Source organism: Diospyros lotus, chromosome 5, assembly GCF_014633365.1.
Source record: "Diospyros lotus cultivar Yz01 chromosome 5, ASM1463336v1, whole genome shotgun sequence".
Classification (NCBI taxonomy): Eukaryota; Viridiplantae; Streptophyta; class Magnoliopsida; order Ericales; family Ebenaceae; genus Diospyros; species Diospyros lotus.
The window spans coordinates 42,767,126-42,886,866 of record NC_068342.1 but is presented as its reverse complement, the minus strand read 5'-3'; the positions used below and the strand labels follow the sequence as shown (position 1 = coordinate 42,886,866).

Sequence of the window (119,741 nt, the reverse complement as noted above, 5' to 3'; positions counted from 1 at the left end):
TATTTTGAGTGTTTTTATCTAAAACAAAATCTAAACTCAAAACATATTTATTTATTTATATTTTATGAAAAATGTTAGAGAGCCCGACGGGTTTACCGAAGGGCTTACTAAAATGGGGCAAAAAGACCATTTTGCCCCCACGCCCTGCCCTCCCCCTCCCATGGATCCCCCCTGCTCTGTGCCTCTCCTGCCTGCCATGGCCGCCGCTCGCCTCTCCGTCGTGCCTCGCTACAGTCGCCCGGCCTCGCCAACAGTCGCTGCATTGACTGTCGGCGAGGCCGGGCGACTGTAGCGAGACACGGCAGAGAGGCAAGCGACAGCCATGGTAGGCAGGGGAGGCGCAGAGCGGGGGAGGCAGTGGCCCGCTTTGCAAAGCGGGCGGAGGCAAAATCGTCATTTTGCCCCCTCTTTGTGAGCTGTTCTATAGGCCCGTCGGGCCCTATAGAGCGACTCATATTTTATTATTATAGTGGACAAAAATATTACAAAATTCATTAACTTTAAAATGTATATATATTTTTAATAATATATTAATATTAAATATTTCTAATTTACTAAATAATCAAATTTATTGAATAAAATATTATTAAAAAATTATTTTCAAAATTTTAAAGAGAACGCATTTTCTAATTTTCTGTTTTGAGAAATAGTTTTTCAAAATGACAAAGAGAATACATTTTCAATTTTTTAAAAACAGACTACCAAAATAGAAAACTGAAAATGAATTCAAAACTCAAAATTAAAAATTGAAAAGTAAGAGAACACAACCTAATATTTTGAGAATTAGAATCTATTTAATATTTTATCTGATTAGATTTATCAAAAGGATATTTATCATCTAATTAGGAGTTTAGTTGAATCATATCTTCTGTGAGTGTATATATATTTACATCAAAGAGATTCAAATTTCAAAAAGTTATGTTGATTAATTGTTATATAGAATACAATTACCATTGGGTTGTCCACTACATTACCTTCATGTTCGTTTTTGTTAGTGTTGGTGTCTTAATGCTAGATTTAGATGACATCTGACAATTATAATTATGGGACTAATGATATAATTATTGCACAAATAAATATAACAAAATGTGTTTTCATATTTGAGGTCATATCTTCATTTGTAGCTCTCCAATCATTATGTATGAATAAGTCCTTAGATTTCCTATTAAAAGTCCTATTCTTAAGTGTTAAGAACATGTGACTAAAGATCTTTGTATTAAAGATATCTTAATGATAATTTTCACTTCTTAGAAGGGGACTATGATTAGTCGAGTACAGATTGACACATGGGATACTACATTTGATTAATATGATATGCTAATGATAAATGATGGTGAATTGCATGCCATAATCCATGAGATGGAGATAGTATACACGTTGGTAGATGCTAGTGGAACGTCTATTGAATGTGACGCACATGATAGATCACATAGTTGAAAGGATCTATGATCTATCACAGGCTTTGATTGTATTACTGGTCCTTAGACCGAAGCCAACACAATTGTCTTGTATGTTGGTGCTAGGGATTTGTTGGTTCTAAGAACCATCAAGTTATCGGGTGGGAGATGCATTATGTGATCCCTGTGTAGTGGCATATGGAAACAGGTGATTGCTAATGGGATCCATTGACCTCCGGCGTGAGGTGAACATCCTATGCGATTAGTGGTGGTCTTGATTGAAGAAATCCCTGGTCAGGGTACACTTGATTGAAAAGTGTTTCAATGTCAGAAAAAGTTCTGATGTGTCATCTCAATCTCACTATGTTGATTTTGGCATAGTCATCGAGTTAATGAGTTTGATCAATTCATGACTCTCACTCGATCGGGATGATAATTGATAGAGGGATTATAGTGCATGGGAATCGAAAGCCCAAATAAGTTCTATTCTGAAGTAAGATTTCATTACTGGTAGGATTGCCCTAACATAATACTAGTTGTCACTCAGGGTCTTTCGGGGTACATTGGGAAGATGGAAAGATCCTTATTGTAGACCAAAGTTGTTTGGTCAACGTCAAGGTGATTGACGTTTCCTAATTCCTATTTGGTAGTGAACCTAAAATGTCTCACACATACCCAGGTGTGGTGGTTGACTAAGTGATTAAAGTTGAAATCATCATGAAAAGTTAATGACATTACCATTAAGAACGTTAAGAGTTAACAGATCGGGTTCAATAATCAAATAAATAAGGAGCAAATGTCAAGGGTTGACAGGCATGCTGTTAAGAGTTAACGAGGGTCTTGATTTCATCATGAAATGGTGAAAGGGTCATTAAGTGTTAATGGCGAGCCTAGATGCAATTTATGGAAACTTGATCGAATAGAAGAAAAAACGTTCGACAACTTTTGAAGGTTGTTAACAGATTCGAGATAAATAGTCGACAGTTCATTTGGAATTGTTGACTAATAAGGAAAAACTGTCGACAATTCCTAAGGGTTGTGAATCCTCGATCGTTTGTTGTACTTGCAACAAATTTTGGGGGCATGTGGCATGGGAGGACGAGAGGGTCGACGACGCGTGTCCTTGTTGTTTCCCCTTGGTCTCCTCTCTCTCTTCTATGGTAGATTTGTTCGTTTATGCAAATTGGCTAGGGTTTCCATTTTGGGCATGTATATATATGACATATAAGGATGGTGAAGAATGGGAGTTGGGTCAGTGTATGTGATTCTCTATTGGCCTAAGTTGTTCTTCACCTTTAAGATAGTCTAAAGCCCTTGCCCCCTTTTCTCTATTACTCCTCTTTTCCATTGCTATTATAGCAACTCAACCATATAAATAGTCTATATGGGTTTGGAGACTTTTCTTTAAAGCCATTTTCTACCCAATCTTTCCCACTCTCTCTGTCTAACACATAGAATGAGTTGAGGGATTCACCATCTCACCGAAGCGTGGACTAACTAGGCCTCCTATGTTTTTGAGAGTTGATTTGGTCTAACCGAAATCTGTTCGGGAGCATGGCGTTGCTGTCTAATGAGCGTTCCAACCTCTACATCGACCTTCTATGTGTTGTGAGGTATATTTACTAAACCCCCTATAGCATGATTTAGTTTCTGTTTGCATATGAACATTCAAAACGAGTCTTACAAGGTGATTTTGGTTTATGTTTCCACTGCCTTTTTATGTGTTTTCAAAAAATATTTTGAAAACCGGTTAAACCCTTGCTTTGGTACACCAAATATTGACGTTCCTCATCGGTGGTATTAGAGCCTCAGCTCATTTTCATGTCCTATGCAGTTGTTTTTGTGATATGTATGTGTTTTAGGTTGGTTTGCTCATTGTTTTTGAAAGGCGCAACCTCTGCCGGTCGATAGCTTACAACCATCGATCAACAGTTCTAGGCTTTTGCCTTAGCGAACTGCCGATCGTTTTTGAGCAAAACCCATAAACAGTCGACAAATAGCTTGAGGCTATTGATCGTTCTGAGCAAAACCAGAAATCGGTTGATAGCTTGTCTTAGATGGGTCGACAATTTCTTTTGAACTGTCGACCATTTTGGGCACTGTTAGAATATTTTTGGTTTTTCGATTATTGTTTTGATACAATATGATTGCTATGGTACAAAATCGATTAATGCTCAAGATATGAGATATCTATGACCTGAAAAATTATGCATATTACATTAACATGGATATTTATTAAAATCATCATAATATTCAATGAGATTGAATGGGTAAGTGATCATGGACTTGATGCAATGTGATTGTATGTATGAATGAATGTATGTAACATGTATTCACTTGGTTTGTAATAATTATTTTCATTTTGTTTTTGGGATTGTAATGAGACATAAGTTTCCTTGTATATTTCATTTTAGTAGAAAAATGTATAGTACAAATTTTATGAAAAATGATGGAGCCATCAAGAGTTGGTGATGCCAAGGAGCAAGAAGGCTGAGAGAGATCCACCCATGAAATGGGTGCTACCCTATTTATGTGACTATCTTTAAAATGCTATTGATTATGTCTAGAGACTCGAATTTAATCAATGTGCATAAAAGTCCATGATTGCCCATTAGAATGCATGGGTTTGTTTATTTATGTATGAGATACATGATGCGAAAACTTAATGCATGTGCAATGTGAAAACTCAAAGAAAATAAATTATGAAGTTATTTTTTATGCATGAGTTTACTTATGTATGAGATACATAATGGGAAAATTTAAATGCATGTGCAAAGTGAGACCTTATAAAAATAAAAACTGAAATCTTCCCAAACATGCAAACTAATATTAAATACGATAAATAAGATTTGTCGTGACCTTCCACCGTCGTAAGAATTCGTCGCTCGATTGGGTGTGCCTAACATACCACCAAAGTGTTGAGGGTGCATTTCTTGAAAGTTAACTAAATTTCCTATTTAAACATTTGATGTTGCTAGTTACCCCATATGGATATGGCCAATATACCACCAAAGTGTTGAGGTCATAGACGTTTCAAGTGGATCGTCAGCTGAGATGATGGGTTTTGTCTATGTATGTCACTCTCCAACATACCACCAAAGCGTTGAGGAATAGGTGGCATATGGGTCAATGGATTGAACCTCACATGAGATGTGATAGGCAAGAGTTGCCTACTCAAATATGTGGGTATCCTAACATACCACCAAAGTGTTTAGGGGTATTCATGTAGAAGAGAACTCGATCACCTGCCATGAGTCTCCTCGGGGATTAGCGTTTTCCACCATAGGAAGTGTGAGATTTCAAAAATTGAGTGGGAGGTACCATTTGGTTTAAGAACGAACCTAAATGGATTATACAAGACAAATCAAACTAATAATCATTTATTTATTTATGCAGCATTTTCAAAATAACACTTTCAAATCTTATCGTGCGTCTTTTGGACAAAAATACTTTAACTAGACCTAAGTACAAAGATTGGCTTCGTAACCTAAAACTGGTTTTAGGTATGAAGAAAATTCTTGATGTCTTGGAACAACATGTCCCCGATTCTCTTCCTGAGGACTCTAGTGAGGAGGAACGGATTACATAGGAGGACATGAGGGATCAAGACTTGAGGGCTAGGATGTATATCTTGGCATCTATGACTAATGAGCTCCAACATCAGTATGAGCACATGACTGACACTCGTAGCATGATTGTGAATCTACAAGAGCTCTATGGGAACATAGTCAAACAGTGAGATATGAGATATCTAAACAAATGTTCAAGGCCAAGATGATAGAAAGCATTGATGTGGGAGACCACGCACTGAAGATAATCAATTTGATTGATCAACTTGAAGTTCTAGATTTCTACATGGATGCTAAGCTACAGATTAACCTTATCCTCCAGTCGCTCCCAGAATCTTTCACCCCATTTATTCTTAACTTTAACATGAACAAGCTTGAGTGCTCACTCCCAAAATTGTTAAATATATTAACAACTGCCCAAGCCCAGATCAAAGGAAAGAGGCAAGAAGGAGTTCTTGCGTTAGCCTCGTCTTCAAAATATTCTAGAAGGAAGAAGAGTTCTTCCACTAAGAAGAAAAGCTCGGGCCGAAAAAGGAAGCTTTCAAGAGAAAACACAAAGAGAATGGATCGAGAGGAAAGTGTTTCCATTGCCTGAAAGATGGGCATTGGAAGCGGAACTACCCAGGATATCTCTCTGGCTTGAAGGTCAAGCGGTCTAAGAATTAGGGATCAGGTATATCTTCCTTATATGTTATTGAGGTGATCAATATGATTGGTCATTCTCCATTCTTGATTCAGGCGCAACTTCTCATATTTGTGTTTACATGCAGGATCTCATGGAGAGTAGGCCGCCTGAGAAACGGGAAGTTGTCTTCCGTGTGGGAAATGGAGCTCTTGTAAAGCCATTAACAATAGGAACAGCTTTTATTACTCTTAATTTTGGCCATGTACTTAATCTTAAGACTGCTTATATTTACCTAATGCTTTCCGAAATGTACTGTCCATTCCTAGACTTGTGAGGGATGGTTATGAACTATCTTTTACTTCTAATGCATGTCATATTCATTATGGTAATGATGTAGTTGGCATGGGCATCATGGTGAATGGTTTTTATATATTGGACTTACATGAGAATGTCAAACAGAGGGATGTAAATGTTGCATTCACTAGCAGCGAGAAGCGTTCTCGTGATAACGGTGTTAACCTTAAACACTTATGACATCTTAGACTATGCCACATAAACGAGAGAAGGATTAACAAATTGTTCAAAAGATGATTAATTAATCCAGTAGGTTCTAAGCTGGGGCCAACTTGTGAATCATGTCTCATTGGGAAAATGGCTAAGTCACCCTTTGTTGGACAAAGTGGGATAGCTAATGAGCTGTTAGGGTTAATCCAAACAGATGTATGCAGGTCGTTCTCTATAATGGCAAGAGATGGTTATCATTACTTAATAACCTTTACTGATGACTTGTCATGATATGGTTATGTGTATTTGTTGAAGTACAAGTCTAAAACTTTTGAAAAGTTCAAAGAGTTTAAGGCTGAAGTAGAAACTCAGACTGGAAAGAATATTAAGATACTTTGATCGGATCGAGATGGTGAATACTTAATTATAAAATTTAATGAATGCCTCAAGGCCAATGGCATAATTTCCCAGTTAATCCCCCCTTGAGTTGAATGGTGCTTCTGAGAGAAGAAATCGTACCCTATTGGACATGGTACGATCAATAATCACCTTTGACGATCTATCATTATGTTTGTGGAGCTATACTTTATGCACAATAATTTATCTCCATAACAAGGCTCCTAGTAAGTCTGTCGAGAGTACACCATATGAGATGTGGACTGGAAGGCAACCTAGTCTTAAGCATGTTCGAATATGGGGTTGTCCTGCCTATGTAAAGAAACTCAAGACTGGTAAGTTAGAATCTTATTCTAGAAAAGGAAGATTTGTGGGGTACCCTGAGCATAGCAAATGGTACTACTTCTATTTTTCTAGCAACCAAAGAGTATTGGTCAGTAAGGATGCCACATTCTCGAAGAAAGAGTTTTTTCAAGGGAGCGACATTGGAAAGAAAGTAGAACTAGAAGAAGTGTATTCTGAACCACAAGTCGAGCCCAATGAAGAAGTCAATCCAGAAGAAGTAGGTTCTAATATTGTCATTCCACATTAGGCACATAGATTTAGTAGTGTATCTCGTCCTCCAGAACGATATGGTTTCATGATGGAGAAGATACAGTAAGCGTTTCTATATGGAGATAGTGGTCAAGATATTGACCCTACTAACTACAAAGAGACAATGTTAGACATCGACTCTAAGAAATGGCTAAAGGCTATGCAATGGGAGATGAAATTATGTATTCTAACAAATTCTAAACTCTAGTGGATCCACCTGGAGGAATAATTCCTATAGGGTGCAAATGAATCTACAAGAGAAAGATTGGTCCTGATGGTAAGGTGCAAACCTTCAAGGCACAATTGGTGGCAAAAGGATAATGTCAAAAACATGGTATTGACTATGAGGAGACGATTTTACCGATCGTGATGCTTAAATCCATTAGAATGATGTTAGCCATAGTAGCACACTACGATTATGAGATTTGACAAATGGATGTCAAAACAACGTTCCTGAATGGTTATCTTGAGAAAGATATATTCATGGAGCAACCACGTGGTTTTGAGTATTCCAATGTCAATCAAGTGTGCAAGCTTAAGAGATTCATCTATGGTCTTAAGCAATCCTCAAGGTCTTAGAACATTAGCTTTGATAATGAGATCAAAGAGTTTGGTTTCATTAAAAATCCGGATGAACCTTGTATATACAAGAAAGTCAGTGAGAGCGCACGAGCATTTTTGATCTTGTATATGGATGACATCCTCTTGATGGGGAATGATATTGGCATGTTGATGTCAATTAGGTTGTGGTTGTCCAATAAATTCTCTATAAAGGATCTAGGAGATATGACATATATCTTGGGAATTCGCGTCTATAGAGATAGAGCGAGGAGATTAATAGGTCTCTCCCAGAGTCTGTAAATAAAAAGATGTTAAAGAGGTTTAGCATGAAAAATTTCAAGAAATGTTTTATACCTTTCAAGCATGAAAGTCATCTTTCTAAAGGGATGTCTCCCAAGACATCTGAAGAGAGAGAAAGCATGCTAAAGATCCCTTATGCCTCAGCTGTGGGGAGTCTTATGTATGCTATGCGATGTACAAAACCTGATATCCCATATGCTGTGAGCGTTACGAGCAAATATTAATCCAATCCAGGTATGGAACACTGGACAGCAATAAAGAGTGTCCTTAAATACTTGAGAATGACTAAGAATTTGTTACTTATGTATGGAGATGGCGATCTCCGTGTTGACGGGTTCATTGATTTAGATTTTCAATCTCATATGAATGATAAAAAGTCTAGATCTAGGTTTGTATTTGTCTATAATTGAGGGGCAGTTAGCTGGAAGAGTTCCAAGCAATAAATAACAACAGATTCCACTAAGGAAGCCGAATATGTTGCGCCTTGCGATGCTACAAAGGAGGTTGTTTGGATGAGGAAGTTCATTGTTGAATTTGAAGTGGTCATGTCCATTGAGTTACTGATATTCTTACATTGCAACAACAATGGAGCCATTACACAGGCAAAGGAGCCCAGGTCTCACCAGAAGTCTGAAGACATCAAGCGGCGCTTCCATTTAATCTGAGAGATCATAGCATATGGAGATGTGCAACTGCAGAAGATCGCGTCATTGGAGAATGTTGCGAACCCACTAACCAAAGCACTACCATAAAGTCATCTTGATCGCCATCTTGAGAAAATGGGCGTTAGATACCAGCCGATGATGCAATGAGGACCTATAGCTTGTAAATTAGCATTAGTGCAAGTGGGATATTGTTAGTGTTGGTGCCCTAATGCTAGATTTGGATGGCATATGACAATTATAATTATGGGACTAATAATGTAATTCTTGCACAAATAAATATAACAAAATGTGTTTTCATATTTTTAGCTCATATCTTAATTCATAGCTCTCCAATCATTATGTATGAATGAGTCCCTAGATTTCTTGTTAAAAGTTTTATTCTTAAGTGTTAAGAACATGTGACTAAGAACATTTGTATTAATGATATCTTAATGATAATTTCCAGTCCTTAGACTTCTAAAAAAAGGACTATGATTAGTCGAGTACGAACTGACACATGGGATACTACCTTTGATTAGTATGAGATGCTAATGATAAATGATGGTGAGTCGAATGTCATAATCCATGAGATGGATATAGTATACACGTTCGTAGATGCTAGTGGAACATCTATTGAATGTGACGCACGTGATAGATCACATGGTTGAGAGGATCTATGATCTATCACATGCTTCTATTATATTACAGGTCCTTAGACCGGAGGCAACACAATTGTCTTGTATGTCGGTGCTAGGGATTTGTCAGTACATAGAACCATTAGGTTATCGAGTGGGAGATGCACTGTGTGATCCCTATGCAGTGGTGTATGGAGGCAGGTGATTGGTAATGGGATCCATTGACCTCCGGCGTGAGGTGAACATCCTATGTGATTAGTGGTGGTCTTGAATGAAGAAATCCCTAGGCACGGTACACTTGATTGGAAAGTGTTCCAATGTCGAAAGGAGTTCCGAAGTGTCATCTCAATCTCACCATGCTAATTTTGGCATAGTCATCGAGTTAATGAGTTTAATCAGTCCATGACTCTTACTTGATCGGGATGATAATTGATAAAGGGATTATAGTGCACGGGAATAGAAAGCCCAAATAGGTTCTATTCTGAAGTAAGACTTCATTACTGGTAGAATCACCTTAACATAATATTAGTTGTCACTCAGGGTCTTTTGAGATATATCGAAAAAATGGAGAGATCCTTATTGTAGACCAAAGATGTTTGGTCAACGTCAATGTGGTTGACGTTTCATGATTGCTACTTAGTAGTGAACCTAGAATGTCAAAAGCATATCCAAGTGTGGTGGTTGACTAAGTGATTAAAGTTGAAATCATTAAGAGTTAATGACATTACCGTTAAGAGTTAACGAATCAGGGTCAATGATCAAATAAATAAGGAGAAAATGTCAAGAGTTGACAGGCATGAGGTTAAGAGTTAACGAGGGCCTCAGTTTCATCACGGGATGGTGAAAGGGTCATTAAGTGTTAATGGTAGGCCTAGATGCACTTTATGGAAACTTTGTCAACTAGAAGAAAAAACGTTTGACAACTTTTGAAGGCTATCGACAGATTCGAGATAAATGGTTAACAGTTCGTTTGGAATGATGGTGAAGAATAGGAGCAGGGTCAGTGTGTGTGATTCTCTCTCGGCCTAAGTTGTTCTTCACCCTCAAGATAGTCCAAAACCCTTACCCCCTTTCTCCATTGCTATTGTAGCATCTTAATCATATAGATAGTCTATATTGGTTTGGTAACTATTATTTGAACCCATTTTCAGCCCAATCTTCCTCACTTTCTCTGCCTAGCACATAGAGTGAGTTGAGGCATTCACCATCTCACCGGAGCGTGGACTAACTAGGCCTCCTATGTTTTCGGGAGTCGATTTGGTCTAACGAAAATCTGTTCGGGAGTAAGGTGTTACTGTCCAGTGAGCATTTCCCCCACTACCTTGGCCTTCTAAGTGTTGTGAGACATTTATTAAACCCCCTATGGCATGGTTTAGTTTCGGTTTGCATATGGACATTGGAAACGAGTCTTGCAAGGTGATTTTGGTTTATGTTTCTGCTACCTTCTTATGTGTTTTCAAAAAATGTTTTTGAAAATCGGTTAAACCTTTGCATTGGTACACCTAATATTGGCGTTCCTCATCAGTTTCCCCAGTCTTTTACTCCTCTGCCTACATTATAAATTTGGCTTCTCACAAATTGTCCAGATTGAATTTGAATCCTAAATCACATCGCTGACCGGTGATTCTTAGTCTAATCATTTTCATATTGTAAAAATAGGATCAATTAATGATTGTATACAAACAAAACTTGAGATGCTTAAGTACTAAATAATAAACTAGACCCCAAGAACAGAAATGATAGAAAAATTTATATTGCTCCTTTCACTCATCTTCTTAATCCTCATCATCATCGTTGTCATCAGCCATCGAATTGAGAGCATTTAACCTCTCAATCAACCTAGCCTTTCTTTCCTCTCATAGGTTAGCTTCTTCAGGTTATACTTGCAAAAGAAAACAAACACAGAAGATATAAAATTACTTGTTGCTATCATGAAAATTACCAAAATTGAATAAACATTCTCTAGAATCCAACTTGGAAAGGAATAACATTCTCATGATTTAGTTATATTTTACATTTAAAACAAACTAATATGTTAGTTGTGACAGCACTCAAAAGACCATGAACAAGTAGCAAATTTCAAGACTCACTCTCATGTATGCATCAACATGGCCCCCATAGATGTATTTGCAATGAACCTTAGCATCAAGTTGCTTACTGTCTTTACTGAATCCAGTAAACCTCTTTCACTGTGAGGAATATCAAGCCCACCATTTAAGGCTTCCTGAGATTAAATGTTGATGAAACTGTATGAATTCAAGGTACATAAAATGCATTGAAAGTGAGACCAAATGTTGTTTGTATCAAAGGAGGGGAAAAGACAAATAGAAAGACAGATAAAAAGAAAAAACATAAACACATAAAAATGAACATCTCAATCAAGATGCTTCTTAAATTTTCACACTTTACTCTTAGGATTATAAAAAAGGAATCACAATACCTTGAAAGCACCAAAAACACGATTTTCGATTGTTGTCCTTATAAGACCAACATCCAAGAGAGTATGGAAGGGCCTTCTACTCTCTAAAATCCATAAATTTTCTTACTTCCAAACCAAAATACCACATGCAAATACATATATTATATATAATCAACATTTATCTTTTCTATATAGGAAATTAGGAATTACACACATACAAACACATGTATACCGCTGCTACTAGTGGCCATTGACAACCACCGTAGGCCAGAGATTCCCATAATTAGAGCCTACCATTAGAAATACCAAGTTAAGAGGGGTTAACATACACAAAATGGGTTAAATTAACAGTTGAATTTTCGTAGATCTGATTTTTAATTTTTTTTCTAGAATTGAAAAACGCACTGGCAGTAGTATAATACCCCATATTTTCATAAAGATGCCACGTATTTTAAGTGAGTTTAAAATATCAAAAAATATGTTTGAAATGGCAACAAGTGACCGAATCAGTCGCAGGGAGTACCCTAGAGCTTAGATACCTAAGGTTAAAGGTATATTTTTGACGAGCGTCTCGAGACGAGATTTATGACGCTGAAAGAAATCAAATCAGAAATGGTTTTTGGTTAAGCTAAGTTGTAGCCAAAAAAGACCGAATAACGATAAGGGGCTTCCGAAAAATTATATATATTGAGTAATTTTGAGTTATTAATTTTGAGATTTTAAGTATCTCGATAAATTTAATGTTTGCGGTGTAATTGTAATTATAAAATTATCCAAACAAAATAAGGATAAAATTAAGAGCTTATGTGGTAAAATATTGAAGTTGAGGACTTGAAATAAGAGCCAAAGTGTTATTTGAAAGAAGTTTGGGGTTTTAGCTTGGATTTCAAAAGATCAATTCATTCTAGTTTTGGATTTCAAAAGCCACTCAATTATGGCTTTGAGTCTTTGGAGTCCATGGCTAAGATTTTGACAAGTGGCATAATGTGATTGGTTGGAGAAATCTATAAAAAGACACCACGGGTTCTTCTCAAATAATTCCAACCAAGTTTGAGGAGTGAAGCATTCTAAGAGGAGGAGCTTGCTCTAGAGAGAGAGAAGGGAGTTCGGCAAGAAGGCGGAAAGAAAGCAGCAAAGAAGCGGCGGAGAACGAGCCTCGTCGGAATTGCGGGTTTTCACCGGAATTCTCCAAAATCAGTCAGCAAAAAAGCGAGGTAAGTCCGTTTTTTTTTTATAATCCTGTAGAGGGGGAAGAGAGGGTCGCGTAGGTTCAAACGGGAGTCGAATCAGAGTTAAAACGAGGGAGATATGGCCGAAATACGAAAACGATGCAATGTTGTCCGAAATCTGGCAGCAGCGCGTGAGTTACACGCGTCGGATAATAGCTGCACGTGAGGGGCTTATTTTTCTTCAAATTTTCCAGTTATACCCCTAATTTAATACCCTTCAACCCTATGTAAAAATATTTAAGGTTAGGTTTACCAAAACGCATGTTTTCTGTAGAAACCTAGGCCGTTTGCTGTAAAATTATACCTGTCGAAGAGATAAACAAACAAGGTGAGACTCCTATACTCCAAATCCTATTTTTATTCTCTTATGAGAAACTTCTATTGCATGAGACGTGTTTCGTGAAGTTCTTATACATAAACGCTTGTTATTCTCTTACGTGAAATCATGTTGCATATATGAAAAGTATTTTTTTGAAAAATATATGCTATTGGCTTTTTAACTGTTGCATTTATAAAATTCATGTGGCCATACTATTGTACCTATTTGTTGTTGGCCGAGGGAAAAAATCGGATATCCCTTGAGAGGCGCTATGCATGCGCCATCAAGAAAGCTCTCGTGGGGATGATCGTGAGCCTAAGAGACAACGAATGTGGTGCTTGCATGAGTGCTATGAGGTCAGGCCGAAGTGACATGGTTAGGGACCTCCCGAGAGGCGCTATGCATGCGCCATTGAGAAAGCTCTCGTTGGAGGAGGCTAACGTGTTCACGAGGCACTTCGGAGTAGTTCTCGTTATCTTCTCATACATTTTATACCTGATCATACATCGATATAAACTGTTTTTGGAGTTTCTCACTAGAAGATTCATCTTCTAATTGGACTATGTCCCTGGAATATTCAAACGTTCCAGGTTCGACGAGCGGCTCTAAAGGAAAGGAGGTAGCTGAAGAATAAGCTTAATTTACTGTTATTGTATGTTTAGCGTATTCATGCTTATGTGCGAACCTATGTAATTTTGGATATGTTTAAGATGTTCAGTTATCATTTGCGAGAGATGATGTAATACATTTTGTAGACATCTTGAATAATTTTATGATAAATAAAGCGTTATGGTTGTGTACCATATCAGGTTCGATCTAGCTTCCGCATTTGAAATTTTAACACCTATCTTAGCTATTTAATATTGGGTTTGTTAAGCTGAGAAGGTGAAAATTAGGTTTTTTTGGGAATTTGTGTGATGTATGGCAGCGATTGTAACATGAAAAATTTTTATATTCTCAAAATCCTAAATTATAACACACTCAAGAAAATTGGGGTGTTACAAGTAGCCATCGGCCATTGTGGTTGGTGGTTTCTGGTGATCAAAGTCAATCACCTGACACCCTTATCCCTATCGAGCAACATACCCAAAAACTAGCAAAATCCAATTATCGAATCTTTGTAGATCGAAGCTTAAATTTTCGGCCAAACCCAAATAGCGTATATATACCTATATATCATGGATCTATGCTGAAAGTAATTGTTGATAAAACTAAAAGACTTACTTCTTTGTAAATTGGGGCCACTTTCACTCACATGCGCGGGAAAGAGAGAGACGATGGAAGAGTTGATGGGACACCGAAAATGCAATTGCATGGGCAACAGAAAGAGAGAGAGACGGTCATTGGAGGTGAAAGGACTCCAAATGATCAGTTGCAGGGGGCGAGAGAGAGAATAGGTGAGGAGAGACTCTGCCAACTTTGCCGGCGGCCATGGGAGACGAATTTTTGGGCAGGTAGGTTCTTGCTTCGGTGTGGGTGGGTGAGGTGGAGAAGAGGCGGTGGAGAGAGAGAAGGCTTGGGCGGGTATTCAAAATATTGAGTTAATTTTAGGTTGAAGTTATTGCAATATTTTAAGTTAATTTTAGGTTGAAGTTATCACAATATTTTGATGTCAAAATATTGCGATAACTTGAGGTTGTCAACGAAGTTGTTAACTAGTTTGTGTGTCTAGCATTATCCAAAAGTATATATACTTACAAGTATAGATATTTACGTGTATATGTTTATGTATATTATGTATATAGCTATACTATCCTATACATATAGATATATATATGTATGTATACCTACATGTATAAATGTGTTCATAGATGTATATACACATGCAAGCTATATATGTATGCGGATATAATGTATATATGTGTATAAATATATATCTAGATATAGGTATAATTATAATATATAGATATATACGTATATATTATTACATACACATAGATATGTATATATTACATATATGGATATATATACATTAAATATGTATATGTTTATATATACACATATACATAAATTATGCATATATGTACATACATATACATATGCATATATCTATATACATACGTATGTGTTTATAGCTATATATACATCATATATGTATGTAAATATAATATACATCTATATTGGTATCTGTATTTATACGGATATATATACACATTTCTCATATATGTAAGCATAAACAATTTTTATATGTATATACGCATATACATATATAAATAGATATATCTATATATCTATATGCATAGATATATATATGTATATATAGGTATTATTACTTACATATATATATCTAGATATCTGTGTACATATCCATACCTATAAATATATATAAATATGTATGTGTACATCTATATATGTACATAAACACATATACATATATGTTTATATAAATTCAAACAGCGGTATACATTTAATGCAAACATATATGTTTGAGTATATAAATATGTATAGGTATAGGTATTTGTGTGTACATATAAATGTATACAAACATATATGTATAAATATACATGTGTTTATAGATATCTAAATACACATACAAGTTATATACATATGCATATACAATGTAAATATGTGTATACACATATAAATATATATCTAACTATATTTATATATCTATATATGTATAAATATAATATGACATTCATAGATATATAGATAAGTATATATATAATATATTCATATGTATAAATGTGTGTTTGCATACATATATATACATTATATATGTGTATGCATACATATGGGTATAGGTACTTATACATATATAAGTATAGATACATATAAGTAAATAATACGTATATATCTATATATATATATGAATATATATATACATCATATCTATATGTATATGTAATATATATCTATACATATATATGTATACATGATACATATATATATTACATTTGCTTACATATATACACATATATCTCATATATAATTTTTATATGTATATACATATATAACCAAATATATCTATATATGTAGATATATATGTACATATATATTTTTGTACATATACATGTATGTATATAGATATAGGTATGTCATGTCATAATTGACAAGATTATACACAACCCACTCACACAAATCAACACCGCAACCTCCAAAACTCAGCCGGAATGTCTCGACCCAGCTGGTAATTGTATTGAAAATGTAGGAACTACAATGAATAATAGAAGAACCCAGAAGAAGATGAGAAAAGAAGGAGAATTACAGAGGCGAGAGATGAGAAAATTAGGTTCATCAAACTATTCACGTGCTTTCTCCTTTGTTAACAAACTATTTATAGTTTTTCCTAAAAGGCACATTTGGAAAAGAAAATACAAAATGTAATACAATAGATGGAATAAGACGTAATAGGACGGCACCGTTTAGCTCGAAGGCATACGCGTCCAAGATTGATTAATTCTACTGCTTCCAGTTCCTTCTCTTTCTTTTTCCCACCCAATCCTTAAGCAAATCAGCTGGTCCACGTGACATCCCTCCCCCTTACCATAACCTTGTCCCCAAGGTTCAAAGTTTGGAAATTTCTTCAATATGTCTTCAGCTGATTCCTAGGTGGACTCTTCAATACTACGGTTCTTCCATTTAATCAGCCGTAAGATCACCTTGCCCCTCCTTTTCGATAAGTCCTTTGTTTGTAAGATTTCCTCAAGGTAAAATTTAGTGTCCTGGCCTGAGTCTGCAGTGGGAAGTTCACCCACTTTTACTGCTTGGTCCCCTATCTTCTTCTTGAGAAGAGAGACGTGAAAAACAGGTGGATTTTAGCAATCTCAGGGAGGGCTAATCTGTAGGCCACTGCTCCAACCTTTTATGTTATTTCATATGGGCCATAGAATTTGGGACTAAGTTTGTAATTCACCCTTTTGGCCAAGGACTATTGCTAATAAGGGTGCAACCTCAGATACACCTACTCGCCCACCTGGAATTCTCTTTCTGTTCTCTTCCTGTCTGTATAGAACTTCATTCTAGATTTTTCTTGTGCCAGACTCTCCTTAAGTTTCTTATCCATCTGGTACATTTCCTGTAATACCTTTTCAACTGAGGCTACTTTTGTCTGTTGATAAGCCCCTAATGCCAAATGAGGTGGAGGGAACCCATACAAAGCTTCAAAAGGGGTTCTTTGGATTGAAGTGTGATGAGTGGTATTGTACCACCACTCTGCTAATGATAACCACTTAATCCATGTCTTAGGCTGAGCATAAGACATACACCTCAAGTATAATTCCAAGCACTGATTGAGCCTCTTAGTTTGACCATCGTCTAGGGGTGGTAGGCTGAGCTCATTTGTAGTTTAGTCCCCCAAAATTTGAATAATTCCTGTCAAAAGATACTAGTGAACACTTTATCTCTATCTGAAACAATACTCTGAGGGATGCCATGTAATTTACCAATGTTGTCTAAGAAAATTTGTGCTATCTTTTTGGCTGTGTAAGGGTGCTACAGCGCTACGAAGTTGCCATATTTGGTAAGCCTGTCCACAATCACTAGTATAACTGTTTTTCCCTCAGATGAAGGTAAGCCTTCAATAAAATCCATAGAGATATGACTCCATGGTTGGGTGGGTTCTGGTAAAGGTTGGAGTAGGCTAGGGTATGGCACATGCTTATCTTTACACCTCTGGCAGACCTCACATTGTAGCACTATTTTCTTAATGTCTTGGGTCATTCCAGGCCAGTAAAATTGTTGCTTGGCTCTATGGATACTTGCTTGTATCCTTGAGTGACCCTCTTCTTGAGAATCATGTATGCATTGTATAAGCTTCCGTCTGATTTCCCCACTAACCCCAATGTATAATTTCCCTTTGTACCTCAAATCACCACTCATTTGCAACAAAAGTGGCTAACCAAACTAATGGGGCTTGATTATGAAATCCAGTATAAGAAAAGGGACTGAGAATTGTGTTGCAGATGCCCTTTCTAGGAGATTTGAGATTGTTGAGGAATGTAATGCTGTTACAACACAGATTCCAGCTTGGGTACAAGAGGTTATAGAAAGTTATGAGGGGGACCAAGTTATAGTCGATAGCCGCATTAGAATCCAAGGTTAGCGACTGGATAATGTTACTAGCAATATGGACAGTTCCAATTTTCTAGGGCCAATGGTTGTACTGTAGTAGGTTATAGGTCTTCCTTTTTGCATCAGAACAGCCCCTAAACCACCATGGCATGCATCAGTTTCGACTGTGAATGGTAGATCAAAGTCAGGTATAGCTAGTACAGGGGTTGTGCTCATGGCCGTTTTGAGATGGTTAAAGGATGATTCAGTAGCCTCACTCCAAACAAATCCATCTTTCTTCAATAAATCCGTTAGGGGCTTAGCCAACGATCCATAACCTCTAACAAACTTTCTATAATATCCAGTAAGCCCCAAAAAACCCCTGAGTTGCTTCAAGTTCTTGGGAATTTTTCAGTTTTGCATAGCTTCTATTTTCTTGGGATCAGCAGACACTCCATACTAGTTAATGGTATGGCCCAAATACTCAACTTGTGACTGCCCAAAATTACATTTACTGAGCTTGGAAAACAATTGATTCTCCCTCAGCACCCTTAATACAGTCCTTAGATGGTTGCAATAGCTCTTAATATCTGGACTGTACACCAATATATCATCAAAAAACACCAAAACAAACTTCTCAGGTAACTTTGGAAAACCTTGTTCATTAAACTCTGGAAAGTGGCAGGAGCATTGGTCAGCCCAAAAGGCATGACCTTAAATTCATACAACCCCTGGTGAGTCCGAAAAACTATTTTATACACATCCTCCTTTTTCACCCTGATCTGATGATATCCAGCCCTAAGGTCTATCTTAGAAAAACATTTAGACCCATTTAATTCATCCAATAATTCATCTATCATTGGCATTGGATATTTGTCTTTGATGGTTAATTGGTTTAATTTCCTATAATCAACACAAAACCTCCAGGTCCCATCTTTTTTTTTAACCAGTAAAACAAGATAAGCAAAAGGGTTGCTGCTAACCTGGATGATCCCTGAGTCCAGCATCTCCTGTACCAGTCTCTCTACTTCTGTTTTCTGTACAAAAGGGCACCTTTACGGTCTCAATTTAAAAGGTTGTGCCCCTTCCTTAAGCACAATCTTATGCTCATGGCACCTTTCAGGGGGCAAGCCTGTTGGAGTTGAAAAGACATCTTCAAATTCGTCTAGAATTGGTTTGAATTCTTCAGGCACATCTATTAACTCTTCTTCTGCTATTGAATATAGTTGACCCATTATGCCACATTCATGGTCCTTCAACCAAGTTTCTAACTCCACACCAGTCATCATTGCAATGCTGCTACTGTTTTCCCTCTTGAAGGTCATCGTTTCTCCTTTATATTTGAAACTCATATAGCCCTATGCAAAATCACAAGTAATTGGCCCAAATTGGCTTAGCCAGTTAATCCCTAACACCATGTCACTTCCCCCCAAGCTTAGAGTTCTCAACTGAAATTGGAAATCATAATTTTGCATCTGCCAGCATATGGGTTGGTACATAATCCTACTCTCCAGTTTTTCACCATTGGCCACTCTCACAATCATAGGATTGTTCTTTTTGATCTTATACCCTAATGATTTCACTAACTTCTCATCAATGAAGCTATGTGTGCTTCCACTATCAATCAAAATTGACACCCTCCTGCCCTTCACTCTTCCCTGTATTTTGATGCACTTATGCTTAGTATTTCCCCACAAAGCATTCACAGAAATTTGCATCAGTTCCTCAGTGTCGTTCTCATCATCAGAACCTTCTTCCCCTGGTTCTTTTCCATTCTTCTCCTCATCTACAATAATGAAATTCAGCATTCTGTTCTTGCAAACATGATCTGGTGTGTATTTCTCATCGTACCTAAAGCATAGTCCTAGGCTTCTTTTGGTCTGAATATCGGTTGGGGTAATGGTTTTGTATTTATTTGTTGGGTTTGGTAAGCTAGTGGGGTATGGTTTTTGGGCAGTGTTGAAATTCTGAGTGTATGGGAAGTTTGGTTTCTGAGATGAGTAAGTTTTTAGAGGTAGGGTTGGCTTCTGAGGTTTGGAATTTCTGGATAAGGCATGGATGGTTGCTTCTTGTAAAAGGGCAATCTCAAAGGCTTAGAATAATGAGTGGGGTTTCATTATCTTCACCATAGACTTGATTTCCTCCCGGAGTCCACTGGAGAAGATTGATATGTAATAGCTCTCGGGCAAATGGGGTAGAGCCATCATGACTTGTGCCTTTAATTCCTCAAACAACTCCTGATATTCACTCACTCCACTTTTTTGTTTGATTTTACTAAAGGTCTCAATTACTTCTTCTCCCATGGTCTCTGCAAACCTCTTACACACCTCTGTTGCAAACACACCCCAACTAGCATTAGGATGACTAGCTATAAAACTATGAAACCATATGTCTGCTTTACCCCTTAAGTACATCTCAGCTATGCCAACTCTCAAGTCATCAAGCACTTGATGGATTTGAAAATATTTTCTGGCTTTCCGCAGCCATTCCCTAAGCCCCTCCCTATTAAAATAAGGGAAATCTATTTTAGGTAGCTTAATATTCATCCTACTATCAAATTTGCCAGAGGTGCAATAGGAATTACCAGGAGCTACAGCCAAAATTCCAGTTCCAGAGAAGCAAAGTGAACCGGATGTTTTTTCCATCTTTTCCTTTCCATTCCCCTTCCCATTAGCAATTTCAGCCATCATTGAGAGTACAGATTCATATTTATCTATTGTATCAGCCATTCTCTTATTCATTTCCGCTATGGCTCCTTCGATTGTATCCAATCTCCCAGTTATTCTTTCATCTACAGCTTTCACAAAATTCTTCACATCCTGGAAGGCTACTTCCAGTTCATTGATCTCCTTATTGTATCTCTTAAAGTGTTCTTCCATGGCCTTGCTTTTAGTCTCCATATCCCAATCAAATCTAAACTGCTCTGACACAAATTGTCACAATTGACAAGATTATACACAACCCACTCACACAAATCAACACCGCAACCTCCAAAACTCAACGAGAATGTCTCTACCTAACTGGTAATTGTATTGAAAATGTAGGAACTACAACGAATAATAGAAGAACCCAGAAGAAGATGAGAGAATAAGGAGAATTACAGAGGCGAGAGATGAGAAAATCAAGTTCATCAAACTATTCACGTGCTTTCTCCTTTGCTAACAAACTATTTATAGTTTTTCCTAAAAGGCACATTTGGAAAAGAAAATATAAAACGTAATACAATAGATGGAATAAGACGTAATAGGATGGCACCATTTAGCTTGAAGGCATATGCGTCCAAGATTGATTAATTATGCTGCTTCCGGTTCCTTTTCTTTCCTTTCCCCACCCAATCCTTGAGCAAATCAGCTGGGCCTTCCAGATTGATTGGCTGGTCCACGTGACATGTCATATGTGTACATACATATATATGTATATAAACATATATATCGTATAAATATACATGTGTTTATAGATATATACACGCATACAAGTTATATACGTTTGTAGATACAATGTATATTTGTGTATTCGTTTATATCTAGATATATCTATATGTATATATATGTATATACATTTAAATATGTGTTTTTTTGTAAATAAGAAATTTATAAAATAGAAAAACATGTCAAAGCGTCTACAACAATAACTAAAGGCATACCCAGAGCACATCAAGAACCAAAAGGAACACAAGCTAAAAACTAAGACCCTCGAACCAAAAGAAAAAAAGAACATAGGTACAAAATATATACAATAATCCAAAAGCTTATTTAACAAAATATCAAAAGGACGATAAGGCCCAGGAAGTGGGCACTAGTAAGGGACATCACTGCATGATAATTAGACGAAGCCGGCGACAAAGGACCATAATATCTCATCAACATGCATATGAGCACATGAGGCAATCATCATGAATCTTGAGTAATAATGAAGAAGCAACAACAATCTCCTCGAAGCAAGGAAGATCAACTTAAGAAGAAGGAAGGATTGATAGTCCGGGAGCTTGTAGAAGTGCCATAGAGCACAACTCTAAAGGGATGGCAGAAAGGAGATAATAGCCAGATGAACCTATACGACAAACTAAACTTGGTGCACCAACTAAGAAGTAAACATTTCTTGATCACGAAAGCAATTGTTGTTGCACTTTCTCTAAATAAAGTACACCAATGGATGTAGAACCATCTTGTTTGCCACCTGTCAAGGACTTTTCCCACTCTATTGATACGAAAAAAGAAGGGGATACAAGGATAAAAGATAGAGAAGAAGATTGGGAAGACTATTGAATGCTTAATACCTTTATTATTCATTTACTACTACTCTTATATAGACTATACTAAAGAGATTACGGCTACAAATCAGGAACATGACCAACAATATAATAATGGTTATTATCATCAGCCAACTAAATGCAATAATCAAGGAAACATGGAAACAATCATAATGTTAATTTATTTGACTACAACTATCTTGACTAAGCCAACTAGCTCACAATTGCATGCTTTGCATGGCGTGGACACATAACATTTCCATCCCCTCAAGAAAATCCTTGTCCACAAGGATGAAAGTCAGGATAGTTATGAAGAAGAAGTCACCATATTCGATTGGAGCCTTGACCCACTTAACGAGCACTTCTTCTTTGGGATGATAACTTCCGTTCTAAACATTGCCTTTATCTAAAATGGATTCGGGTTGAGGAAGAATGGTGGAATCTTCCGTAACTGAAGGAAGTTGAGTACTTACTAGCAAAGAACAAATTTGTCGCTTGAAAAGGCTAACATGAAAAACATCATGGATTTGAGACCCAATTGGTAACTCTAGTACATATGAAAATATCTAGGTGATAGTTTGAGTGAACGACATAAAGTTACAGATTGTTGTTGATACAATTGCAATTGAAGGTATACATAATCACTCACATTGAAGTTTACCTCTTGGCAATAATTATCAACTTGGACTTTCATGCGATTTTAAGCCAACTCCAAATTATGCCTTAACTCAACAAAAATTTCTTCTCGATTGCGAATATTGTCATATATTGCTTGAACCTTAGTAGTGCTTGGAATATAAGAGATTAATTTAGGAGGTGGCACATCGTAGACTGCTTTAAATGGAGAAATTTTTTGTGGTAGAGTGAACAACAGTGTTGTAGCTAAATTCAGGCCCAGGAAAGCCAATCCATCCACTTCCGTGGTTGATCGTGACAAAAGCAATGTAGGTACTTCTCCAAGGTTCAGTTAACGAATTCCGTTTGACCATCAGATTGGGGATGACAATTGGAACTCATGTATAGTGTAGTTCCTTATGGTCGAAACAAATTTTTCCAGAATGCACTTACAAACACCTTGTCGCAGTTGCTCACTATTGATATTGGCACCCCATGGAGACATACCACTTGATTAAGAAATGATTTTGCTACTAAGAGTGTTTTATAAGGATGCAAGAGTGGGACAAAATGGGCATATTTGCTCAAACGATCCACCACGACCATAATGACGTTGTAGTCTTGCGAAGGAGGTAAGCCTTCAATGAAATCCATGGAAACTTCAGCCCAAATCTTTTCTGGAAGTGACAAAGGCTGAAGTAACCCCGTTGGTTGTAGACATTCTATCTTGCATCATTGACAAATATCACATTCCTGGATGAATTTTTACAACCGAACTCATACTAGGCCACACAAAATTCATGTGAATGTAGAGGAGTTTTATGAAATCAAAAATGTCCTCCAATTGGAGAAGAATTGTTATCTTTTAGGACTCTTGGAATTAGAGCTAAGTTAGGACTAAGTAATACCCTCTATTTTTTTTAACCATCCTCAATCCCTTTTCAAATAACATCGTGGGTAAGATGTTGAAGCATAATTGAGTTTGGTAAAGAAAGGATTCGTGGTTGCTTCCTATTGTGCAATGGCCCACTAATCTGCCTTTGGTAAAGAAATTACATGAAATTGCAATTCTGTCATGCGTGACAATGCATCAGATCCTTAGTTTTCTACCTCTTTTTGTACTGAATCTCGTAGTCATAACCCAACAATTTTAGAAGCCATCAAATTTGAGTTGGTGTGGTGATTCTCTATTCAAGCAGATACTTCAAACTTCAATGATCAATACAAACAATAAAAGGCCTACCTAGGAGATACGGTCGCCATTTATAGATTGCTTTTGGAATCGATAACATCTTATTGTCGTAGGTGGACAAGGCCAATATAGTACCTTTAAGGGCTTCACTAAAGAAGGCAATCAGTAGATTTTGTTAGGACAAGATAGCCCCAATTCCGATACAACAAGCATCACACTCAATGATAAATTGTTATGCAAAGTTAGGGAGCCGCAATATTAGTGATGAAGTGAGAGTTTGCTTAAGTTGATTAAAAATTATCAATACTTCTTCAATCCAATTGAAACCTTCCTTGGAAGTTAGACAAGTCAGGGGTGCATATGTGTTTCCAAATTCGCAGATGAATTTTTGGTAATACTCTACTTGACCCAAGAATCCTTTGACTTTCTTAACACTGGTCAGTTTCAGCCAATGCTGGACTACCTCTACCTTTGCAGAGTCAACAACCACTCATTCAAATGAAATAAAATGCCCTAATTAAATAGTCCACTTGTAGAACTCTAAATATGCATTTTGATTGTTTAGCTATAAAATGATGACTGGATAAAAACGTTAATACTGACCTTAGGTGTTGTAAATGATCCTCATATGTTTTGTTGTAATTGAGTATATCATCAAAAAAGACTAGTACGAATTTCCTTAAGCAAGGCTGGAATATATCATTCATTAGATTCTAAAAGGTAAAGAGTGCGTTTGTCAATTCGAAAGGCATGACCATGAATTTGTAATGCCCTTCATGGTCCTAAATGCAGTTTTGTGAATATCCTCTTCTCATACCCGTATCTGATGGTACCCAGACCAGAGGTCTATCATAGAAAAATACTTGGCATCAAATAACTCATTTAGCAACTCATATATCATCGGTATGGGGTATTTGTCCTTGATAGTGGCTCTATTTAAGGCTTGATAATCAACATAAAATCGACATGTCTCATCAGTTTTCTTTACAAGCAATACTAGATAGGAGAGGGGGGTAGTGCTCAGTCAAATGATACCTGACTACGAGAATTCTTTCACCATGGCTTCAATCTCTATTTTCTGGTAATACAAGTAACGGAAGAGATGCACACTGATAGGTTCCTGATTTTCTTTGAGTAGAATCTGGTGATCATGTGGTTGTTGAGGTGGTAGTCCTGTTAGTAGAGTGAACATTGATAAAAATTCTTTAAGAAGATTGCGCAACTCTACAAGCTGTGGGTCTTGTGTCGTCGTTGCCTTAGTGCTTCCAGTTGGCATAAATTGTAGGAAATAACCAAGGTCAGTAAGTTGTAGCAGCTCTTTGGGCTCCAAAGGTTCCAAGCTTGACCTACTTAGCCCTTGGAATGTATGTGGTAGTCCGTTATAATGAAAAATCATGGTCAATTGTTGGTAATTTATTTCTACCATACCCAATGTTTTCAGCCACTGCACTCCTAAGGCAACTTGACAAGCTGCCACCTGAAGTATGTAAAAATTAGCCTTTCTGGGATAGTCCTGGATAACCAAGGTGAGATTGAGACACCTCCCTGTGCATTCAATTTGCTCCTCATTAACTATTATCACCTTAAAGGACATGTCACAAATAATTGGTAATCCAAACTTAGAAGCAGTGGCTTGATCGATGAAGTTATGGGTACTCCCTTCATCTATGAGGACAATCACTTCTCAATTTTTAAGCTTGCTAATGACTCAAATGGTTTATGGGTGATTGGTGCCAAACATAGCATGGAAGAAAATTTTGAGAAAAGGTTCTAATAATCCTAGTTCAACCTCATTGTTGTCGTTGTCTAGCTCGGGCTCAAGAGAACAATCCTCAATCATAAAGAGCTATGGTTACTGGCACTTGTGCCTCGAGGTGTACCTCTCATCACAATAATAACATAGTCCCTTCTACATTAGCTCCTTGGCCTCTTGACTTATTAATTATCGGATGGGAATGGAATTGGGTTGAGGTGATAATTTCTAACTTGGTGGTGGACTAATGAGGCCAGCTGATGAGGTAGAATTGTTTTGTGGGTTGGTAATGGGTTGTGAAGGGTGCTAGTTGTTGCTAACTTTTCTTTACAAAGTGTTTTGTTCCTTCATGAGGCATGCCAAGCCTATGGTGTCAGTAAGAGTCTTGGGCTGCTTGACTTTCACATCCAATCATATATCATCTAGAGGTCCAGCAATGAAGCACTCGATCAAGTAATTTTTAGGGAAGTTATCAACACGATGAGATAATTTTTCAAAGGCTTCTTGATATAATTGTACCGTGGTCATCTACTTGAGTCTTTAGAGGGCTTCTAAGGGATCTTCATAATTAGTGGGGCCAAATCGATAGAGTACAGCCTTGGTGAATTCTTCCTAGGTTAAGGGTCATTTGAACTTAATGAACCACCGGTGCCACTGTAATGCTATCCCCTTCAAATGGAATGAGGCTAATTGAACCTATTAATTGCAAGCAATGTCCTTAAACTCAAAGTACTGTTGTGCTTTGTAATTCCACCCTGTAAAGTCATCGCCCCCAAAGGTAGGGAAAAACAACTTAAGGCTGGTTTGACAAGTCATGTGAGGTGCGATGAGAGTTCTGGGTTTGTGATATTATAGGGGTGTGGGAGGTTTCCCTAGGAGCAAATGGGTTCACCTCTGGATTAGGAAAGTGGGTGAGAAGTTTGATGCAGAGGGCTTATAATTCAATGAGGACAGTTTGAAAGATGGAGTTTAGCTGGTTGTAGTTGTTGGGTAAGACATCAAAACTTAACTCATGTTGAGTGAGAATCTTAGCCATTTCATTGTGGAATTTAGCGTTGCTTTTGTTAAGGATCTCCATACTCAAACCTAACTCTGATAGTAATGATACGGAGAAAGAAGGGGATATAGAGATAAATGAAGGAGAAGGAGATTAGGAAAACTGTTGAATGTTCAATGTCTTTATTATTCACTTGTTGCAACTCTTAAATAGACTCCATTGGAGAGATTACAGTTTCAAATCAGGAACACGACCGACAATAAAATAATGGTTCTTATCATTAGCCAACTAAATGCAATAATCAAGGAGACATGGAAACAATCATAACGTTAATTTATTTGATTGCAACTAACTTGACTAAGCCCAACTAGTTGACAATTGCATGCCTTGTATGGCGTGGACACATAACATTTATCTGGCTACTGCCTAAGTCATACCAGTCTCCCATCGACACCAAAGCTATCTGAATTTCTTCAATCTATAGAAAAACGTCAACGCCTAACGGGAGTAGGAGCAGTCAAAAAACATGTGGCTATGTCTTTCTGTTGCCTCCTTACAAAGGAAAAATCTATTCGGGAAAGACAAATACAAGTTGATACGATCAAGTGTAAACAAATGTTCCTGAACCGCCAACCAAAATATAAACACGAGCGGAAATACCATACTGGGACCAAACCAATCGATGCCATATAATGCAGGGTCGTTGTACTAGAAGGCCTTCCAAGGAAAACTAGATAGAGAAAGCCCTATTCGAGACATGAAGCCAATGAAGCTCATCGTCACGTCCAATCTGATAGAGGCTAGGCATATGGTCCCAAATGTGGTTTAAAGACAAGAAAGGACCCGTCTTAGGCTAGACCCAAGAACCATCAAAAATAATATCTAAAACTCTTACAATACTAGCAATGCCACTACAAGAAAAGCAAGTTTTAGCGACGGAAAAATCCGTCTCTAAAACGTAAAATTCCGTCGCTAAACTAAATTGCGACGGAATTAGTGACGGACAAAAATCCGTCGCTAAAAGTGGCGTCACTGAAATTTAGCGGCGAAAAATAGCGACGGGTAATTTAGCGACGGAATTGTCCGTCGCTGATTTAGCGACAAAACAGTCCATCGCTGATTTTAGCGACGGACTTTTTCGCCGCTAAATTAGCGACAGAACTTTCTGTCGCTAAAATTAGAGACGGACAATTCCGTCGCTAAATCAGTTAAAATTAAAATAAAAAAATGAAATCAGCGACGGCCACTTTGCCTGTCGCTGATTTCCAAAAAAATAATTAAAAAAATAAAAAATACAAATAAAAAAAATAAAAAATAAAAATTAATTTAGCGACAGGAATAGCCCCAGTCGCTAATTATTTAGAAAATAAAAAAATAAAAATAAAAATTATTATATAAAATTATTATTTATTAATTTATAAAAAATTATATATAAAATTTTTTATTTTAAAATTTTATAAAATAAATTATAATTCATATAAATTAATTATTAAATAAATTTAAAATTGTTGTTTATTTTATTAAATTAAATTATTAATTTATATATTTTAAACACTGATTAATTAAATAAATAGAAAATATAAATATAAATTATTAATTAATTAACAAAAATTATATACAAATAAAATTTTTAATAATTAACAATTTTTTTATTAAATGAACGGTATTGAAAATTGACTAAATTAATTAATTTGTATATTTTAAAATTAGTGTATTTTAATTAATAATTTATATATTTGTATTTATTCTAATTAATTTATTTATAATTAACAATTTATTTTTTCTCAAAATTTATTAATTAATTTACAAATAAAAATAAAATTAAAATATTTTAAATTTAAATTCATATAAATATGTAAGAAAGGAATATGAAATTCAAGTAAAGAAAATGAAATTCACATAAAATACATAAATATTCGATTACACTTAACTATCATTATCCTCATCATCCTCATCACCCTCATCATCTTCATTATCATCAATTGGGTCTCCACTCGATGGGTCTGTCGATGGTCCAGCAGCAAATGTAGATTGATTAAATACCGTCGCCATGATTTGATTCATTTGGTCCTTCCACGCCGCCATCTCTTACTGCCACTGCCGTAACTCCGCATTCTTCGCAGTCATATGGGTGATTGTCTATCTCATTTCTTGATTTTGGTTGCGCAGCTCCTCATTTATCTGGGTGACCCTCAAATTCATTTGTTCAAAATCATGTGACATGGACCCACCACATGAACTACTGGAGGTGCTACGAGATCCACCCGGGTAAGACTCTTTACCTTGAGACCCAAGGCCGTAAATACGACCCTTTTTGTTCCTACCAGATACAGCCTGATAGAAGAGGTGGTGCTAGTCGACTGCAGGTGAAGAGGGCAAATCACTGTCGACAGATGCTGAAGATGTCTCGGCATTTAATCTCTCAAACACCTCCTACATAAATTAAAACATCAACACTTTTAAGTAATAATTTTTTCATTAAATTTAGTTAATAATTTATATAAATTCAATTACCGCAACGCCTTTTGATCTGTTATCAACCCACACTTCTTGACCTTGATCATCCTTCCGAGTGTGGGTTTTTTTGAAAAGTTCAAATTCAGTAGGCTCGTGATTTAATTCCCTTGCCTACAAGACAAATGTATAAAATAAATAAGATAAAATAAAAACCACCATATAAGTTCTTAAAATTACATTTAAGTAAGAAATTACCATCCTTCTTCGACTCTCAGTGAAAGGAATGGATCCGCCCGTGTGAATTGACCCACCAGTCATAGAGGCGCGATTTTTTTTATTTTGTTCATCCCTTTTCTTGTACTACTCATCATTCCACTTTTCTTGCAATGCCCTCTGCACGTCCGGATCCATCCAAGTACCCGTATTAGCACCACTTTTAATCTTGTTCAAATTGTTTTTGAAACTTTTTCGACCTGACGCATTCCAAGTGATCCATATACGATCACTCTCCTCCGGTTGCCACTTGTACTTTTTCTACAACATGTTGAAAAAGAATGAATATGTATAAAATTATAAATTTAAACTTTTATATAATTAAGAATTGTAATTATACTTACGCTAAATTCTTACAACCACATCCGTCGCATTATTTCTGGCACTTCATCCCAATGAGGCCAAGGTTCAGTATACCATCTCTTCCAAATCTTTGTTTGATCAGCTAGTGGGCCAACAACAAGAATAAAACTGTAAAACCAGGCATATTAATAAAAAAAACCATGCATTTATGTGTATAACAATTGCAAACATTCAATTTAAAACAATATATAAAATACTCACTGATCATAACTCTGATTACAGGATACATTTGTTCGTCCATCAACTTGGTCGGTCTCTGTTGGCTCAGATGGAGTCGCCTCAACATTCTGTCCAGGAGAGGAGGACAAATGATGTGCTTGAGGTGTCAGTATAAATGGGAATGGATATGATCCTCCAAAGCGATGAAAAGTTGGCATAGGCAAAGGGGCAGATTGTGGTTCAATCTGGGATGGGTGGGATGTGGGTAGAACTGTAGGAAAACCCATAGGAAATGGCATCACGCCATATGGTTGTTGAAACTGAGTCATGGGTACGAAACCCTATGGATACGATGGTTGAGGGTATAAAGGAGTAAACGGAACAGCATGTGTGGACACAGAAGGAGAAGAGTGTGAACCAGCACTACTGGAATCCGGAGAAGGAGTACTCCTATAGGATCGATTGGTACCTCTAGCTCTACAACCCCTACCCCTACGTGATCCAGGAGAAGAATGGCCTGACATCTGTTTCTAGAATCACATGAAAAATACAAAATTAACAAAACATACAATCACAAACATTAAAAAAGACAAAATATTATATCATAACATATACAAGTTAATTTACAAGTTGAAAAATAAATTAATCATCTTCTTCAACATATTCATCCATGATTTCAGCATCACTATCTATGTCATCGGACAATAACTCTTCTTCATCGTCTTCTGATATAGATTCATCATCTGCATCATCTTCTTCTTGTTGAGCGACATCTGAAACATCTATTTCCTCAACTATACCATCTAAATCTTGTAAAGTACTTGTAAAGTCATAATTTTGATCTATTTGAGACGATTCTAGTATCTCATATTCTTGAAAAGGTTCTTCCATGTTGGCTTCGGGAGTAGTTATTGTACCTCGTGGCTTTGTTTTAATAACGACCATCCAATCATGTTTAGCATGGCAAGTGTCGAGATACGACGCGTAATAAACTTGTTCAGCTTATTTGGCAAATATGAATGGATCATATTTCTTATAATTTCTTGACGATCGAACCTCCACAATACCATACTTATCATGAATTTTGGTTCCCCGAGAACTTGGATCGTACCATTCACATTTAAATAGAACTACCCTTTTGATTGGTAAGCCTGCATATTCAAATTCAATAATATCTATGATTTTTCCATAGTAATATGTTTCTGAAGATCCAACTCCTGTCCCAGGCACGCAAACACCATAATTTTCGGTAGACCTGCTATTACTCCATTTGACGGTATGAAATTTATATTCATTCACAAAATACATTGGCCAATGTCGCACATGTGGAGTCGGTCCCCATCCTATGTTCTAAATTAATGGATCCGTAACTTGCGTGCTAAAATTCACCTAATATAACGTTTAAATCACTTAATATTGTATACTCAAATTCAATTTAGAAAATAACCTAACTAACATTGAATTAACGTACATGCTGATGGAACCACGTAGGAAAATGTTCCTCGATTTGAACATCTATTTCTTTGTCGGTGATATTTGAAGATAGCTTGCGCAGTAAGTTGGTGTACATGCTAAAAAATTAAAGTTATGTATCAACTAAATAATATGAATTCAATATAAACTTATAAATATATTCATTTAAATTTTAATTCTTACTCGATATAAGATTCGACCTTTGGAGTATTCAGCAAGACATATAATTTGGCAGCTTGAAACTCTTTTCCATCCATCCACCTATTTTTCATTGGACCAGCAGCACGGCCTGGATAATTGAAAATGGAAATTTGTGGATATGAAGAATCTCCCCCATCATCATTTCGAGGAACTCTCATTCTTCTTGATTGAACATTTGGTTCAAAATAATATGAACCAAACGTAGACGTCTCCTCAATCAAATATGCCTCGCATATAGATCCTTCTACACGAGCTTTATTGCGGACTTTCTTCTTTAAAGTGTTGAGAAACCTAAATAATTCCAAGATCTTGTCAACATATAAAAAATTAAGTTATTTTAAAATAAACATGGTACAACATTATCAAATGTTATTACCTTTCAAAGGGATACATACATCTGTATTGTACTGGTCCCCCCACTTTTGCTTCGTAAACCAAGTGTATTAGCAGATGCTCCATTGGGTTAAACCATCCCGGAAGGAATACACGCTCTAATTTGCATAAAATTATGGGTATATTTTGTTCCAAGGCATCAAGGTATTCAATCCTCAATACTGTTGAACAAATGTCTTTAAAAAACTGACATAACTCAGTAACCGGGTTCCAAATTCGATCTGATAATGCTGCAAATGTCATTGGAAGTAATCTCTCCATAAGAACATGACAATCATGACTTTTCAACCCAAATAACTTTGCATTTCTCGTATCAACGCGTCTACCCAATCTGGAAGCATATCCATCAGGGAGCTTAAGTTCTTTTACCCACTTCAAAACACTTAACTTCTGCTCTCTTGTGAACGTGTATTGCGCCTTAGGTTTCCAATGCTTACCCCCACCACGGTCTATTAGCTCAAGCTCCTTCCGTCTACAATATTCTTTCAAGTCCATTTTGGCCTTTGTATTGTCTTTACTTTTACCCTTCACATCCATTATTGTATTAAAAAGATTGTCAAAAACATTTTTTTCAATGTGCATTACATCTAAGTTATGCCGGATCATATTATCTTTCCAGTATGGTAATTCCCAAAAAATGCACCGTTTAGTCCAATTATGTTCTGCACCATACCCAAGCATACCACAGTCTTGTAACTCCAATATAGATGGAAAATTACAGACTCTTTGAAAAACATTATCTCCATTTAACTGAGATGGTGGAGAAGAATTCTCAACTTTGTTTTTTCGAAAAGCATTGGTATTTCTCTGAAATACATGATCCATTGGCAAAAATTGTCTGTAACAATCAAAAAATGACGTCTTTCCACTATACTTTAAAACAAAAGCTTTAGTTTTTTCCATACAATACGGACATGCTAATCTACCAGCTGTCATCCAACTAGATAACATTCCATATGCAGAAAAATCATTGATGGTCCATAATAAAGCAGCCTTCATCATAAAATTTGTCTTTGTTGAAACATCATAAGTCAAAACTCCTTCTTGCCACAACAACTTCAGTTCATCAATTAGAGGTTGTAAAAACACATCTATCTTATTTTTCGGATTTGATGGACCTGGAATAATAGCAGTCAAAAAAAGGAACTCTCTTTTCAAACACAATCCAGGAGGCAAGTTATATGGAGTCACAATGACTGGCCAACAAGAATACAGGCGACCTGATTGACTATCTAGGATCGACAGAGAAATTTAGATATTTCTGATCAAAATGTTTCCATGCTTCCCCATCAAACGGGTGAGACAGTACACCGGGCTCTCTTCGACTTTCATGATGCCATCTCATGCTCGCAGCTGTAATTGTAGAAGCATATATTCTTTGCAATCTTGGTATGAGAGGCAAATATCACATTTTTTTATAAGAAATTTGTTTAAATTTTCCCTTCCCACTTCTTGCTAGTTTGAAACGAGGATGACCGCAAAACTTACAACTCATCTCGGATTCGTCATCTTTATAATACAACATACACCCATTTGAACAACAATCAATCTTCTTACAACCAAGACCAAGTTGGGAAACCAACTTCTTAGTATGATAAAGATCAGTAGGTACACGATTACTAGTTGGCATTGTTTGATGCATAAACTGCATGATTTCAATATAACAACCTTCAGACATGTTATAATCAGACTTAATACTCAACATCCTAACTGCAGCAGAAAGTTCACTTTATACTTCGCAATTCGAATATAAGGGAGCTTGTGCAGCAGACAACGTGTCATAAAATGCTTGTGCATTTTCATTCGGTGTTTCATCTACATTGTAAGTCTGATAACTAATTCCACTTCCAGTATCATGCATTGTATATGGCATATTGGATGGCCCTGCCGCATCCATTACCATCTGTTCATACGAATTAAACTGATCCCTAAAATTGTCTTCTCTATAATATTCATTTTCAACAACCGATGGAGCCACAACGGGCACTTCTTCCCCATGATGTATCCAGTAATAATAACCCTTCATGAATCCATACTTGCAAATATCCTTTTTCACCTCATCGACTGATTTGAACCTCAAACATTCACATTTCGTACAAGGACACTTTAATTTTACTCCTAATCTTATGAAACTCTCTTGGGTAGATGCAAATTGAATAAACTCATCAAGACCTTCGTAAAATTCTCGAGTGATGCCACTCCTTCGTAGATTGCATCTATTATCAATCCACTTACGATACGCCAGTAATTCCATTTTAAATTCTATACTATATAACCCAAAAATACAAACCTGAAAACAAAGTCATCTTCAGTATTACAATAATATTTGCAACCTATTAGTATATTTGTCGATAATTGACAATCTAGCTAAATATAATTCATTTTTGATTCATCGTAACAAAAATTATATAATTTCTTATTTAAATATAATTTCTTATTTATTGATATATTATTTCTTATTTATTTATAAGTATAATTTATTATTAAATATTATTTTCTACATACAACATTTTATTTAATTATCAAATATTATATTTTATTTATTTATTGATATTATTTATTGTGAAATCTTATTTTATAAAAATATCTTTTATTTATTTATAAATTATATTTTGGTATTTATTTATTAATATTATTAATTTTTAAATATTATTTTATAAACTTGTATTTAATAAATAACTATTTAAACCAACAATATTTGTTTAAAAATAAATTAACCCACCAACAATATTTCTAAAAATCAATTACTATATTTGTACTTTTAATCTAAAAATATAAATAAAATACTCAAAATATAATTATTAAGTTTTTATTTAAATTCGTTATAATATATTTAAAAAATAACTATTTAAAATATCTTTATATATTTATAATATTTATTTACAAAAAACAAAATTAACATAATAATTTTTTTATCTTAAATTTACATATTTTTGAATGCTTTCTCATTTAAATCATTAATAATATTATCATAATACACAATAATATATATACAACAGTTATCATTATAAAACAGTTATCATTATAAACGAGAAACCTATCAAGATTACACATTAACAAGTTATCATAATAATATTCACAATCATACTATCACAATACACATTAATAATATATTCAAGTAACATGTTATCATTATAAATAAACAGTAAAAAGTATTATTTTATTGTTTATTTGATCTTATAAAAACAAATATAATGCACTCATAAAAACAAATATAATGCACTCATAGTAATCAAGTAATAAGTTATCAACTATTTTCTTTTTTTTTTTAAGTTTCCAAAATTTGAAACCCAACAAGACTACCTACACTATAATATAAAGATTACCCAAATAAGTACCGTAAATATGTCCTCTACAACTAAGATTCAAATTTTTTGAGACTAACTCATTATAATTTTTATATGTTTTATCTAATGCACATAGTTTTTAGGTAAATACCAAATTATTTTTAAATAATATTTTTATATATTATTTTTATTAATTTATAAAAAAAATATTTTATAAATTAATTATTTTTAGCCAATTAATGGGGGAAGAGAGTTTGGTTGAGTTTAGCCAATTAATTATTTTCAAAGTCGGGAGGGAAGATAGATTTTGACATCATAAGGGGTGGAGTAATGGCTTTTGGAAGAGTTATTTTTTTTGTCTTTTTTGAGTACGTTCTAACAATGAGGGACTATGCTGGCTGATTGTTTTGCTGTAATTGCTTGTGGAATAGTATAGTCTCAAAATTTTTCTACTCTCTCTCTCCCTCTATATAATAATAATAATAATAATAAGATGAATAATAATGTTTTAAGTACTTTGCTTTTAAGTTACTTGCATTTTTTCTATTTTCATTATTGTTCGTTCTAGTTTTTTATTTTGCTTGAATACATGCTTGGGGATTCATTTTTAGATAATATTTTTTATTTATAAAATATTCTATTTTGTTTATTTGACCAAAATTTACCTTTTAAACGTGGACATCTAACAGTGTTTTCTTATGAATTAAAAGATTTTGATTCTTTTTGAATATTAGATTTAAATTTTATTTTATATTTTTTAATTTTAAATATTATTTTTACTTTTAAATATTGTTTATATTATATCATTTATATTCTTTTTACAAATAAATTGTATATTCATTTTATTTTTATATGTAAATAATATTTTATATAAATAACATAAATAACATTATTATTTTTTAATTGTATATACAAAGTTATTACAATTAACAATTAACGTATAAGGTGTAACAGTTAATTTATCCTATATTTTACAATTACCAGTTATTTTATAACGTGTAACATTATTATTTTTTTTCATTACAGTTAACAGTTATTATTATTATAAACAGTTATTATTATTTTTTCTCATTACTAACGTGTAACAGTTTTTTCTTATTATTATTCTTTTTAACAATTAACGTGTAACAAATAACTAACAAAAATATTTAATCAAGTAACACTTAATCAGTCTAAATTAACAGTTCTAAATATATAAAAGAAATCAAATAATCTACACTAAGATCTATAATTTTATCTCAAAATATTTAAAGATGCATTTAACAATTAAAATGATAAAATATTAAAAATATAATGTATAAATAAAGAAAGAAAAATACCTTCTAAATATTGATGATATTATACTTGTGGATGAGCACGAAACCACAATGAAGGCTAAAATCACAATGAAAAATCCGAAATCTCTTGCCAAGTGAAAATCGAAATCACAGCCGAGAGAGAGAGAGAGCGAGAGGGGGGAGGGAATGCGCGAGATACATATAGAAAAAAAAGGTAGTAAAATTAGGTGTGGGCGGGCGATTTTTAAAGAGGGCGCTGGGAGGGGGCAGGAATTCAAATTAATTTTTTTTCTTAGGGGGGCGCTGTCAGAGGCGCCGCGTTGGGCGGGGCGGGGCAGAAGAGGCGGGCACGTGCGCTTTGGAGGGGGTCGGGAAGGGAAGGGGGTGGGGCACCGCGTGGCGCATCCGGGGAGAGGGATATTTGGGGGGAGGGCGACCGCGTGGCGCGTTGGGGAAGGGGCATGAGAGTTGTCCAAAAATGGGCCGCCACGTGGCGCCTAGAGGGGAGTAGGGGGAGTGGTCCAAGGGGGGCGGTTGATTTATGGGAAAGGGAAATGTCAGGACTTTATGGGGAAGGGAAATTGGGGGGGGGGGGGGCGCTACTTATCGTGGGAAATAAATGGCAAAGAAAAGGGGAGAGGGGGGGTTGAGGGCTTTTTTTTTAAAATGTTTTGTTTATATTTTTTTATTTATTAAACTAAATTTAATTTATTTCAAAATTATTATAACAAAATAATTTTTAATTTATTTTTATCTAGTAAAGTAAAATAAATATAATTTTTTATTATATTTTACACATACACTTCTTCACATTTTTACTCAAAAAATAAAATTTTTAACCAAATAATATAACATTATATTTATATTTCTAATTTTATAATTATATTTAATAAATAATTAACTGGATAACAATATCTATAACATTATATTTGTACTTCTCATTTTATCATAACATGAAAATTTTAATTTATCTATAAATAATTACAAAGTTAAATAATCTATAATGTAAAATTTAATTAATTCTTAAATCATCATAAAAAAATAATTTCTAATTTACTTTTTAACTATTGAAGTTTATAACTATTGAAATGTAATAAATATAATTTTTTATTACACTTTAGACATATACTTTTTTATATTTTTATAAAAAAAATAAAATTTTTAATTAAATAATATAATATAATATTTATATTTTTAATTTTATAATTATATTCAATAAATAATAGATTTATGAGGAAGAGAAATGGGGGGGGGGGGGGGTTTGGTTATGGGAAAGGGAAATGTCAGAGGGGCAATGGGTGGGTTTATGGGGAAGGGAAAAAAGGGGAGGGGGTGGGAAAGGGAATTGTCAGAGGGGCAGTGGGTGGGTTTATGGGGAAGGGAAAATGGGGGGTTACTGTGTGCTGCTGTCGCGGGGGGAGGGGGGGAGTTGGGGGTTGAAGGCTTTTTTTATAATACTAGCATATACCCGTGCCTAAAGGCACGGTGTAAATAATATTAAAATTAAAATATAATAATATTCATTAATATTGTAAAAAAAATTATAAACACTGAACAATTTATATTATTTTAATTAATAAAAATAGAATTAAAAAAATAAATGAATTCCCCCATCGTCATCGCACCCCCCATGACGTGGATGGGTTGGTTTGTGAGAGAGAAAAAGAGAGAGTCAATGAGTGAGGTAGTGGGAGAGAGTATGCAATAGAGGGAGAGAGAGAGGTAGTGAGTGGCCATCGCACTCGTTGTCGTCCTTCCCGCCCCTTTCATCGTCGTCGCACCTGTCAGCCAGCCGTCGACCTTCCCTTCCCCCACTGCCGTCGTACCTACCGATGGTGTGAGTGGGTGGGTCTGTGAGTGAGAGAGAGAGAGAGAGAGAGAGAGAGAGATAGGCATTGAGTGAAGGAATGAGTGGTCTTCGCACATGCCGGCCCCTCACCCATTGTCATCCCTCTCACCCTCTCTCACGGCTATCGACCCTCCCTTCCCCACTGTCGCGGCACCCGCCGATGGAGTGAGTGGGTAGATCTGTGAGAGAAAAAAAGGTAGAGCAAGAGAGAAAGAGAGGGGCAGTGAGTGAGAGAATGAGTGGTTGTTGCACATGTCAGCCCCCTCACCCGTCGTTGTCCCTCCTACCCCCATCACCGCCGTCGCACCCACTGGCTCTCCACCCTTGCCCCCCACTACTGTTATACCTGCTGATGGCATAGATGGATGGGTCTGTGAGAGAGAGAAAGAGAGAGGTGTGTGGATGGGTCTAAGAGAGAGAGGCAGTGAGTGAGATGTGGGTGGGTCTGTGAGAGAGAGAAAGAGGAGGGGAGAAAGAGAAGCAATGAGTGAGAGAGTGAGTGGACGGGCGAGAATATCATTCATCTCAGCTAATCTCAATCATTGATATATATTTAAAATTCATCTCAACCATTAAAATATCTCTCTCATATATTTTACATCTTTTCAAAAACTCTTCTGCTTTATTATATAAAAGGTTAAGGAGTATTGATTTTAAATAAACACTTTAATTAGTGAAATTAAACATTTCAATTATATGAACATTTTTTTCCTAATTATATAAACAAATCTAACTATTTTCTTTTTTTCTCAATTTTATCTTTTTTATTTTTAAAATTTTGATATATATATTTTTGCAATTAAAATATATTTTTTGTAATTTAAAAATATTTTTATTTGTTAAAATTATAATTCTAATCTATTTAGATAAAGGGACAAATTGGTCTTTTAACAATTAACTCACAGGATTGACATATTTTTTTTACAATTTGACATATAAAATAAAAGATTGATATAACTTTAAATTATACCATTTTTTACCAAATATAGACCAACATTATCTAATTTTATCAGTATTTTATATCTTAAAATTTTATATAAAATATGATTAATTATCTTAAAATTTAATTACAAAAATAAAATTTACCAAATATATAGGTATTTTACACCAAACATCAAACAGAGATGTACACACACAAATTTTAAAGAGAGAGAAAGAGAAAGGGACAAAAAAAATAAAAAAATAAAAAGAAGAAAAGTACACACATAGATGTACGTGTGTGGCTGGGGGCTGTTGCTGTATGTGTGTGTTTTTGATGTACACACACACAAATGTGATTATACGTGTGTTGATGGGTGTGTGTGGTTGGGGGGCTGTTTCTATTTTTGTGTGTGTATCCATCTTTAAGCCTGAGGTATGTGTGTTTATACAGTTCTGTATGTCTTTGTTCTTTTGCTGTGTATATTTGTATGTGTGTGTTGTTCTGTGTTTATACATACACAGAACACACACATATACATAATTTATACACACACACATACATATATAATATATACATAATATATACACACACGCGCAGTTAGTATATAAACACACAACAAAAATTTCTGAGAACAACAAAGATTTTGTTCATAGTAAAAATCAACAGCAATGAACACATTAAAATTTATGTTCGCAACAACCAGAAACAGCAAAAGAAACAACAAATCCAACAACAAAAAATACACAACAAACATCACATATATATCAGGTCAAATCTTAAGCCTTATATATATGAGTGTATAAATTATATATATGTGCCTGTGTGTGTGTGTAAGCAAAATAGAGAGAAATGAGCAAAAATAGCCTCCTGATTCTGGCAGCGAGCTTCTCGACGCCCAGGTCTCTCTCTCTCCATTCCCGATTTCTTCTCTGATGCGTGCGCTGGGCGTGCGTGAGACGCAACCCCCTATTCCTGTGCGTTTTCTTCTTCTTCTTCTCTTCTTTCGTTCTTCCAGGTGCGCGGTCTTCTTCTCTCGGAAGGTTACAGAAAACGAGCGTCTCGCTGAGAGGAAGAAGAACAAAGAGGAAGAAGAACAGAAAGAGAGAGAACGCTTGGACAGAGAAAGGAAGAGAGAGATAAAGAGAGGGTGGGAAGACAGATAGAGAGGCAATATGGGCGGGAACACACAAATGAAGGTGTAATCTCAGCCATTCATCTCAACCAAATTGATCTCAACCATCAAAATGTCTATTCATTTGAGACATTTAAAAAACCCTTATGTTTTATTATATAGATGTTTTGTTTAAATTGTTTTATTTATTAAATTAAATTAAATTTATTTTAAAATTATTATAATAAAATAATTTTTAATTTATTTTTATCTAATAAAATAAAATAAATATAATTTTTTATTACACTTTACACATACACTTCTTTACATTTTTACTCAAAAAATAAAATTTTTAACCAAATAATATAACATTATATTTGTATTTCTAATTTTATAATTATATTTAATAAATAATTAATTAAATAACAATATCTATAACATTATATTTGTACTTCTCATTTTAACATAACATAAAAATTTTAATTTATCTATAAATAATTACAAAAGTCAAATAATTTATAATATAAAATTTAATTAATTCTTAAATCATCATAATAAAATAATTTCTAATTTCCTTTTTAACTATTAAAATTTAAATATTATTTTCTATCCCTTCCCACCCTCCCCCCACCCCCCTGCCTATTTAAGTCTCGTCCCCCGCCTCCCCTTCTCTGCCCTCTCTCTCTCCTTGCCTCACTTTTAATAAAAAAAAAAAAAAAAAGTTCTTATTTAATTTTTTTTGTTGCAGTTTAATTTTTATTTGGAAGATACGAGTATCACTGCTTATTGTAAGGTATTTGTTTTTCCTTTTTCTGTTCATTATATTTTTAGTATTTTGTTATTTTAACTTTTAAATGTATTTTTGAATGTTTTTAGATAAAAAATATCTATGTTAATTATAGATTATGTCGTTTTAACTGATATGTTAAACAAATAAAATGCCCGTACCATATCATTTTAACTGTTAATTTATAATAATTAGCTGTTATTTGATTAATATCTCTTTTATTTACTTTTCAATGATTAACGGGTATATTTTAATATCTTTATTATTTATATTTATTTCATGTATATTATTATTTATTTTATATTTATATAGTGTCAACAAATTCTGTATATATTATTGTGTATTGTGTATATACTAACGTATGTCCGTGTTTAAAGGCACAGGTGTAAATAATATTAAGATTAAATTGATATCCTAATGAATATTTATAAAATAATACGTATGTGTGTGTGGGCGTGCGTGTGTGTCATTTTGAGTTTTTGCTGGTATTAAATGCTCTACAAAAATTATTGTGCCATATTATATAGAATTATATAGATATATCACATATATATGTATTGCGGTGGATTAATCCCACGGACGTACACAACGCAAGGAGGAAGAATACGGAATAGGGGATGGTGGAAACAGGAAGAGGACGCACGCATCGTGCGCAATTGGAAGAATTAATTGGGCTACCGGCTTTTTCCTTTTTAATAATTATATATATTATATATAATATATATGAAATCGGCCGCAATGGAAGATCTAATCTCCCTCCTTTGCCCTTAATCATTTCCTTCCTGCAGCACAATTAATGCCCCTGCACCTACATTCCCTCAATTGTCATTTTCATTCTTTCAATTGCCAATTTCAAGAGACCGTCAGTCGAATTTGGCAATTGAAAGAATGGAAATGACAATTGAGGGAATGTAAGTGCAGGGGATGTAGGTGCGGCCGATTTCATATATATTATATATAATATATATAATTATTAAAAAGGAAAAAGCCGACAGCCCGATTAATTCTTCCAATTGCGTACTGTGCGTGCGTCCTCTTCCAGTTTCCAGCATCCCCTATTCCGTATTCTTCCTCCTTGCGTTGTGTACGTCCGTGGGATTAATCCACCGCAATACATATATATGTGGTATATCTATATAATTCTAAATAATATGGCACAATAATTTTTGTAGAGCATTTAATGCCAGCAAAAACTCAAAATGACACACACGCACGCGCACACACACATACGTATTATTTTATAAATATTCATTAGGATATCAATTTAATCTTAATATTATTTACATTGTGTCTTTAGACACGGACATACGCTAGTATATACACAATACACAATAATATATACAGAATTTGTTGACACTATATAAATATAAAATAAATAATAATATACACCCAATAAATATAAATAACAAAGATATTAAAATATACCCGTTAATCATTGAAAAGTAAATAAAAGAGATATTAATCAAATAACAGCTAATTATTATAAATTAACAGTTAAAAATAATATGGTACGAGCATTTTATTTGATTAACATATCAGTTAAAACAAAATAATCTATAACTAACATAGATATTTTTCATCTAAAAACATTCAAAGATACATTTAAAAGTTAAAATAACAAAATACTAAAAATATAATGAACAGAGAAATGTAAAAAAAAAATACCTTACAGTAAGCAATGATGCTCGTATCTTCCAATGAAAATTAAACTACAACAAAAAAAATTAAACAAAAAGTTTTTCTTTTTTTTTATTGAAAGTGAGGCAAGGAGAGAAGGAGGAGAGGTGGGGGACGAGACTTAAATAGGCGCCGCGCGGGGGGGGGGGGGAATTTGAAATTACTTGATTGATTCAAATTCCATCCCTATTTAAATTTAAATTTATAATTTCATGTGGTTATTAATTTTGTAACTTAATTAAATATTTATTATAAACTAATATAGAGTTATTGTTTTAATTAAATAATATAAAATAGTAATTCTTAAAAATTTAATGATAGAAATATAGAGTCGTTATTTTTAATCTATAATTACTGAACTAATGTACCATTTAACTGATTAACTATCTAGTTATTCAATCAATAAATCAAGTAATTCCTTAAATGTTTATTGACTACTATCTATAACTATCAATAGTTTTTTTAATTTAAACTTGAGTAATGCAATCTAATGCTCAATTGAATTTTTAACCTTTTTGGTTTCCTAATCAAATAATATATTTAAATACTCAAACAAGAATTGTTTGTATAAAATTTATCTAAAATAGTTAAGTGTTATAATTTGTTTTCATATGATTTTCATTTTCAAACCTGCAACCAAATTATTCCGTCGTTGACACATTTAAATTTTAATTTAATTTAAATAATAGTAGAAAAAATTATAATATTTTACTATTATTTGATATTTTCTAATTAATTAAAAATTTTAATTAAAAGTGATTAAGTAATCAAACATGAAAGTATGAATTTTTTTTTATTAATGTGATATTTTTTATGGAAAACAATTCCAATCAAACATACCATTAGTGTCTCTTATCGCTATTGAACGATAACTAATTTTAAAAAATTGTCATTGAATATTATTTTAAAAAGTGATTAAACAGAATTTATGTCTCATATTTGCATTTTTTTTTATGAAAAATGAGCTAAAACATGGTTTAATGTATTATACCATGAAATTTTTCTATGAAAAATGCTAAGTAATCAAACATGCAAACATAGAAATTTTTTCATTTATGTAGCATTTTTCATGGAAAATATAATCAATCAAACACACCATAAGTGGAATTGAAAAGGCATTTTGGAGAAATTTAGGAAAGAATCACTTAACTTAAATGAAATCAAACTTCCCTATAGGTTTTCAATAATTTTTTTATATATATATTTTTTATTTTCAAAGTAAATTCATTGGAGTTAAATTCCACATACTTTATGTAAAATACTTTGCATTACGCATTTTACTTTTAAAAACACTAATTATATATAATATTCTTATTAAATATAGTTATTATTTTAAATGTCTAATCATATGAAAAACGAGATATATAAAATAGCGTTATTTGTTATTAGGAAAAATTATAGGTTATAATCCTAAGATTTAGGATTGTCACAAAAATTTTCTTTAAAATAAAAAAAATACAATAAGGTTGAATGTTATTTTATTATATAATCAAGAATTACATATAAAACTTTTTTTACTTATATTATCATGTTAAAATTATCATTAACTATTAAGAATAATTTTAAAAATTATTAACTCTTGGTAATAATTTAATCAACAATTATAATTAATTATTAATAATAATTTTAATAAAATTATCATTAACTATTAATAATAATTATTAACTCTTAGTAAATTGATACGCTTGACATGTTTTTGTATATCACAGAAGTTATATTTATAAAATATTTTAACTTTAAATTTTTAATTTTTTTCAAAATTTAATTTTAATTAAAATTAAAATTTATTTTTTATTTATTTAGCGACGGAATAATTCCGTCGCTAAATAATTTTAAAATTCATTTTATTTTTGAAATAATTCAGCGACATAATTGTTCTGTCACTAAATAAATTAATTTTTAATTTAATTTTTTATTATGTAGCGACGGAAATACTCCGTCGCTAATTTATTTTAATTTTAATTTTTTAAATTATTTAGTGACGGAGATGTTTCGTCGCTAAATAATTCTTATTTAATTTTTTTATTATTTAGCGATGGAAATATCCGTTGCTAAATAATTGTAATTTAATTTAATTTTATTAATTATTTAGCGATGGAATAGTTTCGTTGCTAAATTATTATAATTTTAATTTATTTATTTAAATTATTTAGCGACAGAAATAGTCTGTCGCTAAATAATTATAATTTTTTTTGCATTTTTTTAATTATTTAGCGATGAAAATATACGTCGCTAAATAATTCTATTTAATTTAATTTTATTAATTATTTAGCTACGGAACAGTTCCGTCGCTAAATCATTCTTATTTAATTTTCTTATTATTTAGCGACGGATATTTTCGTCGCTAAATAATTATAATTTAATTTAATTTTATTAATTATTTAGCGGCAGAATAGTTCCGTCGCTAAATTATTATAATTTTAATTTGTTTATTTAAATTATTTAGCGACGGAAATAGTCCGTCGCTAAATAATTATAATTTTTTTTTGCATTTTTTTAATTATTTAGGGACGAAAATATCCGTCGCTAAATAATTCTATTTAATTTAATTTTATTAATGTTTTAGCGACAGAACAGTTTCGTCGCTAAATTATTTTAATTTTAATTTTTTTATTTAAATTATTTAGCGACGAATTCCTTCCGTCACTAAATAATTATAGTTTTATTTTAATTTTTTTAATTATTTAGCGACGGATTATTTTCGTCGCTAAATAATTTTAATTTATTTAATATTTTTATTTTTGCAACGGAATTGTCCGTCGCTAAATTAAAAATTTAATAAAAATTAATAAGAATTATTCAGTGACGGAATCCGTCGCTAATTCCGTAGCTGAATTTAGCGACGGAATTTTTCCGTCGCTAATTCTGTCTCTGAATTTAGCGACGAAATTTTTCCGTCCCCAATTCCGTCTCTAAATTTAGCGACGGATTTTCCGTCGCTAACTTTATCGCTAATTTTAGCGACGAATATTCCGTCACTATTCCGTCGCTAATACATGTTTTTCTTATAGTGTGCCTAATTGTTGGGGAAAATGGTGGGAAAAACGATTAATGAGCACCCTAAGGGAATGCTACTGATCATGCTACATGAAGACACTATGACTATCCCCAATCTTTCACCCAAAATAAGACATCACCAAACTCCAAAGAGAAAGCAACTTCCTCCAATACCAAGGGTAAGCATACGACACTAGAAGGAACCAGAAACACCGATCCTTCACATGATAGGTGTAAACCCACTTAACCCAAAGAGATTCACTCTTACTCGAGAGCAGGCGCCAAATTAGCTTGGCAATAAGGGCTTATTTCTAGATGAACAAAGGTTTAAGACCCAAACCTCCCTACTCATTTGGGTAGCAAACTTCAAGCCAAGCTACTTTCGCTTTGTGGGAGTCAACCTTATTACCATTCCAAATGAAATTACGCAATGATTGCTCTAGCTCCACCGTCACTCATTTTGGCAGAATACTGAGGCCTAGTGTAAGTGGATGGTGGACATAACTGCGTGTGCAAGCTAGAGTCCCTTTCCCCCCAAAAGAAAGCAATCAACTTTGTCACAAGCAAATCTTATTCTTCACCTTATCAATACCAAGTTGACAATCCCCATATGATAGCTTGGTCGACAATAGTGGAACCTTCAAGTATCTCATGGGCAAATAGCCCATCCGAAATCCCGATGCAATGAAAATCTCCTCTTTTAAGGCCTCATCCCTACAAGTGACAAAACAATCGCTCTTCGACGGGTTAACACACAAGTCTACCATGGAAGAGAACTTATCTAAGCAAGACATCAAAATGCTTATTGAGGAGTGGTCTGCATGAGATAACAAAAGTAAATCATCCTCAAACATGAGCATCACCATGCGAGTCTTCTCACATTTCTAGTGGAAGTGGAAATTAGAAGACTACGTTTGATGGCTCAAAATGATGTGCAAGACCTACATGACTAACACAAAATGATAGGGAGATAAAAGGTCCCCCTACCTCAGGTCATGACCAAATACAAAACTTCAGAGAGAAATTCATAAGATGAAGAACCATAAGGAGAAAATCCCATAACACAAAGTTATAGGCTTTAACAAGGTCCACCTTCATTGCACATTAATGAAGGCCCCTATGGAGATGATATTGAAAGACCAACTCCTATGCCAGCAAAACATTATCACTAATCAATCTACCCAGCTCAAAAGCTACCTAGGACTCATTCACCAGACTAGAGAACATCGACTTGAGCTAGTTAGCCAAGATCTTCATAATGATCTTATATAGGACATTACAATAAGAGATGGGTTTAAACTGACTCGGTGACTTAGGATGAGGAACTTTGGGAATGAGATTAATAATGGTCCCATTCACCTCCCTTAAAAGATGACCTATGGAGAAGAAACTACAGATTGCCTCTTCCACATCTAGTCTCATTACTGCCCAAGCCTACCTAAAGAATTTAACAATAAAGCTATTAAGCCCAGGGGCTTTATCATTACCCATACTAAATAGGGCGCCCTTGACTTCCTCAAGGGTTACCTTTGCAATGAGCCCCACCCATTGATCCTGAGAGAGATGCCTCTCCACAAAGGGAGCCACATCTTCAAAGCACAACGAAGACAAATAAGCGATGTTCCCGAGGAGACGTTAGAAATATGAAACCAGGACATCCACAACTACCTTCTTGGAATCAGCATCAGACCCATCCTACCTCTGAAGACTGAGGATATATTGATTGTTCCAATGGGCCATCATAGTTTAGAAGAAGAAATGAGTACACTAGTCTTCTTTCACAAACCATCTGACCCACGCTTGGAGGCGAAAAAAGTCAAATTCTTATGCCAAAGTAGCCATATAATCTTAGCTCAATTCCAAGTCTTACAAGTTAACCAAGATATCCTGTTGTACCCTGACCAATTTGCTTCAGAGATCCATGACTCTACTGAAACATGGCCTTAAGAGCTATTAAGAAGCTTTATGATGCTTTTAATCGCCTTGAGCTTTCGCGTAAGCCTATACATGGGAACTCCGCTAACTCTCATAGGCTAGTTAGCAGCTACTTTGTTAAGAAACAAAGGATGGTCTACTAGGTGGTTAAGTAAGTGGAAAATGGCCTTCATTAAACCTACGATTATTAGACAAACTTACTATAATAGGACTCTGGTTGGAGATTCCCAATTGTAGGAAAGAAGCCTTGCTTTTAGGATAACGAGAAAGCTAACCATCATTAACCAGGGCTCTATTCAACTTCCCAAAAATGTAATCCTCCCCTTACCTTTTATTATTTCAAATCAGGGTTTGACCACTATACACCAAATCCTAGAGCGAAACATCAAAGCAAAAATGTTAGAATATATGCATGCCTCACATAATAGAGGTGTTACACCCTCGAATCTCAAAGACATGACGATAAACATTAAAATTGCCCATAAGAGCCGTGAGTCATCAAAAATAGACAAGTCCACATTGCAGAAACAGACTTGCGGCAGACTTGATTGCAGCCACACACTTCGAACATGGTTCATTCAGCAAGCAACACGTGTTAGCACCAAGCATCATTGAGAATTGTCTCCTATAAATACCCAGCTACATGACATTGAAAATGACTTCGATTTTTGGTAAAATTTAGACACTTTAAATGCATCTTTATTATTTTCAAGAATAGTCATTGGGATCTGAGACTGACTTTGACATCGAAGGGTGTTTGCGGGGAGGATTCATGCGAGCCTTCTAACCCATTTTTTGAGCATAAAAATGGCCAAATCCTTGCTGGAAGACCAAATCCTAGCGGCGAAAACAAAACCTTACAGCGAAGGCAAAACCTTATGGCAAGACCTAGCGGCGAAGGTAAAACCTTGCGGCGAGACCTTGTGGCAAAAAGAAATCCTTGAGGCTAAGACCTTGTGGCAAGAAGGCTTATGGCGAAGACCTTGTGGTAAGAAGGCTTGTGGTAAAGACCTTGTGGAAAGAAAGCCTTGTGGCAAAGGCAAAAACCTAGTGGCGAAGCCTTGTGGCAAAAGAGCTAGTGTCGAAGGCTTGTGACAAAGACCTTCTGGCAAAAGAGTTAGTGGCGAAGCCTTGTAACAAAACCTTGTGGCAAAAGAGTTAGTAACGAAGCGTTGTGGCGAAAGAGCTAGTGGCAAAGCTTTGGGGCGAAAGAGCAAGTGGCGAAATTCTTGCGGCTAGCATCCTAGTGGCGAACTCCCTTGAGGCAGCTTCTCTTATGACAACGTAACTTCACCTGACACCAAGCTCAAGTGGACCCCACATCACAAATTTTAATTGTTGTATTTTTTGCAACAATAATTTGGCACCGTCTGTGGGAAACGCAACAAAAAGCCAATCTTAACACAAGATGTCGAGAGGGACACGATTAGCTAATTTGGCGAACCCACCTAACCACACCCAAAGAAGCGCTTGTACCAGGACAGGGAGCCAAAAGAACCCCCAGTCAAGTACACCTTATAGTACCAGGGAACTTTTCTATGCTCGAAGGCGACTAGACTACTAGATTGGGGGGCATGGAGCTTTTAGAATAGGGAGAAGTACACATAGTTGGATTGGGGAGATATGCGACAGGATGAAGGAAACAAGTCCCACATGCAGCGCCCGCTAGTCAGGAACAACACTTCTTTGGGCAGTTTTCAATTCCAAATGGAAACCTTGTGGTGACTTTAAGGATAGCTCCACCCACAGTTTTACTCTCAAATTATGAACTATTGCAGAAGAATTTTGAGGAGCTAAAATAACATAGTGACAAACTCAGGATGAATAATGAAGAGAATATAAGAAGACTACATGGAGTCATTGCTTTGTTAGGTGAACTGATGCCGAGCATTCACATTCCTCACATTGGGCATACCGATAAGAGGTGTGAACACCAAAGATCCCAAGACAAACCTCCAATGACCACTCGGTAGGGGATAAGAATCCAAACTCCAGGACTGGATAGCCAAGTCCCAGAAATAACAAACTCAAGAAGGAAACATGACAGCAGGGCAAGGAAAGCTCCCATGTATAAAGAGACAACTGAAAGCACCTACTCAAGAGTTCCTTATGACCCATCTCTTTGCCAAAATGAAGTAGAACAGGAAACACTCAGAGAGTCTGACATCAAACGCCTCATAAAAAAGGTGTTAGAGCAAAAACAGGTAATAATGGTGCCAAAAGTGACTCCCCCGAAGGGGTTTCCTCTATTTGAGGAACTCCAAAGGCAACCAGGGTTCGAATTGCCGCAGCTTTCGGTATACTCGGGAAGGGAGGACCCCGAGAAGCACTTACAACACTTTGTTGAAGTGATCGTGTTACATGGATGGAATGAGGTCGCTAGGTGTAGGGCTTTCCCGCTCTCCCTTGCAGGATAGGCTCAGTAGTGGTTGATTGAATTACCAACAGGACATATACGATCATTTGAACAATTGAAGAAAGAATTCCTAAATGCATTATCCATCTATCTCCCCAAGAAGAAGAGTGTTATATATCTAATGAGCTTGCAGCAGAAGCCAAATGAATCCCTAAAGCAATATATCAAGCGATTCAGAGCCACGACGCAGGAAGTAAAGGGTCTCCCAGTCGGATTGGCGGCGTCAACCCTGCTAAACGGAACCACATACGCCCCGCTTAAAAGATCCTTAGCCTTCTCCGAGCCAAATTCTATGACTGAACTATTCGACCGAGTAGAACAGTTTATCGTCCAAATGGAAATTTTGGATGCAGGAGAAGGTAATAGAAGAGGAAGGGAAACCCAGCTAGAATTGCGAAGGACCCTACAAAATTCATAAGATGTTAGGCCCCAACATGTGCATACTATAGATACTACAAGGCAAGGTGATAGGAAAAGCTTGGAACACCGTACACCTCAACAAGTACTTCCCTGCTTCACCAATTATTAACCCTAGGGAAGGGGACGAAGCGCGAGACGTAGAGCCGAGCCTATCACCAGAAGCATTACTTGATCCTGCTAGAGGCCGAGATTGTCTTTAATTTTCCATTGTAATAAAATTCCCCAATAAATAAAAGAACATACCCATCTGTATTCTCGTGGAGTAGGCAAAACTATAAGCCAAACTATGTAAAATCTCCATAGGCTTAGATTATTTGTATGTATCATAGAATGTGATGCAGGTACAGTGGCTTAAGCACAACCCGTTCCCGAAGGTCAAGTCGCCTAGTGACAATCTGGTGTCGATGACCACAAGCCGACCCAGGATCACCAGAATATTCGATGCCTATGCTCGCAGACTAACCCAGATCCCTCGCTAGAATTCGATGCTACGCCTTTTTGGCTATACCTGACTCCTTGGTTGATCTGGCACTTAGGTCTCTTGGCAAACTCGGATGTCTGGTAGGAGTCTCGCGCCGGATCACTGGCCAAACCCAGATTCCCTGAGATAGACTAGCCCTAGGAAGGTGAAAAATAGTTGAAGCGATCACATGATAACTTTAACACGAGCTCGCTCCCAAAGGTCAAGTCGCCTAGTGGCAATCTGGTGCCGATGACCACGAGTTGGCCTAGAATCACCCGAACATCCGATGCCTATGCTCGCAGACTCACCCGAATCTCTCGTTTGAGTTAGGTGCTATGCCTTTCTAGCTAGACCCAACTCCTTAGTTGATCTGGCGCTTAGGTCTCCCAGCAAACTCGGATGTCTGGTAGGAATCTCGCGTCAAACCACTGGCCAAACTTAGATCCCTTGAGGTGGACTGGCTCGAGGAAGGCGTGAAGAGAGATGAAACAACCCTCTGATAGTTTTGCCATGATCCCGCTTATCAGAGTTGAGTCACCCAATTACAATCCGGTGCCGATGACCACGAGCTGGCCCAGGATCACCAGAACATCCAATGCCTATGCCCACATACTTTCCTGGATCCATTGGTTGAGTTAGGTGCTATGCCTTTCTAGCTAGACATTCCCTGTGATAGACTAACCCTAAAAAACGGACATGGAGAATATAATAGCCAATGCATTATGATCCGTCTTGGAATTACCAGATGCACTGAAACCTGTGCCCGTAAGCTCACCAGGATCCCTTGATGGAGTCCAGTGCTATGCTCCCAAGCTAGACCCGACTCTTTAGCTTTTCTGACGCCTAGGCCTCCGGGCAAGCTCAGGCACCCCGACAAGAATCCCGCAGCGGAACCTATCTCTCGAGGGCCTAGTTACCCAGAAATAATTGGGTACCTAAGCCCCCGGTTGACGTAAGATCTTTGGGTATCCTAAATCCTTTGATTGAGTTCAGGTGCTGGACCCAGCTCCTTGGCCGATATTTTACTTTTCAATTTTGTCTAAAGACAAAATAGAAGAATGGGGGCAATTATTGTGTCATGAAAAATAGATTAAGAAAAAATAAGAATTTTGAAAGAAAAAATAAAAAGGCTCGCTGAAATTTGCCATAAGCCCTTATGGTGAAACCTTGTGGCAAATACTTTGTGGCGAAAGAGCTAGTGGCGAAACCTTGTAACAAAAGAGCTAGTGGCGAAATCTCATGGCGAAAGAGCTAGTGGCGAAACTTTGTGGTGAAAGAGTTAGTGGCGAAACCTTGTGGCAAAAGAGTTAGTGGCGAAAGAGCTAGTGGCGAAATCCTTGCGGCGAGCACCCTAGTGGCGAACTCTTTTGAGGTAGCTTCTCTTACGACAACGTAACTTCACCCGACACCAAGCTCGACTAGACCCCACATCACAAATTTTAATTATTGTATTTTTTGGCAACAACTGTTTATATATGTAATATATACATACAATATGTGTGTTTATATACATGAGTATATGTATCATTATATACGTGTACTAGCGTATACCCGTGCCTAAAGACACGGTGTAAATAATATTAAAATTAAAATATATTTTTAAACATTTTAAAAAACCATTCTACTTTATTATATAGATATATTTCAAGAATTAAACACAATTACTTTAAATTAAAATACACAATTAAGTCTTTGGGCAAAAAATTATGCACCTCAAATTTAGACAACACATTTCCCAAAATACTGTAACACCCCGTCTCGCCAGGCGTGTCACTATAAGGGTATTCCCGGGATTTCTTTTTTTTTTTTTCTCTTTAAGTTAAACACGCGCGGTATTTCAAGAACAATCTTCACATGCAGAAACAAAACCCCGCGAACCCCAGTTTTGCCCGTTTAACTATCAAGATCAATAATCTTAAACTAAACGAGTCTTAATACAACGCATCGGATACACTAATACCAAAACACCATTGTATTTCCATAGCAAAATACTTAATATAGATCAAATGATAAAATCGCTATTATACAACTGTTCATTTACAACCTGAAATACATACTAAAGCCTCCAAACGTTACAACGACTAACAAACTAAGCACCATTGGCCCTCAACCGGCCACATCCTTGCCTTCGCAGCAGTCCCTGGCTGGAACATTAAACGTTTCAGGGGCATAGCCCAGGTTAGATGATAAACATCTAAGTGACGGTATAGAAACAGATTATACAATGCATGAGAGACACACAAGCATGGCATATTCAGACAAGCGGCAACATGCAAAACATGTCTAACTTGAGAAACTCCCCCGACATACTTAATCCCTCGAATGCCCCACTGTAACACCCGTTCACCTGGTCTAATGTTAATCCCTCGAGTGCACCGTCGTGACACCCGTTCACCTAGTTTAACATTGTTCCCTCGAGTGCCCCAGTGTGACACCCATTCACCTGGATTAACATTGTCCATTTCTCAAGTAGACCCCAACCCGTCCAACACAGAAAACAACATTGACACGAATATCAATACCCCGATGATATGAAAACCACATGTCATGCACCGACACTTTTGTAAGTAAAAATAGTTGATGTAATATATCACATGTACAATATGCAAATGATGACATAAATACATAAATGAAATGCTTTCGCAGTACAACCCAAGTTCCGGAGGGTAAAACCGCTCACTAGAATTGGTCCCCTTTGCGTGTAACCTAAGTTCGGGAGGGTAACACCGCCCACCTGAACCCACTACACACCTTCCAACATGTTTTCAAGATAAGGTAAAGATAGGATCAGACCACTCACCTCGAATGTATTCAGATCGCCTTGATCCTTGTGCAACGCCTCGATTTGCGTGTCAAATCCCAAATACTTGAACTTATACTCAACCTCGAGCCACAATACTTCCTAAACACCATATTTAATTAAGGAAGCATTAAAATCCATTTTTCCTCAATTTCCCATAATTTTCTCTATTTTTCTTCCATTTTTCACCTCAGTAATTCCAAAATAATTATCTCCTCAGATATTTTTCAAAATATTTCAACACAATAATTCCTAAAATAATTAAATAAAAATATTGGAATTAAAATTACCGAAATGTCCTATTACACGCGCTCTCACGCGCCCTGCGCGTGGCTGCACGTGAAAGCTGGCGCGTGCAGCCACGCGCGTCGTCTTCTTCCTCAAGACCGGCCGGCGACGACCTCTCCGATGACCGATCTGAGCACACCCCCTTCAAGCCCTCGATGAGTCGATCCCATTGGCACCATTTTTAGGCCGAAAGCTCACCGAAAAAAGCCCGAAAATGGCAGTTGCAGGCGGCTCGCGGCGGTCCGCCACTAACACTCGGCCGAGCTTCAATCGGCCTCTACACTTGACGAAAATGCTTCTAAAGCCTCCCAAAATCTTCCTTGATGCCTCGCGACCAAAAGCCCCTTATTCACTCTCCCGAAACCATTCAAAAACTCGATCAATTTGAAGCCCAAAAATCAAAACCCGCGGTCTCCTTTTATACTCGAAATCCGGCCAAAATCCGGCCAATCACCGGCCACAACTTAGCCTACAAGCAACCCACCGCCGTATACGACCTTCCCTAAGCAAGCCTCGGCCATCCCATTGCCGGAAACGGCCTCCACGTGCGGTGGCAGTGCGGCGGCCGAAATCCTTTCGCGTTCACAGTATGCCATTTTCCATTTTTTGCATTTTGACCCCTGTTTTCTTCAAATGACAATTCTGCCCTTTTTACAACTCCCCTGATAAATCCAAATATACCTCTAAGTCCCACAAGTTTAGTACATCTCATTTGACCCTCAAGACTCCTGAAAGATTACCGTTTTGACCTCCTTCGGGCAAAATTAGAAAACTGCACTTAGGCTCGATTGGTCGAATTGACCTTAAATCCATTTGATTCAACCCGAAATCGCTTAAGGGTTGTTCTACACATTAAATACTAGTCCTTGACGTGCTCCGTTGATCTTCTGGATGTTTCCTACGTCGATTCGGTTTTCTCAGCCCGGTCGACAGCTGTACCGAAAACTGTTCCCGATCCCACTTCTTTCATCACTAAAAATCATAATTCGAATCACTTGTCGATACTGTACAATTTTCTTTAGCTATCTAAGGTCCGGGTTACTCCCTCCGACTGATTTAATCACCTAAGACTGCGTTAGTGTGTCATATAGCCTTATTCTTTTGATAATTCCAGTTATACCCTTCATTAAATATCATTTATACTCTTAATAATTTCCCGGGTATTACAAATACACTAAGAGAAATTACAGATTTCAGTTAATGAGCCAGTTTGGTGGCTACCACTCACCTTAATCTATAATTTAATAACTGGGATATTAAAATTATGCCCGTAAGAGAATTATATGCACCAAACAATTAAATGAGACTATTAATATTAATTATCTTAATTTGTTTTTAAATAAAAATTAGGTTTATTATTTAATTTAGGCTCAAAATCAAATATTAACTTAATGCCTAAAAATATAATCAAATCAAATTAAATAAAACCCATGATAAAAATATAGCCAATATATATATGGGTTGAGATAGTGAAATGAGGACCAAAAATAAAATTGGTATACTCTAATAGATCTTTTAATAGATCGAGTGCCCTAGATCCGACTCGATAGCCCAGTCCGACCTAATAATTGCCTCATTTCCTTTTTGCATTGCTGCCGGTTGCATCTTTCTCCTTGCACCGCTACCAACACAGCCGTTGTTCTCCAATGTCAGCCATTTTCTTCCTTCATTGCCGGCAGTTTTGGCCCCGAGCTCGCCCCCTTTAACAACGACCTTAGAACTTTGAGGCCATGATAGAGTCTAACCCACAAATTGGTCATATCAAACACAAAACTAAGGCGGAGGCAAGACCTATCAAAGAAGCTTTAACTATCGGTCATGGCGGATCTATAATCGATGGTCGACCACAAATCGGCGACACCCATGAGGAGATTGCCACCAATCAATCGACCAACAGCCAAGAGGAAGACGACCATGGTGAACACACCAAGGCATGGCAACCGACAACGCAATAAAGATGAGCTGCAACGGCAACCAATTATGGGCCTTACTTATGCTCATCGGCGGCATGCACCATCAACGACAATGAACGAAGCCATGGGCTCCGCTGCTGCTACCGCCGTCTTTTTCCTTCTCTGTTCATCGCCATCCACCCATCGTTATTATCGCTCTCTCTCTTTCTTAGAAACACAAAACGATGAATAATTGTTGGGCGAGAAAAAGAATTGATCGAGGATCATGAGTTTCAATGGTTTGATTTAAGCTTATTTATTTAATTAAATAAATTAATTAATTTAATTTTAATTTTTTAGTTTTTTATTGAATAGGTAAAGTTTACAGTTTATGAAAAGATTTGATTAGTTAAAAACTAATTTAATTTTGATATAAATAGATTAGCCAAACTAATTTAAACTTAAATAAAATTTTAAACTAAGATTTGCATCACTAATTTAGTATGATTTGCCCTTCCCTAGATAGAATATGAGCAAAATTAGAATAACCCGGGTAAATATTTTATTATATAAATTTAAAAAAAAACTTAAAATCAAAATCAATGAAGTTGAAACTGTCCAGTTGGCGCCTTGGCTTGGAGTTGGCGATGCCATTCCCTTCTTCGTTTCCAATGGCCCCACTCTCCGCGTACCCCCCACCTCAAGCCCAGCAAGTACCAACACAACAGCAAGCACCAACACAACAACAAGCATTTGTGTTCCTTCCTCCATAGCCTTCAATCTCCACTCCCACCTTCTTGTGTCCATTGAGTTGAACCCCCCACCCCTAATTGCTACTGGTCTTAATTCTTAACCCAACACCAATACTATATCAAACTCTTTCTTCTTTCATTCATTTGTTTGTTTGATTTTTTAGAAATTCGAGACATGGATCTGAAAGGTTTTGTCGAGGGGGGTATTGCTTTAGTCGTGGCGGGTTGTTCGACCCACCCGCTCGATCGATCTCATCAAGGTTTGGATGCAGTTGCAGGTTGAGACCCAAGTCCCCTCGCTCCGCCTTGCCTATGCTTTCAACGCCGGCACCACCGCCGTCGCCGCCCAGTTCCTAGCGTCGCAGTCGCCCAAGGTGGGACCCATCTCTGTTGGGGTCAAGATCTTCCGGACGGAAGGCGGCGACCGTGCTCCCGCTAGACGCACACACACACATATGTGCCTGTGTATATATATGGGTCTGTGACTGTGAGAGAGAGAGAGAGTGTATATATATATATATATGTGTGTGTGAGTGTATATATATATGTGCCTGTGTATATATGTATATGAATATATATATATGGGTCTGTGACTGTGTGAGAGAGAGAGAGAGTGTATGTATTTGTGCCTGTGTATATATGTATATGAGTGTATATATATGGATCTGTGAGAGAGAGAGACAGAGGGAGAGAGGCGATGAGAGTGGGCGGGAACATCTTTTTATCTCAGTCATTCATCTCAGTGAAATTGATCTCAGCCATTAAAATGTCTATACATTTGAGATATTTCAAAAATCTTCTTGCTTTATTATATAGATGTATAGGTATAGGTATATGTATGTGTATGTGTATGTGTATGCATATGTACATGGATATATATATGTATTATTACATTTATATATATATATATATTATAAAAATCAAACAAAATCTATTAACAACCCAAATCAAAAAAATACCATTTGGAGAGAAGAAAGTGGTTACTGGTGGACATAACTTATAGCTAGATTCCCCATTACTGCCATATCACCAATATTGATCTTCTAGGTTGGCTTTTGTAAGAGAGAAGAAAGTGGTTACTGGTGGCTAACAAGATAGAAAAAGAAGAGAGAGAGAGAGAGAATATTACCAGATGGAGATGTAGGAATTAAGGGTGTGAGAGAGGAGAAAGAAAGGGAGACAAATAATTTAAATATAAAAATAAAATTATCAATTTACTTTGTTACTTAATCTTAAGAAAGACTGATGATATTTGTTAAGAATATGTACATAATGAATGTAATTTAAATAAATAAAAACAGATAAAATTTACCCAATAAAATAATGGTGGTTAGTATGCAGAGGCAGGCGCAACGCGTCATTGCGTGTGGTATATAGCCCAATTACGATAGATATACGAGCCATTCATTTGCATAGATGAGGATTGAGGTGGCCCACTGAAGTCTATGTTTTTTGTACCATTCTCACCGCTTAGTGGTGAATAGGGTTTTTATATCGCTCCGAGATCTCGAAATAAGAAAGCTTCCGCCAGAGCCTGTGGATTGGAAACCCTCCGTACTCGTTTAAGTGCGTCGGGAGCTTACCCAACCCGTGGGCTCAAGATCTCTATACCTGTTCCTTCTTTCTTCTTTCTTGCTAGGTAAAATTTTCAATCTATTCTTCTAGTTGCTGCATAATCTGGGATACCTTCAGGCCCCGATCTGGCTTTTGGCATCAATCTACTTGTGCTCACATCGTTTCATTAACCCCTACTTTAAAGGGTTTTTTCGGTTGACAGCTTGAGGATTTAATTTTCGCCTCTTTGTGATTAACAGCTACTCATGGCCTCAAATTCGCAAAAAGATGTTCCTACCTCTTCCAGTCCGGGTAAGCCGGGTTCCTTATCAAAGGGAGCACATCTGTTAGCGTTTGTTTGAGTTACATATTTTCCTATTGTTTCTTTACCTCTCTTCTGAATTTTGTTGGGATAGCTTATGTGAAATATTTTTCTTATGTTTTACTTTCATCTGGTGGGTTCCATGCTATAGTTTCCATGTGCTTTTTCCCCCCTTCATTGTCTTCCTTTCACTAAGGACCGCATGAATAGCAGATCAGCGGTTTGCTTGGAGTCGAGTGTTCTTTAATTGGGTTAAATGTATATTTTCCATTAACTGAAATTAAAAGATGTGAGATGTCAATGACGGCCTCTCTATTCGCTACTGAAGATACACTATGAAACAGGGAAGAAATCAGGGGCTAACAGCATATATAAGACAATCTTTTGTACCTGGATGCATATATGGTTGCTTGTAAAGAGTCATACGTCAAACTAAACACTGAACAAATAGGGGGATAAGGATTTGCCCTACGGAATGAACAGAAACTAACATAATTGGGTAATGTAACAACCACCAATAGCCCAATTATAAACCCAAAGAAAGCAGCAGACTAGATTCCAGACAGAAGAAACACAGAGATCAGGTGTCAGCTGTGTCACTAAGCCACAAATTCCAAACTAGACGGAGAATTAGAGAGACATCAAATGGGTTGCTTTCCAATGACGAAGAGCAGGTACCTGGAAGGTTATGGGTTTACTGGCGAGTGTCTTCACTTGTCATAACCGCTTGGCGTATGTTAGCCCTGGTTTGACCTCCAGTGTCCCTTCTCCAACTCGCTTTCTTGTGATCTATGTCACGGTGACCTTTCCAGCTAGGCAGCTACAAAAGAAGAGAGAAGAGGTAAGAAATTGACTGGGTAACTTATGATTATCACGTGAAGAGTGTCAACAACTTGAGATTGGTCTCCCTTCTTTTCCATTTTTCTTATATTTACCTCTTTGTTTTCAGCTTGTTAGTGCCTCCTGATATGCCTCTTTTCATTTTTAGGGTCACTTGTGTCTGTACCTTTTCTTTATGCCTAGGGGAGCTCCTTAGACATGCATGTCACTTCATCTGGGGCGCTTGCCTAGGCATTGCTTGATTGAAGCCGCCTCATGTAGAGGTAGATGAGGAGCTTCCACAGAGCCTTAAGGTGCCTGAGTGCCTAGGTGAGCCGCAACCGAGGTGCTCGCCTTTGACTATGGTGATTGTGAAGATATTCCTTAAGTGGTAAATTGATACTATGTAGGAGACCTTGAAAATAAGGTTTTTGAAGGTCTGTTTTGTGAGATTTCATATGGCCCACTGTAACACCATTCCTGGTTTGTTATTTCTAGAAAGGATTCTTTCTCTGAATGATTACATGATAAGTACAAGGGAAGAAGTGATAAGCACAAGTGTATTTGTAAGTATATTCAACTATATTTAAAATGATCAAGTTTCTCTCTGGAGATAGTGATGAACAATTGTTTACTGTTGCTATGGTTCTGCAGTGAATGAGCTTTGAAAGTGGTGTCTAATTGGGGACATAATTTGGTGAAAGGAACCATATCTTGCACTCTGTGAGACCTTTGTAATTGATGACCTAGATAACAGGTAAATAGGCAATGCAGACATATTATGAATGACAAAAGCCCCAATTTCAATGGTTGACTGTGTCTTGGGTCTGCTAGGTTAAGGCATAGGGCAATGCATTCTTTGTATGAAATTCTGGTAAATTAGTGGCTGACGTGCTAATTATTGCAGAGTTGCATACTTGCTTGTTTCAGAGTGGTGCAATAACCTTAGAGGAATAAAACTCATAAAACCCTTATATTTTCCATTTTCTAATTTACGAACTGGACAAATGTACACATACCTGGGTGTTTTAGGACATGGCAGCTGTATTATTTCTATAAATTCTCAAATTGAAACAAATAATAGAATGGAGTCATAAAAGTTTAGAAACATAATTCATTTGTTTTCTAAATGAATGAAACCAGCATAGAATATGAAACTGAGTCCTCTACTTTCTATGTTATTCAACCATCTTATTTCAATAAGTAACCAAAGTGAGATAAATAAGGGAATAGAAAATAAAATATGCAATGAGTGATAAAAATTGAGAAACATAATCTATTTGTTTTCTACAAGAATAAATTGAATATAGAATATTGAACTGATTCCTTTACTTTTTATGTTGTTTTGGAATTCTTATAGTTTAGCTTTATAGTGTTAAGTTAATAATCATCTTTATGTTACACTGCATTTCTTATTTTTCTCTTTTTATTACTAACACTTAACGAATGGGATTTAACAGCAGCTGTTATGAGGAAGGAAAAAGTGAGTTTAAGGCTTGATATGATATTGTTTTTATGAGGAATGAATTTACATGTGTCTGTTTAGATTTCATACCTTTTCTTTTCACATGTTTATTAGATTATTTGTAGCTAGGTTGGATATTTAATGTAGCTGAAGCCATGCAAAGTAATTTCTGTTGGCACTCTCTGTTGAGGTTGCTTGATCTTTGCAATTACATTGTAGAAGGAAAAAGTTAAAAAATAAATAAATAGATTAATGTCATCTTAACTTTTAAAATATCATCCCATGACATTAGGAGATAAAAATGAACTAAGCAATACAAATAACTTGTTGTTTATTTCTAAAATACTCAAGGTAATTAGAATTGCATTCCTAACCATTATCACAATATCTTTCAGTTAACCGACTTACAGTTACTTCATCTATGAAGTGCGAATACCCTGATTTAGATGTCTTACCCCTATTTGCTATATATTGGACACATATGTTTAGCATAGATGGAAAATTTTTTATGAGGCATATCATGTCACATATCCAATGGTTATATAACTTATAAGTCATTGGGCACATTAATGTAAGTTGTTAGCACCCTAGTTGCTTGACAACGATAACATGATCCAAGTTGAGTCTACTTAAAAAGTTGGGTGTTGGAATACTTGCTTCTTTTCTTGTGTTGTTTTCCATATTAATAATGTTGATAGAGATATATGCTTTTTTTTTACTAACTATTTTTGATGAATAACACATTGACTTTTCCATTTAAAATTTTGAACTCCTATATTATAGCTGTTCATGACTAATGAGGTAATATTACTTTTTATATTAAACAATGTCTTAATTTGTTAATGGAGTTGAAGATATTATTTTTTAATAAATTTGGTTAGTTTTGAATATTCTTATCATAAATATAGATATTATTAATTTAAGGAAAAAAAGTCTTTAATATTATTAATTTAGGGAAAAAAATCTTTTCTCATCTTTTCTTTGAGAATCTATACCCATCATATTTGTATTTGTTGTCACATTGAGACTCAAACCATGAATTGAAGAAGAATTAGGGAAATCTCCTGCAAAACAATAAGGGCCGTCCAACACCTTAGCATTGTCAATCATCCTCTCCTAGGTTTGATCCTGAAACACACAATAGGAAGGGTAGAAGATTACATTGTAATTCATATCTGTGGTGATTTGATTGACTGATAGTAAGTTATGTTGCAAACCAGGAACATGTAGTACATAATTGAGCCTTAGTTTAGATATACATACTATTCCCATTCCCAAGTGAGGTGGTTCCATCGGCCATAGTTATATTGAGGGAGGAGTTACATAGGGTATAATCAATCATAGAACATGTAGAATTTGTCATATGATCTGATGCACCAGTATCAACTGCCCATATATTCTTAGAAATCCTTTTAGAAGCTAAGGAGTAGTGATGGGAATTACCTTGCAAGGCTACTGATGCAATGGCCTGTGGATTATTAGAACTTGATTGGGCTATACCTTGATTGAGAAGCCTGTACAAGGCTTGTATCTAATCTTCGGACAGGTTCAAACTAGATTTAGTTTCTGCTGAAACCTCTGCATTATGTGCAGATCTGGGGCTCTCCTTCTTGGGTTGTGGCTTCCAATTTGCTAGTTTTCCATGGATCTTCCAGTAGGTTTCCTTAGTGATAGGGTTTCTTGCAATGATCACACCATATTTTTTCCCTTCCTTGAGTCTTGGGAAGTTCTCCCTGTTTGATAGAGGCAAGGGCAGAGTTTTGGTGTGGCAAAATAGGGTCTGTTTGGTGCTGAAGCATCACCTTACGCCTGCTTTCCTCCCTTAGTTTTGCAAATACTTCCTTAAGAGATGATAAGGGCTTTGTGCCCAAGATTCTCCCTCGAACTTCATCCAATTCGGGATTAAGGCCATATAGGAAGTCAAAAATTCGTTCTTTTTCTATCATCTTATTGTATTTGTTGCTATCAGCGGGAGATTCCCAACTGATGGTATAAAACATATCCATTTCATGCCACAATTCCACCAAAATATTAAAATATTCAGTAACATTGCTCATACCTTGTTTGGTTGTCCTAATGGCAGATCAGATTTCAAAGCATTTAGAGGAATTCTCCAAGTCTGAGTACATCTCTTGGACTGATTCCCAAATTTCTTTTGATGTTTTGTAGAATAGGTATGTTCTCCCAATTTTAGGCTCCATAGAGTTGATCAACCAAGCCATGATAGTTGAATTCTCTGCCTCCCAAAGGCCATAGGTGGTTGTCGTGGATGGTGGAGTGAGGATAGATCCAGTTAGATAATCGGATTTGCCCTTGCCCTTGATCACTAACATTATCGATTGAGACCACTCTCTAAAATTACTCCCATTTAACTTATGTTGAGTAATTTGTAAAGGGTGGTTATCTATAGGTGTTGTAGAGAGATTTGATGAAGAGGAAGTGGGAGAAAGGTTCTTGGAGAACTGGTGGCTGAGGCTTCGGTTAGGGTTGGATTTGGGTTTGTTTCGGCCATGATCGAAACTGAAAGAAGTCACTGTCGAACCTGTGCTCTGATGCCATGAAACAAGCCTTAGGAAATTAAGAATGCTTGCTTAGATTGATATTGAGAGGACTTTGAAAATATATACAGGTTTACAACTTTATCTCGTTCCTATAAAGTAGGAAAAGATTTTGAGTAATCTACTCCTAAAATCTAGGAACATCTATCTCCTAAAGATTAGGAGATAAAACATATATAAAATACACATTTGCAATAATTATCTACAACTAAAAACATAATTTAAACAACTTAATATAATCTGATTTAATCTCTTCACCAAGTGTTGCAAAGCTTCCACACTCTTTAACTTAGACTTCTCCTTCCACTTGAAACCTCATTCTCGTCCAACATATACAACTATATAACATATATACATATACATATACGTATATTTGTACTACATATATGCATATACATATAGAAACATATATGCATGTCTACATACTTGTATAAACATATAAATTCATATTCTATATCTATACATATATATATATGTATGTGCTATTCTGTACATACATATATATTCATATTGGAATGAAGATGAATGGTAACTTTAGATTTTTGTTATTTTATTTCCACTGAATATTCTAAATTTGGGCTGTGATAAGAATTGAACGATTCCCTTAATTTGTGAATCACTTCTGATTCACACAATTCCTTTTTGATTCTTCCAATTTTAAGACCCTTATAGATATCCATAGTTTTAGTTAAGGTTTGTCATGAATCGCATGATTTGGGTTGTGAATAATGTGATGCTAATAACTATGTACTGTATCGTAGCCCTGGGTGCTAGATGTGCACAACTTAATCTATAAATAATTCGTTTGAGAGCTGTCCACTAGGAGATAGGAGCAACTATTTTATGGACATAACTTAATCTGATAGCTCTATAACTTCCCAAGGGCATTCTTTTTGCATGCAAAAGAATGTGTCAATGCACATACATAAGCTTCTTACTGTCTGACTTGAAGTTTAAACTTGGTACTTGATAATCTGAGATGTGCCCATTAGCCAGCATCCTCAGCCTGATCTCCAAGTGTTGATCATTGTGGTAAAGTAGCATAATTACATAATTCTGAACTTTAGATTTTTTTGTAATTAAGTATATTCTAACTTCATTGTGAAGAGAACTCATATGGAAATATGCACTTGTAAGAAGCTTGTGACCTTGTTTTGATGTAAGAAAGGACTACGTGTCTCCTTGTCATTGCATTGTGTATCAAGTGGCCTTATTTTGCCACTTGTCTACTTGCACATTGGGTGTTCCATTTATCCTCTTTGGCAATTTAAATGGGTTTGTATTGTTTCTTTGAAGGTGTATTTGTGATTAAATTGAGAAAATGAAAAGATCCTCAATTGAAGTGAGTAATGCAAAAATCTTTTATGGAACCTGGGTTGAAATCTGTTTCCCTGTCTCCTCCTCCTTGTGTTTTGTTTCTCTGCTGGATTTTTGTCCATGATTTCCTAAGCTTGTTGGGTCTTGAAGCTTTGTCCCCATTGCAAGTATCCTGCTGCAATATCATATTTCAAAAGCGAGCATTATAGCCCTCCTCATCTTAAACAACAGAAGAAAATGGCCATCCAACTGAGATCTTCTATTTGCAAGTTTCTTATAAATATTCTCATTTATTCAAAGCATGCCCTCCTAATTTTTTCCCTACTTACCATTCTCTCTTGACTGGACTCTCCATATCATTAGGATGCTAGTAATTATCACCCATCATATGGAAAGCTTTGTATTTTGGTTCCCTCCTTTAAACCATGAAAATCTTGATTTTGGCTTGCAGTTGGTAAAATCTTGACGAGTGAATGCTTTTTCCTGGAAAAATTGCATAAAAGGACAAGGATTCTTTTCACTTCATATTTGTTACTCTAGAGTTTATCAGTTCTATAAAGAGCTTATAAGTTGTAAGAGCTTATTTGGTAGGACATTTTGGTCTTTCACTTTGTCAAGAACTTTTTTGAAATCATTTATAAGCTCTCTAAAAAAAAAATTAGGGGAACCAGCTTTTTGGAAAAGCTGTTGGAAGAGCTTTAAGTGAGGTAGCTTATAAGTTCTTCCGTGTTATCCAAACAGGTGAAAAACTTTTAAAAGCTGATAGAGAGCTTATAGGTTCTCTTTGACCAAAAAATGAGCTAAGCCAAACACTCTCTAGCTCTCCTCAAGCTTCTATTTCTGTTCAAAAGTTGGTTTTCCATGGGTGCACTTGATATCTATGACTTAGTTGTTCTTTTGGATGAATCCCTTCCCACACTAAGCCCTGAGCTGTACTTTGTGTATGTTGTCTATGACTTGGTTTTTGATTGTTTAACCTCTTGAGTATGTTATTCTGACGCACATTGCTCTTCTTAGATGAAAAGATTGGTGCAGCAGAGAGCAAAAGTCCAAAATCTGAATCATCTTCTGTGGACACACAGATGGGGCAAAGAAGACCAACCTCTGCTGGAGCTGGGTTGGCTGCAAATCCTTTCGATTTCTCTGCTATGACTGGCCTACTGAACGTAATTTAACTTCTTAAAACTCCTACTACCTGAATTTATCATTTATATCATCACATGTTGAGTCCAATGGCCTCCATCATAAACACTTTTGTTCCATGTTGATAGCCAACCCGGAAGTGGGAAAAATCTGTTGTTTCAAGTTGTGCATCCTGTGTTGATACTCGTTAATCTTTTGATTTCCTACAGCAGACTGCTGCAGTATACTAGGTTTTTTGCCCCCTCCCCACCTCAAGGAGTAGTTACTGTTTAGCTATTTATGTATTTTCCAAGAAAAATTGCTGACAGAAATGAGAAGAGTGCCTAAAATGGATTGAAGAAGGGGGCAAGAATTGTCATTTTATTTTATTTGTTCTTATTTTATTTCATTTTGGTTTCGAAAAGAAGAGCTAGTGGCTTCATGAATGGTTGTGTTCTATGCAACGTGGATATTTTTTATCTGGGGGATAAAGTATAGATAGGGTGGCTTGAGAGGTTCAATCAACCTAACCCAAGCCTTTTCACCTACTTTATTGATATTGAAAAGAATATCAATCAGATATATGAATGTGAGTGTTAACTAAAAGTAATAGATTGGGAGGGTGTTGATGAATGAAGATGGAGAGGTATTTTAGGATTCATGTGTTCATAAATTTTAGGATTCATGTGTTCATAATCTTTGTGATGATTGCTAAAAACTTCCATATGCTCTAAAGGTAACTTTGTGTGTTGTAGAATGTTGTGCAAGCATAAAAATGTAGAAAGGGAGCATAGTGTTACAAAAAGACAAGATAAGGAACAAATGCATACATTAGACGTTAACAGTGGGACTGAGTGTAAATAAGGATAAAGTAGAATGAGGTGGTTTTGCCATGCAACCAAGGTAACTGTTACAAATTGGGAGCGCTGGAAGTCCTCAAAACAATCCCGAGATATTAACACAGCAACACTCTACTCTCTTTTCCCTTACCGATACAAACATACAGCATAAACAGAAAAGTAAAGAATAATCAAACCACACGAGTATATCGAGATATATCCTGGTATGGACTGATAACAATAGTCCTACATCCAGCCTTCATAGAGAGAGCAATCCACTAGAAAACTTGTTGAAATCTGTACAAAGAAGTTACTCGCACACCCCTCATCCCTCACTAACAAAACAAGAACCCTCACTACAAGATTACAAAGATATATTCTCTATCCTTTCTCTAGCAATGCAGCTCTTCACAATCAATGAGAATGATCAGTACATTAGGTGCCGGCAGTCTACCCCCACGCCTCTTATTTATAGACACAAGGGCATGAGCTACAACATGAGAGAATACTCGGGAAATACCCTATCTACCCCTCACTTAAATAAACATGCAATTAGCCTATATTTCCTAATTGCCACTGCCGCATACAAAACCTAATAACTAAGTCCTTCTAGTCTTCCAACCACTCAAACAAAATTGAATAACAATTCTCCACCATTTTGATTGAGTTGCTGCCTCAAACCTATCATCATCAAGCTGCTCATCATCTGGACTTGCATGCACAAGATCATTTACACAAGATAACATGCAATAGTCTTAAACAATGGTGTAATTTAGCCATAGGGACTGCCTTAGTGAATATATCGGCTGCATTATCCTCACCAGCCACCTTAATTAGATCTACTTCCTTTCTATCAACTATCTCTCTAATAAAGTGGTGTCTCACATCAATATGTTTAGTTCTCTCATGGTGAGCTTGATTTTTAGCTTTGTATATAGCACTTTGGTTATCACACATTATGATAGCCTTAACATCTTTCCCTAGGAGTTCACCTACTATATTCTTCAACCATAAAGCCTCTTTTATAGCTTCTGCAACAACTATATATTTGGCCTCCGTGGTGGAGAGAGCCACTGCAGATTGTAAATTGGTTTTCTAGCTAATGGTTGAATTCCATAGTTTAAACACATATTCTGTAGAGGATCCTCTTATCTATATCCGCTACATAATCAGCTTCAGTGAACCCTAGAATATTAGGTTCTTCAACTAAACTAGCTCCACTATAAACTAATGCCATACCGATTGTTCCTTTTAGATACCTAAATATCTCCTTAACTACAGTCCAATGATCCTTTCCTGGATTAGCCATAAACCTGCTAACAACACTCATAGCATGGGCTAAATCCGGTCTAGTACACACCATACAATACATAAGACTACCTATAACACTTGAATATGGAATTTTCTTCATCTCTATCATGCTCTCTTCATCACTCAGTGATTGTATGTGTGACAATTTAAAGTGCTGAGCAAAAGGAACATTTACTTCCTTTGCCTCAAGCATATGAAACTTACTAATGAGCTTCTCAAGATAAGACTTTTGAGATAGCTGAATCTTCCTTAGCTGTTTATTTCTAGATATTTCAATACCTAAGATCTTCCTAGCCTCTCCTAATTCCTTCATTTCAAAGACTGAATTTAATTTCAGCTTTAAACTTTTGATTTCCACATGTGATTGACTTGCAATCAACATGCCATCTACATAAAGGAGGAGATATATGGAAATCTTCGAAGAAACATGCCTAAAATAAACACAGCTATCAAAATTACTCCTCTTGAACCCTTGACATAATATGAATGTGTCAAATTTCTTGTATCATTGTCTAGGGGATTACTTAAGTCCATATAAGGACTTTTTCAACGAGCAAACTTGTTTCTACTTTTCCCTAACTTCAAATCCTCTTAACTCATTAGAATATCTTCTTCTAATTCACTATGGAGGAAAGCAGTGGTCACATCCATCTGTTCTAGGTTTAGATCTAAATGGGTAGTCATACCAATTAAAATCCTTATAGGAGTGTGTCTTACAACAAGGGGGAACACTTCATTAAAATCCACCCTTCCACTTGGGTGAATTCTCTTGCTACTAACCTAGCCTTGTACCTAGGTTTTGATTCATTCCCTGCCCCTTCCTTGATCTTATACAACCTGTTATAAATTGGGAGCACTGGCAGCCTTTAAACACACCCAAAAAACCAATCAAACACCACTCAACACACTCACAACTCACCCAGCCAACATACAACCAACACAACATTCAATAAAGAATAGAAATAAGAGCATAAATAGAACAGGAAAGAAACATCAAATCACATAAGACGCAGCCTTTTATCTTGGTTCAAGCCAATTGAATTGGCTCTACATCTAGCAGTCCAACACCCTCAATCGAGCAACCTTTATTCAGTAGAAATTGATCAGTACAAAACCCAAGCTCTCATACAATCCTATTGCTCATGTACAATCCCTTATTCATTCCAAGAAAGCCCAAGAACTCATACACAAGTCTCACTTTCTCTAGAACAACATGTACTCACAATAACAACCGAAAGCTTGAAAGGATATTGGATCTCTCTTGACTGTCGCCTTGCCCTCTTATTTATGGAAGAGGCGGAACCCCCATATAACTAATCAAATATGGGATATTACAGTTAGACCCCCAAAGATACAACAATTACACTTTGAGAAATAAAACTCTTAACTGCCTAGAATAAATTCAGCCAATAAATTTTCAAAGCTTGCACTGATCTCCTATCATTTATCTCGAGGAAAACACAACACAACCATTTGCAGCCTACCACCCTTTTATCTAATGGTTTATTAACAAGGGTCCAAGTCTTATTCTTGCTTAGAGATTCCATTTTGGCTTCCATGGCTGCAAGCCATTTCTTTGAATCTTTGGATCTCACAGCCTCTTCATATGAAAGAGGCTCATCTCCAGCTACCTCTAATGCACTTGTCAGTGCATATGCTACTAAGTCTGAGGATCCAAACCTTGATGGAGGTCTCACTACACTCCTTTGCCTATCACTAGCCACATTATACCTACCTAAACTAGGGCTGCTACCTGAACTTGAAGAACCAGCACTGTCAGTGTGCTGGTTTCCATCATAACTTGAGGAATCATCAATATCTGATTGCTGAAAGTTATCTAAACTAGAGGATCTTATACCAGCACTATGCTGGCCTGCTGCTAAGTCCATAGGACTATCATAGGCAGCATCATCCAAGTCTCGGCTGTCACTTGCAGCATCATAACTGCTGCTGGCAGCATCCTGACTGCCACTTGCTGCCTCATAGCCAACTCTGGCAGCATCATGACTGCCACTTGCAACATTGTAATCAAGCTGTTTCTGAACAGCTTCTTTTGCCTTTCCCTTCTCATCCTCTATCAGATCATTTTTCAAGAAAGAGTTTTCCTTAAAGACTACATCCCTACTAATAATAGTTTTTGGCATATTTTCTTCCAAACGCCAAAGTTTGTAGCCCTTAACCCCTGTTGGATAGCCTATAAATAGGCAACGTTTGGCCCTATGTTCTAACTTGCCTTGCTTTACATGAGCATAGGCAATACATCCAAACACCTTTATGTGCTCAAGGCTTGGCTTATGACCTTTCCACATTTCATAAGGTGTTTTAAAGCCTATAGCTGCCGAAGGGACCTATTAATCAAATATGCAGCTGTAGTTACAGCTTCTCCCCAAAAGGACTTAGATAGCCTAGCATGTATTAACATGCATCTCACCCTCTCTAAGAGGGTCCTATTCATCCTCTTGGCCAAGCCATTTTGCCTAGGGTTTCTGGGGCTGTAAGGTGTCTCGCTGTGCCATTTTCACTACACATATGGGAGAAGTCTTTATTACAATATTCTAGCCCATTATCAGTCCTAATTATCTTTATTTTCTTACCCATTTGATTTTCTATCATGATTTTTCAAGTTTTAAATACGTCAAAAGTTTGATCTTTTGATTTTAAAACAAAAACCCAAACCATCCTAGAGAAATCATCTATTATGGATAAGAAATACCTTGCCTCTCCATGGGTTAAGGATTGACTAGGGACCCATAAATCCGAATGGATATATTATAATCCAATGGGGCTTGTGATGAGTGGGTGGCTTTCTTAGGGAATTTGACTTTAATAGACTTTCCTAGAATGCAGGTTTTACACTTGTCTAATGCTGTAAATTTTCCAGCACTTAAGATTCCTTGATTAGACGACTCCTTAAGGCCTTGATCACTTATATGGGCCATCCTGAAGTGCCATAAACTAGACTGATCACAACAGTTGGCTTCTCCTAAGGCCGCATCACCACTTAATGTGGCTGCCTGCAGCCCATAAATGCCATTCTTAAGGACAGCCTTCATGCACACTAGGGACCCTCTCAATACCTTAAGCATTCCACTATCTCCCTTATAGGAGTAGCCATTTTTATCTAATTCTCCAAGTGATATTAAGTTCCTTTTTAAATCAGGAACATACCTAACAGTAGTTAAAATTTTAACTAATCCATCATGCATCCTAACTCTAGTGTTTCCAATTCCCACTATTCCACACTCATGGTTGTTTCCTAAAAGGACTCTACCTCCACCAATTTCCTTATAGTCTAGCAACCATTCTTTGTGAGGAGTCATATGAAATGAACACCCCGAATCAAGTACCCACACATCCTTCTCATCCTTACTAGACACTACTAGTGCATCAACACTATCGTCATCACAAATGGAGGTTGAAAATTTTGGGCTAGACTTATCATGATACTCTTTCTTCCTATTTGGACAATGCTTCTTTATATGCCCTTCCTCATGGCAATGGAAGCACTTAATCACTTTCTTGCCACTTTTAGATTTTGACCGAGACCTACTTTTATGCATAGTGTTTCTCTTTTCAGTTCTAAACCTCACTTGAAAATTCTAGGCTGGATACTCTTTCTTCCTATTTGGACAGTGCTTCTTTATATGCCCTTCCTCATGGCAATGGAAGCACTTAATCACTTTCTTGCCACTTCTAGATTTTGACTGAGACCTACCTTTATGCCTAGGGTTTCTCTTTTCGGTTCTAAACCTCACTTCCGACACATCTGCATTAGTCTTCTTTCTTTCTAATTTATGTTGTAATTCCTTAGAATTCAAAGCTCCTATTACATCATCTAGAGCCAATTTATCTCTACCGTGTTTCAAGATATCTACAAAGGTTTCATATGATTTTGGAGAGATTGCAATAAGACCAATGCCTTATCCTCATCATCATATTTAATGTCAATATTTTCAAGATCCAAACACAGTTTATTAAAGCTGTCAATATGATCTTGCAACCTTTGACTCTCACACATCTTGAGTGAAAAAAGAATTATGTTTTCAAATATAATCGGGTAGAAAGAGTTTCAGTCATGTTGAGAGTTTCTAACCTTTTCCAAAGGTCTTTGATAGGCACTTGACTTATCAAAGACAAGGGGCAAGGGTGTAAATTGGATGGCTGGCATAACAGCCAGCCATGTGCGTAGGGGTAGTGAAGGGAAATCGCTGGGTTGTGTAACAACCCAGCAAGCGCGTAATAGATTTCCGTTGAGGAGGAGGGAGGGAAGAATATATAGAGGGGGAAGAAGTTGGGAGAGGGGGAGATTGTTCCTGTATTGAGTCTTAGGGAGAGTTAAGGGCCTCTCGAACGGCCTGGGTTGCTTTTGTTCTTGGCTGGAAAGTCTGATAGCTATTGATAATTGATTGTTGTTTGGATTTTTATCGGGGATCCTATCAATTTGGTATTAGAGCGTCATCGATCCTAATGGTGAACTTGACGGACCGAGTAGGAAATTTGGAAGGGAGGGTGGAAGGCATGCATCAGGAACTTGATGCCATGAGGGGTGTGGTTCAATCGGTGGGGAAGAAGGTAGCGAGCTTGCTGGAACAATTCGCTTGGATGAGAACGAGGTGGGAAGAGCAAAATCGGGAGAGGAAGAACGAGGAGAGACGGGAGGAGCAAGAGAGGAAGGGGAAGTGAGATGAGGAAGACCCACCTGTGGGTTCGCCCTTGACAAGGGGGGGAACGCCGGTAGCCGGAGCGAGAAGTGGTGAAGGGGGCGACTAGGTCGATGGTGTCGGAAGGCAGGAGTACCGTGGGAGACGCCTGGAAATACCCATCTTCGAGGGAGATGATCCAAATGGCTGGGTCTTTAGGGCTGAGCGCTACTTTGTATTGAACAAGCTGTCCGATGTGGAGAAAATGGAAGGGATGCAGAAGGGAGTCGACGCCATAAGAGGGGAGGATCAAGAACGGGAGATGAAGATCAAAGCGAAGAAGGGAGATAGACCTTAGGAATTTACCCAGAATTCTGAGGGATCACTTGGAATCAAAATGGGCAGGGAGTTCGAAGGTGGAATTGGAGGGAATTGGCGTCTGGAAATGCGTGGAAGAAGGCTGGAGATGCCGCTCGTTGAAGGTGAAGAACGTGATGGCTAGATATTCCGAGTCGAACGTTACTTTGTGGTGGCTGGGATGATTGATGAAGAGAAGTTAGATGCAGCAGCATGGCATTTGGAGGGTGTTGCATTTTCATGGTTCCAGTGGAAGCAACGGAGACCAAGAGTGAGAAGCTGGGAAGAGCTAAAGGGGCTGCTAAGGAATCGCTTAGGATCCATGCAGGAAGCCACGGTAGAGAAGTCGGACGAGCTGGAGGACATGATAAAGGAGAGAGAGATGGTGGAATTGTTGCGGAATTCCGTGGTAGGCCTAACTCCACCATAGACGATGAACGTAAAATTCTGTGGTGTTGGGGAGTTAACCGGCGAGGCAGAAGGGCAGCTAACGATCAATTCGTTTAAAATGCCAAGGACTGTTGATCCGGAGATATCCAATGAGAATATCTTTCCGATGAGTGGGGCGCCATCAATGGTCCAGGTTGTCTGGGAAGCTGGTTTGATTCTTAGCCCAGTTTCTCAGGGATTTCACATGGGGTGGGTTGATAATGAAGGGCCCCCCATGTATTCTCACCATCATGAGGGGGTGGGTGCCTCGTCCAAGCAGGTCATGATGGTGGAAGGGCAGCCTGTTTCTAGAAGTCAAGGGCTCAATTTGCATTCTGTTGTGGAGCCCAATGAATGTACATCACTATCAAGCATTCCTTATGGTATATGGTAATGTCCGTATTGCCAGAATATGTTCCAAAGAGATAAGTTTGTGGAGCGTAATGCTAATGCTGTAGCAGCTGGAAGGGTTTCAGGAATTGATCCTATTGAAGAAATAACCAAATGTTGTATTAAAATTGTCAAAAATCCTGAAGATGCTGAGGTCATTGCATGTGTTTTGTGCAAAGGTTCTGATTTTAGTAAATCTGGATTTGATCCACAGATTGTTATAGTTTGTGATCAGTGTGAGAAAGAATATCATGTCGGCTGCTTGAAGGAACATAAGATGGCCGATCTAAAGAAATTGTCAAAGGGAAAGAGGTTCTGTTGCATGAGTTGTAGGATGACCTATTCTGCTTTACAAAATTTACTAACTTGTGGAGAAGAGAAGATCCAAGATTCTCTGTTAGATGTCATAAAGAAGAAGCATGAGGACAAAATTTCACATATGGTTTCTGACTTTGATGTGAGATGGAGGGTACTCAATGGCAAAATTGCTACTCGGGAAACTAGAATGTTGCTCTCAAAAGCAGTTGCCATCTTCCATGAATGCTTTGACCCTATTGTCGATTCAGGAACTGGACGTGACTTAATTCCATCTATGGTTTATGGAAGGAGCTCAAGGGGCCAAGACTTTGGAGGAATGTACTGTGTAGTATTAATGGTGCACTCATCCATTGTATCAGCCGGAATCTTCAGGCTTTTTGGACAAGAAATTGCAGAGCTTCCTTTGGTTGCAACAAGTAATGATAACCAAGGCAAGGGCTACTTCCAGATATTGTTTTCCTGTATCGAGAAACTGCTTGCAAGCTTCAATGTGAAGAACTTGGTGCCTAATGGTATTGACCCAAAGATCTTAAATAATTATGGAAATTCGGGTGAACTTCATGCTGAGGTTGAGAATTGGCAAGCCTTGAAACAACTGACAAAGTCAAGGTGCTGGGAGTTTGACCAGGGTCCGGAAAGAACTTACGGGGGTTCGAAGTGCTCATACAATGGAAGAGGTCTACCCCCATTGGAAGCTACTTGGGAACCTTACCATTTGATCCAGCAGCAGTTTCCATTTTTCCACCTTGAGGACAAGGTGAAAGTTTTTTTGGGGGGGGGGGGGGGGGGGGGGAAGTAATGATAGGCACTTGACTTATCAAAGACAAGGGGCAAGGGTGTAAATTGGATGGTTGGCATAACAGCCAGCCATGTGCGTAGGGGTAGTGAAGGGAAATCGCTGGGTTGTGTAACAACCCAGCAAGCGCATAACAGATTTATGTTGAGGAGGAGGGAGGGAAGAATATATAGAGGGGGAAGAAGTTGGGAGAGGGGGAGATTGTTCTTGTATTGAGTCTTGGGGAGAGTTAAGGGCCTCTCAAACGCCCTGGGTTGCTTTTGTTCTTAGCTGGAAAGTCTGATAGCTATTAATAATTGACTGTTGTTTGGATTTCTATTGGGGATCCTATCAGTCTTCCGTGGTTGTCATCTTTGACACTTCCCATAACACTTTGTCTCCAAGGCTAAGAATTAATGTGTTAAAGGCTTTCTTATTTATTTCCTTTTTCTTTTCTTCCGAAAAAGTTTCAGGCATCTTGGCCTTACCATCAAGGGCTTTTTCTAGTCCTAAATTTCCCAATAAGGCTCTTATCTTCATCTTCCACGAGCCAAAATCATTTTGGCCATCAAATTTCTCCACATCATACCATGCGACATAGGCTATAGAAGCCATTCCTGCTGGTATGTGTTGGATTCTAAACGATTCTTGAAGTTTCTTGATGAGAGACTCGGCTTTGATACCAATTTGTTACAAATTGGGAGCGCTGGAAGTCCTCAAAACAATCCCAAGATATTAACACAACAACACTCTACTCTCTTTTCTCTTACCGATACAAGCATACAACATAAACAGAAAAGTAAAGAACAATCAAACCACACGAATACACCGAGATATATCTTGGTTTAGACTGATAACACCAGTCCTACATCCAACCTTCACAGAAAGAGCAATCCACTAGAAAACTTGATGAAATTTGTACGAAGAAGTCACTCGCATACCCCTCGTCCCTCATTGACAAAACAAGAACCCTCACTTCAAGATTACAAAGATATCTTTTTTATTCTTTCTCTAGCAATATAGCTTTTCACAGTCAATGAGAATGATCAGTACATGAGGTGTCGGGAGTCTACCCCCACGCTTCTTATTTACGGACACAAGGGGCGTGAGTTACAACATGAGAGAATACCCGGGAAATACCCTACCTAACCCTCACTTAAATAAACATGCAATTAGCCTATATTTCCTAATTGCCACTATCGCATACAAAACCTAATAACTGAGTCCTTCTAGTCTTCTAGCCACTCAAACAAAACTGAATAACAGTAACACATTGCAAAGAACAACCTATCTATCACTATGAAAGAAAATGAAGGCCAATAAATAAATCAATTGATATGTTGATGAAAGGCATGCTATCCGGGGGGGGCGGTTAGGTCATGCACCATACCTTAGAAACTCCAATTTATAGAAGATTACTAGGCTATTTCTTAGTCAGTGGGTGACGATGAGGGATGATTCAAACATTCTCACAGATATTTTGTAGAGCATCTTGGCTCTAAGTTTGAGTCCAAGGTGATTTAAATTAGTGTTCTAAAACGCGCTAGGTGCTAGTCGGGTGCCAAGCTAGGGCCTAGCGCCTAGGCGGGGCATAAAAAAATTATTTAAATAAAATTTATATTATTCTAAATACACATATTCATATATATATATATAAACAAATCATATATATATATAGAGGTTATATATATAAATTTATCTCTATTTATATATATAAAGTTATAAACACATCATATATATGATATACCTATATATTAATAGAATTATTATATTATATATATAATATTTTGCATATATAAACCAAAGGGGAGAGAGGGAGCAAAGGCTGAGACTCAAAGAGAGAGAGAGAAAGAGCAACCAGAGAGAGCAAATCTTCTTGCAAGCGGCGATGGCAACATCGATGGCGGTTGTAACTAGAGAGAGCAAGTGGCGGCGACAGCAAGTTCACTATCCACAAGAGGCAGTGGCGACATGCGACGAGAGAGGCTAAGACAGAAAGAGAAAGTGACGAGAGGCAGTCAGTGGCGATGGCAACAGAGAGAGCAAGCGTCGATGGCGAGACGGAGTGAGAGAATGGGTAAAGGGGAAAAAATCCTAAATCAACTTAAACTAAACTTAATGTGCAGCCGAGGCAGTTCATGGGGCTAGGCGGCCGCTGTGGCCAATTAGGCGCCACTTGACACCAATTAGTCGGGACGACACCTAAGGGGGCTGATTAGGCCAAAATTGCGGCAGCTGCCTAGGCCAATTTTTAGAACACTTCGAAGGGGTTATTGAGAAGTATGAGCAAACTCGACTTGTGGGAGAATATCCCACTAAAGGGGGCAAGATAACTTATAACAATTGTATGTCATGCCAAGTGACTTGATGGCTTGCTTCTTGGCTCCCATCTGGTATATAATAGGCTTGTAGGACTCAAGGAATTTTATTTTATTTTTATTTTTTTGGGAGGGTGATTTAGGAGATGAATAGTATCATCTGGTGAAACAGGAGGAAATCTGTTATCCCATATCTGCAACTAGTCTAAGCATTTAACAGGTTGTTTAGTATCCAGATTAAATAGTGATGGGACTAAATAATCCCTACCCATGTTTGATATTCCAAGTTTAAAAAAGGTATAACCTTAAAACAATCCTATCCCATCCCATGTTTGGTATAGTAAATCTTGAATGAGGTATAATTGGATATTAGTTGCTAAATGACTATTTTACTCATTTTTCTTGAGATCTAAATCCAACTTGTTTTTAATCCTTTTTCACAATAGGAAAATCCAATTTGTTGTAGACAAAAATCTTTTTTTTTTCTCTGATGAGGGAAAAATTACACAAATTATTGAGGAGATTAATAAAAGAAAAGAAAATAAGGGAACAAAAAAGGGTTTGTTTTACTGTGTTGAAGCTAGATGTTGGCCACCATTATGGCGATGACAAGAATGGAGGGCCACAACAACAAATGTTTAGAGGGAAGATGAAAAAGAGACTCAATGATGGAGAGGTGGAGAAAGAGATATAGTTGAGAGAGATTGATGCGATGTGATGGTGGATAAAGGGAAATCTTGGTGGCTTTTCATGCTGGGGATGGAGGATAAAGACGAATGGGGTGAGATTGGGAGAAAGACAATGGAGGGGAGGCCCGTTGGTGGCAGAGATGAGGTGACAGATGTGGTGAGTGGTGGTGTGGCAGAGACACTAGTGGTTGTGACTAGATAGGAGGGAGATGGAGAAATAGTATATGGTAGGTGGTGTTAGTGGTGATGGATGGTGTCAGTGGCTAGTGAGGAAGGGTTGACGACAATAGAAACCCCTAATGGAGAGAGATAAGGGGGTTAATTAAAGGACCATGCTATTGGTACCCCTTGGGCTACATCTTGAGCTACACAATGCATTACAAGTGACAAAAATACCCTTCATGTCTCATTGCCTCGCCTCACCGCCTCGCGCTGCCTTGGATGAGGGGTATTTTAGTCATGCGCCTCACCGTCTTAGATGAAGGGTATTTTAGACATTTTAGTTATATTATGTAGTCTAAGGTGTAACCCATGATGTACCAATAGCATTTTCTTTAATTAAAAAAGAGAGAATGGTCCAAGGCTTTTATACTTGGGGAGCAAAATTGTCCACACTGACCAAAAAATTAATCCACTGAAGTGGTATTAAATAGTACTAGGGCAGAGGCAGGATAAAATTAACCCAAGCTTAAATTCACCTCCTCTTTCAATTTCCCAAACATGGTATAACCCTGTTAGGTGGTATACCACCTCCTTATCCTTGTACCAAATGACCCATTAGGAAGTTAGGTCTTTCAACGTAGTTGTCAAAGGAACTAGCTGCATTGAGGCTCAAAGGGTTTAGAGCGAAGGCATGTGCCTCATAGTCTTTGGGTGCACTTATCTCCAAAATACTTACATATTATTTCCACTTTTAACTATAAAACGGTAAACACAAAAGTTCAAAATCATGGATGGCAAGTAACCAATACTATAATATCACTAATATTACTTCTACAAAGTACAAGAATGCCACCCACAAGCATTTTGCAACATAAGTAGACAAGTTCAAAATATCAAGAGGGAGAAATGAAACTCAAGCACAACAAATCAATTGTAATTTAAAATTATAGTATAGATACGCGAGTCATTTGTTAAAAATAACAGATTATCTTCATTCCTATCTGCATCATCAATTCATAATGGCAGTGATATCTAATTGAAAGAAATTGACATATTAATTAATAGAAAATAACAAGGAGATCTCTATATCTACCGCTTCCCTATTATTACATTCAGCAACCAACCACCCATCACTAGAAAAACAGAGAGAGAATGAGAGACAATGGGAGAGACACAACAAGAAAGAGCTAGACATAGTTAGAGAGATAGTGAGACTGAGATGAAAAACAATGAGAGACAGATAACTAAAGGGTGCGAGAGAGGAATCAAGTTTGATCCTGCACACTCAGACCAAAAGAACCTATAGGGGAGTGTCTTAGCCATTGGCAAGATTGTTGACCCTTCAACATGTGACATAGCTTGCATTTTGGCATTGACGGTCAATCTACAATGGATTGCCCCTTTTACGACCGTGCATTAACTTTCTAGGGGAAAGTCGATCTTGCCAGCCAACTTCCTCTACCTCAATTGAGCTTCTTAGCTCCTCTAGTTTGGACATTTAATCCCACAATTGACTTTTCTTGCTCTCGTCACAAAACCAATCTTTCTCTATTAGTCTACAATCGACTCTACTATCACCCTAGTTGACCTTTCAAGCCTTTTGGTGCTTTACAACCAAGTCACTGATGGACTATCCCTAATGCTCGTAGCCCATTGCATGCCAGTTCATTTCACATAACATAAATTGTTTAAGTAATGCTAGGTGTTAAATGTAATATTCTTCACATACAAGTCCCATTGTCCTTGTACCAGTCCCTGTACATGCTTCTCTAATGAACATGTAGTGCGACTGACTTAACTAAGCCTTTCATTCAAACATACTTCTTTAGTGCAAGCACAACAGGACTATTATCAAAATGTGTATGTGCATTGGGACCCAAAATTCCTGGAGTCACTTAGTATACAAGGTAATCCGGTATGCTTCCCAAATCTAGCCCTAATTCTTGGATTTCATTGATATACAAGGTAATCCAGTAATCTTCCTGTATCTAACCGGTATAATTCCTGGATTCGCACCAATATACAAATATTCACAACATTGGATTTCCATATACTAAGACATTCAAAAGATTCTGTTGATTCCCGTAGGATACACAAAGGAAGGTTGACTAATTATCTGCTCTAGGATTTGAAGCTGAACTAATCTTTGGTTTTTAGAAACTGCTAAAATCAGTTTAGGATACTTTCTTAAACTTTGTATAGGCAATCTTTCCTAGTTTTAACTATTGTAATCTTTCCTATGCTGTAATTCCTCAACCCTATAACTAGGGCTGTATTGTTGTGTGTAAGATATGAATGAAATTATTCCATTCTCACAGATTCTTTTCATGCTTTTCAAAACAATTTCACAAGTCCACAGTCTCAGTTTGTTGTCAAATCGTCAGTTCATGTATATATATCAAGTAACAAAATTAAGAAGATATGACATGTCAATTCAATTTTTCAACATTGCATGATTGCAGAAATAATCACTCACTTGATTCCAAAGCAGGAGTATAATCCACAAATATCCAATGATTTTGCTTATCACTGTTTCTCATAGCTCAAAGTTTGATGATTTAATCCTCCCCTAAGCTTGTTTCTATAAGCTTCTTAGGGTTCATCCAATTCCTCTTTGGTTTTGGATTCAGTTTTCCCTTTTCTTTCTAGTTCTCCAATTAAACATAATCCTTATCAAATCCTAATCAGATAATACATATGTTTTGCTTTTGATTTATCCTTAAAATTTACGTATTCAATCCTAAGCCCTTTTTAACAATGAAGTGGCCTGTTTCCAATTTTGGATGAACCATCCCTGTTCTACAATGAATTAATTTGTTTCCCATTTGATTTATCCTAATCCTTGCCAAATTCTCTTTAATGATATCTACATCTCTTTATGATTTATCTTCAAATTAAATCTTGATTCTTGAATTCGAATCCCCCACAACTATGATAATCCCTCTCATTTGAATCTCCATTTATTAACCTAAGGTGTCAAGAAGAGGAAGGAGAGTTATTGGTCCACCTTTATTGATCCGGTAGTTTTGTACATCTTGCTTGCACTTTTTAATATTAGTTGGATAATGCATTTTACTTTCAAGGAAAAATAGTTTAGTGTTTGGCCATATCTTTTGAGAAACGGTTTTAGTGTTGTTATATGTGGTTTCTAGTAATTGAAAAAAGTGCTTTTAGCAGTAAAATTACGAGAAATGGTACTCACAAAAATGTTTATATTTTCTACTTCTGCTTTTGGCTCACAGCAGAAGCTTCAGATTTCATAGCAAAAACTAGTTTTGGCTATCAGTAAAAACACTTCTTAAGTTTTGGGCAAACATCAGAAAGAAAAAATTAAAAACTCACAGAAGTGCTCTTATTAAAAAAAAAGAGAGCACTTCTTTTTGTTTTTTATTGCACAGCCCAACTGGCTGTTAAGGCATGGCCTAGGAGCTTGATGAGAAATAGGATCAAGTTGCTTGGGACAATTTTGAAGTGACCAGTCTTTGATCCCCTTTTACTGTGACTAAAGGAGGATTTTTTTTTTCTTCCTACTTCCTCATTTGCTGCCTTTGTTGATGAAATTTCTTTGCGCAAAAGTCTTTGGTTGTATAGTATTTGTCCTGATTTTGCTGCCTTTCTTCTTAAGACATTTGACTTGTGAAAAATGGGGGAAAAAATTCTTCAGTAGAAGAACCTTTGTGAGTGCCAAGAATTCAAAAAATGCTTCCTCATGCATCTTTATAAAAATGATTAACAAATGCTTCATATATATTGTGTAGCTAGGCTATTAATTAGAGATAAGGATGTTAACATATATTAGGAGTTTCTGTTTTGACATGTTTCTTAACCTTAATGTTTGCCTCTGGCTCTAAGGATTGACCTCCACAGCATTCAGTAAGATCCTAATAGCCAGGGCCCCACTTAGATGAGCTTAGAGATGCTCATAGAAAGAATGGCCATCTGTCATGCTCCCTAATAGAAAAAGGTGATCACTTTCAACTCCCAAGTTTCATAACTCTTGGTCACTTCATAGTGAAAAGGAGATATTACACTGTTCCTTTACCCTCTTACAGATTGAACACTTCTCTAATGAAAGTTGGACCTTCACAAATTATTATTATTGCCATTTGATGTATTTATTTCTCTTAGATTATAAATAGTAAGAGCTGCCATGTCATTTGCAGTTCACACAGAATGACACTGAAGGAGTCTTGCTTGCCATTGCTTCAAATATATTATTAATTATTGAAAGAAAATATGTAAATCTTTGCTGATGATACTTAAACTAGTATAATATTATCTTAGAACCAAATAGTGGCTGTCGCCAATATTTGAAAAACTAATCTCTACAAATCATCCTAAACCTTTGTTACGTACCTAGGCTATAGTGTTACTTTGATATCAATTGTTGTTATACTTGTAAGTCGTAGCTATAAGTGTAATTTGGAGGGAACTAGCTTGCTGGTAGAATGTTCCAGCAATGCAAGTTGTACACAGTTAGTTAGGCAACTTGTACTGATTCTAGAAGGCTTTGGGGCCAAAGCCAAGTTGAGGCCATATGAAAGATTGGCCCAGCTCATTTGAAAGGTATGATTGATGAATTGAATTCGATAATTTTCCTCCCAAATTCTCTCATTCTCTCTCTTGATTATTCCATTCTACTCTCCCTCTTTATTCTCGTGAATTCTCTCTCGCTTTAGAGAGGATTTCCCTTGTCAAATCTAGGATCTGACATCTTGGTATCAGAGCATTGTTTTGGCTAGCGTTGGTGAAGAGAATTAGACGATGGCTGACGACACTAGGATGAAACAGATGGAGATACAGTTGCAGCAAGTATCGGCATCAATGGTGGAGATCCAAGGCCAAGTGGCTACAATAAAAGAAAAGGTGGGATCGGCAGTGGATCAGAAGTTGGACGCATTGGCAGAGAGACTTAGGGGAGATATGTGTTTGCAGATCAGGGAAGAAATGCAGGAGGTGAGGGATCAAGGGAACATGTTGCGTGACTAATTGCAACAATTCATGCTGATGTTCTTGGGCTAACCTCAGGAGAGAATTTCGCCTGACTTCCAGCATAAGGAGCCATTAGATCCAATTCTACTGGGAATTGGTACCAGTAATCGTCACAGTGGATCATCGGATTGGGAGGGAGATCCAGCTATGGTAGGAGAATACATATCAAAGAGAAGGTAAGAGATGCCAACTCACCCCCATCATCCCGGATTTCCAGTGCCCAAGCAGGAATTACTGATATTCGAGGGAGCTAAACCTCGATGATGGGTAAGATAGTGTGAGAAGTTGTTTGAGATCCATTAGGTGGCAGAGAATCAAAGGGTGGCCTTAGCTTCGGCTTACCTCAATGATGCAGGGGATGTCTTGTTCCAAGGTTGGTCCAAGGTGAGGGGAAGCTATGCTTGGGAACAATTCACACAAGGGCTATGTGAGATTCGGGGAGAGAGGCCGGATGGATGTAGTGCAAGAATTCAACTGCCTGAGGCAGGAGGGGACGATGTTAGAATACCAGATGAAGTTTGCATAGCTCAAGTTCCTGATGTTGAATAGGAATCCCTACATGACTAAAGAATACTTCGTGTCTAGTTTCATAGGGGGATTGAGTGATGAATGGAGGTCGATGGTGCAGGTGCTTTGGCCTAAAACTGTGCAACAGGTAGCAGAGGGGGCCTCCTTACAAGAAATGACATTTGAAGCTTTGTTGAAGAAGCAGAGAGGACAGAACAGGGGATTAGTGCTCAGATCATGGCAATATGGAGGAAAGTCAGTGGGAAAAGAACCCTTACGATTGAGAATCGGGGTTAAGCCACTAGCACCCCAAAATCCACCGTACAAGGACAAACTAATAGAGCAAAGGAAGCAAGCAGCCTATGCTTCAAGTGTGGGGACAAGTAGACCCTGGGGCATTAATGCCTGAAACAACTGCTATTGCTAGAGGGAGAAGAGGAGGAAGAAGAGATGATGGCTGGTGATATGGAAGAGGAAGTTAATGGGGCCATCTCATTGCATGCCATCAAAGGAGTGGCCAATAGCAAGATAATTAAGGTGGAAGGGAGAGCACATGAAGGCACCCTAATGGTCTTGATCGATAGTGGGAGTACCCACAGTTTCATTGATGAAGGCATAGCTAAGAAGTTGTAGCATCCACTAGCTAGCACACACCCACTTTCAGTGACTGTGGCTAACGAGAATAAGGTGATTAGCAAGTCAGCTTGTTTAGGCTTTTGCTAGGAGATGCAGGGTGAAGTCTTTGAAGCAGACCTACAATTGTTAAGGTTGGGGGGATGCACCATAGTACTCGAAGTAGTTTGGATAAGAGGGGTGAGTCCCATTAGTTTTGACTTCAATAAAATGGAAGTAATCCTATAGAAGGAAGGAAGGAAGGAGAGTGGTCCTTAAGGGAGATGGAGGCTAGGTCTTTCAGAATGATTTAAGGAAAAGAGGTTGCATTAGCTTCTCCGGAAGAAATGGTCCCAAGTGGCACAATTATTTTCCATTGAGGCCAAGGAAGAATGGAAAGGGAATGAGGAGGTAGCAAAGCAACCCTCCAGCAAGGTCCAAAATCAGCCACATGTGGGATGGCTGGTATATGACCTAACCTCCCTCGAGCTATTACTGGTTGAATATCACGACCTGTTTGAAGAGCCTAAGTCTCTACCATTTGAGCATCCCCTAGACCACTGCATTCCACTAAAATCAAATACTAACCCTGTTAACATAAGGTCCTACCGATACCCCCTTAAGCTGAAAATAGAAATTGAAAAGCTGGATAAGGACATGCTTTCCCAATTAGTTGTGAGACCAAGCCGCAACCCCTTTGCCTCTCCCGTCCTTTTGGTCCGGAAGAAAGATGGGACATGGCGTTTTTGTGTCGACTATAAACAATTAAATGCCATTACCATTAAAGACAAATTTTCAATACCTATTAGTGAGGACCTACTTGATGAGTTTAAACATGCCTCAATTTTTTCCAAACTCGATCTACGCTTAGGTTACCACCAAATAAGGATGAACCCATTTGATATCCCAAAGATGGCCTTCAGAATGCATCATGGCCATTACGAATTTACAGTCATGCCATTTGGGCTCACTAATGCCCATGCCACCTTCCAAGCTCTAATTAACCAAATTTTTGAACCCTATCTCAGAAAATTTGTTCTAGTATTCTTTGATGACATTCTTATATACAATTCTTCATTTGACCAACACCTAGAGCACCTTAGGACTACCTTCCAGGTCTTGCGATTCAACCGATTGTATCTCAAGCGGTCCAAGTGTGCTTTTGCACAAGCACAAGTTGAGTACTTGGGACATGTGATATCTAAATAAGGTGTTGGAATTGACCCCAAAAAGATTGAAGCCATTATTGCCTGGCCAAAGCCCACTAATGTTTGGGCCTTGAGGGGGTTTCTAGGGCTTACAGGATACCATCGGAAGTTTATGAAGGACTATGGGTTGATTAGCAAACCACTAACTGATCAATTGAGGAAGGAAGGGTTTAAATGGGATCAGAGGGTTGAGGAAGCATTTGAACGACTCAAGGAGGCCGTGAGTAAGGTACCAATACTTGGACTGTCGGATTTTGGCAAGTCATTTACCCCAGAGACCGATGCCAGCAGAAATGGCATAGGGGTAGTCCTGTCGCAAGAAGGTAAGCCTTTGGCTTTCCTTAGCCAAGCCTTGGGCCCCAGGCATCGGGGGCTTAGTATCTATGGCAAAGAACTCCTGACAATGTTAATGGTAGTAGAAAATGGAGGCATTACCTAGAGGAAGGGAGATTCATCATTAAAACGAATCATGAGAGCCGCAAGTTTTTGTCACAGTAGGAACTCCATTCTCATCTCCAAAAGAAGGGTATGGCTAAACTGATGGGGTTGGACTATGTGATACAATATAGAAGGGGAAAAGAAAATGCAGCTACAGATGTATTGTCTTGTTGCCAAGAAGAGGGTATGCTGGCTGCTATTACATTAGTGATATCGGATTGGGTCCAAGAGGTAACTGAGAGCTATAAGCATGGGACATGGGCCAGGGAGTTGCTAGAACAGTTGAGTGTGAAGGGGCATTGCAGGCCAGGTTATGCCCTATCTAATGGACTGATCAAATATAAAGAGAGGTTGATGATTGGGGAAAATATGATACTGAGGAATCAGATCCTTCAGTCACTTCACAGCTCCCCATTGGGAGGTCATTCCGAGATTCAAAACACTTACAAGAGGGTAAGGTAGATTTTCTATTGGCCACAACTCAAGAAATATGTGCTAGACTATGTGATGAATTGTGACGTGTGCAAAAGGTGCAAACATGAGGCCATGGCTCGACCAGGACTACTCCACCCTTTGTCTATACCAGAAGGTGCTTGGACTAACGTGACCATGGATTTTGTGGAGGGATTACCCAAGTTTGAAGGGAGAAATTTTATTCTGGTGGTAGTAGACTGGTTCACTAAATTCAGCCATTTCATAGGTCTCTCCCATCTTGTCACTGCCCAGGAGGTTGTTGGGGGTTTTCTTGGATAATGTGGTGTAGATGCATGGAGTGCCCCAATCCATAGTGTCAGATAGGGACAAAGTCTTTATCAGCTCATTTTGGAAGGAGCTGCTCAAGTTCTTAGGCATGAAACTTCACTGTCCACTGCCTATCATTCACAAACGAATGGGCAGTCAGAGAGAGTGCATCAATGTTTGGAATCCTATATGAGGTGCTTGTGCTTTATGCAGCCAAAGGAATGGCACAGGTGGCTAGCCGTGGCCCAATGGTGGTACAACTCATGCCACCATAGCTCCATGAACATGTCTCCTTTCGAGGCCTTCCAGCCTTGCTACTAGTAGTAAGGGAGCCAACAACAGTGGCAGAAGTGGGAGCCTATATATAGCAAAGGCAGGAGATCTTGAGGTTACTGAAGGCTGAGTTAGCAAAGGCACGGAATAAAATGAAGCAAATGACTGACCGGAGACGAAGTGAAAGGGAATTTTCAAAGGGAGAAGATGTCTACCTGAAACTAACACCTCAGGGCCCTAACCAAAAAGCCGATATCTAAATTGAGTCCTAAGTTTTATGATCTGTGCTTGGTGCTGGCAAAGGTAGGGTCAGTGGCCTACTGATTATAATTGCCAGAGGACTCCTAGATACATCTTGTTTTGCGCATATCCCTGCTCAAGAAAGGAGGGGGTACACAAGCAAACAACCATACACTTCCTCTAAGCAATAGAGAGGAAGAAGGACCAACCATTCCTATAGCTATCAAAGACAGGAGAATTATCTACAAGCAAGGAGCACCAATCATCCAAGTGCTAGTAAAGTGGTCCTCCCTATAGCTAGACACATAGGAGTATCTGCCAGACATGCTGAAGCAATTCCCCAACTCGGCTAGCCTACTACACATTTCTTGAGGACAAGAAATGATTGAAGGAGCGGGTAGCTATCACGTACCTAGGCTATAGCCTTACTTTGATATTAATTGTTGCTATACTTGTAAATCGTAGCTATAAGTGTAATTTGGAGGGAATTAGCTTGCTGGTAGAATGTTCCAGCAATGCAAGTTGTACACAGTTAGTTAGGCAACTTGTACTGATTCTAGAAGGCTTTGGCAACCGTTTTGGCGCCGAAGCCAAGCTGAGGCCATATAAAAGATTGGCCCAGCTCATTTGAAAGGTATGATTGATGAATTGAATTTGATAATTTCCCTCCCAAATTCTCTCATTCTCTTATCTGTTTTCTCTCTCTGGATCATTCCATTCTACTCTCCCTCTTTATTCCCGCGAATTCTCTCTTGCTTTAGAGAGGATTTCCCTCGTCAGATCTAGGATCTGACAACCTTCTGAAACCCTTTCCAAATTTCTATATCACAAACCTCCAATCCATTCCATAATTCCTGAACAAGAAGCTCCTCTATTAGCAATCCTTTCAATGGGAAACCACTTTGCGGACAATTTCTTATCATGCATATCTGAATTTCAGAAGTTTAACAACATACTACCCAATAATTTTGTGATAGAAAATTGTTATCATTTTGATTATAAGAGTAACATTTTTTGGGGAATAGGTAATACCTCTTGAGAAGGTAAGCTTATGTGGCCCAACCTTTCTGTGAACAATATCCACATCTCTATTAGGTAGCTATTAATAGGGAAGCTAAAGTCAATTTTCAGGAATGGAAATTGATTTCTTGTCAGCTTTTCTTCATCATCTTCAGGGTTACCTGGGGAGGACAGATGAGTATGGAGCCCATCAAGAAGGGGGACCTTTGCCATTCATTCTTCATGTGGTGCCCTTTGTAAGAAAGGATATTTGGACTTCAAAAGTGTTGTCAAGAACAGGCACCGCTCTCAAGAGTTGCTCTTTTGTGTGAAGAGCTGCTCTTGGCTATTCATAGTACGAGTAAGTGCAGGCTGGTTGTTTTAGATTGGTGCTGTTTTGATAGGAGCAGTGTCTAGTTAATGGATCATACCTTCCACATTGTCTGATGACTTAGGGCATTTGGTGTTTCTTGTTTCCCAATTGGGGTTTATAGTGGGTAATGCTTACCTTAGGGTCCAACTTTTTAAGCTTGTGGCATATGCTTTGCAGAGTTTTGATATAGATGTCAATCCCCTTGTGCATTTGGTGGTGTATATGGAGGGAGAGAAAGAGAGGGGCTTTCAAGGACATGAAATGTTAGGTTTTGTGGCTGAAGAGCAATATTATTGCCACTTTGTTTTCTTGGCTGAGGATGGATGTCACCCTCCATGTGCCCTCCATTATATAGTTCTGGATGATTGTTATTTGGCTTCTTTGTTTATAGCTGGAACTTCGGGTTTCCTTGTTATTCTTTTGTAGCAAGAACTACAGGTGCATCCCCCAAGGAGTTTTCTGTACAGGTTTTGCTCCCCTTAAGGGCTGTTATATTTTACTCACCTATTACTTATAAAAAATTAAAGTTGATGTTTGTTAGAGACTAGCCATGGCATGCCATAAAATAGTCAGAAATGACCTTTCAGTCAGTATATAGATTGGTGGGTAAAAAAATGCTTTAATTTTTAAACTTCAATTAGTTTTCTTACTTCTTGCTTGTAATTGTTGACAATTTGGTAAATGTAGGACCCTAGCATCAAAGAATTAGCTGAACAGATAGCAAAAGATCCATCATTTAATCAGATGGCAGAGCAACTTCAAAAGACTTTTCATGGAGCAGCAGCCGAAGATGGTATCCCCCAATTTGATACACAGCAGTATTACTCAACCATGCAGCAGGTTATGCAAAATCCACAATTTATGACTATGGCTGAGCGCCTTGGTAATGCATTAATGCAGGTATTTAAAGCTTCTAATAAACAGTTGTTTTATGTATTGAGGAAGAAAAATTGGTATTTGGTGGTAATTTTTTTTTTACCTCCTCAGGATCCATCCATGTCTAGCATGCTAGAGAACCTCTCTAATCCTTCACATAAAGACCAGCTGGAAGAACGAATGGCGCGCATCAAAGAAGATCCAGCTCTGAAACCAATACTAGATGAGATAGAGACTGGAGGTCCAGTTGCAATGATGAGGTCAGAAACATCATTTTGACATTATAGATTTATTGTTTGTCTAGTTTTTCTTTTATAACACTCCTCATATCAGGATATCTCATATGATATATCAGCATGCAAATCTTTTATGGTTCTGTCATTACCTAGTTGTATTTGTTTTCACATCACTACTGTTGAGCTTATAAGCATTGCATATGTCACACACATTATCATGTAGACCATGATAATATGTGTGATGTCTTTGATGATAATACACCTTAGGTTTTTGATGCAGTTTTCCCATCAAAGAGATGGGATACGAATTTCATTTGGTAGTTACTTTGGTCACAAGAATACTGTCTTTTCTATTGTATGATTGAATAACTGAGGTGCTGGCTTTTCCTGGCTTTCTTGTGCTCCCACAGCTGAGTGGACTTGTTCCAGATGTTTATATATCTCATACTTTACTGTAGTGGCAGCAGAGGATATCAACCCCCCCCCACCCCCCAACCCAATCCTCTCTCTCTCACACACACACGTGCCCGCTCACTTATCCTTTCCAACTTAGAATTTGCTTATCTGATCTTGAAATGAAAAAAGACAAAAAGGACATATATGACGGTCATGACAAACAGTTGTTTGTAATTTTAGAAAGCAGCCTTTTGGCCCTCCTTGTTGACCTGTTATATTGTGCTTCTTTCTTCTGGAGGCCAGAATTAGAGATTGAAGATGTCTTGAACTTTTTTATACTCAAGAGTTTTTCTAAGGTTCTTTATGTTGTGGAAAGTAAATTCATGTGTGGAAGATGTGGTTCCTGTTCTATTTTACTGAATATTTATGTTTGGGTAAATTGCACCTTGACCCCTTCTGGTTTGGGCCATTTTCATGGAGGCCCCTTGTGGTTTAGAAATGGCTTTGGAGGTCCTTGTGGTTTGTACTTTTTGCTCAGACCCCCCCCTCCCCCCCCCCCCCCCCCCCTTCCATTACAAATGATCTTTACTTAAGCATTAATTAGGTAAAATTAAACTAATTAAATATTAATTAAGTTAAAATTAACCACACAAAAAATAATAATAAAAAGAAATCCTTGCCAGTGACTGCTCCTTTCATTTCAGATGGGTTTTGGAGATGCCAAAACCCATCGTACTGATTTGGGGGTGGAGGGAGGGAGGATCCTGTGTTCATTCTCTTCTCTTCTTGGTTGCATGATTTTGATGGAGATTGGGCTTTGATTTAGTGATTGTGATAAACTTGATATTGATTTATGATGGAGATTGGGAGGATTTGGTGTTCTTTGTTATTCTTGTTGATTTTTGGTTTGGGGTTTTCTGATGTGAAGAAGTAGGCAACAGCTTTTGATATTTTTAGCTTTTGCTTTTTATTTTTTATTTTTGTTAAATTTAATTTAATTACAACTTAATTCATTTAATTTAATTTCATTAGGACTTGACTAAGGTTGTTTATAATGGAGGGTGTTTGAGCAAAAAATACAAACCACAAAGACCTCCAATACCATTTCTAAACCAAGCCGATCTCTGTGTAAATGACCTAAGCCATAGGGGGTCTGAGTGCAATTTATCCTTTATGTTTCATGGCACACTTCTTTTTTTCTTTTCTGTTGTTTTGATTTCCCATTCCCATTTTTTTTGAATATTTGTCGTGTTGTCTAGATACTGGAATGACAAAGACGTTCTACAGAAGTTGGGTGAAGCAATGGGTCTTGCAGTAGCAGGGGAATCTGCTACTTCTGCTGAAAATTCTGGGCCAGATGAAACAGAAGAGCCCGGAAATGAGGATGAATCCATTGTTCACCGTACTGCTAGTGTTGGTGATGTAGAGGTGAGGGACTCAGTAGTTGCTACTATTCCATCCTTTTTATGGTCAATTGGTCTGTGATGAACAACTATTCTTGAACTTGAACTCCCAATATCCTTATGCATTGTTTCACTAGGATGAATTCCGTCATGGGCTTGTTCACACTCAAGTCCACTGAAAAATGGTTTAGTACAATAAAAGAAGTAACAAATGAGTCATTAAGAAGAACTACCCAAGAGATTAACCATAATAATATTTCTAGCCAAAGAATTACCAACCTGAATCCGTCTTGTCCAACATCTTCAAGAATGGACTTTGCCAGAGTAAACAAAGTGGAAATCCCAATTCAAATGGTTATATTCCTTACGGGTATCCAGTATCCAACATGCAAATCAGTCCCTGGAAATCGTGGAGGAAAGATTTAAAGTTTGTTTCTTTACAAATCATACAGAAGCCAACTCATAAAAGTCTTGGGCATGGGTCTCTGCATGCAAATTCTCATAAAAGTGGTTAACTAACCCCTCTTAACCATCTTTGCCAGTACCCTCATGAGTTTGGTTCCCAACCAGGAAGCAAATATATGAATTTTTAAGCCTGAGCTTTTTGCCATCCTATGAAAGAACAATACCAGCACCCCTTGGTGAGCCTTGTTTCTGTAACGAAAACCCTAGGGCACAAGAAAGCAAGAATGTGAGAGAGAGAAAAGAACCTCACAAGAATTCTTACTAATCAAGGAGAAATGAATCAAAAGATACATAGGAAGAGGCATAGCTGTGTTCATATACAGCGTGCCACTTCAATAGATTGCTAATGCAATCTCATACAATAAACTGGCTTATAACAGCCTAAACAACAATAACAACAATACAAAATAACATTACTACTAACAAATCAACAATAATGATAAAGACTACTACTCAAATAGTATATGCTTCCACATTCCCCCTCAAACCAGACTCCACAGAGGAAAAGTTTTTGGTCTTCAAACTGCCTGTAGAATTATTAAGGTCTGACATGCACTGGAGACATTTTAATACTAAGCTTTCCACAGAGAAACAGAAACTGATCTCTTGACAATCCTTTAGTAAGAATATCAACCACCTAATAAGCAGTAGGAACATATCTAATCTCTATTTCACCACTTTCCACCTTTTCACGCACAAAATGTATGTCAATCGCGATATGCTTAGTCTGAGAATGGAAGACAGGATTCTCAGCCATACTCTTTGTAGCCATATTATCACTCCACACAACTTAAGTAGTAGTACATGGATAACCCAATTCTAAAAACAGAGACCTCAACCATAAAAGTTTTGTAACACCGAGAGCAACTGCCCAATATTTAGCTTCTCCAACAGACCTAGCTATCACTGACTGCTTCTTGGACCCCCCACACAATCAGATTTTTGACAAGAAACACACAAAATCCACTAGTGGACCTTCTTGTAACCTTGTAGCCAGCATGGTTAGCATCAATATAAACATCTAGGGACATATCATTAGGTGATGGAGAAAACAACAGACCCAAGCCAATGGTCCCTTTAAGATATCTAAGCAATCGTTTGTAGGTTGTGCAATGTTGTAATTTGGGTGCAGACAAAAACGGACTTAATTTGTTAACCACAAAAGCAATGTCTGGGCGTGTATATGTCAAATATTGTAGTGATCCAATAAATAGTCCTATACAATGATGGATTTGAAAATGAATCACCCTTATCAGTCAAAGAAACACCTAAAACTATAGGTGTGTTGCAGGGTTTACAATCCTGCATTATAGCCTTCCTTAACAAATCCAAAGTGTACTTAGATTGGGTCAAGTATATGCCACTCTCATCTCTGTATGTCTCAAACCCTATAAAGTAATTGATTGATCCTAGAGTCTTAAGGGCAAAATAAGTATCCAAGTGATGAATATAGGATTTAAGTACTGTAGAATCTAAACCAATAATGAGAATATCATCAACATAGACCAAAACAAACAAGACATAATCAGAAGCTCGTTTAATGAATAAAGAAGCATCATAAGTAGCCCTGGAAAAACCCTCGCTTTGTAACACAACCCTTAGCTTTGTATACCAAGCTCGAGGAGCTTGCTTTAAGCCATAGAGTGACTTCCTCAATCTACAAACATGTGAGGGAAATTGAGAACTTACAAACCCCTTAGGTTGGGCCATAAACACTTCTTTTGTCAAATCACCATTAAGGAAGGCATTATTAACATCTACTTGTTGAATATTCCAACCAATGTAACTACTAAGGAGAACAACACTTTGATAGTTGGGGCCTTAACAACTAGACGGAATGTTTCTGCATAGTCCACTCCTGGGTTTTGAAGAAGACCCTTGGCCACCAACTGTTGTTAGAGTATGTTGTAGCACTCCCTTTGATTCTCTCAACTCAAATAGCTCACTACCGTATTCAAGAACACACCAATATTTGAAACACATACACAGATAACAAACACAATAAGAAAACACACCGATTTATCCTGGTTCGGTCTTGAAACAAGACCTACATCCAGATTGCTTAGCACATATCAATTCACTATCTTGAAACATCCATAGGATGATTACAACGAGAACTTGAATCCCACCTCACCCATATGCACTGAAAGAACAGGATCTTAGAGAATACAAGTTATCCCCAACCACTCTCTACCTCTCGCACTCAATCCCGAATACGAGACAGAAAATCGGAAACTATCCTTTCAGGAAATAGGCGCACTAAGCTCTACCCTATCCCCATCCCATGATCCCTATTTATAAGATATAGGGGCGAGGGTTACAAGACTTTTAACTAACCGCCCAACTGACCGAAACTAACAGAAAGGTCAGCTGCCCCTTCTAGAAACATGCCTTCTAGAAGAGATATTTAATTCTAACACTACAACAAAAATGAACCATGCGGCAATACAATAATACTTGTTTACATTTATTCTAATCTAATACAAATGACACAACACTTGTATTTAAGAATAGACCCATCAGAATTATGCTTGACCTAGAACACCCATTTACGCCCAATTAGGTTCATATCCTTAGAAAAGGGAACAAAGTCCCAAGTATGATTGCGTTGCAAAGCTGAAAATTCCTCCTCTATGGCTTTAACCCATTGTGAGTCTAAAAGAGTCTCATGGACTGAATCTGGTTCAAGAGAACTCACTAAGGCATGGGGAGAAGACGTTACAAGCTGTTTGGACTTTGATCTAGTGATCATAGGATGAATAGAGGGTGCAGGAGCAACTTTGGATCTAGGTAAACAAGGTTTAGGTGTAGGTGGTTGTGTCTCATGACAAGAAGGCACAGACTCAATAGAAGAGACTCGTGAATCATGTGAAATAGAGGTAGACATGACAGGAGTTGAGGGCTGTGCTACTTGAGGAGAAGAAGAAACAAAAGTAAAAGAAGGAAGAGATTAAAAGACTGAAGTAGAAAACCCATTGGAAACTAACTAAGAAGAAGAAGAAGATGATGATGAAGTGGAAGGAAACAAAGTAGGAAAGGGAAAATCATTAGGATTGAATTGCACAAGTCTAGAAACATACAGCTTTCCCGATGGATGCAAACACTTATAACCGGCTTGAGTGTGGCTATATCTAAAAAAGATACATTTGGTAGAGTGAAAATCAAAATTGTGCTTGTTATAGGGTCTAAGATAGGGAAAACAAGCACAACCAAATGGCTGCAACAAGAAATAATTGGGTGATTTGTGGTAAAGCGAGTGACGTTAAAGGGTGTATTAAATTTGATGGGAGAAGCTGGTAGCAGATTAATCGTATGGACAATAGTCTAGAAGTCTTCTACCCAAAATTTTACTAGCATATGGGCATGAGCTAATAGAGTGAGGCCCATTTCAACTATGTGTGTGTGTTTCCTTTCAACCACTCCATTCTGTTGGTGGGTATAGGGACAAGTAAACTGAGGCTGGATTCCATGGCTATGTAGATAGGGTAAGAAAGCTTTGAATCCCCCCCCCCCCCCCCCCCCCATTTTCAGTTTGTAAAGCCTCAACAAACTTGTGAAAGATTGTCAAAATGGATAGAGCATCAAACTTAAGTTTCAGGAGATATAGCCAGGTGTATCTAGTGTATACATCCACAAAAATAATATAATATCGATATCCTTCAATAGACATGACAGATGAGGGACCCCACAAATTTGAATATACCAACTCCAATGGTTTAGTTGACTTGATTTCACAATCAACAAAAGGAAGTTGATGCAATTTGCCAAGTTTACATGAATCACTAAATGAAAGAGCTAAATGTGAAAAATGAACATGAATTTTATTCAAAACATATCTCAATACATTTGAGGATGGATGCCCTAATCTTGCATGCCATTCCTAGCATACATTAGTACTTTGGGCTACATTTGCACTATGCGACAGCTCTTGACAGATTGAGTTCTGTCTATTACATTTATTCAAAGGAAAGCAACATTAGCAAACAAAGGCTTGATGGAATGGGCTGAGGTGCTATGAGCAGCATGATCAAATGTTGGAATCAGCCGATATAGCTCTCATTCTTAAGGTGTCCCCGAAGTAACACCAGTCTAGAACCCTTGTCCTTGATCAAACAAGAATTAACATGAAATTCAGCAACAACATTGTGATCACGAGTAAGTTGTGAAACACTAATTAAGTTTTTCTTCATATACGTGGAACATGAAGAGTATTAGGCAATGAAATAACAAAAGTAGGTTTTGTTTGAGTATACAATTGACCAAGACCTATATTAGAGATAGGCAGTTTCTTACCATTCCCAATGGCCACTTTGTCTACACCATTATACGAAGCATGGAGGGATAGATTGTTGAGATTAGATGTAATGCGGCTTGTTGCCCCAGAGTCAACAAACCATGAGGAATCTGGCGAAGAAGATTGAGACAGGTTTTTAGATGGTTGAGGAAAGCTACCATAGTGAGCCCCTTGTACCAATCCTATTTCACTCATGTATACTCTATTAGAATCACTAAGAGAGGCCATATATGCTCTAAATCCTGATTGAACACCATTGTTAGACTTTCCAAATCCTTGATCAGATGTTCTTTGAAAATTTCTATCAAACCGATAATAACACTTATCTGTAAAGTGCCCTGGTGCCACACAATTGGCAGTAAACTCTCCTACCTGAGGCTCTACCCCAACCTTCACCTCTGTTTACATAACCACCTCTATTATTGCCAAAACCACTACCATTCCGTGATGAATATGAAGCCACATTAACATTCATAGAGGAAGACATAACAAAGTCAAAATTAGCAGGGAATGATGGCAAATTTTTGGATGTTAACCTCTACTCATGCATCAATAATTGATATTGCACATTCTCTAAATCAATCTCATCCATTTGATATGTTATTAGACTAACGACATTTTCATACTCATAATCTAGACCATTTAAAATAGCAAGTAGAAATTCCTTATCATTCAAAGGTTCTCCGATGGCGGCAAGGGCATGTCCTATAGTTTTGATCTTTAGAATATAATCATTCACAGACAGTGCATCTTTTTTAATAAATCTTAACTGTTGTTTCAATTGAAAGGACTTAGCTATAGTTTCGTGAATGAAGATTCTCCAAAGAAGTCCATACCTCTGCAGACGATTCACAATGAATCATCTGCACTAATACCTCTTTATCAATGGTTGAAAACAGCTATCCTAGAAGTAGGTGATACGATTTGATCCAATTCAAATAGTCTGGATTGATCAAAGGAGCTCCAACGTCACTTGCTTCTGGATCTGGCAGATACTTTGTTGAAGGTGGTGATTTATTTAGGAATGGTAGCAAATCAAATGCTCGAATTGTGACAAGGATTTGAGCTTTCCAGAAAATGTAGTTATTGGAATCGAGTTTGATCGGAATGAAGTTAAAAGCCTTGGCCATTACCGCGAAATCTGATTGCGATGCGGATGACAAGGACAAAGAGGATCATGGTGGTGGAGAAGAAGAAGAAGAAGAACTAAGAGCTGGATTGGAGGCCATCGAGGTAGGGCAGTGGCTCTGATACTATGTAAGGAAAACCCTAGGGCACAAGAAAGAAAGAATGCACGAGAGAGAAAAGAACCTCACAAGAATTCTTACTAATCAAGGAAAAATGAATCAAAAGATACAAAGGAAGAGGCGTAGCTGTGTTTATATACAGCACGCTACTTCAATAGATTGCTAATGCAATCTCATACAATAAACTGCCTTATAACAGCCTAAACAACAACAATAACAACAATACAAAATAACATTATTGCTAACAAATCAACAACAATGATAAAGACTGCTACTCAAATAGTATATGCTTCCACAGTTTCCCAACTAATTTCTTCCATTAGCACCAATCTACTAACTCCTATAGAGCTTCTTCCACTCTGTGTAATGTGAATGTCTGTAAAAGCTGAGCTCATTGAACACTTACATTATACTCATCTTTATTACATTTCATAACATCCCTTTCGAAGAACCACCAAAATTTCGCATAACAAAGCTTATGTTGCCAATCACTGAATAATTTTCTCACTGGATCTTTGAAATCAACTGTCATCCGCATTGATAGAACCTTCACAAGTTTAAGATTCTACTAAGAAAACTCACTAAGACCAGTGATCAGCCCTGGGGAGTTGGGGGTGGGGGCGCATTAGAGGGAATTCTCTAACCATCCCTTTGACGATCTCTAACTACCGACTGATAGCCATCCAACCGATAGCCAATCTTTCCTTTAGGCATATCTTGTACCAAACCCTCTAAATCTTCCACAATTTTGCTTTAATCTCCCCTTCTAACCCAACGTGTGGTGCATATCTACTAACAATAGTCATAGTTTCTTCTCCTAGAACAACCTTAATTGCAAAAGTCCTATCTCTTGTGCTGTTCACATTCATTACCCCATCCTTTAATGTCTTATCCTAATAAGCTCCACTCCTTGAGTACTTTTCTCCAACCTATCTCCTCCCTTGGAGGCACATAATATTAATTTTTCTTCTGATTATTAAATCATCACTTCCAATAGATTTTCTTGTCAAAGGTCTGATATTCGATGATCCAACCCTCAATCTATGATTTTGGACTAGCTTCTTTACTTGCATCAATCCATGAAAATGTGAGAGCTCTTGCAAATTTGGCACTAAATCTAGGAGCCAATGCTACAGCTCTAGCTCATTTGTCACTACATGCGAGCAGTGTTGCATGTCACTAAATCCATTCAGAGAGAATCTGATCACATTCTAATTGGAGATTTGACCATTAAATAGAAAGTTGAATTGAAAAAAATTAAAAATCATATTCTATAACTGAACAGGCCCTTTACTTCTAATCCACCTGATTATCTCAAACAATATAGACCAGATGCAGCTACATCAGAGGCCTAAAATGCCCAATCTTCAAAGTGATTTCTCTATACACTTCATTCTGTCCCAGGAAATTATTTCAATCTTCGTTTCCTGCAAGCAAAGTGCAGCATAACCACTTTCCATTTAATCAACAGAGACTATACGGTAAAATTCCTACTGCTGCTGCTGCTGCTGTGCCGTGCTGTGAAGTTTGTGTTGTGTGTGTGTGTGTATTGATTTATCTTCTGTGAATTATCTGCTTACCTTACCTTAGATTTATCTTTTTGTTATGTTTGTTTGTATTTTATTTTATTGCAATCTAGTCCTACAAAGTAGAATTGTAATCCTAAAATCTAGGAGAATTCTTAGGATCTGTTGTGTATATATTTTGTGGATTGTCATTCGAGAATTATTAAGGAAATAAGTAGCAAGAGGCTCTTTTTCTACACTATACAATCCATCAGGGGCCAACAATGCCCAGTTCTCAAAATGATTTCTCCATAAACTTCATTCTATTTGCAGGGAAATTATTTCCATCTTTGTTTGATGCAAGCAAAGTGCATCCACTTTCCAATTAACTGACAAACTATAAAATCGTCATCTAATTGGGGTTGATTATTCTTCGAGTTCAATTTTACAATTTTAAGCTCCATGGTGTATTTGTGAAAGAGCATCTAGGCACCTCAGCTACACACTTTACCATGTCCTTTGAAGTTTGTGCCTAGTTCTTGTACAAACTTAAAACTGTTTTTTTTTTTTTTTTTTTTTTTTTTTTTTTTTGGGGGGGGGGGGGGGGGAGGACACACCATATACAATAGAAATGATAGGGCACCAAAAACTCTCACTATCCAGAACTATAGAGCCAAAAAATCTTAAAGACAAATAAAAGGAAGAGGCCCCATTCCACCATACAGACAAGGGAAGACACAAAGTGACCCTTTAGACAAAAATGGGACTCTAATACCTTCAAAAGCTTTCCTATTTATTTCATGCCAAATACATCAAAAAATAGAAAAGGGAAAGGAAACCAAACAATACACCTGATGGGCAACTACACCTGCAAGAACATAAAATGGAGATTTGCACCATCCGTTAAACACCTAACAAACCATGGAGCAATAGGATAAAAGATGTTCCATTGTTTCACCAGTACTTCTGCACGTAAGACGTCAATCTGAAGTAAGAATAGGTGTCAAAAGTAGTTGTCCAAACAAAGATAGGGACTCTGGGAATAACAATCTATCTTTGAATCAATCACCAAGGAAAGTTGAGTCTCCTTTGTCGTAGGAGCCTTGTAGAAAGAGCAAACAGTAAAGCTCTCTTTCTGCACTGGCCATTGTATTGATATGTGTCATGAATCAAGGTTGTTATTAGTCAAATATTTAAAGGTTGTAACAATCCTACAATCTATGGGATTGATTACCAATCCTAATGAATCCCTTAATCTATGGGATTGATTATAATCAACCTTAATTATTAGGATTGATTGATTGATATAAATTAGTAATTGATGTAATTAGAATTCCATTTTTTTCTTTTTTTCCTTAGTTATAGGGATTTGATTGATTTCTTTTTTCTATATATATTGTAATCAAGTGGAAGTGAAAAATATACCAAGTGTTCAGTTTTCTTCTACATGGTATCAGAGCCTAAGAAATCCTAGGACTCTTAATTTCGAGCTTTGATCGCCGACTATTCTTCTGCTGCTACCGATAGCCTATCACCAGCAACCTTCATTGTTGCCCAACCTTACTCGCTACTACAGCCATCACGAGCAACCTTCATTGCTGCAATAGTACATTATTTCCCATTCCTCCTTTGGCCCTTCCCATTAACCAGAGATGTCATCCACCACTGATGAAGTTAGTTCCCATGATACAAGGGAAACACCAGCACCCATACTGCTTCAGCCGTCTGGAGAACTACAACAAATCAATACTGTCTATCGGTTGGATGGAAGGAATTATCTTAAATGGTCTCGGTTGATTTGAACTATTTTGAAAGGGAAATGGAAGATTAACCATATTATAGGAATCAAACCAAATAAAGGAGATCCAGCCTATACGGCATGGGATAAAGAATATTCCATGATCATTGCAGGGCTATGGAGTTCCATGGCTCTCGAAATCAGTGATCCCAGTATGTTTTTGTCAACAGCAAAGGAGGTTTGGGAGTCTATCCAACAAACCTACTCAAAGGTGAAGGATGCAACCCAGATCTACAAGTTGAAGACCAAAATAGCTGCAACAAAGCAAGATAACAAACCTATCACCGAGTATGCCAATTTGCTAAGGTAGTGTTTATTAAAATGAGAAAGATAAGACTCTATCAAGATATCTTATCTATAGAGTTCGAGATAAATTATCCGAAGGGGAGAAAGGGATAAATTTATTTTGAAAGTTCAAGATAAGAAGCCATGTGACTTTTTTTCAGAAAATTTAACAAACACAATGGAAAACACTTTTATCCGAGATACTTTTCATATCCCATCTTTTCCGGTCTATATCTTGATTAACAAATGGTCCCTAAAGGGACTATGGTAAGAAATGGATCACTATAGGGTTATTGAGATGAAGAACAATGATGATACAACCACCTTAAAGGCTTTTATAGACAAAGATCGCACCTACGATTTTTTGGCAGGCCTTAATGTGGAGTATGATCAGGTGAGGGTTCAAATCCTAGGCAAAGATGACTTACCTTTACTTAATGAAGTAATTTCAATTATTGTAGTTGAAGAAAGCAGGAGGGGTGTCATGTTGGATCCCAAACCAGTTGAGGCCTCAGCAATGGTGACAAAAGGAGGAAATTGTGGGTTTAAGAAGGACCAACTGCTTGGAGAAATGGAAAAACAGGTCTCAAATCTATGGGCAAAGACAACCGTGAGAATATGCGGTGTACTTTCTGTAAGAAACCACGTCATACTAGGGAGATGTGCTGGAAGCTATATGGAAAGCCACCTAGCAAGGAATGGGGAAATTGAGGTGGACAACATTAGCATAGCAGCTAGGGGCAAGTTAATATGGCAACTCCACAGGAGGAAAAACAATCCCATGAACCAAAAGAATTCAACAAGGAGGAGATTGAAAAGCTGCGATACTTTTTAAGTACCCTTGAGGCATCTTCCTCTTCAGGTACATGCTCACTGCAACAATAAGGTAAAACCCCAATTTCACATGCTTTAAATGCCTTTGATACATCCCTTAAAGACTCATGAATTATTGACTTCGAAACCATAGACCATATGACTCATTCCTCCCGATTTTTTCTTTCATACTCACCCTATTCTAGCAATTGAAAAATTGCTACGGTTGATGGTTCTTTGATCACAGTAGCTAGAATAGGAGAGATCAAAATCAGCCCTTCCTTGACCCTCAGAAATGTCCTTCATGTGCCTAAACCGTCCACCAACTTACTATTCGTATCCAAGCTATCCTATGACACTAATTGCAGTGTGTTTCTTCTTCCTTCTTGTTGGTTTCAGGACAAGGACTCGGGACTGATGATTGAACATGTTAAGGAACATGATGGCCTATACTATGTTGAGAAATCTGAGAAATTTCCTATTGACAAGTGGAGACAACCCTTAACATGTCTTCCCGAACCACATAACCCCCCCAAGGACACTATTTGGCTGCATCATTACAAGCTAGGACATCCTACTTTTTCTACTTTTAAAATTTTGTTCCCTTCGTTGTTTCAAAATCTTAATATTAGAGAGTTTCATTGTGATGTATGTCAATTTGCTAAACATAAGAAGGAGTGAACACTAAGCTTGAGTTATGGAGAAATAATTTAGAATCTAAGGGATTTAAATTAAGCAGAAAGAAAACAGAATACATGGAATGTAAATTTAGTAAGAATGCAAGAGTGGAGGATGTTATAATAAAATTAGAAGACCAAATCTTACAAAGAAAAGATCATTTTCGATATTTGGGATCAGTGATTCAAAAAGATGGAGAAATTCACGAGGATGTCACACATAGAATTAAGACAAGTTGGCTAAAATGGAGAAATGCATCAGGGGTGTTATGTGATGGTAAAATCCCATTAAAACTGAAAGGAAAATTCTATAGGACAGCTATAAGACCAGTTTTGTTGTACGGCTCAGAATGTTGGGCAGTCAAATACCAGCATGAGCAAAAGATAAGCGTAGCGGAGATCAGGATGTTAAGATGGATGTGCGGCCATACAAGAAAAGATAAAATTAGAAATGAAGTTATTCGTAATAAGGTAGGAGTAGTGCCAATAGAGGAGAAGATGAGAGAAACTAGACTAAGATGGTTTGGTCATGTGAAAATGAGACTAAGAGACGCTCCTGTGAGGAGAGTTGATGAAATGAAACAATTAGTCAAAAAAAGAGGTAGAGGCAAACTTAAGAAGATTTTGGGAGAGACATTAAAGTTTGATATGAAGTGTATGGACCTCAATGAAGATATGACAAAAGACAAAAATACATGGAAGTCTAGAATTCATGTAGCCGACCCCACATAGTGGGATAAAGGCTGGATATGTTGTTGTTGTTGTTGTTGTTTACTCCTTTTGAATTGATTCATAGTGATATCTGGGGTCCATCAACCATTCCAAATGTTCTGAGCGCACGCTGGTTTGTTTCGTTCATTAATGATTGCATAGGAGTTACCTGGGTTTTTCTTCATAAATCTAAATCTGATGTGAGCGATATTCTTTCCAATTTCTTTTCTATGATCCACAATCAATTTGGAGCACAAATCAAACAGGTTTGATCAAACAAGGCAAGGAATTATTTCAACCAAACCCTTTCCCACTATTTCCTTCAACGGGGCGTTATTCATGAATCTCATGTGTTTCTACCCCTTAATAAAATGAGATTGCAGAACGAAAAAACAGCCATCTCCTAGATACTACTATGGTATTGTTGTTTCACAAAAATGTGCCTGAACAATTTTGGGGAGAAGCTGTCCTTAGAGCCACTCATGTCATAAACCGATTACCCTCTCGAGTGTTACATTTTCAAACTCCTATGGTAGTCTTATCCTGCTTTTATCCTACTCTTCCTACCACAAATCAGCTTAGTCCTAAAATATTCGGGTGTGTTTCATTTGTTCATGTTCACAGCCCTCATTAGAGGAAGTTGGATCCTAGATCTCTTAAGTGTGTCTTTGTGGGCTATTCTTCTACACAAAGGGTATAAATGCTATTATCCTCCTACTAAAAAAAAATTCGTTTATGCAGATGTTATCTTTGTTGAAACTGAACCCTATTTTACTCACCCTTCTCTTTAAAGGGAGAGCTCAAGTGTGGAAGATAAGGATGAGTTGCTCCTTCCTAACTTTCTGCCACTAGCCCCAGCTCCTAAACCTCTACTTGAACAACTTGCATTTGACTCTACCTCACAAGCTCATGAACCTAAATCCTCCCTCTAACTTGTTCTCCAAACTACTGGGGAGGAGACCACCATTGACAAACGGTTTCTCCTGATTTACTCAAGAAGAAATAATCCAGAACCCAAACCTAGGCTACACTTATCATCAGTTTCAATGTATGGAAATGTGGTAACATCTATTGACTCACCTTCTAATGTTGATTCTATGACTGATATTAACCTTCCTATAGTACTAAGGAAAGGAATTAGAGAGTGCACAAAACATCTCTTATATCCGCTCTCTCACTTTGTAACCTTTAAAAGATACTCTCCATCTCATAGAAGCTTTCTTACATACGCATAGCATCCATTCCTACCACATTATCAGAGGCTTTAAATTGTGAAAATTGGAGGAATGCCAAGAATGTTGAAATGCAGCCTCTTGAGAGGAATAATACATAGGAGATTGTGGATTTATCAAAAGGGAAGAAACTTGTTGGGTGTAAATGGATCTTCACAATCAAGTATAAAGCAGATGGGACACTTGAAAGATACAAGGCTAGGTGGTAGTTAAGAGTTATACCCAAACATATGGAATAGACTACCAAGAAACCTTTGCCCAGGTAGCCAAAATGAACACTATTAGAATTCTCTTATCCCTAGCAATTAATTTTGATTGGCTTTTGTTACAGTTTGATGTGAAGAATGCTTTCTTGCATGGAGACCTTGCGAAGGAAATTTATATGGACATACCCCCAGGATTCAACAAAAACAAACTCGGGACTAAGGTTTGTAGACTCAAAAAGGCATTATATGGCCTAAAACAATCACCTAGAGCTTGGTTTGGGAGATTTTCAAAAGTAATGCAGGCCATGAGTTACAAATTGATCCAAGGGGACCACACTCTATTCATAAAACACTTAGGTTCAGGTCTTGTCACAACTCTTATTGTTTATGTTGATGATATTATAGTAACAGGAAATGATGAAAAGGAGAGGCAGAACTTGGGCAAATATTTGGCTGAGTTTGAGATCAAGGAATTAGGAAATTTGAAGTATTTCCTAGGTATTTAGTCTAGACAGGGGATATTTATATTCTAACACATGTATGTCTTGGATCTTTTACCAGACATAGGGAAAATGACTTGCAAACCATCTAGCATTCCAATTGACCCTAATCATAAACTTCGTGAAGCTAAGGGAGATAGAGACACAGACACAGAGGCATATCAATGGTTAGTTGGCAGGCTAATTTACCTCTCTCACACACGGCTAGATGCCTATGTCATGAATATAGTGAGTCAATTCATGCATGAATCCAAGGAACTTCACCTACAAGCAGTCTACAGAATCTTACATTACCTAAAGGGTACTCTAGGAAAGGGAATTATGTTCAAAAAGGGGAGCAAACTCACTCTAAAGGCCTACATGAATGCCGATTATGCAAGCTCAGTGATTGATAGAAGATCTACCTCAGGTTATTGTACTTTCTTGGGTGGAAACTTGGTTACTTGGAGAAGTAAGAAACAATCTATCGTGGCCAGATCAATTAAGAAACAATCTGTTGTGGCCAGATCAAGTGCATAAACAATCTATTGTGACAATAAGTCGGCCATCAGCATTGCACACAATCCTGTGCAGCATAACCAGGCAAAATACATTGAGTTGGATCAACATTTTATTAAAGAAAAATTGGATAGTGGTCTTATATACACGCCTTATATACCAAGCGAATCACAGCTGGCTGATATTCAAACCAAGGGACTCAATAGTCAAGTCTTTCACAAGCTTATAGCCAAACTGGGAATGGACATGGACAATGTCTATTCACCAGCTTGAGAGGGAGTGTCGTGAATCAAGACTGTGATTATGTGTATGATTGGTCAAATATTTAAAGGCTGTGACAATCCCATAATCTATGGGATTGATTACCAATCCCAATGAATCCCTCTGAGATTGATTATAATCAATCTTATCCCACAATCTATGAGATTGATTATAATCAACCTTAATTGTTGGAATTGATTTATTGATGTAAATTAGTAATTTATGTAATTAGGATTCTTTCTTTTTCCCTTAGTTATAGGAATTTGATTGATTTCTTTCTTTTATAATATATATATTGTAATCAAGTGGAAGTTGAAATTATACCAAGTTTTCAGTTTTCTTCTACAATATGCTTCCTTTGACCAGCCTAGGGGTGGTAATCAAGCCAGCCAAAGAAACATGGTGAAGTCAATTTCCCAGTGCTTAAGATTGCATATAAAACGTAGGAGCAATATAACACTCTTGGGGAGAAAGAAAGGAGCACACACTCACAAGTGTCTCTTCGTCAGAAGCAAAAGGGAACTAATGCTTTGGCTTATTGCTGTCATGCTTTTATTTGGAAGCTGTTCCATGATGGATGAACTTTGAGAATATGTGGTATTAGTATCTAGTATTTGATGATGCTGATTATATTCACAGCTTGTATTTTGCAATAATTATATTTACTGGTTGTGGTATTAGTATCTAGTATTTGATGATTAGTTGTTACTCTGCATGGTGTCAACAGGTTTATAATTTTATTCCGATCGAAATTACTGATGGACAGTGTTTTCTTGTTGTCACCATTTTGTAGTCTGCCTAGTTCAAATGAAGTGAATTTTTTTAGCCTTATACTCATTTTTAGTTAATTTATGTGAGAAATTACCACACTTTCTACTTGTGATAATTAGGGGTTGAAAAATGCACTGGCCTCTGGTGCCGATAAAGATGAAGAGGATTCAGAAGGGAGGACAGCATTGCATTTTGCGTGTGGATATGGTGAGGTATGATAATACCTTGGAGTGAAAACTGTTAAAAAGTCTTTTTGTCTTATGTTTGCTTGTGTATTACTATAGACTTCTTATATTCTTAGTTTGGTCTCAACCAGTTGGATGTGAATTACTTGAGCTAATTAAGTCTAGGACTATTCTTAAAGTACTTCATCGTTTAAAAACAAGAAGGGAAAAAATGTGCTTGGTACCCTTGAGTTTTAGCCTAATAGTAGGCAATATCCCTGAAAAGTTTTGAAAATGGCAATGGCCTCCCCTCACTTTACAAATCTGGTTGCATTAATCGCCCTACCATTACTTTACACCTGTTAAAATTTTGAAATGACCAAAGTACCCTATACTCTTTTTCCCTCCCTCTCTCTCTCTCTCTCTGCCGCCACTGTATAGAGGAGACGACCCCATGCCCACCGGCCACCGAAGGAGGAAAGGAGACACCAGTCACTAAAATATCAGCGAACTCCAGAAAAGAAGAAATGGTGGTGGAGAAGACTACTAGCAGGCACTCTTTCTCTCTCTCAAAACACTGTTGGTTTGCTTGAACCAGATATTCTGGGTTAACTGGGTTTTTTCAAATTGATTCGTTGCTGGGCAGCCACCCTGGCAATGCTGAGGTTCTGCAACCCCAGCATTGCTGGGATTGCAGCTCTGGGAATAGCTGGAGCTTGTTTTTTTAATTTTGATATAAATTCAATATACATAATTTTTTATCAAATAAAAGTATATTTTCTTTTATTTATTTGAGAATTAGAATTTCTAAATATATTTTTGTAATTTAAAAATATATGTTCTATAAATAAAAATATATATCTTTTAGTTTAGATTCTTTAGAATCAGATTTTTAGTATTTTTATACATATATGGTTGAGAGGGAGAAAGAGGGAATGGAGAGGAGAGAGAGAATCCAGGGGTAAAATGGTCATTTAACACATAATTTTAACAGCAAGGGTGGTTTCTACTGTTTCTAAAATGTGAGGGTACTTCCTGCAATTAGAACAAACCTCAGGGGTAGTTATTGTAATTTTTAGCAAAAACTTACCTTTCTAAGAATTAACAGAAATTTTGCCTGATGTATCATCTATGTTTCCCTTTCTTGTTACAGTCTGTACAATTAACAAAGCTGTAATCCAGTGCCACTCGTGTACTGGATATGCAGCTTCTATAGCAGGTTTGCCTTTTTTTTTATAGTATACTTACTAGCTCTTTTGTGGCTGTAGATCTCTGCATACTATAATTAAAAGGTGGTTGTTTAACTGTCAGATCCTGGGATCTGGCAAGTGAATTCTCAGCCAATTGGCGAGAATGGGCAGAAATTAGGGGGAATTGAGAAGAATTTCGGAGAGAGGGAAGAACAGAAAGAGGTGCGAGAGAGACAGAAGAAATGAGCTGAAAAACAGAGAATTCTCCAAATAATTTTTAGGTGTCTTTGTATTTGGCTGGATTAGCCTTATATACTAATCCATGTACCGGTTGGTTGGCGCCAATAAGGCTGCCAAATTCAAATCCACGTACAACTGAGAGCAGCTATCTTCTAAGTACAACTGGTAGCTAGCTCTAGGTGCAACCGGTATATAACTGCCACTAGCTCTAGGTACAACCGGTATATAACTGCCACTCAAAGGTACAAACATAACCAACAGTCAGTACATGACAAATTCCTGCCCTTTGAAAATTTCTTGTCCTCAAGAAATAGAAAGAAGATGTGCAGCTTGAGGAAATTGGGTGAGTAAGTCAGGTAAGTACTCCCAAGTGTTAATTCTCTATTAGCAAAGGCCAAAGTCAGAATCCTAAACCTATCGCTGGCCTCAAAACTGTGCCAAAAAGTGCAAAAATGTAAATGCTATGCATGTTGTTTAGGCAAGCTTGTTATTTTCTAGATTGTGTAGGTTTATGTTATGTTAAGCTTTTTTTTCTTAAAAATTTATTATGTTCATACATTTTTATACTATATTATTAATCCCAAACGGTATCTTGGTACCGCCTGGTATTGTTATCATACTATACCAATGGCAAACCCGATGTCTGGTATGGTATCCACAACTATAGACCAAGTAGTTCTAGATCAGGTTGGAGCATTACTCATTTTTGTTTGATGTGGAGCATAAGATGGGAAAGAAACAATGAAGCTTTTGAAGGAATTGAGATTGCATTGCGTTTTCTTGAGGGAACACACCCCATTTCCCCTTTTTTAGTGGCTGAAAGAGGATTTCCCTGCTTTTTGGTTGCCCAGTTTTGCTTGTTTCTTAGATGACTTCCACCCCCTCCCCACGGGACAGATATAGATTTTTTTTTTTCTTTTTTTCTTTTACAAGGTTTGTCCTCTGGCTGTTTTAGTTTAAAGATTTTATTCAAAAAAACAGAGGGACTACGAAGCATCTATATCAAGTGCTATGCAATCTGGTCGATCTGCACTTGATCTAATGTTACCTCCCCACCTTTTTTGATTCATGATGAGACCAACTTTCTCTCAGTTGCCCTATTCTAAACCATTCCGTTTCTGCAACAGTTATCAGGACTCTAATGCAAAAATGACCCTCTCTCAACTCTTGCAATTCGCAAAGTGGAGAACCTCGGGCACTAGAACCACCCTTTTCTTCAGCTGCTTTAATGCAAATTTGCTTATTATTGAATTAATGAGGGGCGATAGCGACTGGCTGTGGAATTTCCCGATGAGGCTGAATAGCTAATGAACAATATTGCATTTCTGCAATATAGGCTCTCAAGTAACATAAGCAGCTCCATTTCTATGGCAGGTAAAGTGTGCTCAAGTCCTTCTGGAGGCTGGAGCACTGGTGGATGCTTTGGATAAGAACAAAAATACTGCACTTCATTATGCTGCTGGTTATGGCAGAAAGGAGTGTGTGGCGCTTCTGCTGGAACACGGTGCTGCCGTGTAAGTCAACTTCTCTGGTCAACATTGTTTGCTGTCTTTGGCTTGGCTTTACTTACTGAGTTTCTTGGTGGTTTTTGGAATGGTGCAGCACTCTTCAGAATTTGGATGGCAAGACTCCCATTGATGTTGCCAAGCTGAACAACCAGCATGAGGTACTGAAGCTGCTGGAGAAGGATGCTTTCCTATAAGCGAAACGGCTTACTTGCAGGCCCTTTTGGGCCATCTTTCCATGTGATAGGGTGTTACTGTGCTGGACAAAACTTGTTTTGAGCAAAAGAAAGTTGTCATCCAACTTAGTGGTTTGTCTATGTTATGTTTCCCGCTGTCTGGTTGCTATTACATATGAGTTTTTAATATTCAAATTACATAAAGATGTCACATTTTATATGCTGGATAGTTTTATGGATTGATAATTTACCCATCCCTGACTCCTGTACATCCTGCTTTGTGAACCATTCAATAAATGGATGGCTGAATATCGCAGCCTTCGGTTCTTTAGCTATTTTAAATTGAGGATGATGACTGAGGTGGGGTGCATCCCATGGGCTATTTATTTGGAAATGAAAATCATAAGTTGGCTCAGCCTCGCTACAAGGCAAAGGCATTGGCATTCCTCCGCAATGAACAAGCGTGCAAGAGTTGTCCTCCTACGCCTCCTCCTCCTCCTCCTCCTCCTCCTCCGAGTGCACTGTCGTCGGTTCCACACCACATGTTTGACGAGCTTGGAACAACATAATATATAATATTGTTGCAAAGAACCAAGAGTGCAAGAGAAGTTTTAAATGGATTATTACATTAAAACCATACATAAAAAAAAACTAAAAAGGAAAATTAGGCTACATATTCATATTCATATTCACCAAGCGAGCGAGCAAAAGCAAGATATCCAACGCCAACACACACCAAATAACTTTGGAGCAGCTAAAAATCATCTTCATTCATCTGCCAAGAGTAGTGCAATAATAGTAAAGAATTATCATATATCTGAGTGAACTAACTACATGGTTACTACAAAACACATATTTAAAAAAAAAAAAAAAACTCATGTGAAATTTGTAATTAACAATTCAACTAAGACTTTTTTTTCTTGTTTTTAACTCAACAGTTCATAATTTCCAGCATCAGTGGAGAGGGGTGTTTTCATGGAATGCTCGTCGCTCGGATAATTTCATCTCAGGCTTAGTTTGGTTAGGCTTTTTTTGAATAGTTGAAAAGTTGGGTAGTGCTTAAGTTGTGTAATATCGTTTAAATTATGTAGCGTTGAAGTAGATAACGTGTTTGGATAAATGTACTTTTGAGCTATTAGTGTAAAATTATGTGTTTGGTTTGTAAAATCTGATAAGCTGTTAAAATTTGACAAAAAAATTAAAATAGACATGATATTGAATAATACAAATAAAATTTAAAAAATATAATTTAAAAAAAAATAAATTGATGTCTAGCTAAAATACTTACGGTTAATATGTTATATACAAACTAAATATATATTATTACATATTATATATATATATACATATATATACACAGTGAAGAAATGAAGAAAAAGGCCGGCAACAAAGAAAGAGATGGGCGACGGCGCAGGAGGCAACTGCGAGAGGAGGTGAAGTAGGCGGCAAGAGACGCGACAGCACTGGGCAGTGGATCTAAAACAGAGGCGGCGATGGCGATAGTAGGACTAAGGCGACTTATGGCGGCTGAACTGGGCTTGCGATGGCGGTGAAGGAGCCGACTTGCGACGACCAAGCTGGGCAATGGCGACGGAGAAGCTGGGGGCGACAGCGAGATGGATGGCAACGGGCGACAGTGACAATGGGAAATTGGTTGCAAAGGGTTGAAGAAAAAGGATATGAGTTGAAAATTAGTATTTTTGTTGAGGATAAATTGATAATTTTCATGGTCAACATAGCTTTTTCTCCAACAGCTATGTGCAAAAGTTGAGGGGAAGGAGCTTTTAAAAAAACTATTCAAATAGTGTTTAAGCTATGTAGCGTTTAAGCTATTTAAGTTTGCCAAAAGAATTATGCTATAGTTCTAGCATAGGCTAGAGCATGGACTACCAAATGAATTTTAAATTGATTTTGAAATTATTTTTGTTAGCCCAAGAAATGTACCCACCCATTCTCACTTTCCATGCTACCCACCCAAAGTCATATCCTCCCAGTTATGTCTCTCCCTCTCCAATTACTGTCGGCCACACCTCTCATGGCTAGCGTCAGTCTCTCTCTCTCTTGCACTCAAAACACCATTGCCCCCACTTGTTTCTCCCTCTCCAAACATCATCGGCTCAGTCGCCAGCCACCACCTATCTCTCTCTCTCACCCAAAACATCATAGTGTTATTAGATTTTTGTAGTTAAATGGTTTTTAAACTTAATTTGATGATTATCTCAAAATTTTTTAGATTTTATAAGTTTTTATTGGAAGATTATATAATTTTTTATTTGACAATAAATACTATTGGCCATGCACAAGCCTTCATCAAAGGTTCCCCTTGGTCACCTCGTCCTCTCTCATAGCTCACTCTCACACTCTGTTAGTTTTCTTTTTCTATTCAATCTCTGTTCACAATTCACTGTTGTTCATACACAACTAATGAAAAGTGCTTTAGTTGCTTCAAATTTTTAGTGCAAACAGGCCTTAGCATAATAAAACCACCTCTCACTTACTCTAAGCTGCAACACAATTATTTTGAATTTATTATTATTTTTCTTACTAAATTAGGATCTTTACGGGAATAAATGCTAAAATTCTTAGCTTTTAGTTGGAAATGATCATTAATATTTTTTTGAACTAAATGATCATTAATATTAACCCTTATAAATGACAATATTTTGAACAAAACTTGTAAGAGCCACGTAATCAAAGTTTACATGGTTGCCATAACTATTGATGGTTGTTATACATCTGTTATACATTAGTTAATGAATAAATGCCAGCCTTCATCTTATGGAGATTTCTTGCTGAGTGGTACGAGATTGAGCTTATCATCCTGGCATAGCTTTCCTATTCTTGCTACATGAAGATAGAAAAGTAAATTTACATGGACTGATATAAATTAAATACAATAGCACCAATATTTTATACCTGCTGGTGTGATGGTCCAATGGTTCCGGAAGCAGAACCAATAAAAGAAATTATTGAATGAGGACCTCCTGCAACATGAAAACGTTAATAATATAGACATGACATATCTTTTTCGGTTTTTTAAAAAATTAAACAATAAAGCCACCTTGAAAATTAAATATATCAATTGGTAGAGACGGACACCCCAAGATGGAAAATGATAACTGTCGAATGTATGGAACATGTTGCGGGATGCTTGCCGATTCATTGACTTGAAAATTGGGATATGTAATTACCTGTGTTTCATCCTTATCCTACATCAAAAAATATTTTTTTAAAAAATAAAATAAAAAGTGATGAAACGAAAATGTTATAAAATTACATACCAAGCGTCGTGGATACGGGAGGGGTGTTATGACAAGGTATTGTGATTCCTGTGTAATATGAACGACAGTTGCACCATCCTGTAAATTTTTTTGCAGCACTTTCTTGACTTTCTTTGTACCTAAAGACACTTATTGTAATACCCTAAGTCATCGTGAATAATAATGTGGTATTAGACCCTAGAAAAAATTATAAAAAATTTTAGTGAGTATGTATAAATTTAGTAATGAAATTTATTTAATGATATAAGGTATGTGACTCTAAAGAAATTATTAGAGTTTTAAATGTTTATTAAGTATAAATTTATTTTTAAATTGTATGCAATTAATTAATTTATTAAAATATGCTTATAGTATGTATTTCTTACTCTTATATGTATATGTGTATAAGTATAAATGTATATGTATATATATATATATAAAAAGCAAAAATCACTGAAAATCTGGAGCAGGCGCATGGCCAGAGCATGGCCGTGCCTCCAATCGGCCATCAGAAGAGAGGGGGAGCTTTAAATGCTCCCAAGGACGTCGGGATAGCCTTCTAGGGCACGTGGGTGCCTCGATGGGACGTTCGCGGCGGAGTTTCAGCTATAAATAGTCGCATTTGGGCAGCCTCATTCATCCGAGAATTTCGTTGCTTAAATCGATCGGTTGGGGAAGTGTTTGAGAGGTTTGAGAGTAGGGTTTTGGTCTTTGCAACGTGGGTGAGCTTTCTGGAGCTTTTGGTGGCCAATGGAGCAGCAAGGAGGGAGAATCGAGCACTCATCGAAAAATCACGTCTCGTCAGAGCCGAAGCTTCAACCGCCGATTCAAGGTATTTCGTGTTGTTTTTTTTTTTTGAAATCTAAGGCTATATTCGGGTTCGGGAGGTCGAGATTAAGGGAAAGAGAAGCTTCATTTGAAGCTTGGGAGGTCGGAATCATCGTCGGCGGCGAGGTAGTCACCGGAGATGATGAACCAGACGGGCGCGTGGCTGCACGGGCCCGCGAGTGGGAAGGAGGCGCATGCCTTCCATGCGCCCGCCAGAAAGAAAATAAAAAAAAATGAAAAGAAAAGAAATAAAAACAAAATAAAAGAAATAAAAATTTGGCAAAACTTTTTATTAAATCTAGAATTTTGTTTATGCCTTGTTTTATGAAAAATGTTCTGGAAAATGCTAAATTAGTCATTTATTTAAATAGTTTTCTATTATGGAAATAAAGAAAAAATAGAATTTAATTTGGAAAATTCCAGAATGCTAGAAATATTATTTAAGAAATATTAGTAAAGAGAAATTGGATTATATAAAAGTCTAGATAATTTTATGTAATTTTTGAAGAAATAAGACTTAGAAATAAAGAGAAATTATAGAAATTATGAAAAAAAATAATAAAATGATATTCTAAAAATAAATTTAATGTTTTAGGAGTCCTCGAGAACGAGAAGATTGAGAAATAGCCGCTCAACACGATTTTCGAGGTTGACACGCTTTTCAAGACAACTTAGCTGTAAGTGTACCGTTTCAAGCTTAGTACGGTTATAAATGTTTATTTTCAAGAATGCTTTCATCATATTGACACGCTATGATATGTACCCAACACGTAGACTGCATCCATGACATGATTACGAAATGCATAAATACATGTTGATATCGTTGATCACACGCATTTGAGGTTGTAGGCAGTACGAACTGGCACCGCTACTTTACCAAGGGTGCATCCATACACCCCGACTTCGAAATAGGTAGCTGCTAAAATGGTAGTTAGCATGAGGAGTGTAGTTGACACCTACGAGGAAAGACATTGCATACACACATGACATAGTATTATGTACCTTTATTTAGATGGTTCATCATCTAACTCGGGTTCGCCTCTAGAACATTCGACGTTCCAGTCGGGATTTGCAATGATGATACAGAGGTTGAGGATGTGCAGTGACGCAACAACTAAATGTGCCATGTTGTAATATTAATAGTTCAAGATTTATGTACGTTTTAATTTATTTTCAGAAGCCTATGTATTAACTTTGTAACGAATGCCATGTTCAGTTATATATATAAATAATGCCATGAGCAGGTTCGATTCAGCTTCCGCTTTATACGATTGTATTTATTTCTAGTGTATAAAATATTTTGTCAAGCACTAGATAAGTCTTAGGGAATTTCGGGAGTAAATAAAAAATAAATAAATAAGACCCAAATTTCCTAAGGCATAACACACCCTGAGAAGGTGGGCTGTTACACCCATGCATCATCGAACCCTGATTAATTTATATTCCACCTAATAAGTTACTTGAACACTACAAAACTAGTGCTTACCTTATCTCTTTTCGATCTCGACTCCAACGGGCCCTTTTTGCGAAGCTTCTTAGGCCTTTCCTTACTTCTCGAACATTTCGGGTCCAATATATTCTCGCTTGAAGTATTTTGTGTTAGAACGGGAGATGCTATGGCACACACCAAGAGGGGGGGTGAATTGGTATAATTAAAAACTTGGTAGAAACTTGAAAACTTTTTGATACAGGTTGAAGTTTTAATGATTTAAAACGTGAAGCATATAAAATGACAAATGTGAATCAAGTGAGGAATTAAGGAATGCTTGGAAAGATAAAGATGATTTAAAGAACACAAGCACACAAGAACACCAAGATTTATAGTGGTTCAGCTTAACCCAAGCCTAATCCACTACCTTAGCTCCTCACTAAGGATTTTTCAAACCATCCACTAAAACCCCCTACTTAAACCAAGTAGGTCCTCTAGTCCGAGACTAGGAATTACAAAACCTCCCACTCAAATGGGCCCTCTAGCTATACAAGCTAGGAAAACAAGAAATATATAGTTGGAGAGAATCTAAGAGATGAATCTCTTAGTTACAATGTCTCTCAAAAATGATACAAGGCTTAAATGAATGTAAACAAATTAAGATCACAGCCTTGAAGAGAGAAAATTGAAGCACAGTGAATGTAAATAGAAACGAGTGTAAAATGTAAGCTCAATTCAATTCGTTCCCGTCCATTAGCCTTCTCTTGATCATCTATGACATGTATATATAAGTGTCCCACGAAGTTGAAGAGAAATATAGCCGTTTGGAGCCGTTGGGATTTGAAAAAATAGCCGTTGAAGCTTTCTGCAAAAAGAAATAGTCGACAGAAGAAATATATAGTTGACTATTTTTATAACAAAAGTAAGAAATAGTCGACAGACAAAACGAATAGTCGACTATTTTATAACACAAAATTTCAATAGTCGACAGACACATTCCAATAGTCGACAGATGCTGAGATATGAAGAAATTTTTGAATTTCATGAACAAAAATAGTCGACAGATCAAAAGGCATAGTCGACTATTTTTACTCGATAGTCGACAGATGCTTAAATAGTCGACAGAACATTAAAAATAGTCGACTAATTTGAAGCATAGTCAACAGAATGATCCTGATAGTCGACTATTCTTTAGAAAAACTTGAATTTTCAAAACATCCTTATTCGATTCTTTAAAAACTCATTTTGATTATCTTTAAAGCAAGTTGAGATTATCAAAAGTATATTTTGAAACAAATCACTCTCAACAAGCAAGTTTTTCAAATCACTCTCAACCATACTCAATATTTCTTCTATAAGTTTTCATATCTTGCTTCAAAGCTTATATACTAAAAATTCATTTTCTCATTCATATAATCCACATAGTAGAAATTGATTTTCATATAGTCATTTATCAAAAACCATTCATATAGACATTTATCAAAACCATTTCATTTCCAAGAGATATTAGATATCAAAATACCAAGAGATAGTTTTCTAAAATGAACACACTTTCAAAAACATGTTCTAGTTGGTCTTTTGCCTTAGAATTGTTTTGACCAACGATTTCAAGGAGATTCTTTTTAGATCTTAAAACTTGTTTATGCTAATCTCCAAATAATATAAAAGATCATAGATCATTTTAACAAAGCACTTTGAAATTGATTTTTGTTTCCAAACCATATGCTTTGATTGAGAAAAAAAATACATTTGAAATTTTTCATCATCAAAACTAAACACAAGAGTAAAATATCATTTTGCACCGTTCTCTTATCGGAGCCTACATGGACAATTGCTTGAGATAGATGATTACTTCTGCTGCTTGACTTCGACGTGGAAAGCTCTTTTTTTTAAAATTGAATCCACTCCATAAGCTCTACGGTACGACCTTCATCATCTACTATGAGATCAGCTATCTCGGTAAAAGTTTTGCACAATTTGTCATTTCTTAACTGCCCAGGACTATTGATCCACCCATCATAGTGATTTTATATTATTATGAATTAGTACTGAGATAGCATGCCTGCAGATAATTCCCCCAAACTCGAATAGGTGGCAGCTATAAAAAAATTCGTAGTTATCCTTCTTAAATAGAAAAGTAATTTTTTTTTCTCTTGACACCCTCACCAATTATAACATCCTCTTCTACCTTATACGTCGTCCCCGAACACCTATCGTCGACAGATATAAGATCACAATACATCTTCCCGTTAATTTCTTCTTGAAATTCCCTAAATTTTGATATGGTGTAAATTGATTGGAATTGCTTTTCAATTTCATATGGTGTAATGTATGGAATCATTTGTGAGAATGATCGAAAATCTGCTTGGAACTCCTTCTCAACCTTATTCTTCAGTGCTCGCTCCGTATTGTTCAACAAATTGCTTCAATAATGTCTTTGAATGGACAAACCTATCGAAGAATGCATTCATACTCTCACTGCGTTGGATTGTTGACATACCTACCCAAAATGATGATTTCAAGAAACAAATAACCCAACAACTTTTGTCAATATAAAGTCTAGCCAACTAATCATTGCCATGCAATTCATGTTCTTCAACCATCCTAATCCAACCTTCTTCGAATTCTTCTGGAATTTGTGAATCATAGACTAGTTTGTGTATAGTCGAAAATATGGCACCCTTTTGAACATGGTTGCCAAATTTTTCAGGCAACTTCTTCAATATATGCCACAAACACCATCTATGCTTGGTATTTGGCAATACTATTTGGATTGCATTTTGCATAACCCTGTCTTGGTCCGTAATTATTCCATTAGAAACCTGGCTTTGCATACATTGAAGCCATGTCCTAAATAGCCAAATGAACGTCTCCGTACACTCGACACTAACCCACATCCGAGTAGTGTAGATTGTCTGTGATGATTCACCCCAACAAAATGGGTGAATGGCATGTCATACTTGTTTGTGAGGTATGTGGTGTCAAAGGTCACAACATCGCCAAACTCCTTATATGCTTTTCTGCACCTATTATCGGCCCAAAACACATTTCTCAATCGAGACTCTTCATCCAAATCGATATTGAAGAAAAAACTAGGGCAATTTGCTTGCATTTTTGAAAAATAAGATTGTATTGTAGCCGTATCTCCTTCCCCTAGTCGTAATTGCCTAACCTTTTCAACATAGTTTCTACAATCCTTTTCGATGCATGTCATATTCTCATATCCACCCGTTTCGACAACCGCTGAGTTATAGCTTTTATGTAACAAAATTTCAGCCATATCATTCACTTCAAGCTTTCGTTTTACATGTGCACTCAATTGTCGGTTTCATCGAAACAACTGAGATTTGGATGGACTTATCTTATGATTATGCTCAAGATGGATTGTGTTAATTCGTCATATTCCAATACCATCAACACTTGCAGTCAACCTAGTTTTACACCCTATTCGCATGGTTGGTTGTGGTCTCGAAGAAGTATTTCTAACCCTATTTCTTTGGCCTTCTCAACAACATGAAAATGTCACATATTTTACTATCCCATCCTCACCATTTATCGAATTTCTTTTCCTAATTGGAAAACCAACATTATATGCGTATCTCTTGTAAAACTCAAATATTTCATTGGCATTCTTAAACTTCATCCCAACCTCCGGTACAATAACCTCACTATCTTATCCTAAGATTTCATCATCCATACCATCCAAATTTTCCATTAAAATATCATCATCATCATTTTCCAAACTTCCGTCATCTATTGTCTTATCATCAAGGTTAAAATAGCAAACATAAATCATATAGCTCATAAATACTAAAAAACATAAAT

The 119,741-nt window shown here is 37.0% G+C and overlaps 1 protein-coding gene and 1 long non-coding RNA gene across 4 annotated transcripts; both read left to right on the top strand.

Annotated features, from left to right (window-relative positions):
* The first annotated feature begins 58,615 nt into the window (after window positions 1-58,615).
* LOC127801138 (ankyrin repeat domain-containing protein 2B) lies at window positions 58,616-110,726 on the top strand. Of its 3 annotated transcripts, XM_052336009.1 has the most exons (9): window positions 58,620-58,821; window positions 58,997-59,048; window positions 66,235-66,383; window positions 89,638-89,850; window positions 89,938-90,086; window positions 91,718-91,886; window positions 107,244-107,336; window positions 110,093-110,232; window positions 110,321-110,726. In XM_052336009.1, the coding sequence occupies exons 2-9, from the start codon at window positions 59,003-59,005 to the stop codon at window positions 110,418-110,420; spliced, it is 1,059 nt and encodes a 352-aa protein (XP_052191969.1). In that variant the 5' UTR covers window positions 58,620-58,821; window positions 58,997-59,002; the 3' UTR covers window positions 110,421-110,726. The 3 variants fall into 3 exon arrangements, with proteins under 3 accessions (XP_052191971.1, XP_052191970.1, XP_052191969.1); XM_052336011.1 differs by lacking the exon at window positions 66,235-66,383 and having other exon boundaries at window positions 58,616-58,821; XM_052336010.1 differs by lacking the exon at window positions 107,244-107,336 and having other exon boundaries at window positions 58,616-58,821.
* LOC127801140 (uncharacterized) lies at window positions 59,057-66,221 on the top strand. The gene is made up of 3 exons (XR_008022963.1): window positions 59,057-60,268; window positions 60,376-60,443; window positions 60,532-66,221. It is a non-coding gene; the product is annotated as an uncharacterized LOC127801140 (long non-coding RNA).
* Window positions 110,727-119,741: the final 9,015 nt, after the last annotated feature.

Bases quoted from the DNA above. Each gene is read 5' to 3' on its own strand.
- LOC127801138 (XM_052336009.1), top strand. From the start codon at position 59,003: ATGGCCTCAAATTCGCAAAAAGATGTTCCTACCTCTTCCAGTCCGG. The intron at 66,384-89,637 runs GTAATTTAACTT...TGGTAAATGTAG, and splicing joins CTATGACTGGCCTACTGAAC to GACCCTAGCATCAAAGAATT. The intron at 91,887-107,243 runs GTGAGGGACTCA...TGTGATAATTAG, and splicing joins CTAGTGTTGGTGATGTAGAG to GGGTTGAAAAATGCACTGGC.